A 144,179-nucleotide genomic window follows, 5' to 3' on the forward strand; every position below is an offset into this window, starting at 1 on the left:
AAAATTATTAATAATTTGGTAACTGGCATTTCATGATATTTTCATTCAACTCAATTTTCTACATGTCATCTTTTGCATTCTTTCTCAATTAGAATGCATTACATAGAAGAGGGTATTCTAGATCTTTTTCCAGGCTTCATTGCTATATACCAGATGCCAAAAATATACATACCAGAGTATTCTGGAATTCTATGAAGAAGCCATAAAGAATATAAGTGATTCTTTTCTCTATGTCCCTTGCAGGAAGTAGTCAACCTATTACTGTCATATTTGCGTCTTAGCTTAAGTTTGCATAGTTTTAAAAAACTTTAGATATAAAAATAAGTCATACTATAAACAAGGGCTAAACACAACCCTCTTCCACTATCCCAGCTGTTGAATCAAATGGTGCCAGCTAATGCAATACATAATATTAACATTATTTCCTTAGTCATTTATAGCAACCCTTCTCAGTGACATAGTGACCTCCTAATGTGCAAACATGACCATGATGTTGCCTTTTCTAAAACACTTCCATGCCATTTCACACCTCACTGTTGAAGTTAAAATGCCTTAGTATGAAATATAAGAGCTGTTGTTATTTAGCCCTTGCTTATTATTCCACTCCTTGTCACTCGTTGCCATGTCCTACATTCTGAATTCTTTTCCTTATAGCTGAGGTTGCAGACTTACTAAAGTACTTGCAGTTTTCAAAACACACCATATCTTCAGTGACCACCCCTGTCTCTCTTCATGTTGCTTGGACTGCCTGGGGACCCTACCTAAAGCTCTTCATTTCTCTAACTGAATCAGAGGTCACATATCTGGAAATGTCAACCCTCCAGGATATTGACCAGAATCTGAGATAAAATTAAACAGGTCCCCAAATAAGCTAAAATCAGTGTTACAAAGACCCAAGGGAGGTCTAACTTAGAGCCTGTTAAATCCAACTTCATACAAGACGTATTATCCGGCTTCTGTGTTTACAACAGATTAGTAATAGCAACTTTGACAAAAGAAGTAGGCTGATAGAGAAGCCCTGGTTATCAGCAAAAGTTAAAATATGAAAAGCTGGACAAAGCTAAAGGAAAAGACCAGAAAAATTTAAAACTCTTATACAGTTTTATGGAATGCAATAGAGTAACCTACATCATTCAGAAATACGTTATTTTTAGTGTATAATTAGTATATATTGGTAGGAAATGTTGTAACACATCTTAGAAAGACTGTGGGATAAATTGTTTAAAAATCATGAAAGGATGGTACATAAAGAATAGTACTCTCATCTAAAAGGATTACATTTACATGGAATATTGCATAATCTAGGTAAGGACAGTATTACTTTATTTGGAAATTTTAACATGTAAGAACAAAGTTGTTCTATTCTATTGAAAGATTCCAACTTACCAATGGCCATATATTTCTGTCCTAATTGCACTGAATTTTGACAATAATTTTTCAAAGGGAAAATATATTTATATGTCAGTCATAGGTTTTTATCCTCAGTTATACCAATACATGATGTTTGTATTTAAAAGAGATCTTGGGCAGGGGACTGGCTGGCTCAGTTGACAGAGCCTGAGCATGTGACTCTGGGTCCCAGAGTCCTGAGTTTGAGCTCCATACTGGGCATAGAGATTACTTTTAAAAAAGTTAAAAATAAATAAAAAGAGATCCTAGCTGCAAGTTTCCATATATAATAGCAGTTTAAGTTTAAGGTTTATTCTAAAATCTTTGCTGTTTTAAGATATAAATACCTGTAAGACTACAGAGGCAAGAAAATCACAATATAGGGACTTCATATGTCTTGGTAGATATTGGAGTCCATGCGATTGTAAGAATGAATGATAATTAACTCGATTGAGAGAAAGGGTAATTCAGAAGAACATTTTATGCCCCTGCACATTTCCCACACGAAATTTGGGGGCGGAAACTTTTGTTTTCATTAATGCATACTTCTATAAAAAAACCCACAGGGGTCTTGCATTATGTCACAAAAAAAGGAGAAAATGTTTTCACTGACAGAGAGGGTCACTTTCTCTCTTAGCATTAACTAGTATTTCCTTATGGGATGAATGATATCACTACTCAATTAGTTCCTCCTGAGCTATAACTAGAAAAACCCATTCATTTCATTGTCTATTACCAAGTAGGGGTGAAAAGTGAGTTTCCACTAAATATTTCTGATTCACACTCTCCTTTTTCATTTCTCCATTGTGACCTGCCTACACATAACACATTTCTGTTATTTAAGGTTCTTCTTATAGTTCTTTTTTTCACATTCCCCCCATACCATTTAATCTGTCTTTTTATATACATGATGAAATATATGCATTGAAAAAGAGTGAAAATACATACTCTCTGTAACAACTTGCTATTTCTCCTCCTAAAAGATTGAAACTTAAAAAAAAAAAAGAATTAAAATAGCAAACATATGTAGTACATGCCTGGGAAATTTATAATAAATTCAGGAAATAATATTCTTATGATAGGTCTTTAATCAATAGCCTAATATCATCTGTGCTTTTCCTAATATACCCATAGCCATCTGGGGTTGAAAGATACTTGGGAGCCTCATTGCATATGAGAAACACTGAAGTAACTAGCTGAGACAAAGCTGTTCAAAATGGATCCTGAATCTGGGTGGGTGTTCCTTTTTCAAAACTATCTTGTCCACAAAATCCAAATGGAATCTGGGAACAACAGCATCCTTGGACAAACTGCAGCTTTTTACAAGAACACTCTCTAAAATGTGGTCTGCTGGAATCCGAAGACTAATTTTTTACTCCAGGGCCTATCACTTAACCTTACCAGCTGTGTGATCATGAGTTATTTACTTCTCTGAGTTTTAGTGTCCTCATTGTTAAAGCACATATGATAACAATACCTACCTCACAGGTAGGTAATATGCACATATTAAGTCATTTACTATCAATGTCTGTCATGCAGTCAATGATTGATAAACTTTAGCTATTTCTCTCATTAAGGTAAGTAGTTACATAGAAAAGAGGCATTGGTAAAATTAAAGATCACTTGTGGAATCCATTCCCATTACCTTTAGGTAATAACATTAGAGAGTACACAATTATATCCTTACTCTCCTTAGCCACATACAGTTCATCACAGTCACTTCAGGAAGAGGTCTGGATATTTTGTGTTTGTGTAAGCCAAGGAAGGATAACACAAGAAAATACTTGAGTTCCAGAAATGCTATAACTAATGGAAGATATCAGACGCTTGGGGCCATTCTTGGAAGAGCCACTTTTAGCCACTACTCTTCTGAGACCAAAGCCACACTAAGAATACAGAGAGGACCACAGGGTAAAAACAGAAGTTGTTATCAGTTCTGTGTATCTTCTTTTCTGTCAAAAATAGTACCGCTTGTTTGTACTTCCTTGTGAAAAGCAGCACAAAAGAGGCGATATAGGAGTTTCAAAGATTTGGTTAGTTTTATGGACTAGGGAGCCAAATTAAGTGAATAAAAGGATTCGTATGGGACAAAAGGAACACAACAACTTGGTTTGGATTCTAAGTCAGATTTCTGAGATTATCTGACTCAGCTCAATGAAAAGCCTCTTCATTCAAAATCTTTTTACACCGAATAACATGAGAATATGAGTAACTATAAAACAAAGAGAAACAAAAACTTTGATGGAAAGACATGTTCAAAGGTATTAGTAAAGGGAAGTTGTGATCCTCACAGATATAAAATGTTAATAAATGTGGAAAACAGGGGCGCCTGGGTGGCTCAGTTGGTTAAGCATCCAACTTCGGCTCAGGTCATGATCTCACAGTTTGTGAGTTTGAGCCCCGCGTTGGGCTCTGTGCTGACAGCTCAGAGCCTGGAGCCTGCTTCAGATTCTGTGTCTCCCTCTCTCTCTGCCCCTCCCCTGCTCATGCTCTGTCTCTCTGTCTTAAAAATAAATAAAACATTAAAACAATTTAGAAATGTGGAAAACAGAGTATGGACTGGGGAAACAAACACCTCTTTAAATGCCTTGGGCCATATAAAAAGAACAGTGTGGCGTTATTCTGCTCATAATAGTCTTCTGTCTCTTGATTAAAGTCTTGGGTTTTCATATCAATTATTTGAGATGTGAATTTCTTCTTTCCATTTTCTAAAGAATAAAAGTAAAACACAAATTCACTATTTTGAAAGGTTGTGGTTTACTTTTACTTTAGGAAAGAGCAAGGCAATGGGAACTAATATGGATATTTTTAATTCTACGTATCATGCAGATAGATAACCCTTTTTGATTAGTTACTTTGCTAAGCACCTAAGCACTTTACAAGAATTATCTTGTCAATCTTCACAATAATCCAATAAGTTAGAGCTATTTTTTTGTTACTATTTTACAAATAAGGATATAGTCTTAGAGAAGATAAGTAATTTACTAAAATACGCTCAGTAACTTGTAGGAGAGAGGTCAACCCAGATCCACCTGCCTGTGAACCTTGTTTTACAGTAGTTCACCACATTGCACTGTCAGTCAGAGAGACTCAGGATAAACTCTTCTAGATCCTGATTCCTACAAGGACTTAATGGCTAGCTCTCTAAGGACAGCTGCCTTCCTAAGAGGGAGGAAGGAATTAACCATTCTAGACAACAATGGTGGGCAATAAGTCTCTGCTCAAGGCTTATTTCTTCCTTTTGTGAAGACTGAATTATCCTCCTGGTTCAAACTAACAAGCATAACACCAAATGCCTTGCTGTGTTGAGCAGGAGATCAGTAATGAGCATGCAGAAGGATTCCTGGCAGAAAAGATTAAAAAGTAAATAGCTTATTTAGAAAGAGTATTTGAGCCTTAGAACAAATGGAATTCATACTTTTAAATGAGGGAATGTAGATTTTGGCATGTAAACTTCTTAGCTTAAGAAAGAAGTTATCAATCCATGCCTCAAGTTGTAAATAATTAAGTCAGAGTCTTCCCAGAACCCTCCCTGTCAGGGAGGAAAGCACTCAGGATTTTGTTATTCCAGTCTGTTAATTAGCATTGACAATGCCTGAGAAGATGCCTAAGATAATAATGGACTCTGAGATTTAGCTAGGTTCCCATGATAGTTATGGAATCATTTTTATTCCAGCTCAACTCCAACACTAGTGTATCTCATCCCAATCTCCTCTAGATTGGTTGTGAACCTCACCATCTAGCTCTTTATTGCATAGAGCCTTATATGAACTAGTAATTACCCCATGTACTTTACTTCTTATATCTCAACTACATTGTTAAATCCTGAATGCCTAGGACCAGAGCATATATGTCTTTTCACTCTGGGATGCAATGCAATAGTGTGAAAGTACTTTACATGTGATAAACCAAAACATTTGGTATCATAAGTTTTCACAAGCCTAGCATGGTTCTCAGCATACAGAGTCACAGCATTTTATCACAGTAATAAAGAGCTGAGCCCTTCTATATTTGCCAGGTACTTCAAATATGAAATAGTTATGTAAAATAGCAAATGTAATCCAGTTCTAAGATCTATGCTTGTATTCTGTTATTCAGTTCTCATAAGTACCCTATAAGGAAAGGATGACAGTCTGGTCCAGTCTCATCCCAGAACCTACTTCTTTAACTTATCTCTGCCACTTTGCCACCTATGGAGAGGACCCAGAGCTAGAAAGGATTTCAAGTCTTCAATTTATAAAGGAAGAGGTGAAGACCCAGAGGGGGCAACTAACTTGCAACTAACTTGCATATGGTTAAACTACTATTAAATGTCAGAACTAAGCTAGAGACCAGTTTCCTAGTCCTAAACTCAGAGTTCTTCACTACGACCCATCTCCCTGTATGAGAGGCAATCCATATATATAACTTGTGTGCAATTTTAATGTGTTAGAGGAAAACTTTGGCAATCTCAAAGTTTCTTGGTCCCTTGCACACTCAGTTATCTTTGTATATGACTTATCTTTTATAAAACGAATACATAACTAATTGTTTAGCATCCTTGCCACTTAATGTTGGATGAAAGCATAGCTCTCAACTATTAAGTAGAGAGCTTAGTTAAGAGAAGAGTGGTGAATGATTTAAGATTCTGCTTGGTGAGGAAGTCTGCTGAAAATTTTTCCTAGCAGAAAAATAGGGGTTAGCCTTTTTTTGTTGTTGTTAATTTGTTTTAATTTTTAAATTTAGTTTGGCTTACCAGGTATTTCAAACATGAGAAAAAGCACAGGATGTATTGTTCATACAAACATCCATACGCAAAAATAACTACATTAAACGCATGTTAATTTTTGCTGTACCTGGTTCAAAGCTCCATTAAACAAAAATGTAATAGAAACAGCCCATGCCCCACTACTAATCTGTTTCTTCCTTTCTCTAAATGTGATTGCTTTTCTGAAACTGCATGCATTTCCCCTAGACAGGTTTTATGCCCAATTATTACATAGGTATGCATGTAATCATAGATAACATACAATAATTTTATATACTTAAAAATGTATATGAAGGGCTACATATTGTTTAAATTCCTTTTAACTGTATTTTCTTCACGCAACATCATGTTTTTGTTTTAGCTTTTAGTTAGAAGGTATTGTCTTTAGGTACATAAATTATACCCTTAGGTGTGAAGGCATGTGACAGGTGTAAGCAAAAGATATGATTATGAAGGAAACACATATTTAAATAGCAGATTCCCGTAAGGCAAAGTCTATTGTGTACCTTAAATTATGTACTCGTAATTTTGATTTAGTGGTATACTTCTTAAAGAAAATGAGAAATTGACATAATAAAATTGGAGTGGAGGTACAACAATGTCAAGTATTATATATAAGGAACCAAGCTGCAAAACATCGTGAGAGACTCTAGAATAAGGGACATCCACCAAGAAGGGTGGAGAATTCCAAATACTCTGGATCCCAGTCCTAGTCAGCCCCTACTTAGGCTTCTTTCCCTTTGGCTGTCTCTCCAATACTCTTGTCCACCTGCCTTAATTTCCTGTGTTTACAAAGGTTCTGTATCACTTCTCAGCCCAGTTAAGAGTTACAGCCCTGGCAAGAACTACTCTTTCTCTTCCTTTCCCTGGAAACCTTGCCACCCAACAAAATCTCCTAAAATTCCCCCACATGCCTCAGGAACTCTCTTGCAAATGTCTTCCTTTTGACAAATTATTTTGCATTTCTTACTTGCTGCATTATTCATGCGTTTAGTCTGAGAAAACTCCTCAAGGCATCGTCCTTTTGACACAAATTTCTAATTTCCCATACCTGTTGTTGTATGACTAAAGCATAAGCAATTATAAGTAATTTTAATAACTCAGTGGCTTCTTGAGTGATATTTCTCTAGGACTCAACTGTCATACCATATAAAATGTAGGATATTGTTTTTATAATAGACAAAAATATTAATGACAAACTCTGAAAGTTAGACCAATAAGAGTGCTGTCTCTCACCCAAATACTAGATAAATGCCAGAAGCACCACCACAGGGTGGCAGTGGGACAAACTTCCTATAAAAGAATTATTTGAAGATATCACTTAATACCTCTACAAATCAATTTTGTTTACATTCCCTTATTTGATGTTCACAACAAAAGGTTAAAGAAAAAGTGATATTTAAGACCGAAGACTACTCTTCCTTCTAATTTTCTATTATCTTCACATGTGTAATTATAGACTACTGAGACAAAAAGCTACATATAGACATGCTTTTTGGAATGTCAAATCAAGGAGGTAAACACACTGAGAAGAGTGTTCCCTAGAGGGGCCTGCCTACCCTCTGATAAGGTCCACTTGGCTGTGGACATTTTTATGAAATATTTAAATTAGGGCAAATCAACCTAGGTATCTGTAATATCTGGACAATTTTATAATTCCAAACTGCATTAAGATAACAAAATATTAGGTGAGACTATAATAATCTACAGTTGAAACTGGCAATTCTGTTTTGCTACTGTAACCCCAGCCACATGTCTCTGATAGAAGGCATGGAATATGGTGTGGGCCATAATAAATGTTCATTCTCTTAGCCACATACACACACTGGCACCCACAGAATGTTCTCTCACTCCATACAAACTCTACACAGTGTCTGGGACTTAGACATATCTTCTCTACTCTATTTATATTTGTGTCTTGAATGCTATATATGACAATGTTATGGGTTAAATTGTGTCCTCCTCAAAATTCATATGTTGAAGTCCCATTGCCCCATACCTCAAAATATAGCTGTATTTGGAGAAAAGATTTTTAAAGAGATAATTTAGTTAAAATGAGGCCCTTAGGAAGCAGCCCAAGTTCAATATGACTATGTCCTAACAAGAAGAGAAAGGGACACCATGGGTATCAGAGAGATGATCATGTGAAGAGGCAGCAAGAGGGAGGCCAGTGACAGCCAAGGAAAGAGGTCTCAGGAGAAGCCAACTTGCTAGCACCTCAATCTTGGACTTCCAATTTCCAGAACTGTAAGGAAATACATTCTTGATGCTTAAGCCATCCATTCTGCAGTGGTATTATGTTATGGCATCCCCAGCTAACTAATATAAAGCAAAGAATATAAGCCCTGGACACTTTGAGTATACCAAATGACCTCCTCTGCAGTCAAAAGAAAGCATCACTTGAGGTCTTGAGTTCTCAAACACCCTCAACTACAGATCCAAGTTTCTGTTTTGTCCTATACCAAGAACTGCCTGTTCTTTTGGCTTTGCACATGGCTTGTTAGTTTTCCTTTATATCATGGATTCCTGTGACAGATAGGAGCCCAGCAGCTTTAAATCCTGAGCATTAAGAAACAAGCTCTACATAGTCTGGTCTCAGGCACACTGTCTAAAAGATAATCAGAAATTCCCATGAAAAGTAACCTCTTGCCGTCAGATCTTCTAGGTATCATTGTACAGAATGTGACTATCAACTTCTTCACTGTGATTTCCACTGATAAAACAACCCCACTTGTATTACTTAAACTTTGATATACAACACATTCTAAGAAGTTTCCTAAATTGGTTTTTTAGCAGGTTCAGAAAATTTATCCTACCACACTCACTGTACTATACAGTTAAATTTGCATTAAAAAATCCTTGTAACTGCTTGTGTCTGGTTTCTGAAATGACTTTGCAGTTTCCAGTTCCTTCTTATTAAGGTACCAGTGCTAACCAGTAGCCAAGGTAAGTTTCTGTTTTCATTCTGCCTGAATTCCTCTTCATCTAGTTTCTGTTTTCTATGCTATTATTTTCTATTTGGGGATTGATCTCTTCTCAGTGTCTGGATCCTTACTTCTGAATATCTGCTTATATAGCTCTCCAAAATGTACACAAGAACAACATTTAGTAATAAATGTCTATAAGCATTTTCATCTTTTAAAACCTTGGCTGCCTACATATTTATTGCCTCGGAAATGACACCTACTTTTTCTCAACTCAGCAATACTGTTCACCAACCCAAGCACCTGTGCTTTTTTCTGTCATATTGGGAATACTGGAGGATCACTATAAACCCCTCATGGGAAGATTCATTTCCAAATGATGTCTGAACTGAAAGCTGATCTCATGGTGGCAGGGGTGGTATTTACAATATTTAATAACAAGTAAGGCATAGGCACAGACCAATCAATACTGATACCTAACGTTATGCAGCAAAAATAAGGTATCTTTAAAATTATCATAAGAAAGGTCTAAAGGTACATTAACATTCATCAAATATATTCCTGTTGGCCCTGGCTTTGTTAGGGCATAACACTATGACACTTGCTGGTCACTTGAGAAGCACAGGATCAAGTCATAATTATTGCCACCCTGTCCCCCACAGGACTGGTACTCTGCAATATCCCTGATACTGTTGGCATCATTTCCCCATCGCAGACTTAAAGCTTTGCGAGGCTGCAAAAAAACCCAAGTGCTGTTCCTGCCTTATTAAGCGGATGAATCTTAATCTACTGTGGGTGAGTCAACCAGATCCTCACCCATTCATTCACTCATTCCATTCAAGTTAACTGAGTTCCAAATATGAACCAGGTATGAAATTTATTTTTAAAATTTAATGAATAAATGAAATAATATGACTAGGTGTATGAGTGGACAAATTAGCAAAGCCACTTTGCTCACTAATTCTCTTTGTAGCACAAATATGAAATATTCTCAAAATAAAAAGCCTTAACACAGAAGACACAGTGGGCAGGAAATGTCCTCCCATTTACAGAGACTAGAACAGAGGAGGGAGATTTATATCCAAGATATCATGGATAGGCTATGTTCCAGCCTCAGAAGCTGTCATTAGTTGAGAGGAAGAAGAGAAAAGAAAAGAAAAATAATATTTCACAGTGGTGGCAACATATAAGGCTATTTGACTCCTATCAAAAATATTTATTTATACTCTTCTATTTTCAAATTAATACTATTAGAAATCTCTGGGTTTTCTATAACTTACTACAACCCTGAAGAAGTTTATGCTCCATTTTATATCTAAAGAAACTGATTATTTTGTAGCTTGCACTATTTCTCAGGTCTTCAGTTGCAGATTACTGGTTTAACTCTCAGTGAATTTTACTGTATTTGGGCCTGGATCTGGAACCACAATCCCTAAATCTAACACAAGAAGAGTTAAATCATAAGCCTCTGAACATCCACTTCCTTATCTGCAGGGCACAGGCAGAATTAATGGGACTGTATTAGAGAAGCTGTTGTTTGCGCATTCTGGAATTTCTTTTAGAACATGAACTTCTTGAAGACAGAAATTGTGGTCATATTCACATTTGCCTTACATATGACAGGTGCTAAATAACTGTTCTGAATGAATGACTGAATACATTAGCATACTCTGGACAGGCGTCCCCAAGACTGGGTTTAGTACTGAGCAAATTTGAAGAAGAACATGGGCAAACCACAGTAAGAGTGACAAATGCAGGGAAAAATCTGGAATTTATCTGAAATGAGGTAGCCTATGGGTATGTAGCCTAATGAGGAAATGTGTTAAATTTAAGGAAATGTAGTTGTCTCAAATGTCTGAAAGAAGTAAATATAGAATGGTCCTGGTGAAAAAGGCTTCTCCCATTGACTGCAAGATCCATGAGAGCAGGAAAGATGTCTCATTTATCATTTTATCCCCTTTACTTATGCCACAGATCAGGCACTCACTATTTATTAAATGATGAACGAATGAATATATGAATGAATGAATTCATTAATGGTGTTCAAAAGGTAGCTTTGTGCTTAAGCATAGACTTTATTCATAAAAGGAAAAACGATCAAAAGCAGAATGACCTGCCTTTTAAGTGGTGAGTTTTTCAGTGTTGAGGCTGATGAAATAGAATCTGGATGATCATACAGTGGGTTTCCTTCAATTTTAAGATATTCTGATCTATGCACTGATTTATCCATTGAGCTACTATATATTTCCTGGGTCAACTGATTCTGATAATTATACCCAATATAAATGTGACTGATATTCACTCAAATTGCTTCACCGGTAAGTTTCTCCAACCATCTTAGAAATCGTGATATTATATGATTATAACTATTCCTATATAATATATAACTTTAGATAATCCTGTCACAGATATGCTTTGATAGTCTATAATTTTATTTGGTAGAGTGTTTTAGAGAGATATATCAAATCCCTTGTTCCAGGGATTCTTTCCAACTACCTTATCTAATATCCAGAAACTATTTATATTTTATATCCCAATCATTAAAATGTTTAGTTTTTTTTCTAAACATAGGAACAACTGTCAAAGTCACATCTTCACAGTTAATTATAACTAGGCCTCTCTCAAGGTCTATTTCCTGTACAAAGTACTTTGTCACAGAATTATTTCTACTTGAGCACTATTTAAATAGTCAGGATTGTAGCTTTTCTAAAACTCTTTTAAACAGTGGAATGTTTTGGAAATACAATCTCCTTTATTAATGTAAGAGCCCTGCCCGCAAACTTGAGTTAATTCTGTTGAGTCAGGACTTACAGATAGATTCCTGAATTTACCGAGAGCTTTAAATGTAGTGTTCCAAGTGCCCTTTGCCTCTAGGAGTCAAGGAGTGCATTAATGTAGTTGTCACTGTAATATTTAATAAGGAACCTTGTGTAAGATTTTAGAAACTTTCCATTTAAAGGTGTTTTTTGCTCCAAAATAACAGACACTATCAATATACAAATAGGGCTGGGGAGGCAGGAGAGCTGGTCAATTGTACTTTGCATTCCCAGGACATAGAAAAATGGAATTTAAGAAGTAGGTAGTCCAAACAGAAAAAAGTCTTCAAGTTCACTCTTTTTACTATGTGCAATAGTTGAAATTAACTGTCAAATGAGCTTTGAATCAGACTAAATGTAAATATAATAAGTAACAACTTATGGTTAACACAAGCACGTCTGCTGTTTGCCACAAAACCATAAGGGAAGTGGCAGGACTGAACTGCAGGACTGATGACAACAGATGTCACTACTTTCCATGTCTAATATGTTTTGTAAGTCCTTTAAGATAATAAGCATTCATTCAGTGACTTTCTACATGTAAACTCAACTGCTGACCAATGCTTTTTTTTTCTGCCATGTTTATAATTATTTGTTTACATGCTTAGCTCTGCCACTTGATAGAAGGTGATGTAGTAATGAAGATTTTCTTTATGTCTCATGCTGTGCATAGTGCGTTAGATATGGTAGAACAACATGAATATTGTTTTCTCAGAAATAGTTACTTCATTAAGAATTATAGGCCTCCTTCCATTATTTTTGCCAATGAGAAAAAAGAAGAGGGGAAAGAGGAGGAGGAGGAAGGTGAAGAGGAAGAGAAAGAAAGGGGAAAAGCAGAGGAGAGTGACATACAGCAGAATGCCATAATTAAAGCAATCAATTCCCATTTAAATTTATTTGGATCATTGTTCGTGCATATGATACCAGATTTGGCACAAATCAGTGATCTTTAATGCTAACTGATAGGCTGGTTGATCACTGTGTCCATGTTAGGTCACTGTCATGTTCTAGGCAACCCTAAAAAAAGATTTCCAACGATGCTGCAAAAATCACACTTAGACATTTAAAAGCTTTTCACACCTTCTCCATATTTTAAATTGAGTGTGCAGGTGAATACACCTAATACTGGTCTTCATAAATCTAAATAACTGCTTTAACAAATACTTTTTCCATAATTTCCAAAACTCAGCTAAAATTTTAATTAGCAAGATGTGTTCTCATATCTCTCCCTATCAAATTTTGCAACTTGTGTTCAATTTAAGTTTTGCCTTTTTCACAAAACAGCCTGTCTCCAAGTCATCGATCCTTCTTGCTACTTTTCATGACTCTCTTCACCTATAAAAACAGCCCATGTCCCTTCATTACCATGGGATTAACTACTGTAATTATTTGAGCTATGGCACAAAATGCTAGACAATGATTTCAAGTGTCATCCTTCCCAGTTGCCACTTTTATTTTTATCAGTGACTTTCGTGTTTTGTACCTGGGGTGAAAAACTATCTCAGTTTGTCTGGGACTTTCCTGGTTTCAACAATAAAAATGCCGAGTCTCAGGAAATCCCTCAGTCCTGGGCAAACTGGGAAAGGTTGTTTACACTAACTGCACTGAAAGGACTCTAAAAAATGATAATTGGGGAACAGTTTTTTAGCCTTCCCTCTCAAATTGCAGTTCCCAGTTGGAGATTTTTCTGCTTCCTTTCAAATCCCTGTTTGGAATAGTGATCTATTTAACCCCCTCAGGAGTTCACCATATCCTGTCTTTCTTCCCCACCCACCACGTTCTTCAAGACACATTTCCCAGATTTGCTCAGTGTGCTTTCTGGGTGACCTAAGCCTTCTAATATTTTTGTTTGTGCAATAAGAGACATTTGTCTTCCCAGGCATCTCCATGTTCACACAAAAAATAAACAAGTAAATAAAGGAGTCCAGATTTATGTCACAGTCCCCATCAATGATGGTCTGTTCTTAGACTGTCTTCAGATTCCCCACCTGTCAAAAAAACATTATCTGCAGCACTCAGATCCTTTAGTGACAACACAGAAAACCCAAGGGAAATTCTCTTACATAATTCTCTTACAAGTATGTATTATCCATACCAATATTTTTCATTAGTGCTAATATGCAGAATTAGTGCTTTATCTTGCCTGAGGTACAAGGATAATGCAGACCTAGGTCTGCCAACTCTCTACAGTTCTGCTCATTCTGTGGCTCTGGAACACCCATCATTTCTCAGACATCTAAGATTTGCCTATGATCAAGAAACAAGGAAGCATAACTTTCAAATGATCATTGCAAGATTGCTTAAAATTCATTTGAGGAGTTTCTGGGGATGATGGCATAGTAGGAGGACTCTAGCTCAACTCATCCCACAGATACAACTAGATAAAACTCATACCAGTGTAAATCACCAGTGTAGGAAATCTCTACAACTAAATTTAGAAAAGAGGCCACATGAAAGAAGGTAAGAAGGTCAGAGGTGCAGTTGGGAAGTGAACTACAGGACTGTCCACAGGAGGAGGGAACACCAAGGGTACAGAGAGGGGAGAGAAATAGATCCCCCCACACCAGGGAGCTCCCACAGGGAAGACAAATCCGCATGACATTTGACTTTGAGAACCAAAGGGGCTGAGTTTCATGAGTTCTTATAACTAGCAAGACTTAAAACTTAGAATTAAAAAAAGAAGCACCTGGGTGGCTTCATCAGTTGAGCATCTGACTTCGGCTCAGGTCATGATCTCACGGTTTGTGGGATTGAGCCCTGAATTGGGCTCTTTGCTATCAGCACGGAGCCTGCTTCGGATCCTCTCCCCCTCTCTCTTCCCCTCCCCACTCAAGCTCTTTCTCTCAAAAATAAGTAAACATTAAAAAACAAGTTTAAAAAAGAAAAACACAGGCTCAGCTCTAGGAGAGAGAGATGGTGAGAGAAAACTGAATCCCCACCCTTAAAAATCAAGCACAACAAACAGCCTGTGGAGATAAGCATAAAAACACAGTTTGAAAGGCACCTGGGGCATATGGGAGGGAGATTTATTTCAGAGCTTATCCAGAGGAACAGAAATCTCTGGAGAACTCCTCTAGAAACAAAGGAACTGATAGGCACCATTTCCCTCCCCCCACCCCTCAGCATAAACACATGACCACCTGCTGAACTCCATACCCAACTTGATAACACTGCCACCCCATGACCCTTTCCCATGCTGTGCTTCAGCTAACCCCCCCTCCAGACAGCCTGCCTCACTCTCCATGCTGCAGGGCCCCCCCCACCCCGCAGAGGAACCACCATGCCCAAAGATTGTTAGCACGGCCATCCTGCTGCCTCACCCTGCTATGCTGTGCTTCCACAGAGATGGACAGGCCGCTTCAGTCCAGGCACTGCAGGGTCCCTCAGATAGAGAATCTGGGGCACACAAAGCTTGCTAGCACCTCTCCCAGGCTGTAACTCTCATCTCTCTTGCAGTACTTCAGTGCACCTGCCCTCTGCAATATGCTCTTGACTGGAGCCAGACATCATGGGCCTGGAAGTGTGCAATCAACTCCATACAGTGGATATCACCATTCCAAAGTGACTCCTACCACAGAGAGAAGGGAGAATGACCACATGCACCAGTCAGATGGAAGCCCCAGCAGTGGGCTGGAGGCAGACAACTGGTCTGACTGCAGGGCCTGCCCACCAAAAAAGCTTCTCAGGGGACAATACGGAGGGAGTACCTTACAGTTTGGTGCTACTGCATCTCTGGCAAATGCCTGGTCTGAATCAATTGAAGCCCAAGGCATCCCCAGACTGGCCCGCTAATACCACAGAGACCAAACATTGCCTACAATGGGCAAAAGAAGCCACTGGAGATGTCTGGACTGAAGGAAAAAGCAGCTCAGCCATAACAGCAAAATGCATGCAACACGCATAGCAAGCAAACACCCCTGAAGTGCCAGGTTCTGGTGAACAGGGAACACTGCAAGGGAGAGCACTAAAGAACCTCTTTTTCATAAGGCCATTACTTTCAAGAGATGGAAGATCTTCTGGGGAAGCAAAGAGAAATCCAGATCCAGGAAGCACAGAGATCCCCCAACAAAGTCAACCCAAGGAGATGCACACCAAGATATAAGATGACAAAAAATAGTGATAAAGAGAACATTTTTAAAGCCAGTTACAAACAAGGGAAACCCCATAAGGTTATCTGCTGATTTTCCAGAAGAAACTTTGCAGTCCAGAAGGCAGTGGCATGATATATTCAAAGAGCTGAAAGGAAAAAATTCTGTAGCCAAGAATACTTCATCCAGCAAAGCCATCATTCAGAATAAAAGGAGAGGTAAATAGGTTCCCGGACAAATAAAATTTAAAGGAATTCATGACCACTAAACCAGCTTTACAAGAAATGTTAAAGGGAAATATGTTAGTGGAAAGCAAAGACCATAAGCAAGATTAAGGAAAATAGGAAGCACAAAGCAGTAAAATAAGTATACGTGTAAAAATAAGTCAGGGGATTTGCAAAATAATGAATGTGACGTATGGCACCATATACCTAAAATGTGGGGAGGAGAAAAGTAAAGAATGGGTTCAAACAAAAGTGACCATCAACTTATTATAGACTTCTATCTATGGAAGATATTATATACAAACTGAATGGTAACCACAAATCAAAAACCAGTAATAGATATGCAAAAAATAAAGAGAAAAGAATCCAAGTATATCACTAAAGAAAGCTAACTAGATGTGAGAGAAGTTAGCAAGAGAGGAAAGGAATGGAGGAAAACTACAAAAACAATAAAACAAGTAACAAAATGGCAATAAATACATACCTATCAATAATTACTTTGAGGGGCGTCTGGGTGGCTCAGTCGGTTGGGCGTCCGACTTCGGCTCAGGTCATGATCTCACGGTCCGTGAGTTCGAGCCCCGCATCGGGCTCTGGGCTGATGGCTTGGAGCCTGGAGCCTGCTTCCGATTCTGTGTCTCTCTCTCTCTCTGCCCCTCCCCCGTTCATGCTCTGTCTCTCTCTGTCTCAAAAATAAATAAACGTTAAAAAAAAATTAAAAAAATTAAAAAAAAATTACTTTGAATATAAATAAATTAAATGCTCTAATCAAAAGACAGGATGACAGATAAAAAACAAAACAAAACAAAACAAAAACAACAACACCAATCTGTATATACTGCCTACAATGGGCTCATTTCAGACCTAAGAACATATGCAGATTGAAAGTGAAAGGATGGAGAAGCATTTATCATGCAAATGGATGTGAAAAGAGAGCTGAAGTAGCAAAATTCAATACTTAAATTGGACAAAATAGACTTTAAAACAAAGACTGTAAAAAGAGACAAAGAAAGACACTATAATCATTAAGGGAACAATTCAACAAGATCTAATAATTGTAAATAAATATGCACTCAACATGAAAGCATCCAAATAGTTAAATTAGTTAATAACAAATATAAAGGAAGCAATCAATAGTAATATAATAATAGTAGAGGACTTTAATACCCCACTTACATCAATGGACAGATCATCCAAACAGAAAATCAAACAAGGAAAAAATGGCTTTGAATGACACATTGGACCAGATGGATTTAATAAATACATACAGAACTTGCCATCCTAAAACAGTATAATACATATTTTTTCACATGCACATGGAACATGCTCCGGAATAGATCACATATTAGTGCGTAAACAAGTCTCAACAAACTCAGAAAGAATGAAGTCATTCCGTGTATCTTTTCTAACAACATGGCTATGAAAGTAGAAATCATTCACAAGAACAAATATGGAAAGAGCACAAATACATAGGTATTAAATAACATGCTACTAAACCATGAATGGTAAAAACAAGCAATAAATTAGGAAATAAAAAAAATGGGGACAAATAAAAATGAAAACACAACAATCTAAAATCTTTGGGATTTAGCAAAAGCTGTTCTAGTAGGGACGTATTATACATTGTATTTTATAATAATACAAATCTACCTCAAAAAGCAAGAAAAAGGTCTTTTTTGCAACCTAACCTTTTACCTAAAGACGCCATGTAAAGAAAAAAAACAAAATTCAAAACCAGTAGTAGGAAGGAAATAATAAAAAGTAGAGCAGAAATAAATGAAACATAAACCAAAAAAAAAAAAAAAAAGAACAGATCAATGAAAGCAGGAGCTGGTTCTTTGAAAAGATCAACAAGATGGATAAACCTTTAGCCACATTCATCAGAAAGAGAAAGAGAGAGAGAGAGAGAACTCAAATAAAATCAATAATAAAAGAGGAGATATAACAACTGACACCACAGAAATACAAATAATCATAAGAGAATACTACGAAAAATCATATGCCAACAAATTGGACAACCTAGAAGAAATGGCTAAATTACTAGAAATATACAATCTCCCAAAATTGAACCAGGAAGAAGTAGAAAATTTGAACAGACTGATTATCAACAATGAAAGTGATCAGTAATGAAAAAACTCCCAATAAACAAAAGTCCAGGACCAGATGGCTTCACAGGCCAATTCTACCAAACATTTATTTATTTTTTTTAAATAATGTATTTATTTTGAAAGAGTGGGAAAGAGAGAGGAGGGGAGGGCCAGAGAGAGGGAGAGAGAGAGAATCCCAAGCAGGCCTTCCATTGTGAGCATGGAGCATGACGCGGGTCTCGAACCCACGAACTGTGAAATCATGACCTGAGCTGAAATCAAGAGTTGGGCACTTAACTGACTGAACCATCCAGGCACCCCTCTGCCAAACATTTGAAGAAGAATTTATTCTAATCAATCAACCAATCAATTGAAAAAATTAATACCTATTCTTTTCAAACCGTTTCAAACAATAGAAGAGGAAGGAAAACTTCTAAATTCATTCTTTGAGACCAGCATTTCCTTGATACCAAAACCAAATAAATACACTACAAAGAAAGAGAGCCACAGGCCAATATCTCTGATGAATATAGATGCAAAAATCCTCAACAAAATATTAGCACAGTAACTCCAACAATACATTTAAAAATCCTTCACCATGATCAAGTGGGATTTATTCCTGGGATGCAAAGGTGGTTCAATATTTGCAAACCAATCAATGTTATATATCACATCAATAAGGGAATGAATAAAAAACATGTGATTATTTCAAGATATTAAAAAAAAAGCATTTGACAAAATATAACATCCGTTCATGATAAAAACCCTCAACAAAGTAGGTTTAAAGGGAACATAGTTCATAAAAACCTTATATGAAAAACTCACAGTGAACATCATACTCAATGGGAAAAAACTGAGAACTTTTCCCCTAAGGTCAGGAAAACCACAAAGATGTCCACTCTCACCACTTTTATTCAACATAGTACTGGAAGTCCTAGCCATAGAAATAAGAGGAAAAAAGGAATAAAAGATATCCAAATTGTAAGGAAGAAGTAAAACTCACTATTTGCAGATGACATGATACTAACTAACATGATACTATATAGTTTTACTATACAGTAAAAACTCCATCAAAAAACTTACTAAAACTGATAAATGAATTCAGTAAAGCTACAGGATGTAAAATCAATGTACAGAAATCTGTTGCATTTCTATATAATAACAATGAGGCAACAGAAAGAGAAATTAAGAAAACAATCCCATTTACAATTGTAACAAAAATAATAAAATACCTAGGAATAAACTTAACCAAAGAGGTGAAAGACCTGTACTCTGAAACTACATAACACTGATGAAAGACATTGAAGATGACACCAACAAATGGAAATATATTTCATGCTCAAGGATTAGAAGAACAAATATTGTTAAAATGTCTATACTATCCAAAGTAATCTACAGATTTAATGCAAACTCTATCAAAATATCAATAGTATTTTTTTTACAGAACTAGAACAAATAATCCTAAAACTTGTGCGGAACCACAAAAGACCCCAAATAGCCAAAATAATCTTAAAAAAGAAAAACAAAACTAGAACTATCAAAACTCCAGACTTCAAATTATATTACAAAGCTGTAGCTATCAGAACAGTATGGTACTGGCACAAAAAAAGATATTAGATCAATGGGAAAGGATAGAAAGCCCAGAAACAAACCCATAATTGAGGTAGAAATGTTGGGGTTCAGAGCCAATGCCCAAGCCCAAGAAAGAATTCTTGAAACGTCTTTGGTGAAAAAAAAAAAAAAGGTGGTTTTATTAAAGCATGGGGACAGGACCTGTGGGCAGAAAGAGCTGCCCTGGGATTGTGAAGAGTGATTGATTATATACTTGGGAGATGGGAGATGCGGGGAGGTAGAGATAAAGGAAAGTTTCCAAAAGGAATTTTACATTCATATGCTAAAGAAGACTCACAGGATCTTGGAGGCTATTTTCAAGCTAAGGTTGTTTTTCCCTCTAGGAAAGCATTAACACTAAGACAGTTGGGAGTTCCTGGAAGAATGTCATACTCTCCCTGCCTCAAGTATTTGTCAGTGAGCTACAGTTATAAGGCAATTTAATTTTATATACCTTTTCTTCTGCTTTTGTTCCCCACATCAATGATTATATGGTCAATTAATCTTTAACAAAAGAGGTAAGAATATGCAGTGGGAAGAAGACACATGGTGTCTCTTTAACACATGGTGTTGGGAAAACTGGACAGCTATATGCAAAAGAATGAAACTGGACCACTTTCTTACCCTATACACAAAAATTAACTCAATATGGATTAAAGACCTGAATGTGAGGCCTGAAACCATAAAAAATCCTAGACAAGAACACAGGTAGTAATTTCTCTGACATTGGCCAAAGCCAAAGTTTTCTAGACATGTCTGCTGAGGTCAGAGAAATAAAGGCAAAAATCAACTTTTGGGAATACATCAAAATAAAAACTCCTGAAGAGTGAAAGAAACAATCAACAAAAGTAAAAGGCAACCTACTGACTGGGAGAAGATAGTGGCAAATGACATATCCAATAAAAAGTTTGTATCCAAAATATATAAAGAATTTATACAACTCTACACCCAAAAAACAAATAGTCCAATTAAATAAGCAGAAGACATAAACATTTCTCCATGAAAGACATCCAGATGGCCAACAGACACATGAAAAACTCTCCACATCACTCACCATTAGGGAAATGCAAATCCAAACTATAATCAGATATTACTTCATACCTGTCAGAATGGATAAAATCAAAAACACAAGGCAACAATGTTGGCAAGGATGTGAAAAAAAAAAGAAATTCTCTTGCACTGTTGGTGTGAATGCAAACTGGTGCAGCCACTGTGGAAAACAGTGTGGAAGTTCCTCAAAAATTAAAAATAGAACCACCCTATTTTCTAGTAATTGCACTCCTGGATATTTACTCAAAGAATACAAAAACACTAATTCAAAAAGATCTATGCACATCTATGTTTACTGCAGTATTTGCAATAGCCAAATTATGGAACCAAACCAAGTGTCCATCGACAGATGAATGGATAAAGAAGATATATACAATAGAATATTACTCAGCCATTAAAGGTGAAAACTTGATATTTGCAACAACATGGATGGAACTAGAGAGTATAATGCTAAGCAAAATAAGCCAGTCAGAGAAAAATGAATACTGTATGATTTCACTCAAATGCAGAAGAAACCAAACAAATGAACAAAGGAAAAAAAGAGAAACAGACTCTTAACTCTAGAGAACAAACTGATGGTTTACCAGAGGGGAGGTGGGTAGGGGGATGGGTGAAATAGGTGAGGAGGATTAAGAGTAAACTTCTCATGGTAAGCACTGAGTAATGTATAGAATAACTGAATCACTATATTGTACACCTGAAACTAATATCACACAGTATGTTACCTATATTGGAATCAATATAAATAACTTAATGAAGAAAACAAATTTAAAGAAAAAATGCATTTGAACAATGTATTTGATTTCAGTAAATTAAAAAAAAAAAAACCCAAATTTGGCCAAATCATGGCCAAGAAATTTTTTGTTACAAGCTTATTGTTATTGTGTCCCCCAAATTCATATGTTGAATTCCTAACCCTCAGTACCTACCAGTGTAATTATACTTGGTGATGAAATCTTTCATAGGTAATTGAACTAAAATGAGGTCACTAGGGTGGCCCTTAATCTAATCTAATGTCCTTAGAGGAAGACATTAGGACACAGACACATGGACCAAGGTAAAACCCTGTGAAGGCACAAGGAGAAGATAACCATCTCTAAGGCAGCAGAGAGGTCTGGGACAGATTCTCCCCTCCTGGTCCGAGAAGAGAGCAACCCTGCCAAAACCTTCCTCTTGGACTTCTAGCCTTCAGAATTGTGAGAAAAAAAAATTCTGTTTAAGTCACCCTATCTCTGGTACTTTGTTATGGCAGCCCTAGCAAATTAATACAGTTTTCTAGTAGATAAACACAGAATATACCAAGTGGTCAAAATAGAGCTCTCATTAAAGATAGATTTAGAAACTTGCTTAAGGCAGGAACCCAGGCGGGTAGATTAATTACTTGCAGTGCATTTGAAGCTCTCACATGGGAACTTGGATTCATCCCTAAGCACACAGTAATCTTCTCAGCAATCAAAATGGAAAGAAATATAAAGGTTCTCTAAAAGTGTGAAAGGAGGATTTTAGATTTTTTTCTTCCAAACTATCAGTGAAACTTCTTAAAAATGGCTTTAGGGATGTTACACAAGTCCTCTCTCCTAGTCTTCTCACAAATAACCTTGATTGCTAATCTCTTATTTTACCACAACCCACAGTATTCCACTCCACCCTGAAAAACAGAAAAATATGATACTCCCTCCTGAAGAGAATTTCTCCAGACACAGGAAATTGTGAATATAACTAAACATATATTAAATAGGAACTATATATCAAGAAAGAAAATGTTGATAGGTTCTTAAAAACAGACAGGGTGAATTATATGATATGTGAATTATATCTTAAAAAGATACCATGTATGTAGAACAAACAAACACACCACCTTTGTCAGTGTATCTCTTTCCTTTGGCCTGTTTTTCACGGAAGTCTTGGAACCATCTAAATCACCTTGTTCATAGTGCTGTTCTACTTTCCCCTTGGGCAACATTTAGAAGTCATTATTGATTCAAAAGAGGAGATAAAAGTCTCCAATGAAAAGTCAGATGGCTGAGAAAGAAACACCACTGACCTTGGGCTTGCTTTCATAATTGCATTCAGAGAATATTCAAAGATTTTGCCATGCTGTTTTTCATTGGTAGGTGAGGCCATTAGACGCTAACGTTACAGTTTTGTCAATCAGTCATTCTGGGAACTCCTCTATCCCTCTCTCCCGGTCAGCTTTTTTCTGGCAGCAGGCAAGGTGCTTCTACTAGGTATGGGCCCTGCTTTGAAAGTGAGGAATTAGAAAGAATAGAAGATCTGCCCCTGGACTTCCTGGGCCAGGTGAACCCATAGTCTTGGTGGGATTTTAGATGGCTCCATCATGTCATCAGCAGTTCATAAAGTGGTAGGCAGAAGATAGATATTGCTGGCAAAACTCAGTCACTTAGGATTTGATTTAGTGTAGAAGTTTATAGATGCAGGCCCATTACCCAGTCGCATAAGAAGGACCCCGATGACTAGCTTTGTGAATTACACCTGAGGGAGAAAGTTGTCTTGGTACAGGAAATAGTGCTGAGGTTAACTCACCTCACATTTTTAGTGGAAAATTGCTGTTGACTTCCCCAACATCCATCTCCTTCCATTTCCAAAAGTATTTCGATTTCACCCGGTGGTCAATGATGCTCAAACCTTGTGTCCTGGATGATTGTCAGAGGAGGAGCCTGTAACTCAGTTCTGGCCAAATGACCACTGGTTACAGCTTTCACTGATTGGTTGAGGGATGAACACCGCACCTAAATCGGTCCAATCAGAGGATTGGGACCGTTCCTGTGAGGTTATTAGGAAATGCTCTCTTGTCCTACCAATTAATAAGCATTTGCTCAGAAAAACAGAACCAGCAACAATGATGTACGCTAAAGATTTATTATGGTGATTTGATTTTATACATTTGTGAGAGCTGGTCAGAGTCTTGGCTGGCTCTCTCCACTGTCTTGGCGCTGAACCTGAAGTCACAGGTCGGGCTGAAGGAAAGAAAAGATGGACATGGACTGGGGAAGAAAAGGTACAACTAGAATCTCTCTGTCCCTGGCACCCACTCTGCTTTCTCCCTGACTTCAAATCTGCAGCCTCACTGCTGAGTATAACCCACGTTAGGTGGCGCTCTCGCTGTAGATTGGCATTCACACCTGGGCAGGATTTGGACAAGGGGAAGAAGGAGAACCTAGGGAAACTGGGGTTGCAGGTCAGGCAGCTGTCCTTCCACCCCTACCCTGCCAACAAACGGAGTCAGGGTCTGCAATAGGGCCTGAACTACACCTTCCAAGAGTCACAGTGGCTGCTGCTTTACTGTGGCCTTTCAAATATTCCCAAAATGCTGCTACCCTTGTAAGCAACACTCATATACCATTGTCTCGCTTGTTTGAATAGTTGGGTGGTGTTCAACTATTCAAAACAGTACATATTGCAAAAACAATTTCACTAGGTTATGTGAGTAATAGTGTTAAGTGCTATAAAGTGCTTAGTATGTTTATGCAACCTACTTGGCCCGTGAAAGGATAGCCCAGAACTCCTGGGCTGCTTCTGTGGAGCCCAAGGATGAAACCAATATAATCAAATGCAGAGAAGTGGGGGAAACAAGCAATCTGATTGCCGCCTTCAAGTCCTGAAGCCAGTAATGCCTGAAACTATCCTAGAGTTTTCAGGTGTGAGAGACAATAAATTCTTTGTGCTTTAGCCAGTTTTAGCTAGGTTTTCTGACACTAGCTCCTGATAGACTGCTAAGTGGCAATCTTAACATAGATCTTCTATGTTTGCTTTAGCTAACCTTTCTTAGTAGTTTTAAAGGGCAATCTTAAGCAGCATTAGATCTATCCTGGAGAAAACCAAGCAGCACTTAATTGATAACTTATTATTGATCAGATAAGGAGAAGAATGAAGATACTCTCCATTTTTAAGACGATGAACAGGACACAGCTGGGTGGCTCAACCAGTTGAGCATCTGAGTCTTGATTTCAGCTCAGGTCATGATCCCAGGCTTGTGGGATCAGGTCCTTCTTCAGGCTCCTCTGCACTGTCACTGAATGTGGAGCCTGCTTAAGATTGTCTCTCTCTCCCTCCCTGCCCCTCTACCCCACTCATGTTCTCTCTGTAAAATAAGTGAAAAATGAAAGTAAAAGACCAACACAAACAGAGGAAGACAAAGTTCCCATTGTCCCTGAATAGTCTCCTTTCATTAGACCATAATCAAACTCTTTTCTATCTCCCCTTCACACTTTCCTTCCTTTCAACCATGATGTAAGGGGACTGGGTGAGCATTAAGTACATATTTCCTGGGAGCAAAAGAGTATATTTTCCTCCCACAAAATAAATTTTTCTAGGAAGGAGTTTGGTAGCTAATTCTATTAAACAATTTAACCTGATACATGTAAGGTCAACATTACACCAAAGTTGCCAATCTCAAATTCTTTTTAAAAGACTGAGCTTGGTGGAACCAGTTTAAATAAAACTCATAACTTCATCATGACTAAGTTCTGATTTTTAAGTACTAATGCTTATATGGATATGCTAAATGTCCAGTAAATTCCAAGGGTTCAAGTGTAGACTTAAATGTTACGATCATTTAACAATCTGACTCCAGGTACAAAAGGACAGACTCAAACATCTATATGAATAGAAATAAAAAGTCATAGGTCCTCTCTCCAAGTTACCCAAAGAAGAACAATTTAAAAAGGAAATGATGGCAGAGGATGAAATATGATACATAATATCTACGTGAGCTTGTCCGCCTCATCACCCTTCTCAGAGTCACCATCCCTTTAAATGTGGAAACACTCGTTGGAAAGAGAACATCTGGCTGGCTACCTTATTAACGAGTGCCTATAATCATTTTGTAATTCTACAATGAAAGTAAGGCATATAGATAGTTGTATTGATCACGTTAGTTAAAAACATTTAAATGGGTGATGGGCACTAAGGAGGGCACTTGTTGGGATGAGCACTGGGTGTCATATGTCAGAGGTGAATCACTGGGTTCTACTCCTGAAGCCAAGACTACACTGTATGTTAACTAACTTGAATTTAAATAAAAAGTAAATAATGGTATCCTTGGAATGAAGAAAAAAAAAAAAACCACCACTTTTCCCCAATAGGGAAAATGAATTCAACAAGAAAAATGTACCAAGTGATTGGCCAGTAAAACAAAGTTTTCTCAAAAGATACAGAAACAAGTGCATCATTACGTATATTTTGCAAAATCATCTTAACACACTGAAATTATTAATCTCAAACAATCTGTTTTTATTCAAGTATGTTTACATTTCAAGTAAAATGCAGAGTTCTTAATTATTTCAGTTAGTTTTTCAATCAAAATTATTATTTTGAAATAAGGCTTTTATTAATTTCCTGTGAAAAGTTCATTCTATATAAATAAATGGATCTATTATATAACATGATTTTTTAAAATAATTTAAAAACTATTTCTCTGATGGAATCACATAAAAATTTGTCTAGAAGCAAGTTTTTCCGGCTTAACAAAGATTCTTTTATTTTCACAGAGAGGAAGGAAACTGTAATTCAGTGGTTCTCAAAGTGGGGTCCCTGGATGAGTAGCATCTGCATCACATGGGAACTTCCCAGAAATGCAAGTTATTGGGAACAACTGCAAACCTGCTAAATTAGAAATTTGGGGGTGGGACCCAGCAGTCTGTGTTCCAGCAAGCCCTCCAGGCAGTTCTGCTGCTCTGAAATTAGGGAATCCCTGCAGCAGAGGTTGCCTGGTCTAAGGCCTTGCAGTAAGACTGGAGTATGTTTGCCAGTGTGCTCTAGGTAGCTGCTTGTAAATTGCTGCTACCCTTCTAAGCAACACTCATACACCATTTTCTAGTCTGTTTGAATAGTTGGGTGATTTTCAACTATTCAAAACAGTACATATTGCAAAAGCAACTTGACTAGGTTATGTAATATTATAAAGTGTAATATTATAAAGGGCGCCTGGGTGGTGCAGTAGGTTAAGCGTCCGACTTCAGCCAGGTCACGATCTCGCGGTCCGTGAGTTCGAGCCCCGCGTCGGGCTCTGGGCTGATGGCTCAGAGCCTGGAGCCTGTTTCCGATTCTGTGTCTCCCTCTCTCTCTGCCCCTCCCCCGTTCATGCTCTGTCTCTCTCTGTCCCCCAAAAAAATAAACGTTGGGAAAAAAAAAGGAATAAAGTGCCATAAAATGCTCAGTATGTTTATGTGTATGTGCTATGTGTGCTATGCCTCACACATAGGAGACATTATTATAATGTAGATAATTAGTATTCAAATTATTAGTCTTAGCTCACTTTTACTTCCTGCATAGCAAGACAAATGAACAGAAAAAAACACCTATAAAATATCGTGCTCATTATATACTCACAGACATTTAAACCCAAGAGGAACTTTAGAAGCTACCTAGTTCAAGCACCTTGTCTTATGGATGAGAGAAAACTGAAGCCCAGGGAAGCTGGGTTACAGGTGGAAAGTCTCTTAGGAAGTAATAGGCAAAGATCAGAAGCCAGGGGCTCTCAACTCCTGGACAACTCTTTTACAGAAGAAGCCATCCTTGTTGTGTTCACTATAACAGCAGCAGCACATGCTCTGGAATTTTCTCCGTTGGCATTACTAATTATTTTCCAGTACCGATATTTCCATCCTCACCCCCTCATATATGAACTGACACTATTATTCAGAATTGCAAAGCTTTTAGGTTAAAAACCTTCTGGATTACATAAGCCTAGGTATACATAAATAGAAAATCAATGTAAAAAATACACGCAAAAGCCACAGATTTGTACATTTAGTGAAATCTTGATGCTTGAATATGAGACAAACATCAGGTGCTAGATATGTACAAATTCAAGTTTCCTGTGTACACATAGTCACTTTTTATTTTGTGTTGTGCACTAATATGTATACATGCAAGAAACCAACCCTCAATAATTACTTTATTCTGAAGAATATCTTTGAGTTAACCTCACCTAACATAATGGTAATATATGATATTTGGAACTTCACTAACATGGGAAACAACTTCATATAGAAGAGCAAATTATGTGGGAATAAGAAAAAAAACATCTATTTTAACTAGAAAAGCCTCTAGCAACATATGTTTTCATTATTCTCCTTTTTCTTTATATTGCCTCAAATATTCCTTAGACATTAAAAAATTACGGAAAATACAACTTACAGTAGCACAGTATGAACATTCAAATTTTGAACCTTCTAGTTACAGCATAGTATGATTTGAATATATTCTCTCTGTTGTATTTTCTTTTTTCTATTGTATTTTCATATCACATATTCAAACCTGTTTATTAGCAGTGGCATTTCTTAGACCAATGCCATCCATTGATGTACTACATTCTGCCCCTTCCAGAAATCTAGGCATTGTCAAGGTCAAAACTTCATATGGTATTTTCTACATTACAGGACATGAAAATGTGCTGTATCCATCCCGCCGGGTATGAACAGTTAATTATCTGCTGTTGCACGCACCTCCTTAATTGGCCTCCATATTAAGGCTTTAACACAGGAAGTGGAGGATCTGCGGCTTCCATTGAAAAACTGTTACATTGCAAGCTGAGCACTGAACTAAAATCTCATCCTAATGCATCATTAGAGAAAAAGCCTGAGGTACTGAAAGAACTATGATTTTTCCACTTCGGAAGTGCTTAAAGAAGTTTTAGATTAATGGCTTTTGATGCTTTTAATGATGTCAAGGATGGAATTTAAGTGCCTTATTAATTCCCTTGATTTGCTGCCAAATATTAAAGGAAATTCATGATTACTGAGTTAATCTTTTCTGATTATGAAATCCATTATAGGAAGAAAAATACAAAATTCAGAAAAATAAAAGTGATTCATAAAAATATTAGAATATATTTATAAGAACAGAATGTTTGGACATGGGTTTAAAATTCCTCTGGAAGGATTTGTTACAAGACTATAAGATATCTTTGTATATATTAATATTTAAGCCATTGCTTCATCCTTAAGTTGCACTTCATGTTTTTCATTTTTTAAACTCTTTTTAAACTTCCCAACCACAGTCACAACACATGATGCGATGTAAACCTGAAGTGATTTGTTTAATCTTACTAGCCTAATCAGCTAACAAGATCTCTGTCTTCTCAGATCTTGGAGCCTGGAAAAACCCAGTTATTAATTCCTTACTATCTCTTCCCGAAATTCTCTGGTTTGCTGACATGCTAATAAGATTCCAAGAATGTTCTAAGGAAAGCAAAATCACCACTAAAAATGATTGTGTCCTGAACTTACAAACTATTTCTTTCCTCCCTCTCCCTGAATTTATTTTCAACTAAAATAAATTCTGTCCTTGAATGTGTGTACATAACTCCCTGGGCAGGCTATGTTCTCTTATTATCAAATATAAATATTGAATGTTTTAAAGACTGTTCTTAAACCTAATTCAAATTACCTTTGCCAGCATAAGAAATACCCCAGGGTAGGTGTATTAAAAGCTCTAAAAAGATTCTGCTTTTACTTTTTAGCCAAATGGACATGTTTTATTCAGGATCCCCAAACAAAATCCTTATTCAGCTCATTATATTACCTTTGAGGGTGTGTCTTTCCTTCCTTCACTTCTTCACCCTTTTAAACCCTTCACTCTGGCTCTCTGCATCTCTGGAGTTTCCCTCCTGCCTCAGGGCTTCAATGCATTGAGGAACGACCTCTTCTACCTTCCCCGGACTAAAAGCAGTGCTTGATCCTCCTTCAGGTTCATCATTTCTTTCCCAGAGAAAACATCCCTGACCCTTTGGATTCACAAATGGCCTTTCATATCTATATCCCTTGGCATTCCGGCCTGTCCATTGTAACTGTTGTTACAGATCTAATTTTACATTTAATTGTATAGTGTTTTAAATTGTTGCCTGTCTCTATAACTTAGCAATACTGAAGTCAGGGATCATGCTCTTTCTTCCACCACTATTAACCTCAAGCATCTACGTGCCTGCCACAGAGAAGGTACACATACTCCATCTGTTGATTAAATACAATAAATGAATGACTGTCCAAAGCACATAAACACTGGCATGTGGCCAAAGGATTGAACATATGAGTAAGCACAAACCATCTCTTTGTGAACTCTACCAACAGTTAGCATTTGTACTGCCCTAATTCCCTATGTAATCTCTGTCTTGCAAAAGCTTTCTGAAACACTCTGGTAAACACACACACACACACACACACACACACACACACACGTATGTTTGTATGAGCACATGAGCATTCACACCCACAGATATCAGTGTTTTGGGTGGTTACAACTGCTTCATTCAACAGTGATAAGTCAGGTTTTTAAAAAATAATTCTTCTTGGGGCGCCTGGGTGGCTCAGTCGGTTAAGCGTCTGACTTCGGCTCAGGTCATGATCTCACGGTCTGTGAGTTCGAGCCCCGTGTCGGGCTCTGTGCTGACAGCTCAGAGCCTGGAGCCTGTTTCGGATTCTGTGTCTCCCTCTCTCTCTGACCCTCCCTGTTCATGCTCTGTCTCTCTCTGTCTCAAAAATAAATAAACGTTAAAAAAATTTTTTTAAATAATTGTTCTTATTAAAAATCCCTGAGAGTTAAAGAACTACTCTGCACAATGATCCTGAAGAAAAAATCCAAGTTAGGCAGGGTTAGCTATGTCCCAAGATGCTAGGGGAAGGAAGATGGTGAAAACTCTAGTCCATGGATTCAAACAACAGATTTCTGATGATCAGTCATATTTTTTTTTCTGGCAGTCTTTCAATAGATGGTGGAAAAGTGCAGCAAGTTTCACTTAAAATGAAGTTGCTACTATGTCCCTATAAGTTTTAATGTGCATTTTTAGTTTTTTACTATGTTGCTATGTGCTATGTTTAAAAAAATAATAAAACCAGATTTTGCAGACAGAAAACTTATTTCCCATTGGCTATTTGCCCTGAGTGTCCTCACCAGTCCTTAGTCTTTTCAGATGAAAAATGGGAATAATGTTAGCAAACTCCACTAATAAATAAAAGAGATGGAATATAGAAAGCTTGTGGCTCTGTGCCTGTGCACAGAGTATGTGTTTGCTTCTCCTCTCTCTAGACCTGCTACAAGTAAAACTCCAGTGTTCACACTGGGAGCCTCTAGTTTATCTAGGTAACTGTGTGAGGTAATTATGCTAACAGCCATTTGTTTTGACTTAAAGAAATTAAAGCAACTTTGAAAGGGGCAAGGGTTTTATTGTCCTTTCTCAACAATAAAATGGCTTAATGTTTGCATTTGAAACATATAAAATTACGTGTTTAATTATAAAATGTATACTTGGATTTTGTGTTAAGCTCTGCTTTCACCAGGAAAAAATATTTTTTGACAAATGAAAAAAAAGTAATACTTTTCTGAGATTCTTTATGTACGCGTGTGTGCACACACCACATGCACACACACATACACACACACGCACTCCATTTCCCTCCTACCATTCTCCCTCTTCCCCAAAACATACCCTATACTTCCTCAGAAGTAGAGAATGCAGTTGCTCTCAAAAACTCTAAGGAATGTATCAGTATTAAAGCTCCAGTTAAGTCTCGCCACTGCTTGGTCACAGGGTTTTTCATTCTGTCCAAAGCCGATTGAAGGTCTTGTAACACGTCTCTGTAGCTATTTCCATAGTGAGCACCCCAAGTGTAGAGAAAATCATAAGCAGGTTTCCACATCATCTATAAAGGAAAAAAATTAGACTGGAGTAGTTGGAAGACAAACAGAGATGAAAATAGATGCTTTTAAAAAAGTTTTAAAAGCCTCTCAGGACATAAAAAAACTGGAATACCAATTATACATGGACTTACTTAATGTCATAGAAAACGTTTCAATAGCTATCACTTCCATCTTACATCTTTGTGTTTCTATGCCTAGAAAAATTTTAAAATAATGACAAGTAGTGCCTCTTTTTTTTTTTCTTGATCCATCATCTAAACATTGTTCATTGCCTTGATATGATATAAAATTCTTTGTGTAATTTTTTGATGTTACTGAGATAAACTTTTCACTCTCTGAAAGATTTTTAAGGTAAAAATAATGACTCTTTTATTTTAATACTATCTATGGTGAGCTTTATTACACGACATATCACAAGAAGGAGCTATACAGTGTATTTAATGCTTTAAGTCATTTTATTTGAACAAGGAAAACAAAAAAAGATGTACTTTCATGATCAAATCTTAAAAGGAAAGTAAAAATACAGTTCTCTAATTTAAAAATAATTTAATGAATCATTTTATAACCAAAAGAAAGATCAATATTCAATGTTTTATTATGCTTTCCCCAAGCACCTACCAATACCAATGACATCATTGTTTCCATAGAAATAAATGTACGTCAAAGAGGAACTTCATGTTCGAGCATGTATGTAATGGTAACCAAGGCAACCGGGCTCAGAGAGAATAAAGACAAAGGCCGACCAAAGAAGATAAATTGTAGAATAAACACACACACACACACACACACACACACACAGAAACACAATGAGCTTAAAATAAATTTTTCTAAGAAAATGAAAAAACGAGCAATGTACTACTTATAATTGGACTATTTGGAATATAAACTTTATTACCTCTACCTATTTGGGTTCACTAAACTAATTCATTTGTGATTTTATCACAAATGCAGGAACACAGACTGTGAGCTCAATATTATGCAGAGCTGCCCTCTTAAATAGAGCCTCCATTAACAGTAATATCACATGAAGTAGGGCTTTGGGATATAATTTTTCACCCTCCTCTGATAGCCTCATATACTCTACAATTGAAATTAAAAGAATGAAAGACCATAATAAAGAGTTTCAATCAATTCAATCTACATAAAAGGATAGGCATTGAACTCAAAAAACAGTTTGATGTTATTTGTCCAAATTGGCATTCCTGGGAAGCCATGAACACCCACATCTTTGTCTCTATTGATGAAGCTTGATTCTGCAAGGTATTGAATGGAAAATAATTATCAATATTATACTATATCCAGGAGGTTATGATGCATCATCCCAAATGATCCCAGATTTTTGTATATAAGTTTTACCCTCTCCAACCTGATTTACAAAGAACTGCATCTTCCATCACTGATAGACTATGAATGAGATGTTCTCTTGTTTATTTTTCTGAATAGTCACTTTGAAATCAAACCTCCCAGTTGCTGGTCACCACTAATATCTCAGCAATGGAAGATGAATTGAGGCATATTAACAGATGCTTTTTGCCAGATTCAATCTTGCCTGCCACTTCTCAGATGCAAAGATGCACTAAACAAGTAAATTATTCTGTAGTGAGTATATACTAAACCTCTGTAAAAGCTTTGAGACCTGTATTCTATGTTGCGTTCATTTAAAATTCCCTGATGCTCAACTAGTTGGTACATTATTTTTCAACTTGCCATATATTGTTTAAAATAATGGTGTTTATAGCTAAAACCTTCTCATATTTTATGCTAAGTCCTTTAGTAATTTAATGATAAAAAGATGTATTTGAGGGCTGCCTGGGTGGCTCAGTAGGTTAAGCATCCAACTCTTGATTTTGGCTCAGGTCATGATCTCATAGTTCACGACTTTCGAGCCCCGCATTGGGCTGTGTACTGACAGTGTGGAGCCTGCTTGGTATTCTCTCTCTCCCTCTATCTCTGTGCCTCCCCTGCTCACGTGCACTCTCTTTCTCAAAATAAGTAAATAAACTTAAAAAAATAGATGTATTTGAAGATATTTTATGATAAATAGCATCTAAGAGCATATCAGTACCCAGATGATGGCATAGTCTCATAAAAACCAGATGTCTTTTAAAGAATCACATCTGGATAATTTTCAGTTTATGCACTACTATGTGTGCAGATTCAAAGTAACATCATAGAGGCAGCCAAAATGGCTCCACTGCCTTTCCTGGTAAAAAAAAAAAACAACACACACACACACACACACACACAAAACTCTGCACCACATATCTTGCTGCAGCACAGTGGATTGCTATGTATAGAAAAGCCCTGAGGCATACTCAATCATGCAGCAGTCCTTTGGTGCTGTTTGAAATAGGAAATACACCAAGGTGATGCAGGAATTGGGAACTACAGATTCAGAAGTCCAATGATACATTTATCTACTCACTTATGCAGAAAGCTATATAACACTCTCACATTTGGCAGTTTTCACTGATAGCAGAACATTTCGGTCAGTTCTTGCAATTCAGAGAAATTTGGATAGACTTCTGAGTCCTGAACCCAAATTAAGACACCTGATAGTGTGAAAGGACTCCCCAGGAGAACTCTGAATTAGTCAGAAATGCAAGGAGGGATACTGCTTTAAACTCATTGGGGATTCCCTGGAGTCTAATCCATAAGCTACATAGAAAGGGTTACAATAGCTTAGGGCTGAAAACACTAGAGCAATGGTAAACTTCATGATTTATACTAAAATGTGTATCTATTGCATTCCAGTTCTGTTTCTCTTTAAAGCAAACTAACCCTGAATATTCCTTCAGTGCAAAATCTGATCTTCTATATATAACATCATGTGTGGCTGTCCATACAGATGACAGAGAAACACTATTGTAGCACAAATACAATGAATATATTCAAAACACATTGTTGTTCATTAATTATTTCACTTATTAAATTAAGAGTTTTTGAGTAGCTACCACTACAAAGAATTTTGTTACACAAAGGAATAAAATGATGAATATAGCATGGCTTGTTTTTAGAAGCTTATAGCATAGAAGGGAGATAGATACTTGCACAAACACTGACCCATTGTATAACTAGACAGCATTTGGTAATTAACAGTTTAAGAAAACTCAAAAATTACTTTCATGTTTTCATTTAGTGTAATAAAAACTGAGAGTTCATTGACTGAGAAGCAGTGTGGTGTAATAGAAAGAAAGATGGGTTTTGATGTCAGAGCTCTGGGTTGCCATCTGAGTTACACTGCCTATCGGATGGGTCAATTTGGGTAAATCAAAGTATCTGAGTTTTGAATTTTTTAATCTTTAAAATATGGATAATAATTTCCCAGGTCTGTGTCCAAGGAACCTTCTAAAGTATCTGGCATATAGTTTGCATTTAATACTTTTTAATAGGATATGAAGGAAAGTGGGTACTTTTGGGATGAGAGAAAGATAGGCAACCTAGTTTTAACCCTAATGCATATGAGGTGAAGGCATAAGTATCTCCATCTCCAGTAAGACTTTGGAATAGAGAGATGACCTCCAGGAAGCAGCCAAGAGTTTAGCATCATGCCAAAGTGATGAGGAAAAATGAGAGTGGAGGAAAATGCCAAGGAAGAAAATGAAAGGGTGAAAAATTTAACCCTCAATTAAGTCCACAATTAGGGACCACAAACAAGAAATAGAAGCAATGAGGGGTGCCGGGTGGTTCAGTCGGTTGAGCATCCAACTCTTGATTTTGACTCATGTAACGATCCCAGGGTCGTGGGATAGAGCCCTGCATCGGTTCTGTGCTGAATATTGGGATTCTCTCTCCTTATTTGTCTGCGCCTTCCCTGCTTGTGTGCTCTCTCTCTCTCTCTCTCTCTCTCTCTCTCAAAAATAAATAAACAACAACAAAAATTCTCTATTTCCCTCTGCCCCTCTCCCCTGCTTGCGTGTGTAAGCTCTCTCTAAAAATAAAATAAATATTTAAAAAAGAAAAAGAAAAAAATAGAAGCAATATAAGTATGGAGAGAAGCTGGTGTCAGAGTCATAGAAAATAAAGCAGGGTACTTCATGTTGCAAAAGTCAAGGATTGATAGCATTCCAAAAAGGACATTGAGCTCACCCCAGCTTCTCAGAGCCTGTCGTTCACATAGCCTCCCAACTCCACGTTCAGTGACATCACATTAGGAGGTTAAAATCATCAATGTTAGGAGTTTTTACACCACGGAAGATGGCAAAGGTATAATTTAGGGCTTTTTCTCCCTTGAAGAGCTATTAAACGTGTGCCAGCATGCCACTCTTTGAGGACATCTCTTCTCTGTTAGCCCCTCTCTTACCTGTAATGTCAAGTAATATGGAAACATGAAGCAAAACTGAGAAAAATCCAGGATTTTGGCACTATTAGGACCTCAGTAACCATGGAGAAGGCAGTTTGAAGAGAGTGGTAGAGAACAGACTGCAGGTAGGAGCAGGTGACAAGGAACTAGAAACCACAGAAAAAGTGGGTCACATTTGGAATTTGAAAGTTAAAACAAGAGAGACAAAGCTAGAAGGAGAAGCAGTGGAGAATAAATTATTTTTAAAAGGAAAAAAATCTATAAAGACTAATATTTTACATTTGAAAGGAGAGGTTGGTTTGAATCCTACCCTAGCCAGATAATTTAGGGTTGATGAAGATTAAGGAGGCAGCATATTTCTCAAGAAGATAAATTAACTTCCTTTAAGCAGAACACATAAACACACACAAATGTTAAAATCATTATGGAGTTAGGGTAATGAACAGGGAAAATATCAAGAATAATTGAGAATAAATGGGATTTAAAGCATATGCTATAGTTGCGTACTTGGTACAAATGAAAAATGTTAAATTTGGGGAACTAGGTTTTAAAAAATTTTTTTAACATTTATTCATTTTTTAAAGAGTGTGAGCAGGGAAGGGGCAAAGAGAGGAAGACACAGAATCTGAAGCAGGCTCCAGGCTCTGAGCTGTGAGTACAGAGCCCAATGCAGGCCCGAACCCATGAACTGTGAGATCATGACTTGAACCAAAGTAGGACACTTAGCCAACTGAGCCACCCAGGCACCCCTCGGGGGCTAGGTTTTAGAAGTATGTTTTATTAAGAGAAATAAACAAGTCTCTGCCAAGTATGGTAAACAGAACTTTCTCTATATTGGGATTTGCTTTAACAAAGCATGACAAAAGCCCAGCCTTCATCAATGCAATAAATAGTCTAATCAGTTTTTTGTTGTCCTTTGCGACAGAGCTATATGATATTTGCCTCAAGTCCTTAAATATTTTACTTTTGTTTCTTCAGCACTTCTTTCTGTCATTCTACATTTTCTTATTCAGCAAGTGAACATATGCCATCGAAGGCAAAGACACAAGAGGAAACTGGCATACATTAATTAACTATAGACTTTACAAAATTAGGTCCAAAAATACACATTAAAAGCCACAAAGGAAGGGTGTCTGGGTGGCTCAGTCGTTTAAGCATCTGACTTAGGCTCAGATCATGACCTCTCTGTTCGTGGGTCTGAGACCCGCGTCAGGCTCTGTGAGGACAGCTCAGAGCCTGGAGCCTGCTTCAGATTCTGTGTCTCCCTCTCTCTGCCCCCACCCTGCTCACACTCTGTCTCTATGGCTCTCAAAAATAAACATTAATTTCTTAAAAAAAAGCCACAAAGTATTCTCAGCTTTGTAATAATTAAAGAGAAAACAAAGTCATACGTTTTCTGGAAATGTTTGAATGAATAAAATCAGTAGAATAAACAATTTTCTTTCCACAATGACCTAAGTCCTCTGAAAGCTGGAAGTGATTGTGGACTGCTATGATCTCTTCCAGGTTTATGTTATCTTATATATCTATTTAGTGGTTTAAAATAGTTCTTCCGTTCTTGTTCAGTGTTATGATTTAAGGGATGATATGCAGAAACTCTGCACTAATGCATAGATAAATCAAAGGAAAGCATGCTCCTGAGGGTTTGTTTTTGTTGAATTACTCGTAACCACAAAACAAATTCTCTCAGTCTTCTTCACCTCTAACACAATTATTTGACACACAGGCATTACTCTTACTCCTATACTCTGAGATTTTTTTAAATGTTAACTTCAGGATGTTATGGGTTCATCTCTGAATAGGAAGCACGAGGCTGACAAAAGCATAGAGTTGTTAATTTCTCAACTGTGTGTTTTGATCTCCTTCTATAAGGGAGCATCAGTAAGCATCAGTAAGTATTTAATCTATTAAAGGTTAGCGGTTTCCAAAGTCCTAGCATTTGTGTGAAATGTCTTTGGTTTATCTTCCAGGCATTAGAGGACAAAGAAAATGGTAAAAGAGCAATAAAAGAAGTGGTGAGATGTCAAAAGAAATGAAACAGGAATAGAAATTTAAAAAATAGTTTTCCAAATTTAGAGTGCTTGTTCCCAGAAGCCAGTAAGACTCATTAGATAATGCTCTGGATAATGAAATGCAACATGAATAAAAGCAATTCAGATTTGAGCTTAGCACTCTATGTCTTTTTTTAGCTCATAAAACATGAATAGCATAAAGGATGCAATTGGTTAACTACAATTGGATGATTACATTTTTCCACATTAAAAGATTCATAACCCCCTTACTTTCCTCATAAAAGTATAGGAGCAATGTTTCATTTTAAGTACAATTAGCTGAAGAAGTATTAAGGCAAATTTGCATTATTAAAGATTATTACATGTGTTCTATCTTCAGTACATCATTTATAATATCCAGGTGGGTCTTCTATCACCTTAAATGGTAAGTACATAAATAGTGTTGAGAGTTACCATTATCTTCAGAAAAGAAGGGAGGCTAACCTATCAGGGAGTCCCTATTTCCTTAGAAGGGACATGGACTTGTTTGAAACTTGGACATAAGATTCTCTTGGAAAAGTCTCTGGGTACAGCCAGCTTTGCTTCCTCTAGGAATAACCACTTGGAACGTCAGGGGTTAAGCATAACCCAGAGGAAGATAGAGGACTCATACTTTGCTCCTGCATCTACTCAAAACAATCTAACATCTTAGGAAAACCGGCTGGACGAGCCATCCTCACTAACTCCTATTTAGGAAGAGAATTCAGGTCACCCAGCTATAAATCCAGAGTCATTTCATTACAGTATAGCCATGGATTTATTTCAGTAGTAAGCAGTTTTAATCAATGCTGATTTAAGTCTTATACTTAGCTGGGGTTTGGTTTTTCTAAAATTCCTGGTTGGTTGTGATTCCCCAAAATAAACCTCAATAAAGAAAACCTAAACTCTAGATAAAATATTTGTGTCTCTAAATCCAATTTAAGATATCTTTATAATATTTAAACTTTATAATATTTATTAATATGATTATTATTTCTATTTGATTTTCGGTAGGTAATAAGACATATAATGTAGAAGATCATATGACTACAATGTGCTACCCCATGAATTTCACTGTGATGTCATTGTTTCTTTATTTCATCATTTCAAGAAATGGAGTAATTTCTGGAATTAAATATTGTAGCAACAAGCATTATAGTATTGTACAAAATAGACTATGGTAATCTAAATATTATGTCACTGTGTCAAATCTGTAGTCCAAACAATGAAGAACTGAGAAATTAGTCTATACATGTTACCACTGGTAGATGAATTTCCATATAATACTTTCCCATCTTTAAAAAATTGTAAATGTATCTCATACTGTAAAAGCCCAGCAAACCATACAGTTAAGTACCAAGGCTAGAAATGGACAATGCAATGTCCCTGCAGAATCCAGGACTTGCTGTGTGAGCCAGGAAACCATAAGAGTTCAAGAACTTCCTTTTATCTTTTGCAAGAGACATTTTCCAAGGAAAATAAACATTGTTAAACCAGTAACAAAGCTGACCAGCCAAGGCTTTTTTCTTCTTATTTTTTCCATGCACTACCATTCCACCAGTTTTTAGAAGAGAAACCTTGAAATCATTGGTGACTTTTCCCTTGCCTACATTCTTTCTATAGTTACTTGCAGCCATATTACTAAAAAATTACTATATTTCCTTTTCCAAAATCATTCAATGTCACACAGTTGTCAAATTCACCTCTTCCTCTTAGTTAAAATAATAGATAATATATATTTAGTTATTACAATGTGCAAAGCATTATTCCAAATATTTCATGTATATTATTTCATTTAATCCTCCAAATATCCGATGAGCAAGATAGTATAATTCACATCACTTTCCAAAAAAAAAAAAAAAAAAAAGTATTCCTAGAAAAAAAAGTTTATTTGCTGAAGACTAATAGATAATAGACTAGATCAGGAATCCAGACCAGCAATCTTAACCTCTATGCTCTGGCAGTCATTAAAGACTCTATTGTCTCCAATATATACATGTATGACCATATCTCCCAATAATTACTAAAATGATCTCTCCCCTCCAGCCCACATAGTCTCCTCAATGGTCTGTAGAAGTCACTGGTATCCAGAAGCACTGAAATCTCCTTCCAATCCTCTCCAATTATCCAAATGCTATCCATCCTTCAGGACTAGGGTGCGTCTTCTGACAGCTCCTTCCCAATTTGATCTTTTATTTAGCTAATTCTGAAAGGACTTATTAGTTGTGCATATTGGATAGGACTGTGTGTAAAACATACCTGGGTCTGGAACCCAGTTCTGTACTTAATAACCATGTAATTCTGGATGATTTACACAAATGCATTCACTCTTAGTTTGCATATCTGTAAATTGTGAATGGTTATAATGTCTTCCTTACAAAGTTTGTTAAAATAAATGAAATACGGTAAATAAAATGCTCATAATGATTAGCTGACACAGTAAACACACAATAAATTGCAACTATTACCATTCTCATTATTTTCACTTATTTCAGCATCTAATCATATACTTTTTTTTAAATAAAATAATTCAAGTTATTAACAATTTATCTCAATTCCCAGGCCAAATAAAATGTGGCTTTAGGGAGAAAAAAATCATATTTTCCATTCTGTTTGCGATTTTTATAGCTCCTAAAGCTCCAATGCTGGGAACTGACAGTCCTAGTAAATATGTTAAAAGTACAGATGAATTAAATACTGAGAGCAAGGATTCAGAGGAAAGATACTAAATAAGTAGGAAGAATTCCATACAGAACTTTTATTCGTGTATAAAAAATAAGTAAAGTTAGCTCTTTGAGGAATACCTACTTTCTCACTTTAAATCTAGACCCAGAATAAAGTGCTCTGAACACTATAGCTGCCAATCAGAAATGAGGGGGGACAAATATATGGCTAGAAGACAAAACAGAAAATCATACCTCACTGATTGAGCAAAAAGACTTATAAACACACCATTCCAGTCATAACTCTCTATAGGTGAGTGGCTTCTGAGATGAAACTATATCACAATTAACAACGTTGACTTCCTTAGGCTTCCATAATTAGGGTGGCCCATTCTGGCAGGTCAGATAAGAAATCAGCCTTGACAGGCCTTTTGGTGCCTGTGACTTAATAAGAAGTAATGTTTAGTGTCCTTGGTAAGTAAGTGTCCTGACTGAATAAGATGGAGAGAGTATCTTCTGTATTGTGTGTCAGGGGACAATGGAAGACAGTTACTGGGAAAATTGTCACACATACCATTAATCCCAGAAGCTTAAGTCAAGAGTATCCAAGTTAGGCCTAAGAACATCTTAGCCCTGAAATCCCCAGCATTTTCTCCTTATAAAATCCAATTTTTTTAATGGGCTATTTTTCTAATATTTTATTGATTCTGGTTTTTAAATTAAAGCTCTAAATATGGTCAAGAAAATAAACTCCAATGAATTTTCATTAACATTCACTGGAAAACCTTGGCAATGATTAAACATCTTTGTATAGTACAAATGTATTTCTTTTTCAAAGGCAATACTCCAAAAACATATTTTGCTTAAAATCAGAGTCAAAATTTTATAGTTTTGTTTTTATTTTAGAAATTCAATATCATCAGAAAAGTTGACTAACATTTCTTATAACTTAACTTAGATAGGTGGTTAGTTTAAAAAGTGACTTTCTCAGAAGTCTCCAGGGAGAAGCTTTTCTTTTCACCTTATAAAATAATAAGAAATGGCCAAAAGTACTCAAGAAATATCTGACATACTATTAATAATCTCTTTTCTTTAATTGGATTGAAGCTTGATAAAGATACTAAGGCACATTTTGGTAGTATCATACAATGGCTTGAAAAAAGAAAAAGAAAAAATGAAATGAGTTGCTTAAACCCCCAGTCCTGACCACACCTCGTGGCACTGCCACTCAGCTACCATGTTGGATTTGGCGTGGGTGGGCAGAGCATAATGGTTAAAGTACAAAGGTCCCAAAGTCAAAGTCTGTGCTCCAAACTTGGTTCCATGACTTCCTAGCTATGTATGTTTAAGCAAGTTACTCGGCCTCTCTATATCTTAGATAGTAGTAATATCTGCCCCAGAAGTTTTTGTTGAAAGGATTAAATAAAGTTAATTTTTGCAATGCTCTTGGAATAGTGCCTGGAACAGAATAAGAGCCAGATAACTGTCTTTAAGATAAAATAAAAATAGAACAAAAGCAAAGAAGAGAAATAGAAAAAGAATGAAAGTGAGTGAAGAGCCCGATTGTAGACATTGGCACACATAGAGAGAAAATGTTGGAAAGTAAGCCCTCTGAGGAAGTGAGATAAAGGAAACAAAAGCAGCATGGGAACCACCAGGCCTTGTTATCTCTGTGCCCCAATTCTGGTTCCCTCCTTCTGCATGCCCTACCCAGAACTAGTATCAGTGTGTTTTAAAATCATTTCTTGACTTGTAAATTGATCATTTTTGTGAGTAGTCTCTTTCCTGAGAGAAAAAAAAAAACTGTACAGCTGTTTTTTGTTTTTGTTCTTGTTTTTGTTTTTGTTTTGTTTTGTTTTTCCAGGGGGATAAAACTTAGCATACATTTACCCTTTAGTTTAAGTGGTCTAGACTCCCATAGATTATTTGGAATGGGTTCAGGCCCATGTCATGCATAATTTTCTAAGTATTTAATAACATGAATCACAGCAATGACTGTCAGCATTAGCCACAGTAAATTGAATGATAACCTCCAGAAAGACACCTAGGGACTTTCCTTTCTGTTTCTGAATTTTTATCAACCTTAGACATGCACTTAGTCATTTGTGATTTGGACTGTGCAAAAGTAAATAATGGAAAAGTAGGCTGTTTGTTGGCTTCCATCAAGATTTAGGGAAAGACAAAATATAAACAATCACAATTAGAGAGAAGTTAGATGCTTAACAAACCTGAGAGAATAAAAACTTTCTGGTAAATAATTATCAAGAAAACCCTTCTAAAAACAAGGCCTTACTAAGAAAAAAAAAGTCTGGCTTTCAGTTAGGCAACTTTTTTTAAAGAATTATTTTTAGGGGTGCCTGGTTGGCTCAGCTGATAGAGCGAGCACCTGACTCTCATTTTCAGGTCAGGTCATGATCTCATGGTTTGTGAGACTGAGCCTGATCTCACAGTTTGTAAGATCGAGCCCTGTATCTGGCTCTGTGCTGACAGCATGGGGCTTACTTGGGATTCTCTCTCCCCTCCCCCCCATTTGCACTCTTTCTCTGAAAATAAATAAAATGAACATTTTTTTAAAAAAGAATTATTTTAGAGCAGTTTAAGGTTCACATATATCTAGATTTTGCAGGTAGAGATTTTGCATATATCTCCCACCTATGCATAGGTGCATATGCATATATGCATAGCCTATAGCCTACCCTGTTATCAGCAGCCTCCACCTGAGGGGTATATTTGTTAGAATTGATGAATCTACAATGATATAAATACTCAGTGTCTACAGTTAACCTTGGGTTCATTGTATATTCATTGCATATCCATGTGTTGTATATGCTATGAGTTTCGACAAATATAGATATCATTATGATATTATACTGAGTATTTTCACTGCCCTAAAAATCCTCTGTGCTCTGGCTATTCACTTCTCCTTCCTGAAAGTCTGGCAACCCCTGATCTCTCTACTGTCTCCATAATTTTACCTTTTCCAGAATGTCATCTATTTGGTATCATACAGTGTGAAGCTTTTTTTCCAGATTGGCTTCTTTCACTTAGTGATATGTATTTAAAGTTTTCCCATGTCTTTTCATGGTTTGATAAGTCATTTCTTTTTAGCACTGAATAATGTTCCATTGTCTGGATCTACTAGTTTATTTACCCAGACACCTGTTGGAGGACATCTTGATTGCTTTCAAGTTTTGGCAATTATGAATAAAGTTGCTATAAACATTCGTGTCCAGGTTTTTGTGTGGACAAAAGTTTTTAACTCTTTTGGGTAAATACCAGTGAGTGCGATTGAGTGATCATAAGTTAAGGGTATGTTTTCTTTGTACGAAACAGCCACAGTGCCTTCCAAAGTGACTGTATCATTTTGCATTCCCACCAGCAATGACTTGGGGTTCCCATTGTTCCACATCCTCCAAAGCATTTGGTGTCATCAGTGTTCTGGATTTTGGCCATTCTGACAGGTGGTGGTATCTCAATCGACAATGTATTAATCAAGTTCACTTAAATATCAGAATAGCATATCCCTCAGAATGTTGTTCTTTTTTTCCTTATTAAAAGTGTGTCATCTTTTAGCTCATTCGGTAAAAACTGATTTGTACATTGTAATGTCCTTCTCAGTATATGGAAGTAAATGTAGTCTATAAGGGGGAGGAATCTAAAAGGGGGGGGGATGTGTCCTGGATGCTCTTGCCTCAAGAGTCTGTTTGGAGTCCTTGCTGGATAGCCAGGCTCCAGGAACGCTGAAGCTTCCAGTGCAGCTGCTGGGATTTACCTGACTTGATCTGACTCTTCAAGCTTCATGGAAAAGTTGTCTTGTTGTGCTCACCCAGCTGGCATAGTTGCTTCAAAATAAGAAAAAATTCTCAAAAAATTAAAACCTAGCTCTATGCCCAAATAGGAAGTGGGGAACAGCTTCTGCCTCCTACCAAGTTATCATCTAATCAGAGAGATAACCTTTCCTTAACTTGAAAATGCTTTCACTCATGAGAGAAAGACACAGGACATTTTATATGTGCTTATCGCTAGAATATTTTCATTTAAGTCAATAAAAATGGATTCTCTTTCTTTATGGTAAATAGAGAAAATATTTACCTAATCTAGGCCTACCAGTGTACATTTGTTTCAATATTAATAAAAACAATATTTGCATGGTAAGTATTTACTTTGTACTAAGTGTTGTTATTCTATATTTGATGTCTATAGTTCTTACTGTATACAAAATTACAAAGGAAATACTGAAGCTCTTAGGTACTTCTAGCTTGCATTGCCAGGCTCTCATTACCAGCAACCCCACAACATCCACCTCCTTAATGTTTGTCACCAAACATTATTTACCATAGGTGACTAAGTCTATAACTGAGGCTGATAAATACTTATTATTATATCCTCCTCCTTTATTCTGATTTGGCCCCATTTCCTCTCTTCAAAGTTTATCTGTTCTCTGCCTCAAGTTCTTATAGCCCTGCCTACTCAATGGCTAGCTATCTAATTTGCTCAATTTATTTGCTCAAAGACCATGTTAAAATGCAATCCAATAGGAGAATCATCAATATATTTTAAAGGTTCTCAAGGCCTTTAAGGAGAGATGTAGGTTTAGTTCAGATAATATTGATGATTATAGCTACAGTGACTTCAATTAGTGGGTCCTCTAGGAGACTGTCTCAATGAATCCATGTATATAGATTTACGTTTGATTTCCTTGGTCTGCAATTTTTCACTATTTAATTAGACAAATAGAAATCTTACCTCAACAGCAATACCTCCAGCTTTTCCTCGATGAGGAATTTCATATGCCTCCATCTGTTGCTTTGTGAGTCGCACTAACTTTTCAGCTAGTTCCCTCCAGCCTTTTCCAAGTTTGACAGCTGATGTCAGAATAGCAGCCTCTTGGATGAGCTGTGCTACTAACCCTTGGCAATCCATCTTCAGCAGAGCCTGCAGCAACAATTACATACCATAGTTAAAATCAACTAATTTTGGCTTCCTCCTATAAGTTAATTTTTCATTATAGATTCTAGAAACTGGTATCCTCTTTCTCACCACATGTATACTTGAGGTTTCTAAAATTCAAAAAGCTGATTTACTTTTAAGCAAATCCAACCAGCAAAGTACAGAGGATATGACTAGACCAAAATTAGGGGAGAATTAAGCCCAACTCAATGACTAATTATAAGGCCTTGGGTAAACCACTCAACTAATATGTTTCTTTAATATCCTAATTGGAAAAAGAGGAAGTTCAACTAGACACTTCCAAAGATACCCTGAGGTTCTAGCAGTCTATAATTTTTCAACCCAGGAATGATTATTCACTCTACAAAAAATAATTCCTTTCCTTACCAGAAAATTGGCTACAGGATTTTTCTAAAAAAATAAGCATACTAGTGCTGGTAAATATTATTCTATTTTTCCTCAAAATGTGATTTAAAACTTCCCAGAATGATGCCTCTTGCATAAAATAAGATACTCCTACAACTTTGAACAAAGCTATTTATATTTATGTCTTTAAAAAAAATAACTCTCTGCCTTCACCCCCATTGTAATTGTGCTAAATATAAACCATTTAGTATTAAAAACAGTCTTCAACAATGCAAAATGGAAAACATCAGTTTTCCCTTTCCTTCCTCCCTCCCTTCCTCCCTCCCTCCCTTCCTCCCTTCCTTCCTTCCTTCCTCCCTCCCTCTCTTTTTCTTTCTTCCCTTCCTTTTTTCCTTCCTTCCTTCCTTCCTTCCTTCCTTCCTTCCTTCCTTCTTTCATTTTAATTAGGTGTCTGAGCTTTGTCAATGACCATGCATATTTCAAACAAATCTATGAGTTTCCCTTTGGCTTGAATATGTTTTTTAAAATAGGATTAAATCTATCTATCTATCTCTTCTCTTTTCAAATAAGCAAATAAACATAGTAGTGCCTCATCATTTAACAGGATTTCAAAGTTTTATCTATCACTATGAAACAATAAGTAAAAATGAATGGCCAGGTAAGGCAACTAGTAAAGTCCATGGAGTGTTCATTCCTATGGAAGCATCAGAAAGACCACCCATAGTTTTTATACATTGACTGTATTCATCCTTACATTTATGGTGAGGAGCTAGGACCTCAGGGAAAAGCAGTACTGAGCTAGCAGGCCCCTGAAGATGATTTTAGTAAGTTGTGGAATGGTTTTAGCAATGCTTATTCCAGGTTCTTGCTTTAAGGAAAAGAAATTTACACTTGGAGTTACATAATCTGAGTTTAAAATCCAATTCCACAAAGTATAGGACTTTAGATAAATAACAAAATATCTCTGCTTAGTGATTTTTAAAACGGATACAGTGGTGATATCACCTTCTGTAGCTGCCCATAATCTTTATGAAAATCGAATCAGATACTCAGGTACTTTAGGAATTGTCAAGTACATAAAGACAACCAGTCTCAATGTCCAAGATATGACTAAGGGTTTTAGAACCCACAATCTTTATTATTTCCCTTCAAGCTACTCCAAATTAATATACAATCCAAGAGAAACATGTACTTGTTATGCAAATAAGGTTTCAAGATATGGCCTCTATACTCCTTCCATACAGAAATCCTGAAGCCTCTGCTCAGGCACAGCATGAGTTTTTAGGAACTACTCCCTTGAATGAGTTCTTCATCAGCACTGTTTAGGTAGTCACCAAAGCCACTAAATTCATTAGCATACACCAATATAGTGTAGATATGATGAGGTTTAAACTTCCAGACCACCTGACCAAAATAACTCTTTTTTTTTCCATTAAGAGAAACAAAAAAAGCAATTTTCAATTCAAGATTTTATGGGTCCACGCTGAACATGAACTAAGGCAGAGGTAATGAAAGGTAATGAATCACTGCAAAATGTACATGCAGCTTCAACCAGGTAGATCAGCCAATGACTCTAAATGGCTAGATTGAGAATGTGGCACACCATCATAAAACTATCCACTTAATGACTGGATATTGGGGCTTTCAAAATTTAACCTTCTCAGTATCACTGTTGAATCAAAAAAATTATAAAGAAAAGAAAATGTTTTATATATACTATTTCTTTATTGTTAATATCACAGAATAAATTCCTCTCTAAAAATCTCTCTCCTCCATGTGCACCTTGATTAAAGCTTTTGTCCTCTCTATCAACCTGCCTGTATAATCTTACTCATCTCTCCTAAGGACCAGTTATAATGGTATTTACTACACAGACCAATATACATATTCACACAAACTTTTAACACACACACACACACACACACACACACACACACACACATTTATAACTGTTTTAGGAAAGTATAGTGGTTTCAAATGTGGCTTTGGAGCCAGAAAGGTCTCAAGTCCCCTCTTGATACTAACCAACTGTGGGGTCTTGGGCAAGTCTGCCAGCCTCCCAAAACTCAGTTTCCTCTGTTGGTACAATGAAGATACCAGCTAGCTATACTTACTCCATAGAGTTTATGGCTGAGATAGTGTGTATAGGGAGTTCAGCATAGGGCCAAACACATAGATAACCCTACAGGAGTGTTAGCTATCATTATTATTATTTATAAATTCATATTTTAGGTAATTTTAGGAATATATTCTTGATTTCTCTTTTTATTTTTATAAAATACTGAATCTCTATTTTAAAGGCAAGACAGTTTATCTACTTTGTATCTCTCCATTGAGCCTGTATTACTCCATTGAGTAAATACTATGTCGAAAACAAAACAAAACAAAACAACGATCCTGAGAGTTCTATTAAAACATGAGGATTAAGAAGAGAATCAGCAATATCATTTTTTGGCTTATGATGCATTGCATACGAAAAATGTTAAATTGATAATATGAAGGACATTGATGATATGGGTCTTTTAAAATTCTGATGATATGTTTTAAAAGCAATGCTGAAAATTAAAAAAAAAAACACTAAATAGTGGACAGATAGCAATGGACAAGTTAATCAATCTTGTTTCAGTTTGTTTTTATTTACTTTCATCTTATTGAAGCTTCTCTGATATTTTAAGAGCTATTCAACTACTTGAGAGAGGAGATCTCTTAACTGTTACACTCTAACACAAACAGAATCTTTAATCATCCTTTGAAAGATGATCCTCGGGGCGCCTGGGTGGCGCAGTCGGTTAAGCGTCCGACTTCAGCCAGGTCACGATCTTGCGGTCCGTGAGTTCGAGCCCCGCGTCGGGCTCTGTGCTGATAGCTCAGAGCCTGGAGCCTGTTTCAGATTCTGTGTCTCCCTCTCTCTCTGCCCCTCCCCCGTTCATGCTCTGTCTCTCTCTGTCCCAAAAATAAATAAACGTTGAAAAAAAAAAAAAAAAATTGAAAGATGATCCTCTGGAACCTAGTTTCTGGGAAAATCACTCTTGAATTTTAAAACTTAGAAATCAATTACATTATCTTGTAAGAAAATCTCTATATTTGCTATAACGTGACTTCAGTTTATTTGAGACTGCTGAGAGTTTTGTTAAGTTCTCTCATATGTTTGCTTGTAAATATTGCTAAGTTAATAAAGTCCTCTATGGTAAACATATTACTGTGATCAAGGAATACTCACCACAATAAGTTCATAAAGAAACTTCCTGGCGTGTCTAGCTGCATGGCAATCTTCCTTTAACTTCTTTACAACATAGGAAACCTTTTCCGATTCTTTGTCTGCTTGTATTTGATCAAAATCTTCTAGTGCCAGATGTGAGTAACCCAAGACATCGGCTAAAGCTTTCCAATCGTAAACTTTTTCTGACACCAAGGTCAATACAACTGAGTAGATGTACGTCAGTTTTTTAAAGGGTAGGGTAATTTGTTCAAGAAGATTTCTGGTTGTGAAGACATTATCTGACATAGATATTACTTGTTCCTTGGCAATCACCTTGATATTTTTGCAATGTATAAGTCCAACCTTACCTCTCAAGATTCCCACATACCATTCTTTCACTTTGGACTGCCCAATAGCTTTTACCTTACCCTCTCCAAGAAGAGCTACTGTGTCCCCTTTGAAATATTCAAGTAAGTAGTCAATCTTTTTTTGTCTTAGCACTGTCTTCAAGGTTACCCCATAGTTGGTGAAGTTCATTTTTTTGTCCTGAAATGTGGGATATTTAACACACGCAGTTGGTAACAATGGAGCAGACCTGATTTTCTTCTCTTCCTGCAAATTACCTGGCAGATTTGAGAGCCTTTTTAGGCTAGGAGCTGGATCAGGTGTAGTGATAAAGAACTGCGTAAGTGCTCTACCAATGGGAGGCTCCACCTGAACACGGAAAACAAACAAGTGCATTTCTCTGGAGTCAACTAAGGAAAATAAAAATTGTTGATTAACTAATTCACCTGCTTGCAACTGCTTTTGTTTAATTTCTTTCCTTTCTCCTTCTGCCTTCACTTCAAAATCAGGATCACATGAAAAAACAGAAATATTTAAATCTTGTGGCTTGTCAAGGAAGAATGAATGCTTCCCCCAAAGCTGAAACACAACCGGAGATGTGTTTTTACCACCCTTCTTAATATCAGAGATTGTAAGCTTTCCTGGCATATAACTGTGTCCACAAACTATAAAAATAGCAGTGAAACTGGGATGAATATATCTGGGCCCACAAATTCCAACTGACGTGGTTTTGTGGATACAATCCCAAATGGTGGCAGCTGGTGACTGAGTAGCTTTAATTTGTGCAGCAACCACTAGATACATCACCTGGCTCAAGTCTATTAGCTTGACTTGAATAATGTCTTCATAAATATAGCAGTTGTTTAACACTTTGAAAGGGCCTTCTTTACCCAAGCTGTGTAAACATACCATTTCTGTCATGACTTGGCTGAAAGGATCCTTTCTCACTTCAGCCCCTATTTTCATCTCCAGCAAAATGGCTTCCATTGTGTTAAGGTTGCCTAACATGATTTCCAACAATGGGCTTACGGTGCATGAAAGATCATGGTTAAGCATTTGTGGAGGTTCAAGAAAAGCCCTTAGAGATACCTCTTGGAATTCTCCCACAGCTACATGGCCTTGGGGTACATGAACAGTGATATCTGATTCAGGTAATTGTACTGATCCTCCTTGGTGGCTTAATTTACAAACTGTCACAGTCTCTGCAACTTGTGTTTGGGCCCATCCAGGACTCTGATTAATTATATTCAAATCCAGGCAGGAACGGGCCAGCTGGCGCTGACTTAACCAAGCCATTTTATAAGCCTCTCTGTCATTCTGAAGCCATTCTAAGTCTTGTTCTAGTATCTGGTCAGAGTTATGTATATTCTGATGGGCATGTGCTGTGTCATCTAAAATGTCCAAAAGTTCTGAAACACTTTTAGATCTTCCAGCTTTCCGTGGGGAAGACTGCCTAAGCAACTGATGCACATCCAGTTCATCGCCAGAGGAATCAAAAGAATTTCCGATTTCTATTTCTCTAAAAAAGAGAAAAGGATCTTCCTTCAAGATGGAAATATTGTCCCTCTTCTGGTTATTTCTTAGCTGAGTTATGTCATCCAAAAATGGGTTAGAAGCAGACAATTCATTCCAGAACGGATTTGTAATTTTGGAAGCACTATTGCCATGACAGGTGAAAGCATCTGGCCAATTGAGAAGAAATCCTGGGTCTGGACATTCTTGTTATTTAGACAAAAACAAAGCAAAACAAAGATGAAGTGGCGTTCTGAGACACAACCAAGAGTAATTTTCACTATTGCTTAACAATTCAAGACTCTTTAGTTTGCTTTTCGATCTCCAGTGTAACGGCTACTACAAAATTAATGTTAAATTTGCTCAAATTTTGATGTTACAGGAAAAGAAAAACTGTCCTGCCAGTTTATTTTTTACATGTTTAATGTTATTTTACCTTAAGTCACTATAATTTACAAATAAGTGCTCAAAAATTTATACAGTAATCAGTTGAACACGTTTCCTTGAAAATTACCCAGACTACCTACACTTATGCATTATTGTTTTATGTTTTATTTTCACAAAATAAAACCCCTGACAAACAGAATAATTCAGTAAACTATCCAGATTTTTCTAAACACTGAATATTTGGTCTCAATATACCTAGATTATTCATTTGATGTTTTTTCTTTTCTGATAATATTCCATATGTAAAAATATCAAATGCATCTGTTAACGGCTAAAGCAATTTTGTATTTAAAATTTAAAAAACAATATGGCAAATTAAATAGTAATGCATGTCTTAGGTTATTTCCTGATAACTGCACTGATGAATTTTAATAATGTTCAAGTTTTTTCCAGAAAAATAAACATTTCATGACAATAAATATTGAAAAATTGGTCACCATTAGATTTACTATTTGAAAGGATTCGTTGAACTTTTCCAAGTTTAAAATGACTAAGAACAGGCTTACCACTATGAAATGAAAACATGTTATTTCTTTGGAAAGTAGATTAAGAATCACCAACACATTAAAATATTTATACATGAACTGTAAGGAATTTCTATATATCTCACAAATACTAAAGTCATTTTTTAATGAGTAGAGTAACTCATACTTGGTCATTTCCCAATAAATACTGGTAACGATTCTGTGGACTTGGTGAAACTAGTACTGCTTTCAAGAAAATGAAAGCCAAATGGCCAGCCAAAATTGGAAAATGAGTTCAAGTAAACAGTCAGACTTTTCTGTTTAATATGTATACAGCTATATCTTGATTGAAATGAGTTTTCAGTATCACATATTAAAAATTAGAAGATGCACTTGAACAATAAAAATTGCATTTCTCTTATTTCCTTGTTGCTTCAACCTGGTTTCATCTCTCTTAAAACTTACTCTTCCTCTGAAGATCAATTCAACTCTTTTATTCTCCATAAAGATCTTCTAGCACACTCCAATCTCTAGAGATCTCTTTAGCCTCCAAATTCATTATATGTACCAGAAATATCATTCACTTAATAATAAATTTTTGCTTTCTCATAAGATTTACATAATCTGTTGCCTGGGCTATTTCGTTTTGCTCATCTTTTTAATGATAGTGTATTTCTATAATGATTTTATAATTCTTTTAATCTTTTGTAGCTCTTCTCAGAGGTATCCCTCCAATAGTTATTGGCAATGGGTAAAATACTTAAGTACCTGTAATATGGAAATTTCTTGAGGATTTTTGATCTTCCATGTCACATAAATTTCCCTCAGACTTACTTCGTGAAATCCTTCCTGACCAAAAATGGGCTCTTTCATTGGTTAACATTTTCCCACCTAGACAATAAACAAACAAACAAACAAACAAATAAATAAATATTTTACAAGTATACATGTACAAGGTGGCAGAGAAACTAAATTTAAAGTATTCACATACCCTTAAATAGAAACTTTCATATAACAATACTCTACATAGGTCCTCTATTTCTGGTAGGATGCTAGATTAGATATCCTGAAATATATATTAGTACTTCTCTGAAAAATGCTCAGATTCTAAACTAAAATGTATTACTGATCCCATAAAAAAAAAGTAATTAATGAAAATCCCAAGGACAAGAGAAAAGGAATAGTAAGTTGAAACTTCAATAAATCGGAAATCCCTGTTTGGTGATTGGAGGACAAACATTCACAAAACTGGAAAATCTCCCCTAAGTTCTATACATTCAGTGCAGTTCCAAGGGAAATCACAAGATGTTATGTATGTGTATGTGTTTGTAACTTCTTAAGCTTTTTAAAAAATTTCTACAGAAAAGCAAAGGGCTAATATTCAAGACAATCCAGAAAAATAACAGAATGGAAATGAAGTGTGCCATCGGATATTAGCACTTATTATCAATATGTGCTAAGTGAGACATTGTGAAATTGGAAGAGAAATAAACTAAGGACATACAATAACCCTAGAACAGACGCATCCCCACACAAAAACTTGCTATATGACAGAAGTGGCCACTCAGAGCAGTGTAGAAATGGTGGGTTATTCAATAAATGGTAAAGATACAATTTGTTTTCATGCTTAAACAAAATTACATTGACTCTACAAAAATCATTCTAAGACATTTGAAGACTGAAAAGCAAAACTTGAAAACTTGAAAATAGAGTCTAAGGAATTATCTTTACATTTTCTGAGAAGTCGATAATTTCTAGGCAAAGAACAAACACACAAAATGCAAACCATATTAAAAAAGAATGAGAAGGGCACCTGGGTGGCTCAATCAGGTAAGCAACCAACTCTTGATTTTCGGCTCAGGTCATGATCCCAGGGTTGTGAGATTAAGCTCTGCTTTGGGATCTGTGCTAGGTGTAGAGCCTGCGTAAGATTCTCTCTCTCTCTCTCTCTCTCTTTCTCTGCCCCACCTGCTTGTGCATGACACACACACTCGTTCTTTCTCTCTCTCTCAAAAAAAAAATTTAAAAAGAATGAAAAGTCCTATAGATCAAAAAACATCATTTACAAAACATAACAATATAAGCCAAAAAGTGGGAGAAGATATTTCCATTACATATGACTGAAAAAAGCAAAAAAGGATTGGATTGTAAAAGACTCCTACAAATTAATAAGCAAAATAAAAACAAAATTATAGACAATTTTGAAAAGACCTGAACAAGCATTTCTTTAAAAGGTAAACACAAACGATCTTCAAATATATTAAAATATGCTCAATTTATCGGAAGCCAGAGGAATTCTAAGTGAGACCACTTAAGGTACAATTATACCTATCAAATTTGCCAAAATTTAAAAATCTGCAACACCAATTATTGGCAACGAGGTGGAGAAAATGGGAACTCATGTACACTGTTAGTGGAAGTGTCAATTGGTATAATCACTTAAAAATCAATCTGGCATTATCTAGGAAAGATGCTTACAGCCTAGTACCCAGCAATTCCTATCTCAGTTGTTGTTTTCTAGTACATTTGTTGTAGTAAAACCTTGAATATGTACATCAGAACAGATATACATGAATGTTCATTATATTAACAAAAAACTGGAATCATCCCAATTATCCTTTGCCATATGAATAGATAAATAAATATGGTGTTTTAATTCAATGAAGTACCGTGCAACTATGAAAACAGGAGAATTGCAATTAAAAGCATCAGTATATACTAACTGGAAGCATCCCATTGCTGTGACTCACCCTTCTTCACATACATGTTATCTCTTTGTTCCATGACAACACTGAAAAATAAATATCTTCAGTAAGATTTTAGAGTACAAAAATGAATCTCAGCAACGGAACATAACTAGCCTACGAGGTCAAACAGCTGGTGAGTAACTGACCCTGACATAATTCTTCATTCACATTACTGCTACTCCATAAATTCCGTGACCCAGGATACATACGCCCCTTCTCAGACTCGAGGTTCCCAATACTAGATTCTCAGACTATCCCACCTTCTAATTCAAACTGCTAGTCATGCTAAACTTTTACTTCTTGTTCTCCTTTAGGCATTAACCACATCTCCTCCACCTTTAACTATGTTTGTCATACTCTTCTTTCAAGTTCCTGACATTTTATTTCAAAGAAATTCGTTCTATTTTTGAAAGGAATCAAAAGCCGTTTCTGGTATCAAGAAAATAATGAACAAAATTAAATGAAGAAAGAAGAGGAAAGGGCAGGGAAAGGAAAGAAAAGAAGGGGGAAAACATGTTTTCCAAACATAGTGGATAAACAAATGCAAAAATTATCTCATAATGTGGCATACTTAAAAAATTCAAATGGTGAAATAACAATTTTTTCCCCTGATAGGCAAAACTGCATGGAAAGTTGGGGTGAAAAGCCAAACTGTGCAATATGCAATTTAAACTGAAGCCTCAAGTTTCCTGGCAGATCTTCAAAATTCTCTGGTTGATTTTACCAAATACAGTGTCAAAAACTAAAGTCCTTGGCACACCATAGGTAGCCAAAACTTTAGAATAGAAAACGAAGTGCACATCCTTGAGCAACATTGAGCAAATCAAATTAAAATGAGAAAAAAAATCCTTACATGAAAAAGTATTTTTTAAAAAGATAAAGTCCATTTTAAATGGAAAATCAATGTAGACAGAAAGCTCCCTAGACCCCTTGATTTCTTGTAGAGGAAAGAGCAGAAAGGAACAATTTATATCCAGGATTCCTTCAAAGCTAACAACCCTTAGTGTAGAAAATAGTTAATAACCTAGAATAATGCAGTTAAAAGTCCTCAACAACCTAAGAATCAGAATGGTGACTTATGCACCTATGGTCCTGGAGGATCATAACATTTCAGAAACAAAGGCACAAGGTGGTCATTAGCTGGAATTCTTTGTGAGGTAGCCCTCTTCTCCAAATGCTCAAGTAAATCTTCGCTGTCCTTTAAACCAGTGGTTCTATACCTCAGTGGTACCAGAATCACCTGGAAGGTTTGATGAAACACAATTTGCTGGACCTACCCTGTATTTCTGATCCAGAAGGGCTGGGGAGGCACCTGAGAATTTGCATTTCTAACAAAGTGGCCAAGTGATGTGATGCTGTGGCTCTGGGTTGGGGAGAGAGGGGCACATTTTGAGAACTACATTCTAAAAACCACCATGCTAAATTCTTTCCAAATAGATTTCTCCTTATTCTCTGCCTGTTCCCACTATCCTCCAACAAATCTTCCTTCTCTCAATCTTTTTGTTTACACACACACACACACACACACACACACACACACACACCACGTCTTACAGGGCTTCACCCTATGAATTTGTTCTATGAATACAGGGAGGAGAGGTGGTGTACGGGAAAAGCCTTTGACTAAAATGACCATGATGGTGACCTGTTGAGGTCAGTGCTTGTTTACACAGGTGCAAATAGCACTTGCCATATTTATCATTCCCCTGTGTTTTCTTACAATTAAATGTCATACTCAATGGCAATTGCTTTCTTAAAAGGGGATTTTTTTTAAAAAATTTTGTCTAAAGAAGCATGAGTCAATCTTGGCTAGAATGAGTAAGTGGGAAAAGAGCAGTCTACTACTCACTTAATTGGGGACATATTCTTGTCAAACATGCCTTTACAACACACTTATTCTGATTTACATGATGCATTATTCTTTTGTTAAGAAGCCAATGCACAAAGTTTTGCTTTACATTTATTTTACTATTTAAACTAGGCCTTAAGCACCTGGGAATATTTGCCAACTGTACAACTTAGCAAAAGATCCCAGAAAATTTTGGGGGGCAGAGAGGAACATTTGCAAAAGAGTAGCCAGGGAAGCAATATCATTTAAAGGAATTATTCCTTCATTTTTCAATGTTTATTTATTTTTGAGAGATAGAGGGTGTGCACGTGCAGGGGAGGGGCAGAGAGAGAGGGTGAGAGAGAATCCCAGGCTGTCTCTGCACTGTCAGTGTAGAGCTTGATGTAGGGCTCACTTCCATGAACTGTGAGATCATGACCTGAGCTGAAATCAACAGTCGGATGCTTAACTGACTGAGCCATCCAAGTGCCCCTAAAAGAGTAATTTCTTTAAAATGTTTTTCTTTGTTGGGTTAAACAGGTGATGGGGATTCAGGAGTGCCCTTGTCATGATGAGCACAGGCAAGAATTGTTTAAATACTTTACTGTACACCTGAAACTAATATAACACTGTAAAAATATGAAGTTATGCTCATACCAAAGAAAGTAAAAATATAACATGTTCCTGTGAAGTGCTTATAGTAGCTCTTATATAGTGAAAATTGCTACTTGTAGCCACTTAGTAGGTTCAAAGTATTTTCTAACTATTCCTTGAACACCTCAGATCTCCTTTACATGTTTCCATGTTTTGTTCTGTATTTAACTCTTGGACTATGTGGTATTAAAAATATTTTCATGCAGCGCCTGGGTGGCTTAGTTGGTTGAGCATCTGACTTTGGCTCAGGTCATGATCTCATAGTTCATGAGTTTGAGCCCCATGTCGGGCTCTGTACTGACAGCTCAGAACCTGGAGCCTGCTTTGGATTCTGCGTCCCCTCTCTCTCTGTCCCCCAAGCTCACACACATTCTCTCTCTCAAAAATAAATGAACATAAAAAATTTAAAAAAAATAAAGGTAGGGAAATAGAGGCTCACAGAGTTTATTTGCCCAATATTAGGTAGGTACTAAGCACCAGGGCTAATGGTTGAACACAGGGATATCAGACTCTGGAGAACAAGCTTTGGAACTCTACTCTGTGATTCCTACCCATTGGTCAGACCTTCCCTTCCAGTGGAAGTGAGACCTGAGACTATGCCCTGGGTTTGTTGCTGGAGAGTAGCATCAAGCCTTTATTTTAATCCCTAAGACCTTCGCCAAGTTCACAGCAGGACCCACATCATGAGTATGTGACCTGTGTGGCCACACAGAGCCCCACCCTCAGGAGGTCTTCATGCTTAACAGAAGCTCTGCTATTTAAATCTTAAAATATATAATATGTTTTGAGCAAGAGGCTTCCTATTTTTATTCTGGACTGGGCACTGCAATTACGTAGCCAGTCCTGGTTCATAGAGTTGGCAACCCTTAGCCTTCAGACCCAAAGAAATCACTGTATTTGTAAGTTACCATGAAGAAAGGAAAAGTACTATTTTAGATAAAGGATGTTCATTTTACAGATGATAAATATGAGCAGCAAGAGATTAAAATGAGCTGCTCAAAGTAGCAGGTTCATCACTGGCCAGTTCAGGACTCAAATTGTCATCTCCTAAGTTGAACTCTATAGGGAAAAAAAGGAGGGTATAAAAATAGTTCTACATATTTTGATGGATGCTATGACTTAAAAATGAGATCCTTTTAAGTTTTGGTGCTAGGTAATGTCAAAAGTAATAGTAGTATAGATTTTAAGACCTCAAAGCAAAAAATGATAAACATTTTAACTCAATGAGAGTGAAATAAAGTGGCCCTAACCTCATGCTCCTCCTGTATCATACCTCCTACGAAACAAAGAGTCTTTGAATATGACTTTTAGGCCAAGGCAAGAGAGAACCAAATCCATAGGTAGGGTCAGCCCTCTATATCCTGACTTTACTTCAGTCTCACAGCATCTCTTCTTCCACCACACAGAGCACAACCAACATCCAAAAACACAGGTAAGGGATCTTTTGAAAGTTCAGGGGATACTCCATGGATATCGAAGTGCTTAAGGGAGTATTACAGGCTTCTGATAAATATTCATTGTAAATCAGGAATCTTTTAATAATGACCTACGCATATAACTGATGATCAGTAGATATATTTTTAACTTGGATATTCTTTTTCATTATATTCATTTTAAGGATGCACACACACACAACCACACACACATATACCTTTCTTTGGTTTAAAAACAATTTGAAAATGCTTACAAATACTCAAAATACATGGTGTGTTTAAACAACAAGCAAGCGTATATTATTCTTCAGTGAGAAAGTTAAAAAAAAGTGATTTGGGTGACAGTTGCAGAGAGTTGGTAGGAAACCCAAAATAAATAACTATGAACATCAGGCTTTAAGTTCCATTTATTGCTAGCATCAGCCACAAATTTGGCTCTCACTTTCTCAAAGAGATCACAGCAGGGAATACATTGTTAGTTACAAGCCTCACAGTGACCATACAAATAAACCACTTGGCATAAGCAACAGCCTCACCAGGACTGCTGGGAACAGTATCCTCACCCCGTCTTTTATCCTGTATTCAGCACTGGGGTCTCTTTCATGGAACTCTTTCTTAATGTGTCCTGATGGCATTTTGCTCAAGGTCAATGGGGTCAAATCAGATGGAAAGTAGCAGATCCAGCTAAGCAGCTATCTGCCGCCTTAACCAGATACAAAAATACATGTTAGGTTACAAAAAGACAGGATAGATCATCTGATCTGGTAAAACCCACCATATTTAGTTCTTTCAACTGAGTTTCTGTTTCTAGTTCTTAATCCACATGGAGTTAGAGGTTCTAGCTCTTGATGAGGACTGAGAGCAGCACTTTCTCTTGAAGACCCAAATAATCAACTCAGTTAAAAATGAGAGTTACATTCTTCTGAAAATTGAGACAAATAGCTCAAATGTAGGCCTGAACAGATCATTCTACCTCTGTATCTGGTAGCTGTGACATGGGCTGAAATGTTCCCCAGAACACAATTGTGTTATTGCTCTCCCACAAAAGTGTATGGGTACTTTCTAAGTCACAGAGCAAGGCTTTAGTATTTTCATTGTGGAAACACTTAATAAATTTGTTATCAAATGCCCCCTGTTGTCATATAATAGTCTCAGTGATGTGCCTCTCAAGTTTAAGTTTAAACGATGTATGCTCCTAGCAAACCTTCAAAGATAAACTAGCTGTAAAACCTGTCCCTAGTAACAGAACAAGTTCAATTGTTGAGCAAGTTCTTGGATACAAGAACTGTGTAACAGTGACCCTAAGACTCTTTTTCTTGCACCCATCAGTGCAAGAAAAGCTTCCTAGCTTGTATTTTTCAAAAGATACAGAGATCAACTAGTGGTTCAAAAGGGGTGGAACCACAGTCAGATTTTAAAGGTAGCTAATGAAGCTGAACCTTTAATACCCTTGTTTGCAAAGCCCGCCCAGGGCAAAGGCCCTGGGCATAATTCTGTTTTTTTTTTTTTGTTTGTTTGTTTTGTTTTTTTTTTTTGTAAGCTTCATATCCTACAAAACTCCATCATTTAATAGAATATTTGACATTGTGAGATCTCACTGTTTTTCACCTATCAACAGTATTTGTTTTTCTGTTTCTTATATATAAATGCATTTTGGCAAAGTGCAGAGAATACAGGCTTTGGAATTAGAATTCTCTTGTTTTAGACCCTGGGTATAAACTTGAGAAAGTTACGGAACATTTCTGTGGAGTTATTTATCATCTGTAAAAAAGAACAATAGCAAGAATTACATTACTATGTATTACTTCTATTATTCTATAATGAGCCCACAATCTTCATAGGACAGCTTTAATAGTCAAATGGAATACCGTATAAAAAGTGGCACAACCAGCTGATTCCTTTTTCTTTCTTTTCCTCTAATTTCTCCCTTCTATTATTCTTGAGCATGTAGAAACAAGTTCTCCCACTAGACCCACTTGAGAAGTTTGGGTTCCTCTCCCTCAGATGGCTTGAGACACTGACCTCACTCCCTAGAAGAAAAAAAAAAAAAGACTACTGACCAGTTGTATCTTGGGGCTCAATCGTTTCTTCTTCACTCTCCATAGAGGATTTTAACAGCTATTTTCTTTCTTTCTTTTTTAATAATTTTTTAAAATATTTATTTATATTTGAGAGATAGAGGAGAGAGACAGTGCATGAGCAGGGGAGAGGCAGAGGGGAGGGAGACAGAATCTGAAGCAGGCTCCAGGCTCTGAGCTGTCAGCACAAGAGCCCAACACGGGGCTCGAACCTACAAGCCATGAGATCATGACCTGAGCCAAAGTCGGACGCTTAACCACTGAGTCACCCAGGCACCCCTATTTTCATTGCTCCTGCCAGAAAGAGTGCTAGGTTTCTGACAACAGAGGCACTAGGGTATGGTGGAAACAATACAGATTTCTAAATTAGACAGATGGGTTCAAAACAAAGCTTACAAATGAATACAGTGGTCTGAGCATCACTTTTTCTCATTGATAGAGTGCAAAAATATAGATTTTAAGTAGTTGTCATAATGGCATGTGAATTACATCTCAATAAAGCTTTATTTTTTAAAGCTGTTGTGCAAATCAAATACCACAAATCTCCAATTAAAACTAATCACTGTTTAACATGATAGTTCTTGTTTGTTTTATTTTCTCACATCTGTGTCATTTCTCTTGGTTTTATGAAGTAAGAGTGGCTACTGACAAAGATACTTAAGGAATATTGGAAAAGAGAGAACAATAAAGGGACTGTGGAAGTTTAACTGCCATGTTAGCTTAATTGATTATTCAACCTGATAATGCTCTTTTCACCTCTCTAAAGAGAATAATTGGAAAAATACTCTATTATTTTCCAACTAGAGTTTATCAATCTCTTTTCAACAAAAATCTAACGTTTTTCAGCTACCTGTTGCCCCAATGTTATTGGACAGAATTAATTATAAGATTCCCAATATTCTTTGCCAAAAGAAAAACACCCTTTGACAAACATTTTGTGTACACCCACAGTCTTCCTTGGTTTGAACTTAGAACATTGCTGTGAATCACCTACATATCATCTGACAAGTCTACCTTCTTGGCAAAAAGTAAATTTCAACGTTCAGTGGCTTTTAAATGAGAACAGAGTGTTCATAAACTAATGAGCACATGGACAAAATTTGGTAGAACTGGTAAGATTTAAAAAAGGAACACTCATTATGCAACATCATCCAATGCGTAAAGCAGGAGTTTCCCCTAAGTTCTCCATGTCTAATTCGTAATGTTTTAGGGAATTACCATGTTTTTATTTATCAATTGTGTAAACTGAGAACACCATGGAAAGTATGAAGTGTTTATCAAAGCACAAACTTGAAAAATACTAACATGTGGGCCTACTCAGAGAGACAGATGGATGGATGAATGGACAGAGATGGATGAATATATAAATATATTTATATATTACAATTATAATATATTATATATATATATATATATATATATATATATATAATTTAGCCAAACAAGAAATCTTTTTACTATTAGTAATGCTTCACTATTCACTGAATACTGGAAACTAGATTCTTTCCTTTCTGAGAGACAATTAAATATTCAAAATTTCACTTATTTGAAGATAGTGTCAAGTAGCGGTGGATTGTACTAGAAGTCTGAAGAAGGAAGCTAAAAAAAACCCAAAATTTCCCTGGGTAAGATGGGGTGGGGAGTTGGGACTGCAAGTGATTGCAGCCTAAAAGGGAGATGGGGAATAAGAAGATGTAACTAATGACAATATTCTCATTGAAACACTTAGGCATATCCGTTGCCAATCCTACCATCTAGTTCTCCCATATAATCTTCAGAAATGTCCATATGACCTACTGATGCAAAAATAATTATATTGAATAATAAGAGGTGTTGAGTCCTACTTAGAAGGACGAATAACAGGAAAACACAGCTTCCCAAGTAAATATGGGTTACAAGTAGGTAGACCAATCATCCATCTGGGTTTGTCCAGGGCTATCCAGTTTTGAATCTCTCAGTCCAGGGACAACCAGGATGGTTGGTCACTGTAATTACAAATACTAGGGTATAAATACACGGTCTCACATGGAGATTGCAAAATATTCAATGCAAATTCCTTCTTTTTTTTTTTTTAATTTTTTTTTCAACGTTTATTTATTTTTGGAACAGAGAGAGACAGAGCATGAACGGGGGAGGGGCAGAGAGAGAGGGAGACACAGAATCGGAAACAGGCTCCAGGCTCTGAGCCGTCAGCCCAGAGCCCGACGTGGGGCTCGAACTCACAGACGGCGAGATTGTGACCTGGCTGAAGTCGGACGCCCAACCGACTGCGCCACCCAGGCGCCCCCAATGCAAATTCCTTCTATCTGTACACATTTTTAAAACATTTGAAACTATCGTGAAAAAGAGAAGCAAATATCTATACAACCAAGTCGTACAGGAATGATTAATTTTAATGTTCAAATTCTATTTTTTTATTCTCTTTTCAGGTATTAAATTCTAATGAAAACAGCAACTTAAAAACAAAGAAAATCATCTAGAATGGAATGAATAGAATTATCCATTATTGTCCTTTTGATTTCCTTAAATCAGACTAAAAAATTGAACCCCCTCACTTAGCAGCCCAAAGGACTGCAAACCTTTTCAAGAAGAAGTCCTTTCTCTCTTTTCCTCTCCATGACCCTTTTCTTTTAAAATAGGAGTAATACTCAGGGTGCCTGAGTGGCTCAGTTGGTTAAGAGTCCGACTTTGGCTCAGGTCATGATCCTCATGGCTTGTGGGTTTGAGCCCTGTGTCAGGCTCTGTGCTGACAACTTACAGCCTGGAGCCTGCTTCGGATTCTGTGTCACCCTTTCTGTGCCCTCCCCTACTTGGACTCTCTCTCTCTCTCTCTCAAAAATAAATAAACATTAATAAACAAATAAACATACAGGGGTAATACTCAGGTTTAGGAGTCATGTTTCCCTCAGCTGAGACCCATCCTGCTTTGTGGGCTCAATGGGTTTCTCCTGTGCAGATGGGTAAAATGTAAGGAGGCTCAGAGTTTTGTCGCTAGCACCATCGGATGCCAGGTCAGGGTCCTCCTGGACTGTGGTTCTGGAGCTTTGTCCAGGTTAGTCCCCTGACCATTTACCCTAACCAAGTTAGTATAAAATGGTGGTTCCCAATGGTTCCTCTGCATCAAAATTAACTTCAGAACTTTAAAAAAACATGTAGATGCCCAAAACCTATCCCAAGATCCTGGGGTGGAGCCCAGGTATCATTATTTTTATAAAAAGCTCTCAAGACATTCTGATGTACAACAAAGATTGAGAGGCACTAACATAATTATAAGGTGATAAAAATATTTTTTTTTCATTTGGTTTGTTAGACAAACTTATTACTGGACATAATAAAATATATGGCAGCTCAAGATGCTCACCCTGACATGGCAACACTTCCAGGGGCAAAAACATGCATTAGGACATTGTACTAGACATGGGATTTCAGGGTGATACATGAAAACTGCAGGATTCTCTCTTCCCTGTGGGTGGTGTGGCCTTTCCTAGTATAGCCCAGGAATGATATCTAAGATCAGTTCTGTTCTAGATTAGGGACAAATACTCTCTCCTTCACACTGCTTTGCAACGGTTCATATTTCCTTGTGTTTTCTTAGAATTATAAGATCTAGATGGAGACACTTCTTGATATTGAGATAATGTAAATGCCTGTTTTAGCATAAGTCTTTGTTTTACCTGTAGCTTAGGAAGAAAGTTTACTTGTGCTTCCAGGTGGCATTTTCTAGCTCTCTCTTTCTCCCTAGACATACCCCACCTCCCCCCACCCCCCACACACATGCACATTCCAAAAAATATCTCTCTGATTAACATTTTCCCAGTAAAAAGGCTTCTAGTTTTTCATACATAAACTTTATAGAACATGTGAACCTCCCATTACAATATTTTGGCCAACTGTCTTTCTAAGGAATAAAAGTATTTAAAATTAAAAAAAAAAATCCCTTAAACTCAAAGGAACATATTTAGCTAAACAATATCAAGAAAACCTAAAGTTTCATTTCAAATTCAGCCAGTAGAACACTGGAAACATAAGTAGCCATTTCAAAATGAAGATAGTATAAATAAAGGACATGTGAATTTTGAAGCTACTGGCAGTAAGCAATATTGAGTTTTTGGTTTTTATACGACTACATTAACTGTGTGGTATTTAATGTGTATGTTTGTTTTAGTATTTTTTAAAACATTTTTAGGAAAGGAGTTGAGAGGTTTGGGGTGATATAATAATGTATTATCACTTTTCTCATTTAAATAGTTGGAAATACAAAAACACAAAATATCTGAAGTTAAAGAAAAAATGATTGATGTTAGGTAAAAACTCCCTGAGTCCTTTTGTGTCTATTAGGTGAAGTTTTTGAACTACATTGTTACAATTATTTTACAATTGTGTGATTTACAAGTTTCTGTAGGAGATGTGATAAAATTTCCAACTATAATTTTGAAGGTGCTAAATTTTCTTGTAATTCACTCAGTTTTTGCTTTATAAGGTTCAGGGCTTTGTTGTTAAGACCAAGTAAGTATGCAAGGGTTATGTTTTCTTAGTGGATTTTCTTTTAATATCCTCTAGTGTTTCTATTTATTCTTGTAAATGCTTTTTGACGTAAATTTATTTTATATGATATTAATATTGCCATACCAGCTTTGTTTTCATTGTTGTACTTTACAATTTTAAGACACTTTTTTTTACACAGTTTAAAATCTCTCGGAATCAAGATGCATATGCAATTGATGTCAGATTTTAATTGGCTTTTTTTCCTATTTGTTATTACACAAAATAAGGGTGGGTCTTAAAATGGATGGTATCTTAAATTCAAAGAAATATAGCATTTTCCTGGCATATCTTTTTCTACCTCTTTATTTCAACACCTCTGGCTGATTATTAGGTATGCCACGACAAACAGAAAATAGCTGGATTTTAAAAAAATTATGTTTACTTTTAATCTGTCTTTAAGTAGTTGAATGCTATCCTTTTACAATTACTTAAAGCCTCACGATTTTTACTTATTTCTACCTACCATCTTATGTTGTGTTTTACAAATTTGCTTTTATTTTTCTCCTCCTTTTGGATTGATAAAATTTTCAATATTCCCTTATGTTCCCTATTCCACATTTCTGAACATATATTTCTCTTCATTTCCCAGTAAGACCGTAGAGGACAAATAGTATCAGTCTTCTCTAAGAAGCAGAAAAACCGAATCTGAGTCACCAAAAAATGCTTATTCGTACAGAGGCCTACAGTTTGCTACTAGAAGAACTAATAGGAGACAAAATGCTCTTTAAAATTCTACCAACATCCTTGCCACTTATTTTTTGTAAGCTTTTATAAGACTGTATTAAAACATTTATTTCTCCAAAGTATATCTCCTGGCATATTCAATAAACAAAATGAGCATTCCAATTAAACTTGAACAGAAAAAAATAAATAAAGTCAGAGAGTCATAAACTAAATGAAAATGATATGTAATCATAGAAGAGAGGCAAGAAATAAGGAAGATTCTTAAAACTGATTTAGATGTCCAAGCTGAAAATGAAATGGCACTTATAAAATATACGGAAGGGAACAGAAAGTTTCCTGTAGACAGATTTTAACCATGAATAAAAATTAAAAAGAAAATTAATTCTGCTTAATTACAAAGAGAAGAGGATGAAAATAGAGGACAGTAAGAAAAATTCACTTTTAATATTTTTAAATCACTGTGAATAAAATACAGTAATAGAAAATAAAGACACGGAAGACATGAGAAATATGACAGAAATAAGGAAAAGACTGTCTCATGTAGATTAACCTAAATTTATAGTAATTACTAATAGCTAACAATCACTGGGCATCCTGTGCCAGGCTGTGTTCTAAGTACTTTGTCATCTCTTCTAACTTGCACAGCAAGGCTGTGGGATAGGTAATACTACTGTCTCTTTTTTGCAGTTGGGGAAACTAAAATACATAGTGATTAATTAACTTATCCAACATCATACTGTAGCAAATAAAGGGGACAGGAGTCAAAGCCCAAGAATCTTGTTCCAGAGTCCACACTCCCAGTGACCACAAGCAGAGTAATCTGTAGGCAAATGTCCCTGAAGACCCTAATGCAGAAGGCCTTGAGTAGCTTTTCCGAGGGAACAACTACAAGAATGACTGCCATGTTGCCAGAGATCCTGTTACATCCACAGTGGGGTTCTAGTTCAGTAAAGCCTTGCTCATTGGCTTGTTGGGTTGTTTTTCTTTCTTATTCCTCATAACACCCACCTCTCCTTGCAATCTCAAAGCACATTTGATTTTTATACGCTGAAAGGAACCTGCTAACTGGATGTTAATTTTGAGTTTTGCAATATAAGGAAAATGAAGCATTTGTCAACAACATTCTAAACAGTTCTGGAAACACTCACCAGAAAAAAATTAGTCCAAAAATAAAATATTTATTCACTGTGCTAAGTAACTAAAAATTGAAATAAATTATTGTTTTAATTAACAACATGAGAATTTATGGCTATGGTCTGAATGGAAAGCATAAAAAATGTAGAATCATATAGAAAAGTGGGTAAAATAATAAAATAAATAAACAGGAGCCAGAAATACTGAAAATGTAAGATCAGTCTGCTATACTTAAATCCAGTGGGAAAGTTATTAAAATGCGATGTGGAAACTTTGAGAAGATTCATATAAAGAAACCAAAATTTCTAAGAATCTATTTGAAGAATTTGGATGATTTTGTTTGAAAAAAGGAAGAATAAAAAAAAACGGGGCAGGGGGGTGCCTCGGTGGCTCAGTTGGTTAGGCGTCCTACTTCAGCTCAGGTCATGATCTCACAGTTCATGGGTTTGAGCCCTGCATCAGGCTCTGTGCTGACAGCTCAGAGCCTGGAGCCTGCTTTGCATTCTGTGTCTCCCTCTCTCTCTGCTCTTCCCACATTCATGCTCTGTCACTCTCTGTCTCTCAAAGATAAATAAAGGTTAAAAAAAGAGAATGAATTTATAAAGATTCCTAAAGGAATCTAATAATAATATTTTAATTATGCATAAATATATTCATCACTATACAATTTCAATGTCAAAGCAAATTAATATAAATATCCTGAATACAGAGAAAATTGAATAAATTACGAAACACCACCTCATTGGAATATTATGTAGTCATTAAAGATAATCTTGATGAAACTATGTAATAGCATAAAGGATGCTTATGAGACGGTAAGATGGAAAACTTAAAAATGTTGAACAAAATCAAATGCATAAAATTACTATTATATTATCATGTTCTACAAAATCAGAGGAAGAGAAAAAAGACTGGAACAACATAGTCAAAAGTACCATAGTACATGTGTGTAAGCAGTAAGAATCATAATACTGATTTTCATTGTCTTTTTCTCTATTTCCCAATGTTTGATGATATATATTCTCTTATGAAAAATGTTTTACATAAAATGGGTCATGGTGATTAAATCATAGTTTGTTTCTAAAGAGGGATACATGCAGAATAAAACAGGATGAAGAAGAAATCACAATGAGAGCAAAATAAATTTCTTAAAATTGTGATCAATTCTAGCATAAATTAATATTTCATCTCAATCCCTTGGTGTGCCTGGGTGGGTCAGTCAGTTAAGTGTCGGACTTCAGCTCAGGTCACGATCTCATGGTTTGTGGGTTTGAGCCCCACATCAGGCTCTATGCTGACAGCACAGAGCCTGCTTTGGAACCTCTGTCTCTGTCTCTGTCTCTCTCTCTCTCTCTCTCTCTCTCTGCCCTTTCCCTGCTCTCTCTCTCTTTCTTTCTCTCTGTCTCTCAAAAATGAATAAACATTTGAAAAAAAAACCCGAAAACGTTTCCTAACTAAAAACTTACTAGTTTAGTATTTCTTGGCAATCCCTCTATTCCAATAATCCTTTCACCTTAAAGGACCAGCAACCAATCAATCTTACCACCTTTTCACTGCCCTTCACCTGCCACCCCCACAAACCTTCTCCTACTCTATTCACAGTTTAAATGACAGTCATTACAATTGCCTTCCTGCATGCTCCTTAACTCTACATCCTTGTTTTACCAATTAGTGGGACCATACCTTGGTCAAATCCAATATTTCATCTATTCGTCATGATCCAGAAATCTGGTTGTAGCTAAAGAACTAACCAGGTGAGCTCTTAATGTTTCCAGGATATCTTACTTAATGTCCCTGGCACAAACACTTTCCTCTCCTTTCTTGTCAAATCTCCAACACCCTTCTCAGCTCTCATTTTTTTTTTTTTTTTTTTTTTTTTTGCTGATGATCTTCCTTCATATTTTATTGAGGATTTTAAAAAAAGAAGCAATCAGAGAGAAACTCTACCTGTTTCTACATATACATCTTTTGAACTACCTGTATTTGGAGCCGTATACTGGGATTTCTCCCCTATTACTGTGGATGAGCTGCGGGTGCTGCCAGACAATTTTCTCCCCTCCATGTGTGCCCAGATCCCGTACCTGCTCACCAAGGCACAGGAAACACATCAAAAACTCTCCTCAGTCTTTCCTGCATTAGAAATGTGTTTCTCTGTGTTGCATCTTTCCCATAAGCATAGAAACATGCTGATACTTTTGATACATTTAAAAAACAAACAAACAAACCTGTCTGGCCTTACTTCACCTTCTAGCTGCCATCCCATTTCCTCTCCCCTTTATAGCAAAAACACACACAAAATACCTTCTCTCCTTATTCACAAATATTTTTTTCCTCTCAGTCATGCTCTCCAATCTTTTTCACCCAATCCCCCCACTCCACGAGAAATGCTATTTTCAAGGTCATCTATGACCTCTCATTGCCAGATTCAGTGGAAAATTCTCATTCCTCATCTTATTTCACCTACCAGTATCAGGCAACAAAGCTTATCACTCTCTCTCAGCATCTTTAGATATTAACTAAAATATCCCCTTATTAATGAGGTCTTCTCTGATCTCCCTATTTAAAATTAATAACCAAACACACATTCCTTGTAGCAGTTCTCTGCTTTATTTTTCTCCATACTACTTATAACATCTAATACTCAATTCATATGACTAATTTATTTTGTTATATCCCATTTCTCTACATTAGGATGCAAACAACATAAGGGTAAAGATTTATATCTTCGTCTCTTTTGTCCACTTTTCTATTCTATTCTATATCTAGTAGGTGCTCAATAAATAGTTGTGGAGTGAATGCTCAACAGATTTCATTCCCCCCTTGAAAACTGAGAAAGAAACAAGCTGGATTAACAGACCAGAAGTAATGTGCAACAAATCAACAGAAGTCTGTGAAGGTTTTCTAGGTGATTTGTGAATCTCTTGGTAGTTAACTAAACAGCCTTCTTGAAAGAAATGCCAATCACAGTGTGAAAGCTCTGAGAAGACTAAGAAATGACATATTTAATTTCCACCATCTATGAGTTCTAGAAAGACTGCCTGCAAATAGGGGATGAGGGAGAGACAGAGACAGACAGACAGTCCAATAGACAGACAGGCAGAGAGACACAGAGGGAGAGAGAGATGCAGGGGGAGAGCAAAGAGAGAGAGAGATCCAGAAAGTACATGAAACTCTGACTGCTATCTTTCTACCTTCTCATTTATATTTTAATCTATGCTATATGAGAGGATTAAAGTGACATATTATGAGTAGACTAGATGATCACAAATATTTTCACTTTCTTATAGGATCTGCAGATTCATATACTTGAGAGCTAGTAAATGTCTAGATTCTCTCTAGTCTACATCCATCCTAAGACCTCATTCTGTAAAGATTGGAAGAGCTCATTCTTGACCCACCTTCGTTATTAGTTTTAAGCATTGTTCTCTGAGCTCACAAAACAGTCTCATGAAGTGACGTACTAAGTAAGCCACAACTGGCTTTAATAAGTTAACTCGTAGCTTGACTGAGGCCAGTCCTTTGTATTCCAAAGTGACTTAATAATTAAAGAAGAGCATCTAGGACATGGAATAATTATAAATAAGTTGTACTATAAAGATAAATATCCAACTAGTAGTCACAAGACCAGGCTTAAGATGATAAAAAGTAAATCAGGACAACTTTATATTTTTATTCAAATGTATGCACACCATACTATTTTTGTCTGCTGAATACCAAAGATAATTACAATAATGCCAAATTAAATGTTTAATTTTAAGGAATTTTACTCTTATCTTCCTTTAATAATAAATTTTGACTGTATTACTTTAACTATTATTTAGCATATATATAATATTTGAAACCACAAATTAACTAATAAACTAATAAACCACTAATACATTAGTTGATCTTGACGATAAATAAAAAATTTTGCTCAATTCAAATTTTGAAGAACTAACAATGGATATGAGTCAATAAGATACACATTATTAACAAATAAACATTACTCTGTTGATCCTTTTGTTCAAAAACAAATTAGAAGTGTCTTTTTCCAGTCCAACAGACTGCACAGATAAAATCCCTTAAATTTTTTTTTAAGTTTTTATTTATATTTGAGAGAGAGAGAGAGCGACAGAGCACAAGCAGTGGAGGGGTAGAGAGAGAGAGAGGGAGACACAGAATCCGAAGCAGGCTCTGTGCTCCGAGCTGTCAGCACAGAGTCTGATGAGGGGCTAAAACCCACAAAACGTGAGATCATGACCCGAGCTGAAGTCAGACATTTAACCTACTGAGCCACCCAGGTGCCCCAACACAGATTAAATTCCAAAGCATGAAAATTCTAAAGCAGTTCATTTCTTCAAATGGCAACAAAGGCAAAATCTGTTAGTTTTTGTCAACCAGAAAAAAAGGAAAGGTTTTTATCACAAGCTTTTTTCCTAAGAATAACCCACTTTTTCGTTTTTTAGAGCCTGCCTGTGAACGGTTAATGACACAATGATCAGTGGACATATTCCTGTGACTTCTGCAGTTACAAAATTCAATTTGATATGGACAAGAAAAACAAGCATTACTCCCAAAAATGTTTTGTGAAAATACAGTCTTCCCTTCAAAACACAACAGGTACTGTGACACAAAGCCTATAAACAAGGGAGGGTATTAAAAACTCAAAAAACAAAGCTCCAGTGTTTCATGAATGAGTTGCTCGCCTTTCTGTCACACCGGCTGCACTAATTGAAACATTCTTCCTTAGACATTTTATCCATGTCTACAAATGACTGGCAGTAACACAACACCTACAGGGTCCTGTAAGAAGAAGAGAAACCATATGAGGTCCTTCATACCTCAGCTGGAGGTAAGGAAGCTGGTGCAAGGTGTGTTACACACCAGTCTGAAAACATGGCTGGGCCCTGTATACCCAGAACTGCTGGGTACCACTCACTCCCATTCTTTTTGTGACTATTCCATAAAGCAAAGCACCATTTTCAATCTACCTTTTAGAAAAGAATCCGAATTTTTTACACGTGTGTTCACAGCTACTCATTGCTGAACACAGACCACATGGTACCTGCTCACATGTTCGTCAGGTAGGCTTTCCTGAAACATCGAGACAAAGGACAAAAATCCTTTCAATAACCAGAGACTTATAGCAGCCAGCTAGTCGTGTGAGAATTTGCCAGTTCTAAGACAATGTCTGCAACAATGTGGTCAGTGTTTGCGGCCTCTAGAAATAAGGGAAGGATGTCCTCTCTTGGCACATTACCACGAACTTGGAGGTAGACTCACCTGAAACAAATAATGTTTATTTGTTACAAACAGGATCTGCTTGCTGGTTCTGGGGTAGCCAAGGGGAGCACCACCTGGCAAGTGCTATGATATCTGAGGTGGCATTAGTCATGAAACCAAGGAAGAATTCTGTATTATGGATAATTGGAATAGCCAGAGGATGCTGGAATCCACAGCTCTTTACTGATGTAGATGGAGCCCAAAAGCTGAAAACAGGAGGTAAGTTACTTTTCTCCTCCTTCATTTCTCAGTCTTTTGCTAGGACCTCACATTGGGAAGACCTAAATGGAATTTTGCTGGAAATAAAAACTGGAAGGTAATCTGTGGAGTATCAGAAACCTACAATACATAGAAGAGCACAGAAGAGCAAAAAGAGAAGCCAAAGGCAAACAGGCAAATGGCTGTCACTTCTATCTTCCATGACATTTTTTTCTGTAATATTTATTTAAAATAGTTATATTAAATATGCCAGTGAGAATTTGGCATCTCACTTTTATCATCTTACCAAAAGAATAAAATGATAGATAAGTAAATACATAAATAGATAGATAGATAGATAGATAAGAGAGCTCTAAACAGAAGACATAACGGGATATAATATGTAATATGTAATATATGATAATAAACTAGTGACTTTATTTAAGCTACTACTACTATTTTTTTAACGTTTATTCATTTTTGAGAGACATAGTGTGAGTGGTGGAAGGGCAGAGAGAGAGAGGGAGACACAGAATCCGAAGCAGGCACCAGGATCTGAGTTGTCAGCACAGAGCCCAATGCAGGGCTTGAATCCATGGACCGTGAGATCATGACCTGAGCTGAAGTCAGATGCTTAACCAACTGAGCCACCCAGGTGCCCCTATTTAAGCCTACTATTAAAAAAATTCCAATTTTTCAACTTTAATAAAGGCACATTTAGTCAATTTTTCCAAGTTACAAAATGATACCTATCTTTTCTTACTTTCATGAAACCATGTTAATGTTTTACTTAAACCTGTTCAAATTCCAACATATAATGTTCATGAATAGATAACGTATGCAAGAGGTAAGCAAACAAAAAAAAAATTATTAGACTTTGGTAAAAAAAGATGACTTCTAATTCTATTCTTTTCTAGTCTCCTCTTTGCGAAACCCTGTGAATCTACATTAGCCTTTGTGCTCTGCTGGATAGCTGGGATTGGCAAGCCTAAATCACACCAAACCTTGCAGCCTGGGCCCAGGTTTCCTTTAAAACTTACTCTGGGTGAAACCAGCTGCCATGTAAAAAGTCCGACTGCCCTGAAGCCACCTTGCTGGAGAGACTATGTATGGGTGATCTTGTCAACAGTGCCAGTTGAGCCCCGACTCCGAGTCAGCCCCTGCAAGGTTCCAAGCATGAATGTGAATCCACCTTGGACCCTCCAGACCAGCCCATCTTCAAGCCGAGAACCACAGCCCATACCACGATGGGCAGAAAACGACCCAGCCAATCCTTACCTAAATCTTTCAGCTATCAAATTTTGAGATATAATAAAATGCTTATTTTGAGTCACTAAAGTTTTGGGATAGTTTGTTACATAGCAAGAGATAATGGAACATGGTCTTTCTAATAAGCAAAAACATGCACACCAAAGCAACTTATTCATATTTTGGTAACCAGGTTATTCTAGCTAATGTAATTAAGTCATAGAAACATAGTATTCAGGAATGAAGTGGTGTCATATCTTTTTTTTAAAAATTTTTTAATGTTTATTCATTTTTGAGAGACAGAGAGACAGAGCGCTAGTGGGGGAGGGGCAGAGAGAGAGGGAGACACAGAATCTGAAGCAGGCACCAGGCTTTGAGCTGTCAGCACAGAGCCCGACACGGGGCTCAAACTCACAAACTGCGAGATCATGACCTGAGCCGCAGTTAGATGCCCAACCGACTGAGCCACCCAGGCGCCCCGAAGTGTTGTCATATCTTAATGATGAATTTGAAAATTAATACAATATTTGAGGGAAACTCTTTTGACTATATGAAGTTGATACAAGTTTAGCTGATGGCCCGTCAATGTGATGAGTCCCTTAAAGGCATTGGGAGAGCCCCTAAAAATTTATGTTTTTAATTTGTATTATTTTTATCAAAGGTTCCCCTTCCCAAATTGTATAAATTTCAGGCCCCACAAAATAGAGTCTGCCCTGGGGAATACACATTAACAATCCTAAAACTCTTTTAGCCTTCTCAGTAATTTATATTTTCCCCAAGAAAATAGTTCAAAAGGAAGATGGACGGCTAAGTTTATAAAACTCTTTCTCACAGCATCATATATAATAGAAAAATAAACTGAAAATAACCCAAATGTTCTACAATAGATGAATAATTGAATAAATTATAAACTACCAAGTCAGGGCACAATGTCATCTTTTTAAAAAGTAGTTACGAATCTCTAACAACATGAGAAATTGTTTATAGTATAGCTAAATGAAAAATCTAATTTGGAAAGTTTATGTAAACTATGATTGCAAGTATAGAAATGTATACATTACAGATAAAAACTGGAAAGAAATTTGGAGAAGTGAAAATGGGTTATGTTGAGGTGATGGTCATGAGATGCAACTTAGTCTTTAATTTTTTTTAATTCACATTTTTCTTCTAAGTTACATCCCATTATGGTCATTGGTAACTGATGCAAGCTCTCTCAGAAATCAGCTTCTGAGGTTTAATAAGAGATATTAGCTGTGGCTAAGCTCATGGAATTGCTGTAACGCCCAAATCTCAGGAAAGCAAACTGGGTTGTAGAAGGCCACTTCTCCTATCTCTGCAAAATGTGATGTGGGAAAATAAATTTGTCATTAGGAAGGTAAACTCAGACTCTTGGGGAAGTTTGTCTTCTTTCTCTTCCCCTTTGTTCTCATGAATGGCAAAATAAAACTGTTAGAGGAGTCAGAAATCAAAAAGCCAACACTGTTTGCCATCTCCATATCTGCCATCTTTACACAAACAGGAATGGATCTGCACACACGCACATACTCACACATGCACACACACACACACACAGATACACCTTCAAGTAGACATATTTAAAGAGACCATTAGCTTTTGTAATAATTTTTTGGATATTGTGGCATGGTGTATGGGAAACATCAGGATCTGGAGGCCAGTTCTGGGTTTGTGAATGGCCAGTTATATGACTGCAGTGACTCCTTGCTTGTTGAGAGCCTCATGTCTCCGTTTGTAAAATGGAGGAATCGTCAAGGTGTGATCACCAAGATCCAGTCTGCTGTCACCACCATCGGACTCTATTCATAAATGAAATGGGGTACATTTAAAAGGTAGGGAGCTTGTGAAGCCACACCATTGAGTGGGTTTTATCTCTTTTTTATATCACAGTTTTAAATGATCAAATTTCAGATGATAATATTTTAGGTGCTAGAAAAGAACGGCACAGAAAACCAGGCTCTGACACAGTTCAGTGGTGACACAGGCAGGGAACCCAGCTTTTCATCTCTTCCCCAAACTTAGAAAACAGTACATCCTAGACAATCCCCTCCCGTGTCCTTTCCTTTTAGTTTTCTTTAGAGTAACACAGGGAAAGACATTTTAAACTGACCCTGTGGCAGGAGTACAAAGAGCCTCATAAGTAGGCCTCACTCTTTTCACTGTACCTCACGCAGGTGCTGGCTCTAAGCCAACTCAACCTATGGCCTCTTCTGGCTGAGGTTCAGGAGGCAACTATGCAGGCAAGACCATTTCAGGCACTTTACTTCCACAGAACACATCATTTTGCTGTATTCAAGAGCAATAAGGAAAGCCTCCTTTCAGATTTGTCCTCACATGATGAATTTAAACTTGCCTACCATATAACTTCCATTAAAAAGCCACACTCATAATAGAAGGGGATATGCAAATCACAGCACACTGGTCTTCTTCTAGTCTTATCCCTAAATTAGTTCCAATCAAAAAGCAGCATTAAAAGCAAAGCATAGGAAGGTTGGGTGGCTCAGTCGGTTAAGCATCTGACTCTTGATTTCAGCTCAGGTCATGATCTCATGGGTCGTGAGATAGAGCCCTGCATGGGGCTTTGCATTGATAGTGTGGAGCCTGCTTGGGATTCTCTCTCCCTCTCTCTCTACTCTTCTGCTGCTCACTATCTCTTTCTCTCTCAAAATAAATAAACATTTTTTTTTAAAGTAAAGCATGGGGCACCGGGGTGGTTCAGTCGGTTAAGTGTCCAATTTTGGCACAGGTCATGATCTTGTGGTTCGTGGGTTTGAGCCCCATATCAGGCTCTATGCTGACAGCTCAGTGTCTGGAGCCTGCTTCACATTCTGTGTCTCCCTCTCTCTCTGCCTCCCCCACTTGCATTCTGTCTCTCTTTCAAAAATAATAAACATTTAAAAAAAAGTAAAGTATACTACTCCAGGCGCCTATCAAAATGGCCTATACAGAGTGATGGCTCAGCATTACCTCCTTGGTTTTTCTTCATGGTACTGATGAGATGTGACACGTATGAAATTTGTGCAGTTTGTACATGCTTTGTTAGTTTGTTTGTTTGATACGTTATCTCCTCCAACCCCAATCCACCATACTTAGTCATTATTATGTGAGGCTTAGCTTCTATTGTTAATGGTTTTCAATTCTATTCTGTGTCTATGTTTATGATTGGATACTTCAAGTTGTATGGGGTAAAGTTAATATATAAACATGTAACAGTGTGTACTGGCACATGTATATGCGTGTGTGTTGTATGCAATATATATTATCATTAATAGTCACAGAAGACATATCTTTAGAACTGAAAAGACCTTATTGATTATTTAATCTAATGGTTTCTAACTTAGTTCTCTCATGCATGGATAACCTATTTCTTTAAAGGAAATAGTGTCCAGAACTTAGAAAGATATAGCTATAAAATAAATAAATAAATAAATAAATAAATAAATAAATAAATAAAAGCAAAGTTCATCTGGTTGAAAGGTAAGGGGATAAAAGCTCACTACCCTCACCTTGCTATCCACCCTGTTCACTGTAACAGGGACTCAGGAGTCACTCTCCAGAATTCCTAGTTCTCTATGGTACATATTTAAACACTACTGTTCAACTTCACTTGTCTTCTTTTATAAATATGGAAACTGAGACATTGAAGTTGTGAGTTATCTAAAAACACTTACCTAGTTGGTAATAAGGTCAATACCAGATCTCAGGTTCTCTGATTTCCAGATGTTTATTTTCTTTTACAACAGAAAGATAAATCCCAATCTTGGATTAACATTAAAATTGTGGGGTTTTTTTAAATTTTTTTTAATGTTTATTTATTTTTGAGACAGAGAGAGACAGAGCATGAACAGGGGAGGGTCAGAGAGAGAGGGAGACACAGAATCTGAAACAGGCTCCAGGCTCTGAGCTGTCAGCACAGAGCCCGACGCGGGGCTTGAACTCACGGACCGCGAGATCATGACCTGAGCCGAAGTCGGACGCTTAACCGACTGAGCCACCCAGGCGCCCCAAAATTGTGGTGTTTGAAAAGAGTTGAGTGATTTGGGATTTTGTTAAAAATTTAAGAAACTCTGAGATTTTCTTAAACTCAGTGAGGCAGCAAACGCTGTTCTCTCTCTTTTCTTCATCCTCTCAGGCCTATCCAGCAAGGAGCTGCTCTCTCTTCTTTTCAGTTTTGCTTTCCACTGGCTCTGTCACTTGCCTGTTCCCTGTACAAATCCAATAGATCTAATATTTTGACCCTATGAGTAAAGAATCATGTGGCCCTGCATTTTTTTGTATATTAAATAAGCATAGCTAAGATAAAGATTCTGTGGAATCTTAGTGACAACTTGTTTTTCTTTCTTGGGCATTTTTTAAAGTTGGCCAGACTTTGATTTTTAACAACGTGCATATCAAATTCTTTTGTACATTTAGAAAAACCTGCACATGTTCTTATGTAGGCACCATCAATGAACTAAGGAGTGAATTAACTGAGGAATGAATTAACTTGGAAGCATGGTTTTACAAATGTCTCCAGACAAAAACTAAGAAAATAGAATGTAATTGCATTATGTACAAAGATTTTAGACAAACTCTGGATATGCCATGGAAAGTTTTAAAAGCCATATTTGAGCTGCAAAATTCAAAATCACAATTCTTCACACTCAATTTCAGGTGAAACAGAATAAATTTTGGTCATCTAATATGAGACTTAACATAGTGGCTTTTAGGAGGAATGTTATTACTCTTTGTTTTCATTTTTATTCCTTACAATATACAGGCTTATTTTTTCAACTAGAATATATAAGCAATTTCACTTATAGAAATATTTATTTGATAAAAACCATTTCAACATAAGCAATTTCAAGGATCATAAGAAGAAAACCACACTCTCTAGCGGTGAAACCTTGAAACAGCAAAGTCATGAAGGCAGACTTCTGCCTGTCTGACAGGCACTGCCTCATTCAGGTCCAGGGAATAACAGGAAGGTCTGAAGTTTGGGTATTAGCAATGAAACCTCAAGAAGACTACAACATCTGGAGGTTCCTGAGAGCATTGGATACCTGAGGCATGGAGGAGAATGGTGGGAAAAGAAGCAAACCCCTGACAAAAAGATATTGATCAAAGCAATGTCTGATCTCCTTTCATGAGGACTGGGGAAAACCTGGCAGTAATTAAACTAGTGCGTAAGTAAAGTCCCAGGGACTTTTCTGAACCAGAATTAGCCACTGAATCCAAATGCAGCATGGGAGATCAAGAGGGATAAAGAGCCAAGAGAATCATGCTATTTCAGGATGTAAACAATGAACAAAGCAGGACTGCCAAAGACTTGAGTTTAATGGATGTTGGTCTCCTAGCGGGCATGAAAGGATGAAAGGGGATCAATTCGTCAGTGTAAACATTTAAGGCTTACCCAGACGAGTAAACATCTTGTCCAGGGTCCACCCTTTGATTATTCAATCACGTCTTGATAATCTCCTGAAGTCTGCACCTGGTTCTAGCCTCCATTCTGGGGTTCTCCTTTCAAATCTCAGCCTCATTTTAAATCTCTTCAGTATTCCTCTAATGAAGCAAGATTTTTATGAGGGTCACCAATTTATAAGTCAAATTACATATATATTATCCAGTTAATCAGAATAATCAATCCCATGCACCCCAATCAGTCTTGATATAAAACAAATCTTTCAAATGAGAGAAAAATAGGACTATAAAAGAATAATATCAATTGGCATAACAATGAAGAGTTCATGAAAAAGAGAGATCTACAGAAGACTCAGTAAATGCTTTGTCCATAAAAGTTCAATTATGAGACTATGCAGAAGGAGGCTTTTCTAAATTATTAAACATTATAAAATACTTTTAAAAATGCAAAGCTCTCTATAAATACTAGATCTTGTATGAATTATTATTCTGCTGGCAGTAAAAAGGGAGGAGGGTAATAATGGTAATTTGAATTTATGGAAGGCCTATCATCTCAGACACTTGTGCTTTTGAATGCCAGCTTATTAATCCTCAGGGCTATCTTAGGAGAAAAGTAGCCAATGTTATGAGCTCTTTTTGCAGATAAGACATTGAGACACAGAGTGTGTGGCTTATACAAGGCTTGCACAAGGAAGCTGGGAGTAGAAGGAAAAATCCTTAGCTACAGAGGTGGGAATGTGGTCCACAGATAAAGAGTTGGCAGATTTGACCTTCTCCTGTCCAGACATATCAAAAAGTAGGCACCGTCCCACACAAAGCTATCGGAAGCAAAAGGGGATTACACAGAGAAGGGGCCTGAGAGTGTGTGGTGGAGTGTCAGAGTGTCCGAGGCAGCAGTTCAACCCAAGCAATACCAGTGAAATGCACAGGTAAAGGGCTTGTCTTCCTTGCTCAGCAGGATGGACACGCTGGCATCCTGAAGCCAATCCCCTCCTCTAGCACCACCCTCTCCCTCCACACACTCCATCAACCCTAGGGAGATCATCACATAACCATCAGGAAGTAATCACTTCAGAACCATGCTCTGAACAAGCCTGGAATAAGGGAATAAGTACAATTGCTCAAATTAAATAGGAAGCACACAGTGACAACAGAGCACTTATTAACATGAAAATTAAACACCAAAATGAATGAAGAGGAAATCACAGAGGTGAGTTAAGAATACAGAAAGTGTCATCCAAAATAATACTTGAGAAACTACTTTCAATCCTACCACCTTCTTTCAGAAAAAAAAAAAAAAAAGACCATTTTAATTTAATACTAAATAGTTATTTTTATTTAAAAATAACGTTTAAAATAAATTCAAAAGTAAGGGGTGCCTGCGTGGCTCAGTCGGTTGAGCATCCAACTTCGGCTCAGGTCACAATCTCACAGCTCATGGGTTCGAGCCCCACATCGGGCTCTGTGCTGACAGCTCAGAGACTGGAACCTGCTTCAGATTCTGTGTCTCCCTCTCTCTCTCTCTCTCTGCCCCTCCCCAGCTTGCACTCTGATCTCTCTCTCAAAAATAAATAAAATTAAAAACTTTTTTTAATTCAAAAATAAATAAAACTAAGTGTTCTGTAAAATGAATCAATAAGAAAGCTGTGAATTTTCATAAAGGAAAAAAGTCTTTTGAGCAGAATTTTAAAGTGGCTGGGATTAAGCCATATCCTATACAATTATTAGCAAGATAGAGAATAAAGAAAAACTAGGGGCTCTACCATTTGGTGTGCACACACGCACACACATGCATTCACACGTATATGCTCATTTAAAAGAGTACTAGAAATGGATAGCTACAGATACATTTTAAAACACCTCTCCATTAACAAACAGTACTAAGTTGTATTTCAAAATAATAATTACAATAAAAACAAAGAAAAAATGGGACGGCATCCAAGAGGAAAAGAAGTTACTGAGAGACCTCTGTTATCAACATTCTCAACCAACTTACTGATCACAAAGACACATCCTGGAATAGAAAATAAACTGTCAAACTGCAACAGGCAAGAGCACATAGGTTAATCACAGGGAATTTGAACTTTAGGAAACTGCCAAACCCAACTTGAGACATGAGAGATCAAGCAATGTAATTGCATAAGAAGGGAGCCAAAGCAATGCATACAACTATTAGTATCTAATTTCCTGTTTGTTTGAGCCAGGAGAAATATTCCCCTTTATGTGTAGTTAGGCTCCTAAAGGTATCCCTTGCCATTATAGCCTAGAAACATGGAATATCATTCTGCACTCAGGTAAGTGTCAATCTGAGCCTACCCAACCTAGTTGTTCATTTCCCTTTTTGAAGCCCTCAAAGATGACTGGGTATTATTTAGTAGAATGGATGTCTATTTTTATGTTTCTTTATTTGAAAATAGATATTCTAAAGAGAGAGAAGTGATACTGAGTCATCACAATTGATGAATCAAATGTAGAGATGATCTTGATGGATGCTGGTCAACCCAGAAGAAGGCTGACACGGTCTGTAGTTATAATAAACGAGAGGGAGGAAAGTAGCAGCTGGGATCATAAGGACAGCAGAGGTTCCTGGGCCTGTCTGCCCCATAGTATCCTGTAGTGTTTACGAAATTGTGATATCTGTGTTCAAATGCCAGCCACACTGGAGTTTGGTGAGAGGGCTGCAGAAGTGGCAAGAGGAAAGGATATGGACTCCAGCAGGGCTGGTCGTGAATGACCTTATAAGACATCTGAGGAACTTGAACTTCAGCCTAAAAGAAAGAAGACGCAGAGGAGTTTCAATCAAGGCAATGATGTGATCCTATTTATGATTTGAATTGTAGAACTATGGAGAGAAAAAGTGGAGCAGAACCAGAGACAAGAAGTGGCAGCGACCTGAACTAGGAAAATGGTCATGAGAGTGGAGAGTAGACAGAGCCCAACTGACCTCCTTAGATTCCGTTTTTGAGCTTCGGCCTCCAAGGACGTGCAACTTGGGGATAACCCCCCTTAGTCCAAGCACCAGCTGGACCTTTCTGGCCTCCTATAAAGGAAGGGTGTGTGTGTTCATACCTCACTTACTGGTAATTATCCTTTTCCCCCCATGCTCCTGTATTTCCCTCCCAAACAGTCATCTCCAACACACTACTAGATGTTTTGTGTGAAGCAGTTTCATTATAAATTTCATTTATCTTCCTTTGTAAAAACAACAGAAAGCAAGTCTCAAAACAATCTATACATATCCAAGTCAGTGAGAAACTTTTTAGAGAATCCTACTGAAGTGAAGGGATAATATAGATAAGTGCAGATATTTAATATTTGCTATTGCTACTAAAACCTTTTGCATTCATTAAAACTATCTTTTAGTTGCAGCAATCTCTGTGAATAAATTTTATGGATATTAAAATGGCAGGTATTAACAACAAGAAATACTATTGGTGTTTGCCACCAATAGTAATGACAGAGAGAAGGGCAAAGACTCCTTCCCTTAGGGATTTCCAGATTTCAGAATATTCCCATTGTATTCTTAAAGTAGAGTGAAAATGATTTTATATGTTATATTTGTTTTGAGGGTTGACTAATGTGTTTTAGAGGAAAGAACATGGGACCTGGAATAAAAGAACTTGATCAAGTTCTTAAACCTCTCTGATCTTTGATTTTTACATCTATTAAGTGGAAATAATAATTATGCCTTTGCTGCTGTGTTTTTTTTTTCAACGTTTATTTTTGGGACAGAGAGAGACAGAGCATGAACGGGGGAGGGGCAGAGAGAGAGGGAGACACAGAATCGGAAACAGGCTCCAGGCTCTGAGCCATCAGCCCAGAGCCCGACGCGGGGCTCGAACTCACGGACCGCGAGATCGTGACCTGGCTGAAGTCGGACGCTTAACCGACTGCGCCACCCAGGCGCCCCTGCTGCTGTGTTTTTTTAAGAATTCTGTGGCTTAATGTCTGTTATAAGGTCCAAAAATTTGGTGGTTTTAGGAATGTTCCAAAGCTGCTCTCTCAGAGCAGTAGTCAAGAGCTACATGTAACTATTAAACACTTGAAACATGGTGGTGCAACTGAGGAAATGAATTTTTAATTTTAATTTATTTTAATTAATTTAATTCATTTTAATTAAAAGGCACATGTGCCAGTGATCACTATATTGGAAAGTGCACCCTACAACATGGTTTTACTTTAAATTATTCCTTTTTAAAGTTAGTTAACTCTACTCTGCTCTGGAAATCCATAAACTAGTATATTGCACTTATTTAAGAATGGTTCCTAATATATAGGCAACGATAGATATATAACCATTTTAAATACAATCATGAGATGAATCAGAATGCAACTGCATTTCTGTCTACCACTTTCCTTTTAAAAATGTATTCACTGGGGGGAGTTTTTTCCAATACCACTGATAAAAATCCCCCAGTTAGCCTCGTGTATCTTCTGGTCACTCTTGACCTAAAGAAAATCCTGTGGTTACTTAAAGTTGCAAAATGCAGTTTTGTTTCATAAATTAAAATGTCCCATCCAATATTTTCATGAGTACACTAATCTCCCATCTTAAAACAAATCTCCTAGCCCTGCAGGTTAATAGCCTTTGTGGGAGGGAGTTCAGTGCACATCTTCTCTTTCCCAGCCTCACCTCCTCCATCACCAACTTACAAGTTCCTGTTACTGAAGTCTCCAAAGTTAGAGAATGGGGAAAGAAAGGGAGAGAGAAAACAGAGCATTTTTACCCTACTGGTATGACTGGAAGCTAGTTTTGTCTCTGCTGATGTTTATTGCTGATACTGTGTGGGGTGTGTGAGGGGGTATGTGGGTGCATGCATCCGCGTGCAAGTGAACTCTAAGGGATCCTGAGAAACTCATGACTGCACCACTTGTGAAATGAGCAATGCATCTAATTCTTCTGTCAGTTACTCCTCCCTCAGCTCTGTTTTTCTACCAGAAAAACACATCAAGCTTTCCAGGAGTTTGCAATACAGCCACTTCCTCAAAGCTTGAGATAAAAAGTACTGTTCCTCATATTCTACCCCTCTGCATTGGGGTAGCTCTCTAAAAATCATTCTCACAAAATCCTCCAAGTATTTTTTTCTCCCTATAGCTTTCTTTATAACCTGAAAGTGAATGAGGAGCTCAAGAACTGTGAAAATATCCCCAGGTGGAATTTTAGTCAGATACCTCTTCTTGGCATCTCAAATCAATTGTCTTAGAATCTTAGCCAAAATTTCCAGTTTAATATCCTGTTACTGTATAAAAATGATCACTGCAGCTGTGTTTACAGTTGAAGAGTAGGAAGTACGTGCAAACTGCCAATAGGAGACCAATAAATAAATTTTGACGTATCTATGGTCATTGTGGTAAAAAAAAAAAAAGAGTGTGGTATCTTCATATGCAATGATATGAGTCAATCATCAAAATATTAAGTAAAAACATCAAGGGCACCAAACACTCCATATGCTTAGAATATCTACTCCTAGAAGAATTCAAAAGAAACTGAAAACTGCCATGCTGTGCTTCCAGGGAGAGGGTTTGTAGACTAGGAACCCAAAATCTGGCGTTTCAGTTTACTTTTCATTCTCCAGCTTATATAGTACCTGGATTTTTTCATTGTGGGGAAGAATCACTTTATGTTTTTTTTTTTTAAATATCCTTGTAAATACATTTTGAATAGATATTAAAGCCTCTCTTGATTGTCCAATTTTTTAAAAATACTATTCTCAAGTCTTTCCATTTGGCACAGTCTCTAGCACTTTTTTTTTTTTTTTTTTTTTTTTTTTTAGCCCTGGCATCCTAACACAGATTTGTCTAAATGCTAATCAGAGTGAAATGTGCTACCTAAAATAAACCAACCAGCTCATTTATAACATCAACCTTTGGAAATCTGACTGAAACACCAAAGACAGAATAAATGAGTCTGTATTTTTCAGCAAATGGGTGAGCTATAACAAGCATGCTTTCTTTTTCCAGGAGAATACAGAAAAATAGACTGGATTATAGGCATAACATAAAACCATATTCACACTTTAAGTTTGTAAGCTATGTGTAAATACGGAGGAGTTAACTTTACATCTGGAAAATGATGCTTGATTCTTGATATTCAAAGACAAATAATTTTTTTACTGAATTTTCAGTTTATTGCAATAATCCAAAAAGAGAATCACCCAGTGGGCAGACACTGCCCACTGCTCACTTTGCTGGAGACTTGCTATTTTTCAATCACACAAGGATAGAGGACCCTCCTAGTAGTTTAGTCTGAGGGTCTAGAATTAAACTTAGCTATAGATATCAAGGAGGAAACTTCAGTAAATAAAAAAAAGTTTGGTATATGAATTGATATGTGAATTAACACAACTTATTTTCTCTAAAATGGCAAAAGTAAGAAGAGAAACCCGCATAAAATTTTGCCTTTGATAAATTTTCATGAGATTAAAACTGTTTAGTTTCTAGTATCGTAAGTGAGGTCATAAAATACTTCCTTTAACTTCAGTCAGGAAGAGCAATCAAAAGGTGTGTTATAGAATTAAACAAAGTTAAGTATTTAACTCCATGCAAAAGGAAAAACAGAAATTAATAAGAGATAAAAAAAACGGGGTGCCTGGGTGGCTTAGTCGATTAAGTGTCCAACTTTGGTTCAGGTCATGATCTCGCAGTTTGTGAGTTCAAGCCCCACGCCCGTCTCTGTGCTGACAGTTCAGAGCCTGGAGCCTTCCTGGGTCTGTGTCTCTGTCTCTCTCTCTGCCCCTGCCCCACTCATGCTCTCTGTCTCTTTCTCTCTCTCTCTCTCTCTCTGTCTCTTTCTCTCTCTCTCTCTCTCTCAAGCAAATAAACATTTAAAAAAATTTTAAGAAGGGAAAAACATCTAGAAGACGGCATAAGTCCCTGTATCAGAAAAATATAAATATTCTAAAATGTATTTTTCAAGATAACGCAAAAAAAGTTAGAAGTAGCCCAGATCCCGAAGGCCTTCCCTGGTCTTCTTTCTGCTTGTCCTCCTGCAGCTGATTTGGTCATGACCTTGGCTTCCTAAAACTCTCTCTCTAATTTCTTGAATTAGTCTCCTCATGGTTTTCCTGCTTTGCTTTCCATGTTTTCTTCAGTGGCTCCACTTGCATTACCTGTTTATTTAAATATTGTCCCTTTATTTTGTTGTTGTTAGTGTTGTTCTTTTCACTCTCGGTGATCTCTTTGAGCTATTCCAGCCTTCCTTATGATTCCATGTCCCATTTTTATGGGAAAAACTCAGTTATTTTTGTCTTTAAACTAGAGCTCTGCTATGAGCTGCAGAACCTTATCAGCCACCTTCAGAATATCTCAGTATGAATACTGCCATAGCCTTATACCTTCCTATACACGCCTCAGATCAAACATATCCACGGTTGAACTCGTCTCTCCTTCCTTATCTCCACCAAAAAAATGCCTACTTTTTTTCAGGAACTCTGCATTTGTTGATGGTTTTGCAATCTTCTCACTTATATCAAATTAAAATCTTGGAGCCCCTTGAACTGCATCATCTCTCACACAGATCACATCCATCTACTTGGTACACCTTATCGCCACATTCTCTTTCTAACTAATGCCATGGCAACTGCCCTGGGTTAGGCCTTATTACATCCTTTCTGGAACCTCAATCCCTTCTCCACTAGTCTTCCACTTTCTTGTCTCTCCCCTTCCTGCACGATTCTGCCCACTGCCATAAAAGTCATGTCATTGAAACACAGGTCTAGTCTTAGCATTCTGGTGTCTGTCCCTGCTGCTCTATTGAAACTGCTCTAGACAAGACATCCACTGAAATTTAAAGGCCACCTTTCATTGTTGTTAAGGCCTTACTCTGACATGTGACACTCACTGCTAACTTCTCCCTTATTGGAAGTTCTCCTCCTTTGTCTTCACTCTACTCTCCAATGAATTTCCTCCTATTTCTCTGGCCTCTTCACAGTCTTCATAATGGTTGTTTCTTCCTTTGATTAAACCTTTATGTTATTATGTCAGAATGCACCACCATGAACCTCCTACTCTTCTCATGTGCAGTCCTCAATACCTCTGGGAGATCCCACCCTGACCCATGACTGTAGCTATGTCTAAGGATTGCTGACTTCCACATCTTTCTCTGATTTATCTATACCCCTGACTCCTAGACCTGTCCTACTGTTTAAAATTTATCTATGTGAATAGTCACAGGCAGGTCAAAGTCCACTAGCCTCAAATGAATTCACCTATCTATGCTCCCAAATCTATTTCTCTTATCTTCCCTATCTAAGGGAACAAGGACACCACCATCCATTCAGTTAGTTACCTATGTCAGAAACAAGGAGGTAATCCACAATTTTACCCCATTCCTGCCTCCTAGCCACTCCCCCTAATCTGCTAATAGCTGCAAAATTAATATCTCTAAAAATGTCTGCCATATGCCAACACTAATTCCCAACACTACACCTCATTTGTGTAGGCTCTATTTTTTTCCTCACCTGGGTTTCTGCAATAAATCCTACCTGGTCTGCTGCTTCCAATCTTTCCTATTCTCCATTCCCAATATTTTAAAAATAATCTTTCTAAAATGCAGGTTTTATCAATTCAGTTTCTAGTTAAATATCATATGAGGACTTTCCTTCTTTTGCATGATATGGTCAGGAGTTTTAGTGGGTATTATGACCTATAATCCAGATTCTACAAATTTATCTTTAAAAGTACTCAGATATGTCCTAAGATTCTTGTACAACAATGCTCAATGTGGCACTATTCAAAATAGCAAATATGGGGGGAAACAGATATTTTCAACACTAAAGGACTGGTTAAATTATAATATCACCGACAAATGAGCAACTTAAAATTATATTATATAGAAAAATATACAATGATACAGAAATGTGTACTATATTATTAGGTGAACTAAAATGATTGCATAACATTTTTATAAATTATTCATTCTTAATACCGATTATAGTCATAACAAGACAGGATATATACACAATTCTTTTTTATTTATTTTTTTTTCAACGTTTATTTATTTTTGGGACAGAGAGAGACAGAGCATGAACGGGGGAGGGGCAGAGAGAGAGGGAGACACAGAATCGGAAACAGGCTCCAGGCTCCGAGCTATCAGCCCAGAGCCTGACGCGGGGCTCGAACTCACGGACCGTGAGATCATGACCTGGCTGAAGTCGGACGCTTAACCGACTGCGCCACCCAGGCGCCCCTACACACAATTCTTAAAGATGCACATCCTTGTTAGGTATGACTGTGGTTCTTAAGTTTTCTACAGTGAACATGCAACACTTTTGAAATCAGGAAAAAAATACAAATAAATGCTATTCTATAAAAGACTATACTCAGAGATGAATGAACAAAGGTGTAGTACACACACACACACACACACACACAGAGGAATATTACTTGGCCATAAAAATGATGCAATCTTGCCATTTGTGACAACATGATGGGTCTAGAGGGTATTATGCTAAGTGAAATAAGTATATGTTAACCTATACATACAGAGAACACCAGAGGGGAGGGGTGTGGAGGATGGGCAAAATGAGTGAAGGGGAGCGGGAGACACAGGTTTTCTTCCAGTTATGCGATGAGTAAGTCACAGGAATAAAAGGTACAGCATAGTCAATGGTATTATTATAGGGTTGCATGGTGACAGATAGCAGCTGCACTTGTGAGCACAGCTTAACATACAGAGATGTCCAAAGACTACACTGTAGAGCTGAAAGTAATGTAACATTGTATGTCAACTCTACTCAAATTAAAAAAAAAAAAGTCTAAACATAGTTATTCAATTTCTTTAGGAAATTTTCTTTATCCCCAAATCCACCTTGAAGTATCTCTCCCCCTGGCCCTCCCACTCCTTACTACACTTTCCCAGCCTGCGTTAGGCATCTCTATCCTATGCAAACCCATTTTAGTTCTCACACTGTACTATCAATTTTATATACTTATTGGTCACTTCTTTTGTCACATGACCTCCTCCAACTCTACATGTCCAGCCCTCATCAAAGCATGGGTAGGATAAATGTTTACTGAATAAATTAGTGAATAATGCCACTCACCTCACAGTGACTCATACTGATTCCTCACTGCCTTCAGAAAAACGTGCATACGTCTAGGGTTGATATTTGAAAATCCTCTGTAATAGAGGCAACTTGTCTTTTCAATCTTATTATCTTCATATTTTTGCTTCCATTTCTCCAAATACCAAATCTCCAAGCACACCTATCTATAGGGAGGGATGGTGTCTTTCTTGTTTAGTGCTGTATCCCAAAACTTGGCTCAGTGCCTCACATAGAACAGATGTTCAGAAGTTATTTGTTGAATTAATGATTGCATAAATTAACGGTACCAAATATATTTTGTACTTTCTACTTCCTCATACTTTATAAAAAGCTAATCCTGGGTCACCTGCATGGCTCAGTCGGTTAAGCATCCGACTCTTGATTTTGGGTCAGGTCATGATCTCTCAGTTTGTGAGATCAAGCCCTATGTCTGGCTCTGGGCTGACAGTGAGGAACCTGCTTGGGATTCTCTCTCCCCCTTCCCTATGCACGCTTTCTCTCTAAATAAATAAATAAATAAATAAATAAATAAATAAATAAACAAACAAACATTTGAAAATAATTTTAAAGCTACTCCCTTCCTTTTTTTGCCTCTTTAACGTTTTTTTCTCACCTCCAAGGCTCAGTAAAGTTTGATCATCCATAAGAATCATTTTCCAATTTTCCTAGGCAAAATTAAATTCTCCCACTACAAATGTAGCACTCATTTGAGACTCCCTATTACTTAATTATGTTATTTTGATATAATTTAAATATTAACTGGTTTCTAAATTTTGTGGAGTTAAGGATTATGATACTTTAATGTCTCTCTTCCCAGTCTGTTCCCACCTATCCTTTCTCACCTGTCCTAGCTGGAATGCACTGAGTATATACTAAAGCCACCAACACTACATACTGACTATTGATGTAATATTTCTGTGAATCAGTTTCTTCATCTCTAAAATTGGTATAATATCATTATCTGCCCTCCAAAATTAACTTAAAAAGACAATGCAATTAAAGTGCTTAGGGCAGCACCTAGCACACGGTAAGCATTCAATGACATTAACAGTTGTTAATATTATTATCACTATTATTATTAATATAATTAACACTAAAGAAAATGTTAAATGGACAAGTCAGTTAATTTTTCACATAGGTTAAAAAATAAGAAAGTTAATTTGAAATAAAATTTTGCATTATACTTTATAGATTGGAATGTTCCAAATACATCTTACTCTCTCAGATGCCACAAGAGTCTGATTTTCAGCTGTATGTGGAAAGATTATTTATGTGGAACATTTGAGATAAATAAATGTGTTGAGAATGGAGAGAAATAGGAACTCTCATTCATTCTGGCATGGAATATAACACGGTGTAAATATTTTGGATACCAATTTATTATCAGCATCTCATAAAATGAAGATGCATATACCTATGGCTCAGAAAATCTATTCCCTAATATAGTCACTACAGTAATTCTTACATTTGTACATAAGTGCATATGTAAGAATATTTATTATAGTGCTACTTATCACAGCAGAATACCATACAGCTATGAAAATGAATAAGTTGTGCTACAAAATCAACATGGATTAATCTCCAAAGCACAATGTTGAGAGAAAAGAGCAAGTTGCTGATGAATAATATATTTAATGTTTGTATACAAATTTTAAACACTCAGAACAATGTTATATATATATATTTGGACATATTCACATAGTGGCAGAGAGAATAAAAGCATACAATGGAGAGATAATCTACAAAAACGGGATAGTAGTAACCTCTCAGTTGGGAAAATGGGGAACAGGATCAGGGAGAGTGTTTTATGTTTTTTAATTTCTAATATTTTATTATTTAAGCTGGGGGTATGTGATATCTATCTTTCAATATCCATCTACTATGTATTGAACATATTAGGGAAACATCTAAATTAAGTGCCTTTCCCACAGAAACCTCCACTCCACCCTTCCTAGAAATTCAAGCCACTGACTGACTATTTTCCTGGCTAAAGATGAAGATATTTTTGTTTATTCTCAGGAAATACCCTATGAAGGAGCCCCATCTCTGAGCAAGGTGGTGGCTATAGTAATTAAGAAAGGATTCTCAAGAGAAAATAAAATTTGGGGAGTAAATAGTCAACCTCTTCTCCATTCCCCTTCCCTTCCCTAGATACCTGAAGATTCTCTTCTTGTGTCCTTGAGTGGGGCAGGAAAGAGAGCAGGGCTAAATTTCATTTTAAGGAGGTATGCGCTTGCTTTCTCCACTTCTCTGGCCAACACTGATGGCTTTCTAGAATTCCAGGACCATGTGATTAACAATGCAGTTTCCTTTTCCACTGGGAGGTTGATTCATCTTATTTTCGAACTGCTGTAGCACAAAGGATCATTTCCCCAACAAAAAATAGCTCTTTCTCTTTTGCCTCAGTGTCACTGTAATTCTCTTAGGCCACAAAATTTAGCAACTCAAGAGCAATTTATTGGTGGTCTTTTTACAATTATGACTTAATTTTCTTTTTTGTTGATTGACTTCTTCATCTCTGTCTTCTTTTCCATTTTTCCCCATCAGCTGTTATTTACCCATGCTCAGAAAATTGAGACTTATTTTCAAAGTACTCTGTTTGCATTCATGTTCCCTGTGCTCCAACCCCCTTATATGCCATTTCTTAGATGATCTTCCCTTTTTTTTAAGTTTATTTATATATTTATTTTCCTTTAAAAAATTGTTTATTATAAGGGAAGGGAAAGAAATATACTATAAAAACAGGGAGGGGGACAAAACATAAGAGACTCATAAATATGGAGAACAAACAGAGGGTTACTGAAGGGGGTGTGGGAGGGGGGACGGACTAAATGGGTAAGGGGCACCAAGGAATCTACTCCTGAAATCATCGTTGCACTATATGCTAACTAATTTGGGCTTAAATTAAAAAAAAAAATGTTTATTCTGAGAAAGAGAGAGAGAGTGAGTGGGGGAAAGGCAGAGAGGGAGGGATAGAGAATCCTAAGCAGCCTTCTCACTGTCAGTGCAGAGCCTGATGTGGGGCTTGAACTCACGAACTGTGTGATGCCGATTGGATGCTTAAACAACTAAGGATGAGCTTCCTAAAGCACAACTTTCAACATGTGCCTGGGTCAGGGCCCTTTTGGACCCTCCATCACATAGAAGCTGAAGTCCAAATCTCTTTAAAGCTTCTACATTTGACTTTATTCCAGAATCATTATCCAAATATATCATAGAATACCAGATATCCTTCCTTCCCAGCTATACATAAAAATAACTAATTCAATTTCACTTCCTAATTTTGCAGTGGAGTTACTACCTCAATATTTCCCAAACTTTAGGGATTCTGGCACCTCGTCATTATTTTTCCATTACCAATTGCCATCTGAACTATTTTTTACTTACTATTCTCTGTAAATTCACTCTCATTCTAGCTAAGATAAGTATTGTAAAAGCAAATTTCTAGCAGTATCTTAAATGGGGAAAAAACAGCATCTACTGGAATTATTGGGCAATAAGTATAAAAATAAATGTTATTCTAATAGCTAAATTACAACTAAATACCTTTTGCCTGCTAAAATCATTGAGCTTGCTACTTACTTTATAGTTCTTATAAGGAGAATGGAAAACAAGTGTTGGAAGAATTTTAAAGTCATATTAACAACAATAAAATTTTGTCCGTGAAAAAAATGGAAAGAAATTTTTAAAATACACTAACTTTCTCATAGCATTATCCAATGTTATTAATTGTCCAGTCTATCTATTGTCCCAAATCATTTCATCCGTGCAAAGTTGGGAAATACTGCTCTAGATGAGATAGTCTCTTCATGTTTTTCTGCAGATTTCAGCTCTGCACAACCTTCCAGACCTGGCCAGACCTTCAGCACTTCCCACAGTGTTCTCTCAATATTCAGTAAAGCATGGCCTCCCCCTTCTCGGCTAATCTCTGTACACATCTCTTCACTCCATTTTGCTACTGACCGACTTACATAAAAGTTTTGAAGTTTATTTTTTTCTAATCTCTAATGATTACAGTTGAAGCAAAGATTTATGGAGTTCTTTTTAATCTCCCGATACTAAGCATCACACCTTCTAAGGAGGGGGAATTAATGAACAGTGATGGCATGAATGGCATGCATGATTAATGGATTAATACATTTCTCTTCTAATAGGTCAGGATTCCCTCAGGACTATGCATCAGTCACTCTTTAACTACAGGCCTTGCCCGGGGGAGAACATTGCAGGATTGATAGAAGTAGTTGTTAAATAAATAAATGACACTTCCTAGAGAAAGTAGGCCATAGATGGCATTGAAGGGCAAAAACAATGTGGCTCTTTTAGGTGGTATTTATCAAGTGCTTCTGCAGCTTTTCTTCTCCTATAAGTTTATTCTGGTACTATGCTGGACTTGCTGACATAGCTCCTGAGAGGATTTAAATTCATGTGGTATATCACATGCAAAACTTCACACACTTGTCACAAACACTTGTCGCTCTCACTTTCAGTTATCACCAAATACCACAGGGAATAGTCTTAATAGACAGCGTGTATACATATGGTCTTTCAAGAAAAGATTTCCAAAAGTTCAAAAGTGACAAACTTTCAAGTTTCAAATCAATATAATTCCAAATTGTCTTTTGTCCTCCAAATTAGCCAATACATTTTAAGATAAGGTGGCGTTTAACAGATCCTGCCTTGAGACACATAAAAATAATCTGTTTATAAATTAACTACATGGGGGGCACCTGGGTGGCTCAGTCGGTTGAGCGTCTGACTTCGGCTCAGGTCATGATCTCACAGTTCATGAGCTCGAGCCCCACGTCAGGCTCTGTGCTGACACCTCAGAGCCTGGAGCCTGCTTTGGATTCTGTGTCTCCCTCTCTCTCTGCCCCTCCCCTGCTCATGCTCTGTCTCTCTCTGTCTCTCAAAGATGAAAAAACGTTAAAAAAAAAAAATAAAAATAAATAAACTACATGGAAGATGAGAAAACCTAATTAAATAATGCATTTGAGTTGTAACTAATAATTGTTGACTTCATAATTCCTAAATTCTGCACAATACCCATAAAATCATATTTAACATCACTATTACAAATTGGAAATAATCACATAAAGTTAAGGAGAGGATTACCAGATACTAACATAGGTGATCCAATATCGAACGTGAAATTAGACCCTATAAAAATGGACTTAGACTTTTTTTTAAGAATGAAGGACACATTAATAAATTGAAGGCACCAGAATTTTTACTATATGCTTTTTGATCTATTTTTTAAAATTCTGCTGAAAAACACATAACATAAAATTTACCAACCTGACCATTTGTGAGTGTACAGTCAAGTGGTATTAAGTATATTTACATTGTGTAAAACCAATCATCAGAACATTTTCAAATTGCAAAACTGAAACTCTGTACACATTAAATATTTCCTATCTTCCCCTCCCCAACCCCCTGGCAACCACCATTCTACTTTCTGTTTCTATGAATTTGCCTACTCTCAATACCTCAATACAAGTGGAATCATACAGTATTTTTTTTCTTTAATCAGTTTTTGGGGCTTAGTTGAAACTTAATTCAAAAAAGCCAAGCTTATTGTCCCTCAGTTATTGTCAAATCATCTATTTAGTACAGCACGTTATGCTAATTTCATCCTATTAACCCAATGAGGTGGATTTCATATTGACTCTACAAATGAGGAAACTGAGGCTTGACAAAGGTTACACATCTAAAAAGCAGTGGGGCCACCAAATCCAACTTTATCTGACTTCAATGCCCACAGTCTTTAATACACCTGTCTTTCGAAATACTTACAATTTTAGAGCATTTCAACCATCTGAAGTATCTGAAGCAAGCCAAAGTGGTGTGTGTGTGTGTTTCTAATTTGACTTTGAATGTTGCATATCTTCTTCCCCTCTTTTTATAAATTATTTTACTCAAAATCATTTCTCAAGGCATTACTCTATTCTGTCTCAAAGTTTATTCTAAACCCTGTCCCACACAATCACAGAATATCAAGTACCTTCCCTTTTTAAAAAAACAACACTTACAGTTGTGGAAATGAACCCCAGCTTCTTCATTTCAGGAACATTATTTTAGTGAATGGAAGTCACTCTTCCAAAACCAAGGACTCTCTTCAAACGTGTCTCCCTCTGTGTATGGTGCTTGACCTGCTGCTTATGGAGCCACCTGGGACTAGAAGTCCTCCCACTGTGACTCCAAGGTTGTCCAACCAGAAACCCTAAAAGGCAAAAGAACTACAATACCCACAATTCAGACCTCTCACCTGAAACTGGGAGAAGAGAGTGGATGGCTACAGTTTCACCCTAGGAAAAAGGGGTATGTAAATGGAAAAGCAAAGCAGTAAAGTAAAGCATTAAAAAAAATCAGATCAGGTGGGTATATGTAAGAATAATTTATAAATATTGACCTATTTATATAAAAGGAAACAAAAGTGGTTGATGCTTGCCAGGTAAGAAGAAAGCTCCCTCGATGTAGGCAAGGACTAAGAGCTGCTCATGCAAACAAATCCTCATGCAGGGGTGGAACCTGCCCCACCAGATTCTCTTTGAGTGAGTCAGAGGTAAGGATGCCTCACTGCCTGGTAGAGCAGGTGAAGAGAACTTCCCTGGGGAGGCCTGACAAGCCTCTCCTACATCAGCCTGTGATCGTCACTCAGAGATGTTACAGCCACAGTGGAGATCTTTCACCTTTGCATCTTACAAAAAAATCCCCTGGATTTTTTTTAATGTGAGCAAAATGAAACCCTTTTTGATATTTCCTTCCGTTTTCTAATTTTGTGTTTTCCTTCTGTGTGTTTCCACATTATTTCCGGTTGCTCAAGAACACGAAAACTGAAGGGAAAAAAAGAAAAATAAATGTTTAAACTTGGGTAAAATGAAAGGTGCAATAATGGGTTCATTTTTTTTTTTTCAACATTGGGAAGAGAGAATGTTAAAGAGAAACACACAAAAGCTGAGAAATGTGTTTCCTCCATTTGCTCATACAGCATCTTTTTCTAGCCTTTCATTTCCTATCAGGCAAAATCCAGAAAATGGATATAGACAAGCCCTGGAGTGGTCTGGTCTGGGCCCCCAAACATAATGGGAAGCAGGTGGCTGAATGGTGACAAAAGAGAAATTTCTTTTCCCTTTTCTGCATTTCCTCTCTACCCTTTCTATGTGCTACCTGCCTAGGGAACACTGGGGCTCCACGTGCCCAAGCCACTTCACTCACACAGAGTTCTGCTGAACTTTCCCCTCGGGTGGTCCCACAATCCAAAATGAGACGTTCTACCTTCCTTTGTCACAGGTCCTTCAATCTCCTGACTAGAACCTAACTTTCCTTTGTGTCATTTATGTTCCTTCCAGAACAAATGGCTCTCCCATTTCCCCAAACCCTATATATTTTGTTTACCGTGCTGTGTTTTTCTCCCTAAAATATGCTTTGCCCACCTTTAAATGTTCAGTTCTTTCCTTTGTTTCTCTCCTTCCTAATAAATTACATAATATTCTATATAGTCTTGTCATAACACATTTTATACCTCGTTTCATTGTTTTGTGTGTGTGTGTACACAGGCAGTCTTACCTTCCAATATGAAGGCAAGACCTTGTTTTATTCCTCCTTCACTAACTCAGATAAATAATCAGTGAATGAAATAATGAGATATTAACTCTAAGCTGGATGTTAATACCAATACCATTTCTATCTGTCCCAGAAAACAAACATTCGCATTTAAAGAACTTTCTAAATGTCTCTATAGAGTACTGTTATCAGAGTCCCCCCGCAACCCCGCCCCACATGGTCTAGTCCCGTGTGGCTTCCACAATCATTATTTGCAAAAAGGTAAGGTATTAAATCTATCATTTTAACTACTGACAGTTCCTGAAGTAAAGGCTTTCATGGATCAGCACTCATTGTTTCACCAGCTCTGCCCTGTCATGTCTTTGATTTTCCTAATACCTTCCCAAAGACTGGCCCTCAGCCCCATGACTGCATCTTGGAGATTGGGCCCTGCCTTCATCTATGATTTTTGATCACTAGTTCCAGAATCTCATGCTCATTTCTCCTGTAATCTAATCTCCCCACTCTGAAGAAATAGCTGTGAACTTTGGACTACTTTAAATAGCTCTTAATCACTAATCTCTCTCACCCAAGGAAGGGAAGTGTCTCAGCAGTAGTTAGTTCCTTACACCTCTGCTTATACGGGATTCTCCTGGTCCCCACACGCTACTGTGTCTTGTAGCTATCAGCCACTGTAGAGGAAGTAAACCTTCTAGAGCCTGCTGACACATAATGATATGTCTACAGACCATCAGACACAAAGGCAGGCTGGTGAAGGTGACTGTTGTCTGGAAAAGTCTTCTTTACTCTCCTCTATCACGTCATAAGGACGGTCAGTCCCTTAACCTGCCTATGAGAACATAATCTAAGCTATCTAAAGTTGGGCACAGGGTACATGCTCAACATATATCTCAGTGTTTTTTCCTTATGAAAGTCTTTTCCGGGGCACCTGGGTGGCTCAGTCGGTTGCGCATCCATCTTTGGCCTAGGTCATGATCTTGCTGTTCCTACTTTCAAGCCCCACTTTGGGCTCTGTGCTGACAGTTTAGAGCACGGAGCCTGTTTAGATTCTGTGTCTCCTTTCTCTCTCTACCCGTCCCCCACTCATGCTCAGTCTCTCTCTCTCTCAAAAATAAGTAAACATTAATAAAAAAAATTTTTAATTGAAAAAATAAAATTTAAAAAAAGAAAGAAAGAAAGAGAGTCTTTTCTGACCTCTTCACCCTTTATTTTTCTTCTTACATTTTTCTTGTACTGATTTACACAGATGTCTGCCTGGGTTAATATTTTGCCCATGCTAGTCCAATATGTTTTCATCTACTCATGAAATCATCATCACTTGCAACCATGATATTTATTGTACCTAAAAAATAAGTAGAATGTGGACAAATGTTATTTCCTGACTGATAGAAAATGGAAAGCCAACCCCATTGATCCCAGTGTGTGGTGAAAAAGCAAAACAAAGCCTTGAATGGAACTCTAAGGGAAGCTTCAATAGAAACATATTGGTAGGTACTGCTTTGCCCAAGTTGGGAGAGCTAAGCAGGTACTAACTATACCTATATACTTTCTTTGTTTTTATAATTTTTTTAATGTTCACTTATTTCTGAGAGAGAAAGACAGAGTGTGAGCGGGGGAGGGGTAGAGAGAGAGGGAGACACAGAATCAGAAGCAGACTCCAGGCTCCACGCTGTCAGCCCAGGGCCTGATGCAGAACTGGAACTCATGAATTGCGAGATCATGACCTGAGCCGAGGTCAAGTGCTTAAGTGAGCCACCCAGGTGCCCCTACCTATGTCCTTAAATGTGGAAATGTGAAGGTACCAAGAGGCCAGGTGGACATGCAGAAGCCAGGGGCTAGGCAAAGAGGCTACACCATGCCTTTACGACTCTAGAAAAATGGTAAGAGTCATCCACTGATGGATGCCATGCTTGTACAATGTTCTCAAAAGGCCCATTGGTCAAGCACCAGAATCAAACCAGACTCCACAGCAGCAGACAAGACCCAATAGCATCACATGGGCTTCAGCCTCCCCTTCTTTTCACCATACCAGAATGTTATGTCTATCCTCCTACCATACACTCAGGTACCATTTTGGAAAGAAAACGAGACTAAGGAAAATGAGCAATTGAAAATTAAAAGGAGTCACCCAAAAGAATATTTAAGCTGAAGATTGTGATGTCCTAAACTGTGAATTTAAAATATGCTTCACCCCATCCACAATCTAATGGTGACAATCGACATGGAAGCTGAAGTGCCAGTTATTCATTGACCCAGCCATCCTGACAGATAAGAGCAGAGCACTTAGAATACCTAATCAGACACAGCCATCTGGGAGCTGGGATTAGGAACTGGCGACAAAAAGAATCAGGAACAGGGAAGAATCCACTCTCTTGGTGAACAGGGGCAGCAGTGTAAACACTGTCCCACTCTGAATGTGGCTGTAATGGCCATGGAAAGCAGGGTCCAGAACTCTTCATGTTGATCATACAAACTGTGATTTCTAGGGTTAGCAGAAACAATGAATGTATCCAGTGGCATTGTTTTGGCTGCTGCTCTGGCTTCACAAGCTGTGTGTCTGATTCTCCAGCCTTCCTAGAAACTATGGGGTGGGTGTGTTACTTTTCAATTTATATCACCCAAACTCATTTGCTATTGCTTGGAGGCGAAAACTCTAACTGATACATACACCTAACACAGCTCTTACTTTAATGACACAGACAGTACCTCTGCCTACTCTACTATTATTAAACTCCATTAGATCAAGGACTGGATCTAATTTAATTTCTAAATACCAAAAATTCCACAGTGCCTGGCCATGGTACACATTTGTTGACCTATATTAAACTGACCAGTAAAATAAGGAAGCCTTGCTTAAAGTTCCTTCTAACTTTATAATTCTCTGACTACATGGAAGCTGTCAGTAGCTTATTAATGCAAAGCTATTTTTTTTTTCTTCAGCTGATTTGGAATTTAGACTTTATCCCCTCTCTGTGTCTAGTAAGAGAGCACAGCTAGTGATTTCCTGCATCCAGAGGGGGAAATCAAACACAAAAAGTGGTTTGAATATGCCCAGGGTGTTACTTAATAATTAAAAGGGGATTTTCTTGGTATCCTTCAATGACCTATGTTAAATGTCACTCATGTTTGGTCTCAGTAGGACAAATATACAAGAAAAAAGTGATAGGAAACAGCCATATTCCCCACATGCTTAGATTTTTCCCAGTATGAGGTTATCTTGGAGAGAAAGGCCACATTTAAAGCTTAGAAGAAAGTTCCCCCTGGAGTTTTTTCTCTGTCGTCTTTCAGTATGTACTAACTCTCAGACCCCTGGGCAGCCTGTGACATCCGTTTTCTGGGTCACTTTGTCCCTGAGTCATGATCACACTGTAACTTTCCAAAAATAGTTAATAACTGTGCCTTTACCAGTTAATTTCAGTGAATAGCTCAATCATAGTGAAATGTTACAGCCAAAGTTAATTTAGGTCAGATTGATCTTATTTCCCTAGATTAAGTGAGCCAAATGGTCCTTACAATTTCATATTTTCCTTCATTACATCTTTCTGGCTCCTTATTGAACCATAAGATGAATCATCCATAAATTGACCCCCACCAAGCTGTAGAAGTTTAGAAGTTGAGAAGTTCATCACTGTTTTCTTTTGTTCACTGCTTTCAGGATAACACACAAGAAAAACATGTGCCAACTGTTCGCATGATCATAAGATGTTTCCATGCTGCCCTTTTGCTACTAATCAACAACAGAAAACCCTCTGTACAGTTTTTTTCTGGAATGTCTTTGGATTACTTGCCTCCTAACCATAATCTAAAGAGTTGTTTTTGCTGACTCCTCTATATTTTTATTGGCACAATTGCCACTTTTATACCATAATCACTTTTTGTTAAAATCTTCAACAGTTTTTCCATCGACTTCCCTCAAGCTTACATGATTTTCCAGAAATTCTCCAAAGTACATATGTGTATATTTGTCACTAAATCCTAAGAATAATGTAGAATTTTGATTAAAAGAGTGATTTTCTGCATTTACTTAATAGGTAACTTTGTGTGTGTGTGTGTGTGTGTGTGTGTGTGTGTGCGCGCGCGTACTTTGGGGGAGAAAGAGTTTACTCTGACTTCCTGGTATACCAGATGGTAAGTTATTTGAGAGTCAAATATCAACTTTTAATTTTATTCTATAAACCTACAATCTAGAAGCCAAGACAAGGGGATGGCAAATATTCCTATCTCATCTGTTAATATGGTTTATATAATATGCTTCACCATATATATGTTCTTGAATATTTCTTTTTTTTAAGTTTTTTTTACACTTTATTTTTGAGAGACAGAGAGAGGCAGAGCGTCAGCAGGGGTGGGGCAAAGAGAGAGGGAGACACAGAATCAGAGGCAGGCTCCAGGCTCCGAGAAGTCAGCACAGAGCCTGATGCGGGGCTCGAACCCACGAACTGTGAGATCATGACCTGAGCTGAAGTCGGATGCGCAACCGACTGAGCCACCCAGGCACCCCTGTTCTTGAATATTTCTAAATTTTACATAAAGACACAAAACATTTTTTTTTAATTTTTCTTTTAATGTTTATTTTTTTTGAAGGAGAGAGAGACAGAGCGTAAGTGGGAGAGGGGCAGAGAGAGATGGAGACACAGAGTCCCAAGCAGGCTCTAGGCTCTGAGCTGTCAGCACAGAGCCCAATGCGGGGCTTGAATCCATGAACCATGAGATCATGACTTGAGCCAAAGTAGGAGGCTTAACTGACTGAGCCACCCAGGCACCCCAACACAAGACATTTTTTAATGTTAAGATCTATCCACATACCACTATGTGCTATGGACACCATCATTGGCATTTTTCAGGAATAGTTTAATTTTTCTCTCAATTTGAAGCTCTGTAATAAAGTAGCAGTATATTTCATACAATGGGAATACTGCCTCTTATCTTGCATGTTCCTAATAAGTATTGAACCACAGTCTCTATTCTCTAACTTGGGGTTAAGAGATTGAAATCCAGAGAGACACAGGTTTATACAAGGTACAAAAATTCAGTGTTCTCTCACATAGAAAACAAGGAATGCCTTAAGTCACTTATCCACTATCCTATAAGGATTCCCATCTGGGATGTCAGAACCTATATGATGTTGGCTGCTTATATTTTCACACATTTGGCTGGTGCCAACAAGGGCATTTGAGTGTGTTTGTTTTTCATTGCAACCATAACAAATCACCACGGATTTAGTGGTTTAAACACAAATTAATTATCTTACAGTTCTGGGGGTCAGGAGGCTGACATGAATCTCACTAGGCTAAAACCAAGGTGGGAGTAAGAGTACATTCTTTTCTAGAAACTCTGGAGGAGAATCCATTTCCTTGCCTGTTTCAACTTCCAGAGGCCATCCACACTCCTTAGCTTAGATTCCCTTCCTCCAACTCTAAAGCCAGTAACACCAGGTTGAGTCCTTGCAAGTGTCAACTTTCTAATCTTGGCATCCCCTTTATCTCTGTTTCTGTCTCTCTGCCACTCTTGGTGTCTCTGTCTGTCTGCCTTTCTCTGTCACTATCTGACTCTATCTCTGTTTCTCTGTCTCACTCTCTCTCAGAAGCTGGGAAAGCAACTCTGCAAAGGACTCCACGATTATAGTGAGATCACCTGAGAAGCCCAGGATATCCAACCCCCCAACGTGAAGTATGAGCCTTAATCACATCTGCTAAGTTATTCCTGCCATGTCAGGTAACATATTCATAGGTCCCAGGAATTAGGGTGTGGACATCTTGGAGGGGCCATTACTCTGGCTATAATACCAGTATACCACCTTGGGAAATACTCTATATAGTATTTTCGGATTAGAGCTGGACCCTGTACAGACTTCCCACTGATGTTGAAAGAAAATAGTTTTATTTGCACACAGAACCAATTTTAGAAGAATATATATAATTGAAGAGGCATAAAGAAAGGCCTTGAGCCACCCCCCACCCAAACATCACCTGCTTCTCAGCAGTCACCCATTATCTAATTTTGAGAGACCTATGATTCAGTTCTAAAAGTGATTTGCTCTCAAGAACAATTAAATTCAATTAATTAAATAAGACCATATTAAAATGGAAATATACCTTAGAGGGATTGCCGCCACAAAGATTCATTAGCCAACATTTTGTAAGGGATGGTTTATGAAATGGACAGAGTGCAAGAGGAATAAAGGCAGATTTAAATTAAAAAGTAGGAGTTAGCCTGTATCAGAGATACCATACAAAGTGCCTCTCCCACCCATGTAGAAAGGGAGTGTCTCTCCTGTCTCATGAAAGAATCTAGCCACAGATATACTTTTTCATGACTTTTAACAGATGTCTCTACTGCTCTGACCGACCATCGATGACTGATTATACATGACTGGATTGAAAATTGATGTCCAAACAAAGTTGTCCATATGCAAGCTAAGCCACATTTTTTCACACCCTATGTTTGACCTGTTTGTGGTTTATGAATCAATTTGTCAACATTTTTAAGTGAAATACAGTATATGGAAATGAAATAGAGTAAAATTGATCAGATAAATGGCATGGAATGAATAGAAGACACTAGAAAAGAATAGATGTGAGTACCTTGAAATAAAAATGGTGAGTGTTATTTCATTAAGTGTTCATTTCAGTGTGTGTGAGTGTGTGTCTGTGTGCATGTGTTTGAGGGTTTGAATATTGGATCAAATATAAATTGTTTTGCTTCCTGTGGGCAAATTTGAAAACTACCTAGCTAAATGGTGGTCTTATGAGGAACTCTGGCATGAGAGCTATGCCCAATTACACACACACACACACACACACACACACAGACACACATATGATTACAACTAACTAACCAATTAAATCATCTCTCTTATGGAATGCAAATGAAAAACTTCAACTAGAGCTTCGGGCTCTGGAGTGTTGCAAGACCAAGATAAACACCTTGACAAGACGGAAAATAGAAACCACAAACCAGTCAAAAGCTTGAGTAATATGCAGAGACTGTGGGAGTAGAGAGCAGCAGGGTGGGGGGGTGGTGATTGACAGTGACAGAAAGAAAGAAGCAGAGTAAAGTAGAGGTTAGTCACAGGAATGGCAGAATCACAGACTGCAAGTTATGAGATATACCCATTTATAAGGGCAAGGCAAGGTGAGCCGTTCATCATTCCCACATTCAACAAATACTAACTGAGTGTCTACTATGTGCCGGGGACTGTTCTAAGAGCTGAGAATACTGCAGAGAAGAAAACAGACAGAAATCGATGTCTTCATAGTGTCTATATTCTAGTGGTTGTATACTGAGTTGTGCCCCAAATTACATTTAATCATACAAATGTCACAGTGACTTCCTGTGTTCCTTCATGGTTCTCTATCCTTTCAACACACCCTCAGTGTTGTATTTCTTGCAACATGAAAGAGCCTAGTTAATGAAAGAGTCAAATAAGAAATTGATTACTTAGAGTTTTGCCTAGGGCTAACTCTAAATATACCAAAGTCTCATAATGGAGAGGATGAGCTAAGAATTTGCCTTTTCTTGCAGATGGCATCGAGAACAAAACAGAAGAATGAAATTAACTAAATAAAATAAAGTTTCCATCATTGTTTCTTTTTCACTCATTTTCATTGGTTATTTATTTATTATATTACAAAAATATTCAGTGTCAATTATCTCTTATTTTCTCTTGCATTTTCTTTCATATTCTACCTCTTTTCTCTCATTAGAATCCTTTCTCACTCACACACCTCTTAAGTCTCCCCCATTTTACAAAAACAGCAAACTTTGTTGCCAAGCAACTGTGATAATCTTTGCATCTCATCATTGATAAGCTGTAGACAGAAACTCTATATACTTGCTGTCAGTTTTCTTACCTTCTTCTCAGTCCTCAACCCTTTCTAATCTACCATCAAGCTCTCCTTATGGCCATTTTCCCTAAAATCAATTGTTTTTCAGTCTTCATCTTTCTTGATCTCTCAGCAGATTTTAACACGTATAAAAAAAACCCCAAAACCTCAGGTTCATCATAACCAACGTTTCTCTCTTGCTCAGGTAAGCTTCAGATTTATTGTTCAGGGAAACTTCATGAGGGCAGGGTCCGTTTTTGTGTTTCTTCACCATTAATTTCCCAGGTAGCATTGGTGTGTGGGATACAGCAGGTGTTTGCTAACCATAGTTTGAATGTATGACTGAATGGTGAATTTATATTCCTTTTGTATACTAGATTTTAGTGGAAACAAGATTTATATCTTTCTTTAAAATTGTCCCCCAAAATAGAGAGGAAGTGAGGTCTTTATTAGGAGGGAAATTTATAAAGAAATACTTTTTTTCTTGGACTAGATGAGGTTTTTGCTAAAATGTACTTGTTTATGAGATTATTAGTGATAAAAGAGGCACAGTTGCTCATCTTTTCCAAATTACATGTCATGGACATTCCCCTAACATGATACTTAGGGTAGAGAGTAGACACATTTCCAGATGCCCATTGCTGAAAGAAAATAATTAACTGGAACACTGTTACAGTGATTTCCCCCCATTTCCATTTGAAAAGAAATTTATGAATTTCCAAAGGCAGAGTTCAAAGTCATGGATGCCATTTTAAGTAAATACAGGCCTGCATATTTCATCGTATTTCGGGGAAATGAAATTAAACAGCCCCACGCACAAGTGATTAAAGCAATGTGTCACCCTAAATTCCAAGGTGATAATTTTTGGTGTCATCCTAGGGACTGATGCTGCCAGTAAGAAGGAGATAATTTATCTTAATTTAGACATATATTAACTCTTTTAAGTTACTAAAGTTCTTTGAGTAGAATTTTAAATGCTGTTTAACTAATAATGCTTCTTTTCACTGAAAGGGTATAATTTGCATTTGAAGTTGATTAATCAATTCCTCAGTAATGGACTAAGCAACAGAAATTTTACATTTTTAAGATTCAAATCTGTGTTTAAGACCCAGGTGTCATCAATAAGGCATTTTAAAATGAACATGACTAAAATAATTTCAATATATGTAAGAAGAACAAAATATCAAATTTGAGACTAAAATCAGAGGGAGATTATTCACATTAATTACTCTGTGTAATTAAATTATTCTGAACTTCCCTTAGCACTTTATAGCATTAACTTCTTGGAGACACCTAATCAGTGAATTTTAGTGCTATTATAAAAATGTTATTTGCTTATGTTGTCTATACCTATAAAATAGATATTATCTAAATTTATACAATAGATTGTTCCTATTCCACTCATCCTTGCAGAAAAATAATAGTTTGCCATTTATCTAGGAAATATCCTGCCAAACATGATTTAAATGATGCCCAAGTCACTGTGGGTATTATGAAAATTATTAGAAAGATGTTAGGGTAGAGTCTAAAAAGAGATTAGTAACATTGAAAAGTTACTTAGAATTTTTCAGAATTAAGATTACCTTTACTTTTTTTTAAGTTTTTATTTTAATTCTAATTAGTTAACATACAGTGTTACATTAGTTTCAGGTGTACAATGTAGAGAAACAATTCCATCCAACACCAAAACCTACGTTTATTTTGTAAACCCATACTACATTATTTGTTCATATAACTCACAGCAATGTATCAGGTAGGCACTGAAACAAATAAACTCAAAGTATTTAAGTGAGTGGTAGTGGATGAACCAAGCTGGACACTGGCTTTCTGTGCTCTTAATTCAGTGTTGTTTCCACTTTACCATGACACTTAATATAATCTTCCTGGAATCGTCAATGTTCCAACATTCTGGAAACCATAATACTGCCTATTTTCAAATAAAGGTTTTTATCTAAGTGGTTAAAAGGAACCATTTAGTAAAAGGGAAAAATGATTTTCAAAAAAGTATTTGAGGATCAAAAACACTATAGGGAAATGCTTTAGGATTCCAAAGAAGAAATTAAACAGAGAAAAGTCCCTTTCATATTCACTGGTGGGTAGATGAAAGTAAAAGTTCTGAAATATGAAAGAGTTCTGGGATTCATCTGGATACATTTGCTTGTATTTCCAAAAGGTAAACCACATAATATAAAAGAATGTTTCTGGCCAATTTAACAGCCTTAGGAGGACAGTTTGTGGTGTCACCACACAATTTCCTTTTATATCCCTGCTGCTGATATTGATTTGCCTATTGTTCTCTTTTGGCCACCTTTTCCAACATCATTGAGACTGTGCGAGTGCTAGAGAAATAGTAAATTTGAAGGTTATTTCCAAAGACTCTTTCTACATATAATCTCTTTGAGGTGAAGGACATGAATACAGTCAAGCTAGTTTTTAACAATTAAGGACTGTAGAGAATATGACTATTGTCTCACACAAAAGTCAGAAGCATCTATGCTCACTCTATCATGGGATTTTTTTGGGACAATGAAAATTCAGGCCTTCCCTGCCAAACAAAATGACTCATCAATTGACAGAGTGATCCCTCTCTACAATCAGCCTCCATATTCCCTTTCCCAACTGAGCACTGACTCCACGCCTTTAAGATTGCCCCAGAAAGAAAACTTTCCTTATGTAAATCCAAATCATAAGTATCTAGTGGTTTCATTAACCTTGTATTTGCATGCCCCTAAATGTTAATAATACTTTTGTGGGCTGATCTGTGAACCCAACCACTATTTGAACATTGTTGCTTTGAGGAGCTACATTCCCATTCCAAAAAACTGACCCAGGCACATTTGATAGGGATTTTTTAAAGTATACATGGTTTAAGCCTTAGAATGCTATGAATAATAACAACAAAGTTTGAGAGTGGTTTGAGGAACTAGATAACATTTTCAGCCATTCTTCAAATGCTTGTGGAATTTTGCAATTTTGCAAGATAGATAAAACAACTGAAAAAGAAATCCAAAAACCTGGATTCATGTCCTAGCTCTTCTACTTACTAAGCTTTTTGACCTTGATCCAAAATACTTAACATGAACCACAATTTTCTCTGTTGGAAATGGGTGTAATTTCCATCCCATTAAATCTCAGGCTTGTGAGGCAGCACAGGTCAGTTGTGGGACCTTGACTTCAAAGTGATACAAATGCAGGTTTGGATTTTATCTCGACTACTTACCATAACAGTGAATTTCTCTGAGTCTCAGTTTCTTACTTTTAGAATTTAGGAGGATTCAAAATAATATGTACCTAATAAGTTCTTGGCCAATGAATAACTGCAATGATCTTAAGAGATGTGGGAGGTGCCTGAAAACTGTAGAGTATTATCTAATTTTATCTATATTAAAAAAAAATTTAATGCTTATTTTTGAGAGAGAGAGAGAGAGAGAGAGCGCGCGCCCAAGCAGGGGAGGAGCAGAGAGAGAGGGAGACACAGAATCAAAAGCAGGCTCCTGGCTCTGCGCTGACAGCACAGAGCCCAATGCGGGGCTCGAACTCACAAGTCTTCGAGCCATAAGATCATGACCTGAGTGAAAATTGGCAGCTTAACCGACTGAGCCACCTAGGTGACCCATCTAATTTTATCTATGTTGTTAAACATATGAATATGTACTTCCATTATGCAATTTAGATTACAACTTGAGATCAAAATGTATACTGAACTTGATGCTTAATATCTGTCTTTCTGACTGGAATGATTGAATGCAGGACAAGGGAAGTGAGAGGTTGTATCTCTCTTGATTATGACTTTATTCCTACAACAGTGTCATCACAGAGTAGGCGCTCGATAGTACACTCACATGAACAGGGCACTCATGTGTCAGGCATCTTATCTTCATAACAACCCTGCGATCCAAGTACTATTATTAGCCACAATTTACAGGTAAGGAAACAGTGACACTGATCAATCTCACAGCCAATAAAAGCCAGAGACAGGACTTGAACATGGTCTCGCTCCAGAGCCCGTTCTCTAAAATGTTACACTTTACCAGAGATTAATATTTGTTGAATAAATGGGTGAACCCCCATCTTCTTGTACACTTGTTTGTTAATCACTAAACCATAATAACAGTAAAGATATAATGTTAGTTAAACCCATTTTGTGAAGAAGGATGGTCATTCCCTTCTGTCTTCATACAAAGTGACCCAGAAAACTTCCTTGGGGCAAAACAGAGAAAATGGATTCATTTTCTGAGCATGCCCAAGGCCAGATCACCTAGGGCAGTGAGAGGCAAAGCAGTTGTATGCCCACTAACTCTGCAGCATTTTCTCCTTCAATTCAATCCCATTGAATACATTTATACTCCTGATAAACTGTAGGGTAAACTGTGTTCTATGGGAGGTCTATCAGTAGTGGCTTTCTCTCACAAGGACTAGACCTCAAAGAAACTGCTGGTCTATTGGCAGATCTAGGAAGTAAAACTCACACTTCCTAGATTGTATTCTGGCTTCTCCATTCTGTGATTCACTTGCCTTTGGATTTTTCATTTTCTCTACTCAGAAGTAAGCACTTTCTAGGCTGGATAGTATTTGCCCTCAAAGTCAGCTCATGTCATAGAAGAGCTGTGGAACAGCTGTGGAACCTTACAGAATACAAAGCTCAGCCTTAGTTTCTTAATAATACTTGTTGCTTCTAATTTATACATCTCTTTTGTGCCGATATGAAATAATGCATCAAGAACTATAAATTGCTACTCAAATGGAAGGAATTTTGTTGTTCTTGCAGAGCTGGGGAGGCAAAATGGCAGAGTGGTTAAAGTCGGAGTCCTGCACAGCACTGCCTGATTCCTGATCCATGTGATTTATGACTCTCTTGTGCCTTCATCTCAAAAGTGATGACAATAATACTTATATCATGTGGATTTTGCAAGGGTTAACAGAGTTAACACACGTCAAGTTCCTACAACAGTGTCTGGCATGTGATGGCGATGTCTTAATAAATGTTAGTTGTTATTGAATTACTACAGTGTGTAATTGAATTACTACAGTGACCAGGTATGGCCTAACTGCCTTTCTCCTCTCAGGAGAGCTGCTAGGATGCCCCCAGATAAGCCTCCATCCTGCCTGTCCGGGAGCTAAGTGTGAAGTTGTGAAGCTCACTAAGTATTTAACCAGCCATGGAATCTGATTGCTGTCAGAATTCAGTACAGTTCTCCAGGGGAGAAATATTTTATCTCAAAAATATTGTCTGGAAGAAGCCATTTGGTGTACCTGAAGTCTGATTATAGCATCGTTTGATTTACAAAATGTACCTGTCTTAGCAGTCTTGGTGAATTCCAAATTTCTAACCTCTAAATTATATAACAAGTATTTTACCAAGCCACAATCTGAGTCATATTCATGCCCTTTTCAGTAGTAAAAATGTTTCAGTGTATTCAAGAAACACAAGTATTGTGGCTGGATTCAACATTTATTTATTTTTTGGGGGACAGAGAGAGACAGAGCATGAACGGGGGAGGGGCAGAGAGAGACGGAGACACAGAATCGGAAACAGGCTCCAGGCTCTGAGCCATCAGCCCAGAGCCTGACGCGGGGCTCGAACTCACGGACTGCGAGATCGTGACCTGGCTGAAGTCGGACGCTTAACCGACTGCGCCACCCAGGCGCCCCTGTGGCTGGATTCAGAAAGACATTAGATAGATAGATAGATAGATAGATAGATAGATAGATATGGTAGTGGTAGGAACTTATTTTTTTTAGTTTATTTATTTATTTTGAGAGAGATAGCAGGGGAGGGGCAGAGAGAGAGGGGGAGAGAGAGAGAGAGAGACACAGAGAGAGAGAGAGAGACAGAGAGAGACAGAAAATCCCAAGCAGGCTCTGCACCATCAGCACAGAGCCAAATGTGGGGCTAGAACTCACAAACCATGAGATCATGACCTGAACAGAAAGAGCAGAAATCAAAAGTTGGATGCTTAACCAACTGAGCCATCCAGCTGCCCCATGGCTGCAGGAATTTAAGATGAATTGCATTCTTAGCTTTACTTGAAAGATAGCTATAGAATGATAAATTGAGGAGGTAAAGAACTGTCATAAAATGGTTAATATTTACAACACATCCTATGTATTCTTCTGGTATACTAGCTGAATGTTGAATCAGATAGATTTGAGTCAGAATACAGGCTACTGGTAGCTGAGAGCAAATTTTCAATCTCTTTAAGCCTCATTTGACGTATCTGGAAAATGTAAGTAATAAAAGTACCTACTTGATAAGACCCTTGAGAAAGTTAAGTGCACACTTATAAAGCAGTTAGGATGTCTAACTCAAAGCTGTTTGACAATTATCACATGTATAGACATCAGGGATTCCTTGAAAATACACATTGAGTTTGATTTATGCCTAATATCTGTTTTTTTCTCTCTCAATAATGTTTATGATCTTAAGGACAAGGAATAAAACAAAGAGATGAAAATCAACTGAATAAATAAGAACACATATTTTTTAAAGAAAACACTAGCATTGGGGCACCTGGTTGGTTCAGTCGGTTAAGCATCCGACTTCAGCTCAGGTCATGATCTCACAGTCCGTAAGTTTGAGCCCCGTGTCAGGCTGTGTGCTGACAGCTCAGAGCCTGGAGCCTGCTTTGGATTCTGTGTCTCCCCCTCTCTCTGCCCCTCCCCTGCTCATGCTCTCTCTCTGTCTCAAAAATAAATAAAAACATTTTTAAAAAATTAAAAAAAAAGAAAATACTAGCATCTCATCAAAAGTTAAAAAAAAAATTTAAATCAACACAGAAGTGGTTGCTCAAGTTCTGAAAATTCAATGGATCTCCAAACCAGAAAGCTGTAAGTCTTCAGTACTAGAGAATAATAAAGACTAGCTGGGGAGGAGAAAAAGAAAGAAGAGCCCACTAAGAAGAAAAATAAGGAAGTCTGGGAGTTCTTAAAAAAAAATCAAACAGAGTGTCACGGGGATCTGAATAAATGAGACAGTTTGAAATGAAAATTTCCTCCCTCAACTTCAGTAAATACTCATTGAGTGAATAACATACGCAAAGATCCAGAAAAACAAGGTGATAAAACATGTTCTCTGCCTTTAAGAGAATTTCAATACCATAACAGGTTTATTATAGCAGGAGTTTATGCAAGGAGACGGGAGTAGAGAGGAGAGAACACCTCGATCTGTTTGGCAAAGGGTGGTGGTCGAAGCAGCCTTAACAAAGGAGGTAACAGGTGGGTTGAACTAGAAAGATGACTATTGTCTGGGAAGAATGAAGGATAGGGCATTCTGGGCAGATAGACCATATGCAAAACCACCAGAGGCTTGAAATAGCCTGGCATGCTTGAGAAATTGCAGGTTTGGGGTCCTTTAGGGCCTTTGCACTCTTTATGAATTCTGTGTAGGAGGTTCGCTCAGCTACACTTCAGGTGCACATACATTCTAGCCATTCAAGTCTCAGCTTAAATGTCACACGTCTATAAAACTTTCTCAGACAGATCACATAGCTTAATTTAGCCCCTTGTCATTCTAGAGCAAATAACTATTTTCATTATGTTAGGAGGGTGTACTAATGTTTTTCTTTTTTTCTAATTTCCCTTATTAGCTCATTGTTTACAAGCTATTTGACCCTAACAGTTCCTTGACAACAGGCACCCTATCTTATTGACCACAGTATCCTACTGCCTAGAATTCTGCCGACCATCAAGTGGACACTCAATAAATATTTGGTTAATGAATGAAGTAGGTTGGACATATAATCAAGGGACAGAGGTTGAAGGGATTTGTAAGCCATCATAAAGATTGTGTATATTCAATAAGTGGAAAAGAACTACTGGTGATTAATAAGTAGGAGAAAATATATAAATAGTTTCCTCTTAGAAGATCACTCTCATGATTATACAGAAGATGCATTTGAGAAGAATGGGGCTGGTTTGAAATCTAAGGAAGTAACTAATACATGACATCTACAGTGAGGAATGTGAAGATGTGACTGATTGAAAACAATTTTTAATTGGAAGGACCTAAAGGTGAGGACCGGACCCAACACTCAGGCTTATAACATGTACACAATACAAATACTTCAAAATTGAGTTTTCAAAGATTAAAGAGAGTCAATAGTATAAAAAGAGGAAAAGCATACAAAGAAAATGAAAACAGAGGGAAAGTTGTGGCAACATAGAAGTCATTGGTGGCATTCCAGAGCAGAAATGGTGGAAGGGATCTCTTGCTACTAAGAACAAATGAATATGATGGCTGTTAACAGCTATTCCACTCTTCATCTCTGGCTCCACCCTACACCACCGTGCAGGGGGTGAAGGGGTGGGGAGTGGATTCAAACAGACTTGATTCAAACAGCCCACAAGAGCAAGCTCTATCCACACCCCTCACAGAAAACTTCCCCTGGACACCACTCAGGCTAATAAGTACAAACACTAGCGGCAGCAAGATACATTTCAGGAAATAGTCCAAGAAGGGTACAAGCACTTTTCTTTATGCACAAGCCTTGCAGGCCAACTTGGGGGTCAATGGAAAGTGAATTCCAGAGTCCCGGATTCCTAGATAAGGGGGTGTCTTGGGCGCAACCTGATCCCTCCCCATGGCCTTAGAGATTCCTTGATTGGTGTTAAGAAGCACAGCTGGGGAAGACCAGAGCATGAAGGTCCAGGTCAGACGCCAGTTCTACCTGGGTCTAAACTCAGGATGGATTGCAGAAGGAGCTCAAGAACTCACATCCTGTCATCTTGAAACCTCACAGAAATAGACTAAGAAATCTCCCTCTGCAGGAGTCCCAACAAAGTCTGGTTGTTCCTCAATCACTCTAAGTGGTCACAAGCCCGTCCCATCGTAGGCATCAATCATCTTGGCAGGGAGGAATGTGGTTGACTATTTGACTTAACCTGGACCTATGCTGTACCCTGGGGGAGGGGCGTGAACACCATAGTCTGAGAAGGGAGCAGTAGTGGAGGCCAGGAGAGATAAGGTGAAAGGATGCAGAGGGGCTGTGATGTTTATGTGTGCACTACTGTTGGACACGAAGGAAGATTCCAGGGTCCTATGGAGGGGAAAGCAAAAAGGAATTGGAATATATGAAGCAGCACATGGAAGTATGATCCCAAGAGAAAGGAAAAATATAATTAGAGCAAAGAGAAGGGGGCAAGGCCTGATGATAGCTTTGTCAGGGAAAATCTGTGCATGTTTTTTTTTTTAATTTTTTTTTTCAACGTTTATTTATTTTTGGGACAGAGAGAGACAGAGCATGAACGGGGGAGGGGCAGAGAGAGAGGGAGACACAGAATCAGAAACAGGCTCCAGGCTCTGAGCCATCAGCCCAGAGCCCGACGCGGGGCTCGAACTCACAGACCGCGAGATCGTGACCTGGCTGAAGTCGGACGCCCAACCGACTGCGCCACCCAGGCGCCCCTGTGCATGTTTGAATGTAGAGGAGGAGAGCTTCAAATTTTAATATACATATAATGTTTGTTGTTAAAATGTAGATTTTGATTCAGCAGGACTGAGGTGGGGTTTGAAATTCTGCATTTCAAATAACCTCTCAGGTGATGCTGCTGGTTGATAGATCTCACCTTAAGAAGCCAGGATATAAAGAATTAGGTATGAAAGAAAGAATGAAATTGAAGGGGCTGCAAAGAAAGGAGAGATGAAAACAAGATTCCCTGAAGCACTCCTCTTTGGGAGTGGGGACATTCCAATGCTCTGTGAAGTAAGGAAGAGTATTCGGACCATCTAGCATAAGCATGAAGAAGTAATGTTGCGCTTGTGAATGTCTTGTCCTTCCTATGCTCACGCTCAATGAAAACATGGCTTTCGTGTGTGCGTGTCTGTGTCCAAGGATGTGTGTCTGGGCGTGTGTGCCCGCATACGTGTGTGTGCATGTTGGATTCTTTTGACAGTCTAGCAGCTGACCACAGGCTTTCAGTCACATTGTTAGTGCTTCCCTCATGACCTCATTTTTAACCAGTCATATAAATAATGAAACTGAGTAAATTAGGGCTTCACAGAGTCTTCTTTCGACAATTCAGAGATCTGAAAACCATATAAATTTGCCAAGTAATGAGGTGTCAGCACCTTAGGGTGACAATACTAAAAAAGTACCTCGTTAAAATAAGGAAGTAATCATTAGCGAAAACTTATTTCTGCCACTTTTGAGCCGAAACAAAAATAACGTCAGTTTTTTCCACAGATATTGACCTCAACAATGACTTTTCTAAAGCATTAAGTGGGGTACTGTCATGACAAATATTTTCAATAAAGCCTTTTATTTGAAGTTTCAAAAAAAATTTTACAACACATCTACCATCCCACTGTCTCAATTAACTATTGGGAAATAACATATTTTTGCAAGTGAAGAATGTGTAACCTAAGGATTTTATCTTGATTATTACTCTATGAAGCGTTATTAATTCTCTGGATATATAATTTGTCCCTTAGTATCTTGAAGACCAGCCAAAATTTGAAAGAATTTTTTCCTCCTCATGGCTCCTCAGCCCATTTAATGCTCATTTTACTGTCTTGGAAACAGGAGAGTAAAACAGAAATCATGGGAATAAGTCTCTGAAAACCTGATTTTCTTGATTCTGCAAATATTTTTTTTTCTTAATGTATATTAAGTCACTAAATTCCCCTCCTCCTATTTTTCTTACTTCCCATGTTAAGTCTTTCATTTCCTTTGTCTGGACTTCTTTTTGACTGGCTTTCTCCATTACTGTCTCTACCTCATCTTTCCATTTCAGCTTATATATCACCTCTTTAGAGAGGTTTTCTTAATCTCCCCTCCATAAAGTGAGACATTTTATTATTTTCTCTCACAGCACTCTGCTGAATTCCTTCATAGCAGTAATCATAATCTGCCTGTGTTTGTTTACTTGATTATTTTGTCTTGTCTTTAGAATGCCTACTGTACAAGCTCAGGTAAATATTTTCCCTTGTTTTGGTTGTAAGCCAGAACCAAGCAGTATATTGCATATGATTTACTCTCATAATATGTGTTAATGACTATAGGAAGGAGAGAAGGAATATTCCATAAGTTCTTTTAAAGTAGGAATTTGCTCTTTAATCTCTATAAACCTCAACTTTGTAGCCCCATGCTTCACATAGAGTAGGTGCTCAATAAATATTGGTTGAATAAATAAATAGATGATCAGGAAAGTGTCTGCAAATGTGAATAATTTCACTCTCAGTAGCCACAAGAAACAGAAGAAGAAGAAGCAGAAACCAGAAAGTCATGTATCCACCAACCACAAGTACTCTTTTGATTTTGGTTGATATTTGTGAGGCTTTTCCCTGGTCTTTCCAAACATACTCTAGAAATGCTTTACCCAGAGGACTTGTCTAAAATACAACAGGGAAAAAATTATCTAATTTTCTCCAAGGTTTCTGTTTCTATCAACCTATGTGTTTAAAAACTCTGTAGTGCTCATGGGGATCACCCTCAGGAAAAGTGGACAGATACTTAGAAAAACCACAATCTTTCACCACAGTGGAGTACGCACTGATCATGACCAGTGAGCACCTTCAGACATTCTTACTGATCATGACCAGACAGCACCTTCAGACATTTTGTGCTTAATGGCATGCAGTTCATTTTTTCCCCACTTGTCACTTAGAACCAGAACCACAAGTTTATTTATCAGAATAAAAGATTCACATAGATGGCTTTTGCTTAAGAGTTAACAATTTAAGTCTAATTGCTAGGGTCCGTGTCCACTCCCCCAATTATATGTGTGACCTTGAGCAAAATGTTTAATCTTTTTAGGACTACTACCCCCAACACGAACATAATAATATTTAACTCATGGGGATTTTGTTTTCATTAAGTAAAATAATTCAGGTGAATGCTTGCATATGTACTGCCAGGAAGTTATTAGTGATTAGTAATTCCTAGTGCTAATGTTAAGAATGTGGTAAGAGCTTGATATTAGCTGGATGTTAGCTATTATCATTACCAACTTTATGATTGTTTTTCAGTTGCAGAAGGAAACTCAGATATTTGATAAAAGTAGAGGAGATAAAAAGAAAACGTTTGCTACTTGCTTTATGGACATTCAGAAGTTATGAATACCATCATTACTCTTTCCTGATAAAACAGGACGAGAGGGAGCATAAGGCCTTTCTTCTCCACAATACACTGGAATCCCCCAGGAATGGGAAAAGTTTCTTCACAATTCTATGAAGAGACCCCAGTGTGTTTTTTGTTTTGTTAAGTCATTCTGTTGTATTTTTTCTGTATTTCTTGGCCTTTCAAGTTTTATATCAACAGTTAGGTGTGTTAACATTGTTAGATAACAATTCCATTGAAATAAACTGGAGTAGGGGCACCTGGGTGGCTCAGTCGGTTGAGCGCCTGACTTCAGCTCAGGTCATGATCTCGCAGTTCGTGAGTTCGAGCCCTGAGTCAGGCTCTGTGAAGACAGCTCAGAGCCTGGAGCCTGCTTCAGATTCTGTGTCTCCCTCTCTCTCTCTGTCCCTCCTCTGCTTGTGCTCTCTCTCTCTCTCTCTCTCTCTCTCTGTCTCTCTCTCAAAAAATAAACATTAAAAAAAATTTAAAAACAAGGAAGTTTCTTTAAAAAAAATAAATTGGAGTAAAAGAGAATGGCAGCACTCACAATGAAAGAGATGAATCTGTATTAAAAATAGCATTTTAACAATTCTTCAGAAAAGCCATTGCCATGCCAATCTAACTAACCCACTTTGTGTGTGTGTGTGCGTGTGTGTGTGTGTCCATGAGTATGCAAATATACTGAATTAATTACAAAGGCAAAAGTTGTTCAAAGTATACCTTCTGTCAATACATTCCCACAAAAGTCTCAATTCCATCCTTACTTGAAAAACTAATATGGGGTACCTGGGTTAAGCGTCCGACTTCAGCTCAGGTCATGAACTCATGGTTCCTGAGTTCAAACCCTGCTTCAGGCTCTCTTGTCTCTGGCTCTCTGTTGTCAGCACAGAGATGCCCGCTTAGCATCCTCTGTCCCTCTCTCTCTTTTCCCCCCTCTCTCTCCCTCCCCCCCATTTCTGCCCTTCACCCACTCATGTGTGCACTCTCTCTCTCTCTCAAAAATAAACATTGAAAAAAGTAATATACCCAAACAATGCATTCACAAAGTTACTATCCAAAATACTCTATCCCCCCACCTTGCTCTGAATACCTATTACTATCTTATAGATCTGACAGTTTATTTATTGTCCATCTCCCTTACTAGAATGTAAGCCCTATGAAGACGAGGAATTTGTTCATCTAAGTCATAACTGTATCTCTAGCATATAGTAGATACTCAATAAACACCTGTGGGATGAATGAATATCCCTTAAAATCTGTGAGATGTCAAGGCAATATATTTATATGCACAGCACAAACCATGGGAAAATCCTTGGTTGAACTCAGTATAAGCAATAGTGTGGTGTGGCATAAATATCAGTCGAGGTTTAGATTTTAGACTTGGTTCTGCCACCAAATGTGACAATGTAGGCAGAGATTATGGCTTTCATCTGTGTCAAACGACATAGATGATTAAGAAAAAAAAAAGCATCTTCTTTTCTGTGTTTGATTCAATTCACCAAAAATTATTTCTTGCTAAGTGTCTATTAAGAAACTCAGATTGTTTCATAGGATAGAGTTGTGGGGGGATGGGCAGGAGAAGTGGCAGGGAGATAGCCAGTGTCTTTAAAGAAATCTTTACACCCAGGAAGTTATTAGATTAGCATACAGGACAGGATAAGCATTGACACAATTTTGTTATTCGGTTACTACTTTAAAAATACGAGTTTCCTCTTTTGATTCTCTGTTCTGCAAAATAAAACTGGTAAGAATTCAAAGCAGAATCTAATTGAAATTGTAGAAAATAATAAAACTGTCATACAGTTATTTCAAATATTCAGTTATTAATTTATAATTTGAAGTATTGCTAAATTTAGCTTTTATTAAAGCTTATGGAAACATAAAAGTGAGTATATTAAAATATAGATCTAATTCCTCCTATTCATTATTCCATTGTTTTAGATTGCAATTTGTTTTAATAATGGGCTGCCTTCATTTGAAAAGCACAAGCTGCAATTTGTTAATTTTTTGCTTGCCTAAGAAAAGTCTGTAGCCATCTTACTGCTATGATAAGTGTACGACACTGTAGTAAGTTTGTGAATAAGTGTTAATGAAGTATATTTAGTTGTCATCTGAGTGTGTAGAAACCTTTAATATGATCTGGAGAGAAATAATGGAAATCATGGTAACATACATCTTTTAAAAGTTTTACACAGTATTCCACTGTTCAAGTAATAACTGCAATGTATTTTAAAGCTTTGAGATAAAATTGTAATATGAAATTTCTAATTCAATAAAAAAGTATCAAACTTCACATTAGTTCTAAGTCTGCTGTTCTAGAATAGACTTCCCTTGCAGCAATCTTATATTTGCACAGCGAATCTCTTTACATAATATACAAAAACTGGACTACAGTGTACCATATAATCACAAAAGAATGTGAGACTTCTGAAAGCCTCAGTAACCACAAAACACATAATAATTTAAAAGAACAGATAATTAGAAAGAAATTTTTGCATCAGGGTCAAATAAGGCGGAAAAAGGGAATGTTCACTCAATATTCCCTTCCATTCAATAAGAAAAACAAATGCTTGTTATGCTGATGTCCAAAATAATTTTTTAAATTGTTATTTCTAGTTAGTAGCCTTATAGGTCCTGTATACTGCACTATAAGAACAACTCTAATAAGCTTCCCAGCCTTAGGAAAGAAGTAGAAATGAGCTATGAATAGTGAAAAGTGAGTCATCGTTACAAATAGATAGAATGTGCCACTGAAACAAATAGCAAAAGGTCAGGCCTAAAATGTTATCACTTTAAAATGGCATACTTTTTCCCATTTTCTTGGGTAATATTATTCATCACTGGCCTTGAACATTTGTGTCCGAGGCAATACTGCGTACAGAAAGAGCGTGGATGGACTTTGGAGCTCTGAATTCTAAATCAGACTCTGTCAATTTCTAGGGAAGAATTTGGGAAATTACTCACTTCCCCTGAGATCCATCTCCCACTTTGGCAAAAATGTAGGTCACACCTCTTGCTTCAAGTTTCATGGGAAAGATTAAAGGAAAAGTATCTGACATTATCCTAGTACATAAATGACCTTCAATAAATATTAGTTTCCCTTTTATCTTTCCTAAAAATGCAAAGCAATCCAAGAAAAGCCAAGTGTTTTCTATGTGTATTGCATAAAAATTTGAACATTCCAAGCAATAAACAGCTTGAGTTTGGCAGTCATGAGTTATCTTTAATTAGAGTGTCTTTTTTTTTCCCCAATAATAAACTCAGGACTTTTTATAAAGATAATATAATCACTTCTTGATTCTCAGTTTAATGACCTACAGCCACATGAACCAAACCACACACGCCTCCCAAATGGATAAAAATTCCTTTGTTCTGTAATAGCAATATAATGGGACATTGTAACACAATGTAACAGGTAGCTAGCTTGTAGTGAACATAGCATAATGTATAAATTTACCTAATTACTAAACAGTACACCTGAAACTAATGTACCATTGTGTATCAAATATACTCAAATGAGAAAAACCACTTTACACATATATTACACAAGTAATAGACATGAAATACTGAAAGTCAAAGAAACTTCCATAGTTACCTTAATATAAGGAAGACATCACAGAATTTTCAGATAGAAAATGAATTCTGGCTATAGTTTCACATCATATAAGTATACCTTTCTGAAGTGATAATGACTTCAATATGGTAGACACATTAAAAGTAAAGGCTGAATTGTGAAGGCTTTATTCTTTCTTTCTTAAATTTCACCATGTGCTCTAAGGATTAGTGTATTAAAAGCCAAATTCAAAGGTTCCAGAATGTGTTAAGTTTGAAAGCTATCACCATGGACAGCAAGACTTAACATAGGAAAATGGATATCCCTGTTTCTCTTTCGTTCCCCATTTCTTTTCTCTCCTCTGTACCTACTATACTATAGATTCTTAATGGATGCTTATTGGATATATTAACAAATGAATGAGAGATCTTAAAAAGCTTCTAAAATTTTAAATGAAAATGTACGAAGGTGAATCACTTGGCTGGTATTTATTGTTATCATAACTAAAGGAACCACAGTAGGACACTGTAGAACTGTGCAGAAGGGGGTAAGTGCATTTGTGCTTCTAAAGATAAAGATTAGATGTTTTTCCAGAAAAAGGAAAATTACCTAAAATCACTGCAAAAGGTAACAGATGTTGAATTTGATCCAAGCATTCCACTAAAGGCCTGGGAATACAAAGATGAGTATAGCGCTCACTTTCAAGAAATTTATAGTATCAAGGGAGAAATTAATTCACAAACAACCTGAAATATATGTAAAATAGACATAAAATAGACATAAAATAGACATAAAAATTACACACACACACACATACACACACACACACTACTGTACTCAGAAGCAGGAGCAATCTATGCTGCTGGGGATATAGGGTATAAGCAGGACGGGGGAGCATTGAAATATGCCTCTAAGGGGACAGTTGAATTGGGTCTCAAAGATAAGCCAGATGTTACCAGTCATACAAGTTGAGGCAGAATATTTAGGCATCCAGTAGTGGATGTGAAACAGCAGAGAGGCCCCAAACCAAAGTGACCAGTTTAGGGAAAGGTAGGGAGATCAATTCAGTGCACAGCAGGTTAAAAACAATATGAGGGTAGGGAAGATTGGACAGAGAGGGGCTTGTTTGCCATATGGAAGAATTTGGATTCTATACTATATGCCAGTGGTTTTCAAGGTATAGAATAGAGTCTCCTTAGGGCTTGCTGGAAGTAAAAGTTTCTTAGCTTTTAACTGTTTGGGCTTCTAAATAACATTTCCTTTATTAAAAAAAAAAGGTTTTTAAACCTCTATTATAGGCAATGAGCTTGTGAAAGGGAAATTTGTTTGTTTCAGAGAGTAATTTGAACAGATTTACGTTTCAAGAAGTCATTGACTAGATTTTAGTAGAGGTAGAAGGAGCCTGAGATTAGATCCCAAGAATAATTAGATCACCCAAGTAAAGATCTGGGAGCCTATTCCCAGATGGCCACAGGCAGGATGAAGAGCAGGTCACTGGAACAGAAGCAAATGGTCTTTGGAACTCTTTTCCACCTCCCTGGATTAAATGACTGAACTCCATATTAAGAGAAAGCAGATCAGGATTAGTCTCAGGTTTTAATTTAGGGTTTTGCATATGTAAAGGCACCAATAGTAAGGGATAAAAGTAGGATTAGGCTTGGATGCAAAAATGTAAATTGAAGTTGAAATACTGTAGTCCTTATAAGTGAATATGCGTATTCAAGTGTTGGACATTAAAGTGTGGGGAAAGAAAAAAAAGATCTATACTAAGGATACAGCTTTGAGAGCTAGTGGCATAAGAGTGTGTCTCCATACATAAGTATGTAGTGGGTCACTCCAGGAACAGATAAGTACATGAAAGTTCCAAAAATAAAGTGTGTTTTGTTTTATTTAAGGAATAGGCAGAAGAAGAGAAATCTGTGAAAGAAACTAAGTAGGAAAGGAAGAAGAAACTAGGAGACTGTAGTGTCATGTCACAAGGTAAAGCAGTTCCAAGGAAAGAGTCAAACACTGCAGAAAGATGTAAAGACTGAGGAGACTCTATTGAATTTGGCAATGTGCATCTCCTTAGAGACCTCAGCTAAAGCAGATCTGTTGATGGAATAGTGAAAGCAGAAATGGTGCTACAGTTTGAGAAAGTTAGGAAGTCATCGAATGGAAAGAAGGTACTGAGATTTCATTTAGAGGCACTTCAGGAGCAAAACTACTGATTTGTGTGTGTAGAGTTTGGTAGAGACTTCAAGAAAGTCAACATGGCTATCGGGCAAAACCAGTAAGTATGAAATTTCTACTTACTTATGAGACCAGTACCATCTTAAAAGTGGTATTTATTGGTGGTAAAAATCACAGGATTTTTTTTAAAAAAAAATTTTTAATGTTTCTTTATTTTTTGAGAGAGAGAGACAGAGTGTGAGTAGGGGAGGGGCAGAGAGAGAGAGAGGGAGACACAAAATCCAAAGCAGGCTCCAGGCTCCGAGCTGTCAGCACAGAGCGCGATGCAGGGCTCGAACTCCCAAGCTGTGAGATCATGACCTGAACCGAAGTCAGATGCTTAACCGACTGAGCTACCTAGGTGCCCCCAAATCACAGGATTTTTAAAGGAAATTAAGAAGCAGTTTTGGAGTAAAAAATAAACTCATAGACTTGAAGCTTGATAACTGATTTATAACTTTGTCTTTTCATCCTGGATTCATTTCATTATGCTACCATGAATGTAGAGAATTGGATCAAACTAATAAGAGAAATCAAAATCAAAATGCCATATTAGGGCTATCACCAGAGAGTTGGTGCCAGGAATTGGCAAATCTCTGTGTCCTTCTGTCTTGAAAGTGGAAGAAACACTGAAGCATTTAGAAGGCAATAACCAGGACAAAGAACATGTAAACAGCTGTTTCCTAACTAGGGAACAGATCCTTGAAGAACACCATGGTTGTTCTAGCATTAACAATGTGATTTTTTTGTTGTTGTTGAAGTTCAAGGGCTAACATATTTAGTTAATTTGGTGAGGAAAGCATGACCTACTTTCTACAACTATGCTCCGTGAGAGCACAAGTGAACTTTACTTTTCAAGGACTCTCCATTTTTTCCCCAAGAGGAAAAATAATTACTTATAAAACACTTAGGTTTTTTTGGAGTGGTGGGGAGGTGGGAAGTGGGGGTAAAGAATATCATTTAAAGATTTATGTTTGCTTGCACTTTAATGAAAATTCCATGACCTTTATTTATGAACTAACATGTTTCTAAGTAGCTCTTAAAAGTTGAATTCTTCTAACCCTGTTTTATTGAAAAGGCTGAAGTCCATCCCACCCCAAACCCACAGTGTTTTTACTGTTTTGTTGAGATTGACTGATACAGGTATAGAAAATCTATAAATTCCTTGAAAGAAGATGGCTACATCCTCAGGGCTTCAGAGATAGATGTTCAATACATGCTTACTGGACTAAGGTAAGTCATATACAAAATAATAGTGGCCAAAATTTCACTTATTTGAGGGATGATATCATCTTTCTTCTTTTAAAAAAAATGCTCCCCAGCACTTACAAATTAAAGAACTCAGTAACTATTTGTCTTGAAAATAGATTTTGTTTGGATCCATTTGATTGGTTGACAAAGTTATTATTTACTCAAACAGGAATAGTTTAGCCCAGATATTAAGAAATCAATGCCCATGATTTGACCAAGCCCCACCTTGGATATAGAGCTTACTTAAAAAAAAGGCAGGGGAGGGGGGGGGGTAGAGCTAAGATGGTGGTGTAGTAGGAGGACCCTAGGATTGCCTTGTTCCTCAAACAGAGCTAGATAACTATGAAATCATTCTGAATAACTACGAAATCAACCTAAAGACTGATAGAACAAATTGCACGACTAGAGAGAGAGAAGAGGTCACATTGACGAAGGCAGGAAGGAAGTGAAGAGACATGATTTGGGGGAGAAAGTGATCGTGGGTTCTGTGGAGGGAGGGAGCCCTTGTTACAGAGAGAGGTGAGAAAGAGTTGAGTGTACAGGGGCATAAGGAGAACACTTCTCCAAAGGCATTGGGTGGGAAAATGAGAAAGGTTGATTTTTGTGAGTTTTTGCAACCAGTAGGGCTCAAAGACTAGCGTATTAGAGGGCCTTGGGCATGGCTGGGATAGAGACCTGAGGACAGTGCCTTGTTTCTGTGGAGGAGGCAAGAAACAACCCCAGGGCAAACTGTGTGACCTGAGGTTCACCTAAGTTGTATGAGGAGAGACTGTTTTACTTTTTGGAGTCCATCTATGAGAGATGGCATTGTTTCTATGGGGACAATAGGGTTGGCAGGGACCATTTCTCTTCCCCATCCCTCAGCATAGGCACAGAGACACCTGTTGAGGGCAGCTAACCCAGACACTGTCTGTTCAGCCTTCTTTGCTCCAAAGCCCATGCCTTGTGCTCTGGCATGACCAGAAGTGGCAAGACCACTTCCCAGAGGATCAGCATATGTCTTTGCCACAGCAGGCCCCTAAAGTTTGCAATTTTAAAAGTCAGCAGGCTAGCTAAGGTAGAGCCCAAGGTGTGCTGCAGGGCTCCAGGAAAGCAAGTGACCCAGAAACAGACAGTGTGAGAACAGCGATCTGATAAATGCCTGTAATGCATGAGAGGAAAGTATTCTCTCCTCTAAAAGTGTTTCCCTGAGAGTAGCAAACACAGAGACCCTTCTCTGGGGACAAAGGAGTGGGCTGGCATCATTTCCCTCCTCTACCCCTCAGCATAAGCTAACTTCAGTAAATAGTACAGTGCCTACGCTAGCTGCCTAACCTGTTTACAGCAAGTCCTGCACCCCTATCCTCTGCCAGGGTACTGCTTCTCTTGGGCAGGTGTGCCTAAGAACCAGTGTGGCAGGGTCCTTCCCTAGGAAACCAGCACAAGCCCCACAGATACCATGTCTACTAACCATAGTGCTCTGCAAAGCTTCAGTTCTAGGGGAAATAGCATCAGGTCTCTTTTAGCAAGCAGATCAGAGCACAACCAGTTAAAATTCACCACACTCTTGACAAGATCCAAACACTCCCCACTCTGGGCAAGGAGAATCTCTGCAGACAATTGACCTGAAGGATAGAGCAGCCAAAACACAGCAGCAGAGTGAATTCAGCACACACCAGAGACACTGCTTGAAGTGCCAGGTCCTGAACATTATATGACCTCTTCTTAATAAAGTCATTATTCTCAAGAGCAGGAAACAAAACAGGCCTTTCTAACACAAAAAAGACAAAGAGCTAGACAAAATGTCAAGATGAAGAATCCATTCCCTCCAAAAAAGAACTAGAAAAGGTTACAACCAGGGATCTAATTGAAAAAGATGTAATATGCCTGATGCAGAATTTTTTTCTCACTTTCTTCTTTTATTAGGAAACAGACACAGGGCATATCACAGGGTGGGAAGCAGTGTGATGTCTCCTGGCAAGTCCAAGGACAATGGTAGCCAGAGTCAGAGTCACTGTGGCCAGGCCTAAGTCCAGCCCTAATGCAGAATTTAAAGCAACAAACATAAGGCTACTCACTGGGCTTGAGAAAAGCATGGAAGACATCAGGGAGACCCTTACCACAGAGATAAAAGGGCTAAAAAACCAAGCCGAAATGAAAAATGCAATAACCAAGATTCCAAACTGACTGAATGGAGTGACCACAAGGATGGAAGAATCAGAGGAATGAATAAGTGATATAGAACACAGAATTATGGAAAATAATGAAGCTGAAAAAAGAGAGAACGAAAAATTTTGGATCATGAAAGTAGATTTAGGGGTCAGTGACTCCATCAAAAGTAATAATATCCATATCACAGAAGTCCCAGAAGAAGAAGAGAGAGAAAAGGGAGCAAAAGGTTTATGTGAAGAAATTATACCTAAAAACTTCCCTAATCTGGGGAAAGAAATAAACATCCAAATCTAGGAGGCACAGAGAGTTCCCAACAAAATCAGCAAAAGCAGACCAACTCCAAGATATATTGTAGTTAAATTTGCAAAATATAGTGATAAAGAAAAAAATCCTAAGAGCAGCAAGACAACACAACTAGAAGATCTAACAATTGTAAATATTTATGCCCCAACTTGGAAGAATCCAAATATATCAAACAATTAATAAAAATATAAAGGAACACATTGATAATAATATAATGATACTATGGGACTTTAACATCCCACTTATAACAATGGGCAGATCATCTAAACAGAAAATCAGCAAGGAAACAATAGCTTTGAATGACACACGGGACCAGATAGACTTAACAGATGTATCTAGAATATTTTATCCTAAAGCAGCAGCAGCAGAATACACATTCTTTTCAAGTGTACATGGGACATTCTCCAGAATAGACAACATATGGGGTTGTAAATCAGCCCTCAACAGGTACAAAAAGACCAACATCATGCCATGCATATTTTCTGACCACAACACTCTGAAACTTGAAGTCAACCACACGAAAAATTTTGGAAAGAACACATACATGTAGGTTAAAGAACATCATACTAAAGAATGAATGGGTCAACCAGAAAATTAAAGAAAAATTAAAATATATATATATATATATATATATATATATATATAGAAACAAATGAAAGTAAAAACACCATGGTCCCAAACCTTTGGGATGCAGCCAAAGTGGTCATAAGAGGGGAGTATATAGTAATACAGGCCTACCTCAAGAAGCAAGAAAAATCTCAAATAAACAACCTAACTTTCCACCTAAAGGAGCTACAAAAACAACAACAAACAAAACCTAAAGCCAGCAGAATAGAAATAATAAATATTAAAGCAGAAATAATGATATAGAAGTGAAAAAAAAAAAAACAGTAGAACAGATCAATGAAACCAAGAGCTGTTTCTTTGAAAAAATTACTAACATTGATTCACCTGTAGCCAGATGTACCAACAAGAAAAGAGAAAGAACTCAAATAAATAAAATCACAAATAAGAGAAAATAAATAACCACTGACACTACAGATATGCAAACAATTTTAAAAGAATATTAGGAAAATTATATGCCAACAAATCGAACAATCTGGAAGAAATGGATAAATTCCTAGAAACGTATAAACTACCAAAACTGAAACAGGAAGAAACAGAAAAGTTGAACAGACAGATAACCAGTGGAGAAAATGAATCAGTAATCAAAAATCCCCCAACAACAACAACAACAACAACAACAATCTTCCAACAAACAAAAGTCCAGGGCCAGAAGTCTTCACAAGGGAATTCTACCAAACATTAAAAGAAGACTTAATACCTTTTCTTCTCAAACTATTCCAAAAAATATAAATGGAAGGAAAACTTCCCACCTCAATCTACCTCAACTCCAAAATCAGATAAAGATTCCACTAAAAAAGAGAACTACAGTCCAATATCTTTGATGAATATGCATGCAAAAATTCTCAACAAAATAGTAGCAAATTGAATCCAACAGTACATTAAGAGAATCATTCACCACTATCAAGTAGGATTTATTCCTCGTTTGCAAAGGTGGTTCAATATTTGTAAATCAAGCAACATGATACACCACATTAATAAAAGAAAGGATACGAACTATATGATTCTCTCAACAGATGCAGAAAAATCGTTTGAAAAGTACAACATCCCTTCATGATAAAAACCCTCAAAAAGTAGGGACAGAGGGAACATACCTCAACATACCTCAACAACCTCAGAACTAATATCATCCTCAATGCGGAAAAACTGAGAGCTTTTCCTCCATGATCAGGAACAAGACAGGGATGTCTGCTCTTACCACTGCTATTTAGCATCATACAGGAAGTCTTATTCTCAGTAATTGGACAACAAAAAGAAATAAAAGGCATTCAAATTGGCAAGGAAGAGGTCAAACTTTCACTATTTGCAGGTGACATGATACTCTAAGTAGAAAACCCTAAAGACTCCACCAAAAACAAGCTAGAATTAATGCATGAATTCATTGAAATTGTAGGATACAAAATCACCATACAGAAGTCTGTTGCATTTCCATACACCAATAATGAAGCAGCAGAAAGAGAAATCAAGGAATCAATCCCATTTAAAATTGCACCAAAAGGGGCACCTGGGTGGCTCAGTCAGTTGAGCACCTGACTTCGGCTCAGGTCATGATCTCACAGCTCTGTGAGTTCAAGCCCCGCATCAGGCTCTGGGCTGACAGCTTGGAGCCTGCTTCGGATTCTGTGTCTCCCTCTCTCTCTGCCCCTAACCCACTTGCATTCTGTCTCTGTCTCCCTCAAAAATAAATAAACATTAAAAAAAAGTTTTAAAAAATAAAAAAATAAAATTACAGCAAAAACCATAAGACACCTAGGAATAAACCTAACAAAAGAGGCAAAGGTTCTATATGCTAAAAACTATAGAACACTTATAAAAGAAATTGAAGAGGACAAAAAGAAGTGGAAAAACATTCCGTAGTCATGGATTGGAAGAACAAATATTGTTAAAATGTATGTACTACCCAAAGCAATCTACACATTTAATGCAATCCCTATCAAAATACCATACCAGCGTTTTTCACAGAGCTAGAACAAACAGTCCTTAAAAATGCATGGTACAACAAAAGATCCCAGACAGCCAAAGCAAACTTGTAAAAGAAAAGTAAAGCTGGAGGCATCACAATTTATATTACAAAGCTATAGTCATCAAGACAGTATGGTACTGGCAGAAAAACAGACACATAGATCATTGAAACACAACAGAAAACACAGAAATAAACTCACAACTATATTGCAAATTAATCTTCAACCAAGCAGGAAAGAATATCAAATGGAAAAAAGACAGTCTCTTCAACAAGTGGTGTTGCGAAAAATGGATAGCAATATGCAAAATAATGAAATCGGACCACTTTTTTACACCATACACAAAAAATAAATTCAAAATGGATGAAAGACCTAAATGCAAGACAGGAAACCATCAAAATCCTAGAAGAGAACACAGGCAGCAATCTCTTTGATGTTGGCCATAGAAACTTCTTCCTAGATCTGTTTCCTGAGGCAAGAGAAACAAAAGCAAAAATAAATTATTGTGATTTCATCAAGATAAAAAAACTCTGCACAATGAAGGAAACAATCAACAAAACTAAAAGGTAACCTACAGAATGGGAAAAGATATTTACAAATGACATCTGATAAATGGTTAGTATCCAAAGTATATAAAGAACTTATCAAACTTAACACCTAAAAAACAAATAGTCCAGTTAAGAAATGGGGAGAAGACATGAATACACATTTTCCAAAGAAGACATCCAAAACTGACACATGAAAACATACTCAACATCCCTTAGCATCAGGAAAATATAAATCAAAACCACAATGAGATACCACCTCACACCTGTCATAATGGCTAAAATCAGTAACACAGGAAACCACAAATGTTGGCAAGGTTGCGGAGAAGGGAGAGCCCTCTTTCACTGCTGCTGGGATTGCAAACTGGTGCAGCCACTCTGGAAAACAGTATGGAAGCTCTCCAAAATTTAAAAATATAACTACACTATGATCCAACAATTTCACTAATTGATAGTTATTTACCCAAAGGATTCAAAAATGCTGATTTGAAGGGATATATGAGCCCCAATGTTTATACCAGCATTATGAACAATATCTGAATTATGGATAGAGCCCAAATGTCCACTGACTGATGAATGGATAAAGAAGATATGGTGTGTATATGTATATATGTGTGTATATATGTATGTATATATGTATATATATATGTATATATATATGTGTGTATGTATATACACACACATGTATATACACATATGTGTATGTATATACATACATAAATATGTATATACATGTATATATGTATATACACACATATGTATATATGTATATATATATATACACACACACACAACACACACTGGAATATTATTCAGCCATCAAAAAATGAAATTTGCAACGATCTGGATGGACTAGAATGTATTATGCTAAGTGAAATAAGTCAATCAGAGAAAGACAAATACAATACAATTTCACTCATATGTGTAATTTAAGAAACAAAACAGATGAACATAAGGGGGAACCATGAGAGGCAAACCGTAAAACAGATTCTTAACTATAGGAACAAACTGATGGTTACTGGAGGGGAGGTAGGTGGGTGGGATGGGTTAAATGGGTGATGGGGATTAACGAGGGTACTTTTGATGAGCACTGGGTGTTGTATGTAAGTGACGAGTCACTAAATTCTACACCTGAAACTAGTATTACACCACGTTAACTAACCGGAATTTAAATACAAACTTGAAAAAAGAATGTTTATGGCCAGGAAAAAAAAGAAATAAAGAAAGGAATCAATGCCAAGAGAGCCAAGGAGATAACAAAAAAGGGGGAAATGTGTGGGCGTAAGGGACTAGAGATACTGGTGATACTGGTGACTGAAAGGAACCAGGCAGCAGCTATATCACTCCAAGAGATTATGCTGCACAGGCAGGCATCTGTCCCAGATTGCCTGGTTTTTCAGACTTCAGAAATATGTATTTTGAGACTAAATCTCTCGATTTAAAAATTTTAACTCATTTGCTTTTAAACCACCATGTGATTGACTACTTCCACTCTAGGTAGATATTGGCAATTAAGGCCTTCAAACAACAAACCATTAAAAAAGGGTGAATAAATACAGTGAATAGATTATGTGTTCAGCCTGTGCCACTTGAATTACAAATAAACTTTCTCAGTAACAAGGGTATAAAATACACTGCGTACAGCTGTAGGAATGATTATCAAATTCTCTTTTCTCTCTTCAGCTGCAGCAGCCTGTAATGCTACCATAATCTAAAAGTTGAACACCAAAATGATTAAGAAGAAAAAACACTTGGAGACTTTTGCATAATTCATCATTGCAGCTGGGACTGAAAGACACATTGTCTTGTAGCACAAATACATTATAAATTACAACACATAATGACAATTCAGTTAAAATATACTTAAGTGAAAAGATTTAAACTGTAATTTCTTCCATTATTAGAAACACTCACAAAACAGTTCATTCCTCCTAACCTAAATAAACACATTGCTAACTTTTAGATATATTTTATGCAATAACATTGTTTGATTGGAGAAGGAGATTTTGTGCAATTCACCCATGATCTATTCATTCCAAATGGCTCGATTGTAGGATTATCATTGTTCCATCACATGAGAAATGCATCAGGGCCCATTCGTTGGACAAAGCACACTGTAGTAGAAACACCACAAGTGGTGCCAACTTTTGTCACACTTCAGTGAAGGTATTTAGAAAATTTTTCTTTAGCTGTGGATCATTCCCTAACAAAAACTGTCAGTCTGTACCATGCAGTACTTTTAAGACTAGATTTTTAATAGCTACGTGTTTAGATGAGTGTGTATGGGAGTAAGAGGTAACAGCACAAAACAAATGTCCCATAGGTACACAGATTTGAATCCAGATCTGCCACTCATTCGCTATGTAACCCTGGACTAATAGCCAGAATATTTTTAGAAGCTTTCATGTTCCAGGCACCATGCTGAGCACTGGGTACACATGAGTGAACAAGATATAATCCTTGCCCAAAGAAGTTTAAAATTTAACAGGAGAATCAGAAAAGAATAGGCATTTTCAACACAGAATTTGAAGGGCTATAGGAAATGTTAACCAGGGAGTATTTTGGGAGCACACAAGAGTAACATCTATCTCAATCTTAAGCTGTAAGTTTTCCCGGAGGAAGTGATATCTGAGCTGATATCTGGAGGAAGGATAGGAGCTGGTAAGTGAAAAGTGAGGCACAGAATATTTTACAAGGAGGAAATAACAAAGACCAGAAACTGAAAGACAGGCTAGAATTTCTGAGGACCTGCTCATGCTTTGTATGTCTGTACAGGCACACACAATGGAATATCAGCAGGACAAGGCTCAATGTTTGTCATAGCCAAAACAAGTTTGAAGGGCAAGACAAAAATGCAAATACAAAAATAGTTTAAAAGAAGGGTCAAAAGTATTACATTATTACTACTCATTTATTTATTCTTCCTCTTTACAAAAGGTCATTTCAATCTACCGTGTTTAAGAAACTATAGGGTGCCCCGTCCTCCATCTCTTCTCACCTACCTCCATTCTAGCGAGGAAGTGAGAAGAATGAGAAAGAGCTTGTGTGTGAAATGCTTTAGTGTGGAGGTTGCTAAGGCTGCTTTTCTCATGTTTCAAGAAAAAATAGACTTTAAATATGGAAAAAGATAGCACTCTGGAACAGAGGCAGAAGGGAGAGAGTCCAGATGCAGCAGCATCAGAAGGAATAAGCTCCACGCAGGTGAGAAAATAATCTGGTCCCTCTTTTTCCAAATTGGTGAGAAGTGAAAACCAAATATTTCTTTTAAAAGTGATTTGAGGGGCGCCTGGGTGGCGCAGTCGGTTAAGCGTCCAACTTCAGCCAGGTCACGATCTCGCGGTCCGTGAGTTCGAGCCCCGCGTCGGGCTCTGGGCTGATGGCTCAGAGCCTGGAGCCTGTTTCTGATTCTGTGTCTCCCTCTCTCTCTGCCCCTCCCCCGTTCATGCTCTGACTCTCTCTGTCCCAAAAATAAATAAAAACGTTGAAAAAAAATTTTTTAAAGTGATTTGAGGGGCACCTGTGTAGCTTAGTCAGTTAAGCATCCAATTCTTGGTTTTGGCTCAGGTTATGATCTCACGGTTCCTGAAATGGAGCCCTGCTTTGGGCTCTGGGCTGTCATCCCCTGCTTGGGATTCTCTCTCTCCCTCTCTCTTTCTCTGCCCCTGCCTCACTCACTCACTCTCTCAAAAAAAAAAAAAAATAAATAAACATTTTTTAAAGTAGATTTGATATTTAGAAACAGCCCAAAGAAAGGGTTCCTTAACAAAGTTAAAGTCTCTTCTAGATGGCCATTAAGGAACTTGTACTTTCTGATTTCAAACTGCACTACAAAGCTATAGTAATAAAAAGAAATTGGCACTGATATAAAAACAGACACACAAACCAATGGAACAGAACTGAGAGTGTGGAAACAAACCCATGCAAATATTGTCAAATAATATTTTATAAGGTAGCCACAAATGCTCAACGGGGAAAGATAGACTCTTCATTAAAGAGCCTAGTTCTGGTAGTGGGAACACTGGATATCCACATGCAAAAGAATGTAATTGGACCTCCATCTTAAACCACTCACAAAAATTAACTCAAAATGGATTAATACCTGAAACCTTAAAACTCCTAGAAGAAAACAGAGAAAAGCTTCTTGACATTGGACTTTGCAATAATATTTTGGTTAACATCAAAAGCACAAGCAACATGAGCAAAAATAAATGAAACTACTTCACACTAAAATCCTTCTGCACAGCAAAGGAAACGATCAACAGAACAAAAACGCAACCTATGTAAAGGGAGAAAATAATTATAAATAATATATCTCATAAGGGGTTAACATCTAAAATAAATAATAGACTTACACAACTCAATAGCAAAAATGAAAGGAAGGAAGGAAAGGAAAGGAAACAATTTCATTTAAAAATAGGCAAAGGGTTTGAAAATATATTTCTCCAAAGACATATAAATGGTCAACAGGTACATGAAAAGGTCTTCAATAACAGTAATCATCAGGGAAATGCAAATCAGCACCATAATGAGATATTACCTCACACCTATTAGAAGTTATTATCAAAAGACAAGAGATTACAAGTGTTGAAGAGGATGTTGAGAAAAGGGAACTCTTGTGCACTCTTGGTGGAAATGTGAATTAGTACAGCCACTATAAAAACCCATCTGGATGTTTCTCAAAAAGGACTACCATATAATCCAGCAATCCTACTTCTGGCTATATATATACAAAGGAAATGAAATCACATGCATAAAGAGATATCTGTACCCCTGTGTTCTGTACAGCATTATCCATAGTAGCCAAGACATGAAAACAACCTAAGTATTTGTATACAGGTGAATAGATAAAGAAAATGTGTATGTATACAATGGAATATTATTCAACCTTAAAAAAAAAAAAAGGAAATCTTGCCTTTTAGGATAACATGGATGTGCTTGAGGGCATTATGCTGAGTGAAATAAGTCAGACAGAGACTTAAAGAAGAATCTCACTTAAGTGTAGAGTAAAAAAAGTCGAGCTTATAGAAACAGAGAGTAGTATGGTGGTTGCCAGAGGCTGCAGTTTGAAGAAAATAGAGAGATGTTGGTCAAAGGATACAACTTCCAGTTGTAAGATGAGTAAGTTCTGGGGGATCTGATGTATAGCTTCGAGACTATAGTTAACAATACTGTAGCATATATTTGATAGTTGCTAAGAGAGTTAAGTCTTAAATGTTCTTACCATACACACACACAGACACAAAAGGTTATGTGAGGTGATGGAGGTTTTAACTAACCTTACTGGTGTGATCATTTCATATATGTGTGTATATCAAATCACACTGTACACCTTAAATTTACATAGTGTTTCACGTGTATTTTTTCTCAATAAAGCTGAAAAAAAATAACAAAGAAATTATAGCCATTGCTTTCATACAGTCTATTAATTTTCACATTAAATGTGACAATTCTCCAGAGACTATTTGAAATAAAACCAGTTGGGGCACCTGGGTGGCTCAGTCGGTTGAGTGTCTGACTTCGGCTTGGGTCATGATCTCGCTCTCCAGGAGTTCAAGCCCCGTGATGGGCTGTGTGCTGACAGCTCAGAGCCTGGAGCCTGTTTCAGATTCTATGTCTTCCTCTCTGTCTGCCCTTCCCCTACTCATGCTCTGTTTCTCTCTCTTTCTCTATCAAAAATAAATAAACATTAAAAAATTAAAAAATAAATAAAACCAGTTGACTGATTTTAGCAGAGAAAATGCTCATTTCTAGATCAGCAATAAACTTCATGAAAATCATTGTGCAGAACACTAGTACTAATAAATTCCAAGAGAAAAATGTAATGTCATTGGTCAAATAATTTGGGGAAATGCTACATACTATCTCTATTGGTCACTGACTATTTGTGTTAACATATTTAATAATCTTTTTTTAATGTTTATCTTTGAGAGAGAGAAAGAGGAAGAGTGCACATGCACACACAGGGGAGGGGCAGAGAGAGAGGGGGACAGAGCAAACTCTGTGCTGACAGCAGAGAGCCCAATGTGAGGCTTGAACTCACAAACTGTGAGATCATGACTTGAGCCAAAGTCAGCCGCTTAATCCACTGAGCCACTGAGGTGCTCCGACACAGTTATTTATCTGAGAAGTCCTAATGTAAACAGAGAAATTGAGAAAACACTTTAACCCACGATTAGATAAAGGTCAATTGGCACAGATTTAGTCAAGAGACTAGAGATACCATTCACCAGGCATGAGCTAAGTGCCCTTGAAGCTGTCATTTTCAAAGGAAATCCTTGAGGATATCTTTTACAAAGGACCTAACTCCCTTACACTATCATATACAGGGTACCTTTTCTATCAAAGGAAACTAATGCGATTGACCACCACAGAACAGACCGCCATTCTGTCTGTTGTCCTTCAATTGTGTATGTCAAGAACTATGTATGACCCTTCCTAGAAATAGCCTACATAGTCAATGCTGAAGAATAACATAGCACACTACAAATCCTTGATAAACCTAAGTTTCATTTTGGGGATCTTGGCTGGCTCAGTCAGTTAAGCACCTACCTTTAGTCAGGTCATTATCCCACAGTTCGTGAGCTTCAGCCCCACACTGGGCTTCACACTCTCTCTCCCTCTTTCTTCCTCTCTATCTGTACCTCGTGCGATACTCTCTCTCCCTCTCTCTTTGCCCCTTGCTGTCTTGTGCTCTCTGTCTCTCAAAAATAAATGAATAAGTAAATAATTAAAAAAATTAAGTTTCACTTTGCCCAGCAGTCCTACTTTCTTGTTTGCCTTTTAAGTCACTTTAATAGAATAGGTGAAACTTATCGGTACCAAAATTTATTGAAAATAAGTTGTGACTTCTCTGCCACCTAAACCAAAATTTCTTCCTAAAAAGATGAATAAAAAAGGTCAGTTTCTTGGTAAGCCTTCCTGTTTGTGTTTTCAGGGTAACTTGGGCAACCTTTGCCATCAATCCCCATGGCCAAGTGAGCCGTGCCACCTTTCAGGGTCCAGAACTTTTCAGATACTTGAAAAGGGACTTCTGAGACAAAAGGCAGAAGCAGTGGCAGTGATAAGAGTTGTTAACTGGTATTAAATTTGTTAGGGAAGGGAACATAAATGAAACTTCCATCTTATTTTTTAAAAGGAAGCTTCCTAAGGATTTGTTTCCTGACCTGACTATAATGCAAATGATGTCATGCAGTTCCTACCTCATTGCCTGGCATAAAATACCTACAGCATGGTCTTGCCTAGGGAATGGACGCATCTATGATTTTGGTAAACCTTAGAACACTTTTGTACCTTTTCTGTAACAACTTTATGATAAAATTTACAAGTTATCTACAAGAAATGGACTCATGTCAAACTTGTCGCTCCTGCAACACTTGCACTGAGCAGTGTCTGAAACAGACAGTACCACCATAAATGTTTGTGGAGGGAGAAAAGGGAAGGAGAAGAGGCTCAGAAATTGAACACGAAGGTTGCCACTTTTTAAAAATTTTTTTCTTAATGTTTATTTTTGAGAGAGAGAGAGAGAGAGAGAGAGAGAGAGAGAGAGAGAATGAGTGGAGAAGGGGCAGAGAGGGACAAAGACACAGAATCCGAAGCCAGCTCCAGGCTCTGAGCTGTCAGCACAGAGCCCGATGGGGAACTCGAACTCAAAATGGTGAGATCACTACCTGAGCTGAAGTTGGTCACTTAACCAAATGAGCCACCCAGGAACCCCAAAAAGGCTGTCACTTTTAAAGGAGCAAATCTCTTGTCACTATCTTAAAGAAGAAATTAAAGGTATGTTCTAAAAAAGTTTTGGCCTTTTTAGGGGAACATATTTCTTTCATATTATTTGATATAAAGAGTAAGCCTGGACTTAACTTTCAGAAAAAACCTCATATAATTTTAATTATAAATTACATTCACTAGACTTGATTCATCCTTAATTCATATAATTTGATCATTCTCTACTTCACCTGCCATTCTGAAAGGAAATCCTCCTATTTTTGTGTGTGTAACACTAAACAGGCACACTAGCATAAGTATTCATATATCTCATTACTGGAAGCTACAGTTGAGTAAATGAGTCCCTCTTGTTGCAAAAAAACATATTTAAGGCCCTAATTCATATTTGAGGTTCAACATGCCTTCACGAAATTTTCAAAGTTGTTCACTTTGAACTCAATAATGTCTTGGACTAAAATTATCCATCCACACATTGTAATAATCAGTACATTTTCTTTCATTGTTTTTTAATGTTTATATATTTTTGAGAGAGAGTTTGAGTGGGGGAGAGACAGAGAGAGAGAGAGGGAGACACAGAATCCAAAGCAGGCTCCAGGCTCTGAGCTGTCAGCACAGAGACCGACACGGGGCTTGAACTCACAAACCCCGAGATCATGACCTGAGCCCAAGTCGGACGCCTAACGGACTGAGCCACCAGGTGCCCAAAGGACATTTTCAGTTACAAGTAACAGAAACACAAATCAGACAGGCTTATGAAATAACTAAATGAATGGATGGATGAATGAAATATTGGCTCACTTCACTGAAGTCCAAAAGTAAAACCTGGCTATAATTGGTGTGAAGAAATAATACTAGGAATCTATATTATTCAGTTTCTTAGCTTTCCTATTCTCTGTGTTGATTTCATTTACTAGCAAGCTCTCAACATCTGGTAGCAAGATGGCCTCAGCAGCTTCAGGCTGTTTCCTCTTTGCAAGCCCAGTGTGAGAAAGAGCTCTTCTTTCCTAAGAGCACCAGAAGAATTTTTAGTGAGCAGGCCTGGAGTGCCCACCTCTGGAGCCTAGACTACAAGTAGGGAAGGGTGACTCCCCCAAGGAAAATCCAGATGCTACTGTACCAGAAGAAAGGGGCATGGATACTGGATGTGTAAACACGCAATAGCTATCTGCTACGCTCATACTCTAAAATCTTGTGGAACTAGGTAGAAGTCAGGGTTATTGAGTTATATTTGGATTGTTCATAGGCAATTCATTAAGTTTTTATCTTAAATATTATTAAAAGTCATTTTTTCTCAGGTCTAGACAACAGCTGGGTGATTTTAATTCATAAAAATTTATCATTAAAATGTACTGAGAAACAGCAGGTAAGCCTTTCACGAACCTCTTGTGAGAGTTCACTGTGGTAACTTAATTCACTGATAAAACTTCATTATTCAAATATCACCAGTGATTCAATATCAAACATTCGCATTTAAGACTATAAACATAGAAAAAGGTAGATTGTTAAATGTGAATGTTTATGAACATAATCAATAAGCTACTGGCTAGATAGTAAATTTGAACCTGCCAAAATTACTTGATGAACATAAATTCTCTATTTTTAGAGAGATGAATAATCCATTGGTTAAATAAGCAATCCCAGTTCTGTGTGATTGGAATTTTACCCAACAGAGTAAAAAGAATAGCAAACATAAAGTCAGAATATTTTGGTTTTAACAAAAATTTACCTTATTATAACTACACAATTCTGGGGCAAGTAATTATCCTCAAAATTTGCACAATAGTCGAAAGGATATTGTATGGAAAGTAGTTATTAAACACAACACAAATTTACAAATCAAGGGTTTTCTCCTAATGCATTTGTAATTCTGCTGACATAGAAATTCTTATCTAGTTGGTGCTTTGTTATTATTCAGTCATTTTGTTCTGATGAATTTATTACTCTTCATGATTCATTAACTCTTTATGATTATTTTATTATGTAACTTATTCATGACCACACCACACTGCTCTGTATTCTCTAATATATTTGTACTGTAGTTTGACCTTTTCGGTAATGCAGAGAAAGTAATAGAAGGTAGTAAGAAAACTGATGAAGGAAGCTGTTATTTTGATAATTTATGTAGAAAATAATTACATGTGGGGCTTATATTCTTATTTAAATGAATTTAAATTATTTAATTGAACGAACCTCTGTTATTTTAAATACCACTAGTTATCCTTCCATCATTTCATCTGAAATAAAGTCAATTTTCCAGACAAGACTAAAAAAAATAGATACAAGATATTTCCTTAATTAAATATGAAAAATAAGTTCTTGGAAATTAGAAGGTGTCACATGCACATGTGTATTTGACTAAAAATCATGGCTGTGCCATATCCAATGCCAATCTTGACATTGAACCATATATTGATCCTCAAATCAGAGTAATTAAACCTGCAGGTAGGCAGATAGAGTATCATGCAGAAATGTAGAGTCGGCTTGGCCTCGTTCCTTGACATGCAGAGACGAATAAATAAGCCAGGTAATACACTGTTTCCTCATTCAAAAGTTTGGAAGATATGCTGCTACCTACACTCTTACAGTGTGTTAATAGTTTCCTGTTCACTTTTTAAAGAATATATAGTTTTATTATTATGCCTTATTTTCTTAGAGTCTACTTTCTTGTTTTCAAACAATAATTATTATCTGTTTACTCACTAAATGTGTTCATTTATTTTATCTGTTATACATCACTTCTCGGCCTTTTGGCTAAGATCAAGTGAGTATTTTATCTGTTATTTATCATAGCTTTGTATTACCTGTGATAATAAATATCCAATTGGAAAAAAGTATTCCTGGAGGAGGAATAATTCATAACATAATTTTGCAGAGCTGAGGTCCCTAGAGCTTCAAGTCTATTTTGACATCTGCTTAATTCATCTGTTTAATAACCAAGTTATGATGAAACAGTTGTGCTGTCAAAAGAAATAATCAGTGCTGTAGTTTTATTAGTTGCATTGCCTTCTGGTTCCACCTTCTAGATTTTCATAGAAATCTAACAAAAGAGACAAACAAACATTTGGAATACAGGCTCATAAAACGCCTTCTGCATTATCTGGCCAGTTCTTTAGCTGTGTTGAAGATTTGGATAAAATAAGAAAAGCTCATTCTATGATCTCAGTGTTTCTTTTTTCTTAAGGTAACTTTGTGCAAATACTTATCTTTAGGCATGGTTGGTGAATGGAATACTATTATTAATATTCTATTGAATAGACTTATTATACATTTTATATGAGAGTTTCAATAAAAACTAGATTTCAAATCGATGAGTATTTACAGTGTCTTACCCTGTACCAGGTATTTATAAAGTCTCATTTAAATTGCAAAATAAACCAAGGTTGTTAATATAACCATTTTACAAATGGTCCATATAAAAGAGGTCCAGGAGCTTGCCTCAGGCACCAAGCTGGTGAGTAAAGTAAAGGGGCTTAAACCACTGATTCTAATTTGAAAACTTGATTTCTTCTTACTGTACTACGTTTAATACAATAAATGACAAGAACCGTGGATATTAGATAATAGCATCTGCCATATGCCTTACACTCTTCCTACTTGTCACAATTCAATGTGATTATATCTATCTTTCAGTTAAACAAATGGACAATCCAAAAGTCAGACAGTTGCCAGTGGTCACCCAGCAGGTAAGTGGTAAAACTAGAATTCAAATTCAAATCAGGCCACCCGACTTCAGCGTTTAAATTCTTCCCACGATGGCATACCGACTTTCAATTGAAACTAAAACTTGAAAAACTACAATTCAATCTGCATGGGATGATTAGATGATGATTCGGAAGCTAACACTTCAAGCTCACCATTGTGAGGTACTGGTTTAAGAGGTTTTTTTTATCAAAACAGAGTTAAAAAATATGAATGCTGGATTCAAATTTTCATTTTACTTCCATCTGAACATTTAGCATTATGCACTATATTTTGAAAATTCTGGCAGAGTGCATAGTTTTTCACACAATCAGAATAATAAAAAGGGTTTTACTGATTCAGTCAGCAAAAAAAAAAAAAAAAAAAAGACTAAACAGACAAACATAAGAAAACACTAAACAAAAATATATATATTTCAATTTGGTAATGTAATGTAGTCTCTAAGCAGTTAGGTACACGATCTCATAAATAAATTAATACATACTACTATACATATACACATGCTTAAATAAATATGATGGAACAGGCTGCAAATTAAAAGAAGTAAAGTCTGGGAATCCCTGCGCAGTAGGGACTTAACTACAGAAAACAGCAAACTTTTTTTAAAAAAAATTTTGATGTTTATTTTTGAGAGAGAGAGACAGAGCATGAGCAGGGGAGGGGCAGGGGAGAGCAGACACAGAAACCAAAGCAGGCTCCAGGCTCTGAGCTGTCAGCACAGAGCCCAACGTGGGGCTCAAACTCCCGAACTGCGAGATCATGACCTGAGCCGAAGTCAGACACCCAACCAACTGAGCCACCCAGGCTCCCCCAAAACAGCAAACTTTTAAATCAACTTTGTTAGGGGGTAATTTAAGCACACAGTTTAAGACCACTTTAAGCATATGGTTCAGTGAGTTTTGACAAATATATAAATCTGTGTAACCACTATGAAATGAAGATATAGAACATTTATATCATCCAAAATTTCAGTCATGCCCTTATAAAGTTAACCCTACTTTTCCAGTACTAGTCAACCACTGATTTGCTTTATAACCTAAAAATTAATTTTGCCTGTTCTAGAACTTCACATGAATGAAATCATACAGTATGTGCACTTTTTTGCCTGTCCTCTTTTGCTAATCATAATGCTTTGAGTCTTATCCATGTTGCTATAAGTATTAGCAGTCATTGCTTTGTAATGCTGAGTAATATTCCATTGTAAGTATTCACTACATATGGTTTATCCATTCACCACTTGAAGAACAGCTGAATTGTTTCTATTTTTGAATATTATGAATAAAGCTGATATGAACAGTTGTATACCAGCACATTTTCATTTCTCTTGGTGAATACCTAGGAATGGAATTGTAGAGTTGTGTAAGTGTATGCTACTTATACATGAAACTGTCAAACTCTTCTCCAAACAGGCTGTACCCTTTAATACTACACCAGCAATGTATAAGAGTCTCAGTTGCACCACATTCTAGATACATTTGGTATTGTAAGTCTTTTTAAATTTTAGCCATTTCAGTGAATATGTAGTGGTTTATCATTGTGATTCTAATTTGCTTCTGGGAAACAGTTTATTTTTTCAGAGGACTAGATTAGCAACTGAGAATCCTAGTTAAGCAGGGTTGTCAATAGGTCAACACATGGATTTGAACCCCAGATCTGGGACCTCCTATATGTGTGACTATCAGCAAGCTGTCTTACCTTCTCCAGGCCTCAATTTTCCCTTCTACTAAGTCACAATAAAAATAGTACATTTCTCAGATTTTGTTTTAAACTTTGAAGAAAAAATGAATGTAAAGCACTAAACATAGTGCCTGAATCATAGTAAATTTTCAATAAAAGTTAGCTAATATAAATTTTTTAAACCTACAAGGTTTGCTTCTAATAACCATAACAATAATGCTATGCCTTTATAGGATCTACCTTACCCAACATATGACCTTGCTTTAAAAATAATTTTTTTAAATAAATCTATTTTCTTCAAAGTTAATCATAATATAAATATATATTAGTCTGGAAGGCATCTAGGTTTTTTTGCTTTCTTTTTAAAATTTTGTTTTGTTTTTAAGTTGGGATTTGATCCCAACAAAATACGCAGACAACATTGTTTTACATGGCCTTAATCCTAGAAAGTGGCAGTATTAGGTATTTAAAGCAACCTACAATATATCATAAGCATCCTACCATGTCTACCTCTTCTCCTTCCACAAGCAATCTTTGTGGTCTCAATAACTCCCTAAAATGCCAACTTCCATTTCATCCTGACATCAAGTGAACCAACATGTTTTCTCTCCCCACCCACTGGGACAAATTCCCTACCCAGCTGCTTTCCACTAAGGGTATAGGCAGTTCACTAGCACTGCCTGTAACCACTCTTCAGTCCTGGCCTAGTGATACCACGTCAGCTTCTCTTCTGCTTGTCACATTGCCAAATCTCTCCTCAAGTCTGATAGCTCTGCCAAATTATCTAGCTTTTGCTTCTGTGTGGTCTAAGAGAGTTGGCACAAAGGGAAGCAGTGAGTTCTGTGACTTCCTGTTAGGTTTTCTTTCACAATTAGGAAAGAGGGTTAGGAGTAGCCAACAGACATTAATTTTTTTAAGAAAAGTGTCCTTCAGAAAAAAAACAAAGGGGTGCCTTAAAACTCTGAAAAAAAAGTTTAAATTAATCACTATTCATTCATTGATTTATTTGATGACCCTGATATGTTTACCACTTGAATCCTCAGTTTTTATGAGCTTATTGTTACAGAATTTTAAAGCTATTGTTGTTTATCTGTTAACATCACAGAACAATTAAAAATTTATATAGTGATTTGGTTTTCCAGTCCTCTCATGTAAAATCTCATTTGAATGTCATAACCACTATGAGTTTGAAAGCATTAGGTAACAGGACATGTCACCACTACCACTATCAACCCCAAGTACAAAAACTTTTGAGGGCTGGGCTGAAGTTACTGGGGAGAATTAGAACAAGAACAAAATAGAATTATGGAAGTAGAATACAGCCGGAGGAGGCAGTTACTAATAAAGGGCTTCAGGCACGACAGGCGGAAGTCTATTAATCAGCCTTGGGAACAGATATAGGGCAGGCACTGGTCAACAACCAGAGTATAAATGGGTTGCAGAAATTTATCTGGAGAGCAGATCATAATGGTCTAGAAGGATGTCTGCCTTCAAGCAGGATGCAAATTAACTCATTCCTCCAAACACACCATTTGGGATAAAACAAAAAGATGCCGTTTACCATGTGTACACAGTATGCCACTGTTTATGCCTCATTTCTGGTATTTTTTCTCTCAGATCCATTCACACTCAGTCTATCCCTACAGCTGAGCAAGTTGGAGTTCACCTGCTTCCCATAGCCTTTTGCTTAGTATTAAATTTAAATCAATGCCCACTATCCAAATTTCTCAGCTAGAGTTAGATCTATTAAGGGCTAGACTTCCCTAATACTTGGCTACTTCTCCCTGTCTTAGCACAGTTTTCTAGATTTTACCTTACCTGCCTGCCTAGGCCTGTTATTTTCCAGACCCCCTATGTCAAACTAGACCTCAGTTTCTGGGTTCTCCTA

General features: G+C 37.1%; 1 protein-coding gene across 2 annotated transcripts; it reads right to left on the reverse strand.

Moving 5' to 3' along the window:
- Nucleotides 1-31,099: 31,099 nt before the first annotated feature.
- On the reverse strand, nucleotides 31,100-95,677 carry MACC1 (MET transcriptional regulator MACC1). 2 transcript variants are annotated; one of them, XM_045495042.1, is made up of 5 exons: nucleotides 95,176-95,677; nucleotides 52,643-52,765; nucleotides 49,128-51,169; nucleotides 45,338-45,526; nucleotides 31,100-31,597 (listed from the first exon to the last, which is right to left on the reverse strand). In XM_045495042.1, exons 2-5 carry the CDS (start codon nucleotides 52,755-52,757, stop codon nucleotides 31,385-31,387), a joined length of 2,559 nt encoding a protein of 852 aa, XP_045350998.1. In that variant the 5' UTR covers nucleotides 52,758-52,765; nucleotides 95,176-95,677; the 3' UTR covers nucleotides 31,100-31,384. The 2 variants fall into 2 exon arrangements, with proteins under 2 accessions (XP_045350998.1, XP_045350997.1); XM_045495041.1 differs by lacking the exon at nucleotides 95,176-95,677 and adding an exon at nucleotides 54,625-54,720.
- Between the last annotated feature and the right edge of the window lie 48,502 nt (nucleotides 95,678-144,179).

Source organism: Leopardus geoffroyi, chromosome A2 (assembly GCF_018350155.1).
Source record: "Leopardus geoffroyi isolate Oge1 chromosome A2, O.geoffroyi_Oge1_pat1.0, whole genome shotgun sequence".
Taxonomy (NCBI): domain Eukaryota; kingdom Metazoa; phylum Chordata; class Mammalia; order Carnivora; family Felidae; genus Leopardus; species Leopardus geoffroyi.

Coding starts and splice junctions, on each gene's coding strand:
- MACC1 (XM_045495041.1), bottom strand. CDS start 54,658: ATGGAACAAAGAGATAACATGTATGTGAAGAAGG. Junction 45,527..49,127: donor TTCTTTATGAACTTATTGTG/GTGAGTATTCCT, acceptor TTGTTGCTGCAG/GCTCTGCTGAAGATGGATTG. Junction 31,598..45,337: donor CTGGAGGTATTGCTGTTGAG/GTAAGATTTCTA, acceptor TTTCCTTTATAG/ATGATGTGGAAACCTGCTTA.